At 35.3% G+C, this 134,514-nt stretch overlaps 11 protein-coding genes, 4 long non-coding RNA genes and 1 pseudogene across 24 annotated transcripts; 4 read left to right on the top strand and 12 right to left on the bottom strand.

The window, feature by feature from the left end:
• Positions 1-4,009: 4,009 nt before the first annotated feature.
• LOC108806696 (protein EARLY-RESPONSIVE TO DEHYDRATION 7, chloroplastic) lies at positions 4,010-6,546 on the bottom strand. Its single transcript, XM_056989296.1, has 4 exons — positions 5,555-6,546; positions 4,671-4,837; positions 4,492-4,576; positions 4,010-4,391 (listed from the first exon to the last, which is right to left on the bottom strand). The coding sequence occupies exons 1-4, from the start codon at positions 6,484-6,486 to the stop codon at positions 4,214-4,216; spliced, it is 1,362 nt and encodes a 453-aa protein (XP_056845276.1). The 5' UTR covers positions 6,487-6,546; the 3' UTR covers positions 4,010-4,213.
• A 4,001-nt stretch (positions 6,547-10,547) lies between these two features.
• On the top strand, positions 10,548-11,638 carry LOC130496425 (uncharacterized). The gene is made up of 2 exons (XR_008935566.1): positions 10,548-11,010; positions 11,085-11,638. It is a non-coding gene; the product is annotated as an uncharacterized LOC130496425 (long non-coding RNA).
• A 5,699-nt stretch (positions 11,639-17,337) lies between these two features.
• Positions 17,338-18,338, top strand: LOC108808109 (uncharacterized; annotated as a pseudogene).
• Positions 18,339-23,979: 5,641 nt separating this feature from the next.
• Positions 23,980-24,834, bottom strand: LOC108808108 (thaumatin-like protein 1). Its single transcript, XM_018580302.2, has one exon. It carries the CDS (start codon positions 24,748-24,750, stop codon positions 23,980-23,982), a length of 771 nt encoding a protein of 256 aa, XP_018435804.2. The 5' UTR covers positions 24,751-24,834.
• An 8,359-nt stretch (positions 24,835-33,193) lies between these two features.
• LOC108809432 (uncharacterized) lies at positions 33,194-33,634 on the bottom strand. Its single transcript, XR_001942836.2, has 3 exons — positions 33,474-33,634; positions 33,356-33,401; positions 33,194-33,285 (listed from the first exon to the last, which is right to left on the bottom strand). It is a non-coding gene; the product is annotated as an uncharacterized LOC108809432 (long non-coding RNA).
• Positions 33,635-60,178: 26,544 nt separating this feature from the next.
• Positions 60,179-61,939, bottom strand: LOC108845275 (uncharacterized). The gene is made up of 2 exons (XM_056987120.1): positions 61,457-61,939; positions 60,179-61,306 (listed from the first exon to the last, which is right to left on the bottom strand). Exons 1-2 carry the CDS (start codon positions 61,937-61,939, stop codon positions 60,179-60,181), a joined length of 1,611 nt encoding a protein of 536 aa, XP_056843100.1.
• Positions 61,940-78,848: 16,909 nt separating this feature from the next.
• Positions 78,849-80,005, bottom strand: LOC108809769 (uncharacterized). The gene is made up of 2 exons (XR_001942903.2): positions 79,636-80,005; positions 78,849-79,203 (listed from the first exon to the last, which is right to left on the bottom strand). It is a non-coding gene; the product is annotated as an uncharacterized LOC108809769 (long non-coding RNA).
• A 3,606-nt stretch (positions 80,006-83,611) lies between these two features.
• LOC130495674 (protein FAR1-RELATED SEQUENCE 4-like) lies at positions 83,612-86,038 on the top strand. The gene has a single exon (XM_056987119.1). It carries the CDS (start codon positions 83,612-83,614, stop codon positions 86,036-86,038), a length of 2,427 nt encoding a protein of 808 aa, XP_056843099.1.
• A 368-nt stretch (positions 86,039-86,406) lies between these two features.
• On the bottom strand, positions 86,407-88,420 carry LOC108808197 (uncharacterized protein At3g43530-like). The gene is made up of 5 exons (XM_056987118.1): positions 88,295-88,420; positions 87,964-88,185; positions 87,198-87,890; positions 86,961-87,107; positions 86,407-86,880 (listed from the first exon to the last, which is right to left on the bottom strand). The coding sequence occupies exons 1-5, from the start codon at positions 88,418-88,420 to the stop codon at positions 86,407-86,409; spliced, it is 1,662 nt and encodes a 553-aa protein (XP_056843098.1).
• A 6,853-nt stretch (positions 88,421-95,273) lies between these two features.
• On the bottom strand, positions 95,274-97,350 carry LOC108810732 (protein SHORT ROOT IN SALT MEDIUM 1-like). Of its 6 annotated transcripts, XM_056988732.1 has the most exons (7): positions 96,918-97,350; positions 96,763-96,835; positions 96,375-96,629; positions 95,959-96,233; positions 95,825-95,873; positions 95,609-95,647; positions 95,274-95,519 (listed from the first exon to the last, which is right to left on the bottom strand). In XM_056988732.1, the coding sequence occupies exons 3-7, from the start codon at positions 96,486-96,488 to the stop codon at positions 95,376-95,378; spliced, it is 621 nt and encodes a 206-aa protein (XP_056844712.1). In that variant the 5' UTR covers positions 96,489-96,629; positions 96,763-96,835; positions 96,918-97,350; the 3' UTR covers positions 95,274-95,375. The 6 variants fall into 6 exon arrangements, 4 of the variants coding, with proteins under 4 accessions (XP_056844712.1, XP_056844710.1, XP_056844711.1 ...); XR_008935738.1 differs by having other exon boundaries at positions 95,745-95,873; positions 96,763-97,343; XR_001943170.2 differs by having other exon boundaries at positions 95,274-95,524; positions 95,745-95,873; positions 96,763-97,339.
• A 2,507-nt stretch (positions 97,351-99,857) lies between these two features.
• LOC108810130 (DNA mismatch repair protein PMS1-like) lies at positions 99,858-101,476 on the top strand. Of its 4 annotated transcripts, none has more exons than XR_008935674.1 (3): positions 99,858-100,251; positions 100,341-100,698; positions 100,928-101,476. XR_008935674.1 is itself a non-coding variant. In XM_018582261.2 (2 exons), exons 1-2 carry the CDS (start codon positions 100,027-100,029, stop codon positions 100,428-100,430), a joined length of 315 nt encoding a protein of 104 aa, XP_018437763.1. In that variant the 5' UTR covers positions 99,860-100,026; the 3' UTR covers positions 100,431-101,476. The 4 variants fall into 4 exon arrangements, 1 of the variants encoding a protein (XP_018437763.1); XR_001942970.2 differs by having other exon boundaries at positions 99,859-100,251; positions 100,341-100,491; XR_001942969.2 differs by having other exon boundaries at positions 99,859-100,251; positions 100,341-100,584.
• Positions 101,477-102,931: 1,455 nt separating this feature from the next.
• On the bottom strand, positions 102,932-104,410 carry LOC108809486 (uncharacterized). The gene is made up of 3 exons (XR_001942845.2): positions 104,191-104,410; positions 103,559-103,809; positions 102,932-103,457 (listed from the first exon to the last, which is right to left on the bottom strand). It is a non-coding gene; the product is annotated as an uncharacterized LOC108809486 (long non-coding RNA).
• Positions 104,411-104,888: 478 nt separating this feature from the next.
• On the bottom strand, positions 104,889-105,801 carry LOC108809697 (thaumatin-like protein 1). Its single transcript, XM_018581854.2, has one exon. The coding sequence runs from the start codon at positions 105,775-105,777 to the stop codon at positions 105,028-105,030; it is 750 nt and encodes a 249-aa protein (XP_018437356.1). The 5' UTR covers positions 105,778-105,801; the 3' UTR covers positions 104,889-105,027.
• Positions 105,802-107,755: 1,954 nt separating this feature from the next.
• Positions 107,756-108,962, bottom strand: LOC108806297 (cold shock domain-containing protein 3). The gene has a single exon (XM_018578371.2). The coding sequence runs from the start codon at positions 108,842-108,844 to the stop codon at positions 107,954-107,956; it is 891 nt and encodes a 296-aa protein (XP_018433873.1). The 5' UTR covers positions 108,845-108,962; the 3' UTR covers positions 107,756-107,953.
• Positions 108,963-110,526: 1,564 nt separating this feature from the next.
• On the bottom strand, positions 110,527-113,749 carry LOC108808196 (calcium-dependent protein kinase 16). The gene is made up of 12 exons (XM_018580380.2): positions 113,194-113,749; positions 112,986-113,116; positions 112,620-112,661; positions 112,424-112,535; positions 112,255-112,333; positions 111,999-112,168; positions 111,782-111,908; positions 111,598-111,713; positions 111,406-111,513; positions 111,254-111,316; positions 110,999-111,172; positions 110,527-110,915 (listed from the first exon to the last, which is right to left on the bottom strand). The coding sequence occupies exons 1-12, from the start codon at positions 113,629-113,631 to the stop codon at positions 110,751-110,753; spliced, it is 1,725 nt and encodes a 574-aa protein (XP_018435882.1). The 5' UTR covers positions 113,632-113,749; the 3' UTR covers positions 110,527-110,750.
• Positions 113,750-125,871: 12,122 nt separating this feature from the next.
• Positions 125,872-129,266, bottom strand: LOC108807071 (histone-lysine N-methyltransferase ASHR1). 2 transcript variants are annotated; one of them, XM_056987466.1, is made up of 14 exons: positions 129,104-129,266; positions 128,877-129,022; positions 128,676-128,807; positions 128,472-128,526; positions 128,252-128,370; positions 127,986-128,074; positions 127,819-127,900; positions 127,637-127,741; positions 127,468-127,558; positions 127,267-127,386; positions 127,039-127,145; positions 126,859-126,928; positions 126,544-126,607; positions 125,872-126,212 (listed from the first exon to the last, which is right to left on the bottom strand). In XM_056987466.1, the coding sequence occupies exons 1-14, from the start codon at positions 129,219-129,221 to the stop codon at positions 126,044-126,046; spliced, it is 1,467 nt and encodes a 488-aa protein (XP_056843446.1). In that variant the 5' UTR covers positions 129,222-129,266; the 3' UTR covers positions 125,872-126,043. The 2 variants fall into 2 exon arrangements, with proteins under 2 accessions (XP_056843446.1, XP_018434814.1); XM_018579312.2 differs by having other exon boundaries at positions 128,676-128,810; positions 129,104-129,265.
• Positions 129,267-134,514: the final 5,248 nt, after the last annotated feature.

Below are 134,514 nucleotides of genomic sequence, written 5' to 3'. Positions count from 1 at the left end.
TTATATTTCAGTTTTAATATTCAATTTTAATAATATAGATATGAATAAGAATGAAAGCCCATTACGTGTATGTTGATTTTCTTTCCAGAAAAACAAATAACGTAGTCTTTTCTTATTAACAAAAAAAACTAATTTTGTTTTACTTTTAGTCTTTTAGAACAACAAACTTTATCTCTAAATATCTCTGAAGTCGTCAAACAATATATTCTTGTTCCCAATCAAAACTGAGAAGTTGTGTAGATATATATAAATATTGATATATTGCATGCTATTATTAGGTATTAGTATCCCTAATTTATAGTTAGATGTTACTTGATAGTAAAGTTGATATAATTGAGAATATTCTTATTATTATTCCTAATTTGCAATGTTAGATTTTAACAAATACGTGTCATAACTGTTTAGATTTGATTATATTGAGCAGTTCGGTTTTTTTTGAAATGTAGTATTTATGTATGTTTGGTTAACTATTTAATTAAATTTAAGTGGTTTAATTTAAATATTAAATATGGTTTAGTTCAGTGGCATACAATGGTAATTATTTAGGAAAAATCTGGGTTAAGTATAAAATGTACTTCAGCTTTAATAGTTTAGAAGTATCTAAAGTTTTCGTGAGGATAATGTGTGTAAAATTTTGTAAGATGCAATGAATACAATAGGCGGGGGAATACATGATACGTGTCCATCCTCAAAAAATAAGACTGATATATTCAGGTGTATCTAAAGTTTTCGTGAGGATAATGTGTATAGATTTTTGTAAGACTAATCCTACTAATCATTTATCAACATACTTTGATTTTACCAAAAAACATACTCTTGGTTTGTAATGTAAATTTGTAATGTGTACGTTTAATAGAGTCCACGTAAGTAAACACCCCACTCTTCTTACTATTTTTCCTTTTTATAAGTATTGGTTGGCTGATACTTCATACAGCTTCTTACTGCTGCACCAAATGCGTCCTTAAATAAATTATCTTCTACTTTTTAGTTGCTTTCATTGCATCACTACATTGTATATAGTACTAAGCAAATACTTATCAAAATAATTTGTGGAAACATTAGGTCAAAAACTTGATACGCATTTTAAAGTTGTTATAAGATAATCGTACTTATTATATAACGGTGTGAACGAAATAATTATTAAAACATAAAATAAGAAAAGAATGATCAACATCTTAAAACAGTATCAAATTATAGCAAAATGAAAAAAAATCTTAAAACAGTAGCTCGACTACGACTAGTACGAAAAACCCCCCATGAGAGAGTTGGACAAAGAAATAAAGTGAAGATGCCGTAAGCATATATATCTCATATACAACTAGTTTTAAGATATAAATTTTATACAGTAATATAATAAAAGGATAAGGTTAAGTGGTACAAAGCACTTAGTAACCATTGGTGGTTTTGACACTTAGAGGGCATTTGATTCGTTTTTTTTTCTGTCTTTCATAGCCTTTATATTGTAATTTCATATGTTCATGTGGACCAATCTAACCTATGTGTACGAGAGTATCTATATAATATTTTTTTTAATTTAACCAGGATTTATGGTTTGATGGTAATTAACTTGAGATTAAAAGAACAATATGGTAAAGCCACCGTAGTTGAATCTCGATCACTGGAGAATTAACATTTTGACGTCGTCAAGGACAGATGACCGACACATGGCAACACGTGACTAGTGTCAACCATGTCTGTAAAATTAGGATACCTCTGGTAATTAAAAAAAAAATTTAATTTTCCTTAATTTGCAAACAGATTCTAGAAGTAGACCTGGGTCAATCTCTCCCTTGGTTTCTTGAATCAGATGCGAATGAATTTAGCTTCTTTTTTTTCACACTTTAGACTTCGTTGTTTCCATATTTGGATGACAGTTGTAGCATTTCCAAAATAAAATGTTAGGTACTTATCATATAAAAACGGTACTACAGCATCTGAAAACTAAAGCATATATCAGCATCTATGCGATTCTATCGACTAGTTTTCTTTTCTCTTCTTTTTGATTGGTCAACTTCCTTTTAATTTTTAGCAGAAAAAGAAAAATTCCTTTTAATGAAAAAAGAAAAATGTGGATATAAAATCCATACCCAAAATTTTTAATTAAGAGTCAAAAAGATAATTAAAAAAGTAAATTATCTACATAAATCAATAACATATATATGAACTTGGTATTGAGCTGCCAACTTATCTTATCAAGGGATCAAACTTATAAACATAGTTAAATTAGTTCCATCTCGAGTGAGATGTCGTTAACAAGTAAATATCAAGTTCAAAGAACTTGAACTAGCGTGTTACAAAAAAAAAAAAAGAACTTGAACTAGCTTACACGTGAACTTGTTAGATCTCGTTCTTCATCAAATGCGGAGATGGCGTGAAAGAGTGACGTATATTCCTTGAGATGTGTAAATAAACATAGTTTATTAGTACAAGTTTTAATAAAAAGATGTAGTGTTTATGGTCTTGACTGTTGGAGCTCTCGTTAGCGCGAAAAGTTCCAAATCCTCGTGAAGATAGCTTCTTCGTCCTTTTATAGAAGTGGATCTCCGTCACCAAGCCCGCAACGTCCGTGGTTTGTTACACGTGAAATCTTGTTTGACACCCTCCTTTTCAGGAATGTGAAGACCGTTTAATATCTTTGACGTGGAGATACTTTGATCTTTGACTTATATGATCTTAGATATGTCATTCTCGTGTGGGTTAAATTCCTCTTATCCATTAAATCTCATATTGTTGTTCACAATCGGTGTAACTTCATACATGTACATCGAGGAAAAGAGTTCGGGTTACGCATAAGATTGAGCCTAAAGAGGTGTCTTGGAACAAGTTCTTAGCGGTAGATGTGAGACCATTAAGTAGTATATTCACTGACCAGAAGAAAAACGTTGTGGTGGTTTTTAATAAAGATTACGGCACCGATTGGTAATAAGCTTTAAGAGCTGTGGAGGCTTTACAAGATTTCTAAAGTCTTCAAAGCCAAATTATATCCAATCAGGCTTTAATCAGGCTTTACTAGTTTCAAAGTCCTCAAAGCCTCCTAAAAATACTCAAAGCCATTTTTAACTGCTTTTGTTCATTAATCTACAGTCTTTTTCTAAAGCCTAGTCCGATTGGTAACGGCTGTAGCTTCGAAATTATTGCTGTAGAAAAAAATCTGTAGATTTTTCGCTGTAATTTTAGATTTTGTTACTGTAGAATTTTATGAAAACACTAAAAATTGCTTTGTATATTTGGCTCTGCAGAGCACATTTACAGCTGTAGGTTATTTCAAGAGCTGTGGCTTTAAAAAATAAATTAAAACTTGATTGCTCTGATTTTGGTGCTTTAAAAATAAATAGGGTTGTGGAAAGCACCCACAGTCACTACCAATCACACCCCTAAACACGATTTTTGTTTTTTTTAAAGTAACAGTCGTTAAAGTTTCTACAACTTTAAAAGTCTAAAGCCAAAAGTTGATACCAAGCACAGACATCTTTGGAAAGAGTGGAGACTTGAATGGGGGTCTCGGTGAATCTGCAGACCCAACTTGTTTGGTGTGCTCTTCTTATGTTGTAAGCTCAATGCAAATCAAGCAAGCCCTAATCTGATTATTATCAATCAGTCCATTAACAAAGCATACTTGTTTTTTTTGACATCTTTTGTTTTCTTTATTTCTCATCGATTTTTAAGTTTTGGGAATTGCTGTCAAAACATGCCCTCTGCTTTTGTTTTCTAATGGTTAACTTTTTCTTTGGCAATACTTAGATAGCTTAAAACAGACAAGTATTATGCCTGATGCCAGAATTGCTTGTTACACATTCAAAAACAAGAATAAGGCATAATAAACACTACATCTACATGTGAAATATTACAAGTTCTCAAAACTAATAACCGGATGAAAAATTCAAATGAGATGAACATAATCAAAGAAGAATCAGTCACAAATGTTGTCACATTACCCACGAGATTAAGCATGGGAAGCTTTGACATATAGCAAAACTATAACAGACATTATTGGCTCAATAGCCTCGGATGATAAATTTTAAGAGCTCCCACTACTTGCAAATACATCGCATATTCATTACATCACATGATTCTCAGTCAGAGAAACACTTCACAACAACTAATCCAAACGCACCAAACCTCTTTTCAGTTTTACATTTGAACCAAAGACAAGAGACAATACAAACAAACATGCATCAATATTCCTGTTTATGCTTCAACAAGGATCCCTTTACTAGGCTTTCTTCTGTGAAGCTGCCGATTTAATGGCTGATTTTGCAAGAGAGGAAGGTTTGAGAACGCTCTTAGGATTAATAGCCTTTCTGATTTTGAAAGCAGCCCAGGCTGTCCCAAAAGCATGTCCCACTGCGTCTAGCCCTTCGTTTGTCGCCTCTGCCGCTTTACCACCATGCCTGTACCATTCATGATTCATCAAACACCAAATCATTTCTCTTCAACACGACCCTCTCTCTATAACACCGAGACTTTACCGAATGCCCTTAGTTAGCTTACCTGTGATCAACAAGTTCGGTTGCAACGGTGGACGAGGTTGACATCACGTTCCTTCCAGCTACTTCAACAGCGTCACAGACCTTATCTATCAAAACAAGAATCAACAGTTTCAATAATCATGAAAATCTTACGATAGTTGTGTGTTATCTATAAAATAGACAAGACAGCAGTGGACTTACTGAAACCGTCAAGAGTTGCAAGGACGATTTCTCCAGGGAGAAGGCTAAAGAATTTCTTTCCTGCTTTGGTGTTTGCAACTGAACTTGTGAAGAAGCCTGAAACTTTAATTACTCCAGACAGAACACCGTTTGCCACACTTTCTGTCATCTTGGTCATCTTCTTCACTCTAACATAAACAAAACAAATCCAAGACATCAATATACATACCAATGCTACATTTTGAAATTCGAACCAGAAAAAAAAAATCTATTCAACAACATGAGTCATGACTCTGTTCCATTATCTAAAGAAAACATTTTGATATAGGCCTGGGCTGGGCATGTGTAACTAAAACCCAGGATCCAGACGGAACCGAAAACCTGAAAATTTGTAAATATATCGAATAGATCATGTGGGGTGGTATTTTGGTTATAGGTATTATCTGAACCCGACCCAATCTTTACAGATACCCAAAAAAACCTGAAAACCCCGAAAAAACGAACCCAATATCCGAATTAGTACCCAAAACTAGTATTTGAAACCCGAATAATTAACTCAAATACTCATATTTATTTTGATATGATATATAAAAATATATGAATTCAACTGAACCTAAAATGAGTTCATATCCAAAATAGATCTTAGACAAATTTATAAAAGTCTACATGAACCAAAAACCTAAAGCCTTATTAACCGAATCAGATTCAGACATATACAAAACCCTAAGCTAAACCCCAACCTAAATGCCCATGCCTAATTTGGGGACTTTTGTCTAAACATTTTCCTAAAATGGAAAGTCACATCATCACCAAACCTCTTTTTTTTTTGTCAAACCATTACCAAACCTCTCAACCAAACAATTAACTAAATCAGACTAAATCAAAACCATTAATCCAAAACATACCTCTTGATTCTTTTCAAGGTGTCAGGATGAACATCCCTCTCCTTCTCAGCCTTGCTCAACCTCCGTTTCATGAAATCATTCCCCCAGTTGAGCCTATCCATAGTCACATCACCACACCATAGAATCCCTTTGATCAGATGCCCGGAGCCACTAGCTATCAGCTTCGCCGTCTTCCCACTGTAATCCTCTACATTTGGAGCTAAAGTCGTCCAATACACAGCACACTGCTTCTCCACAACCTCTTTCCTCTCTCCAGTAAGCTCCACCGGAGACGTCTCTCTCGTCACCGTCACATCCAAAATCTCTTCCCCTGTTTCCTTCGCTTCCTCCGACACTTTCTGTACTGTGAAACAGCTGTAATGATCCAAGATCTTCTCAAGCTCCTCCAGCAAATGCTCTTGACCTTTGGAAGCAATCGTGAGTCCGTAGTTCAACATACTGTTCTCTTTCGCTTTATCCTCGTCTTCTTCATCGCTCGAATCAGATCCGAAGTCTTTAGAGGGACGGAGGGTGAAGAAGTAGTGAGACTCATCGACCTTGACGGAGTTCTCATCCTTAGTCAACGGCCATTGGATCTCGTCGGCGACGCGAGCGAGAACAGCGACAATGTTTCCGTCCTGAACGATACGGATGATGGAGAGATCGCCGCAAGCGAGCTCGACGCTGTATGATTGGTCGATCAGGTGGAGAATCGCGCCGGAGACTGTCAGAATCACTTCCTCCGTCGCGGCGGGAGGAGCTGAGACGGGGGTCGAACGCGTCTCAGGTTGCTCGGGGAAGAGATTGTTGGCGAGATCGTTCATGTCGAGGGAAGGATAGAGGTTGCTTGTAGAAGAGGAGGAGCTAGGGTTGAGAGGAGCTTCGGGGTTTGACATGTCGACGGTAGGGTAAAGAGAAGAAGTTTGCTTGTTAGGGTTTCCGTAAGATTCCATTATCGTCGGAGATTTTTGAAATCGGAGAAGAAGGATGAAGGAAGATATTTATTTAAAGAAGACAGTGACCAAGTATCTGTGTTCTGTCGGGAGATGTTGAAGACGTGGAGGTTGCGTACTTGCGCGTAAGCAGCGCGTTACCGGTTTAATTCGGTTCGGTTTAGAAAATCTTACCGACATCTTTCCCGCGTTGTTACACGGTTTGATTTTAATTTAATTTTGACTCCAGGCAGTTTTTCTTATGTCGGTCCATCTTTGGTGTTGGGAACTGCTTTGGCACGTAAAAAGAGTATCTAATTTTGTTTCTTCTATTTTCTGAAATTTAACCTTTTTAACTAGTTGCGCGGGAGTTTAGAAAAAAAGTTAAGGTTCAGATTATGCTTGTTCAGCTCAGTTAAATTAAAATTTCTAATTATATTTTATGGAACTAAATGTCATTTTCTAAGAAAAATGGATGGAAAACGAATACCGGGTATAGCAAATTATTCTACTTTAACTAGAATCATTAATCTACCTTTAAATAGAAACTAGATTAATCTCTTTAAATACAAACCAGAAAAGACATTGTATATTTTTTGTTTAAATTATTTTTGAAATTTTAGTTTTTATATTTAGATTTTTGTATAATCATATTTGATTTTAATGCTAAAGTTATTTGTAAAATAGTCTATTACATAAATAAAATACATTATTGGACCAAATATTTATCAGTTGGACATTGATTCTCTTTTATTAGAATAGATCTAATTACTAGGAAATTCAAACGCACTTTTTATCATCATTCAAAATCTACTTAGATTAAAGATAGGTATAATTTTTCTTAATGCATTTTTACCTTTATATTTTAAATCAAAATTTAAAGAATACAAAATCTAAAAACAATTCAAAAAATCAACATAAGATAGAATTTACTTACAGATTTTTTTTTTGGCGACAACATATAAACAGACTCATGTTTTAAAGGTAGAATTTATTTACAGATTAGTTGTACAGTGAAACCTCTATAAATTAATAACGTTGGGACTACACCAAAACTATATTTTTTTATTAATTTATAGAAATTATTAATTTATCGAGATACTAATTGAATTAAAAACTCAATTTGGGACTATAAATTATATTGATTAATAGAGATATTAATCTATCGATTATTAATTTAAAGAGGTTATACTGTATGTTTTTTACACAATATAAAAGCCATATTTTAAAAATGAAATAACATATTTCCAAAATATTAGACGTTTTTGATTTATTCAGCTACTTTTAAAATTAGTCTAAAATATTTAGGTTTCCATTTATTCTAAAAATACTAGAAAGTATTTATTCAGTTAGTTTTAAAATTATTCTAAACATATTTAGTTTTTAATTTGTTCTAAAAATTTTAAGTCTAATTTATTCTAAAAATTTTAAAGTAGCTGAATAAACGCTTTTAATTTATTCTAAAAATATTATTCTTTTCATAAACGATTTTAACATAAAAAAATGTTTGTTCAATTACTTTATAAATGTTTAGTTTTCAATTAATTTTTCGTCTTTATTTCCACAAACGTGTTTATGGATTTTAGTTTATTACCTTTTGCTATTTTATTTTATTTTGTGTTTATGTAGAAAAAGTGTAATTTAAAAGTAATTAGAAAGTAATTTTTTTAAAAATAACCAGAAAATAATTTATTTGATTAAACAAGGTCTAATTTTGGGTTTTATATAATCCTTATACTATAAAGACAAATTAAGGTTGGTTTTATAATAAAAGGACAAAAATGTTGTTTTTCTGTTATATTTAGACAAATTTTTCTATTTTTAATTGTTTGTAAATTATTTACGATGCTTATTTTGGTTTTAGATGTTGAACCAGTCAAATTGATATGATAGTTGCTCTAAATTAAGATACACGAATGGTTGTGTTAGGGTTGTTTAGTTATACGGTAGAAACTTGATAAATTAATATTTTCTTCAGCTTCGAGTTAATCCAGTTTAAAATAGGACACAATAAAATAATAAAATAATAAACTTTTAAAAATATTATGTGTAAATATATGGTCTCATTAAAATTATAAATTAATAATATGTATAGTTTATATAAGTAGAAACAAAATATTGTATAGACACATAAATCCTAAACCCTAAATCTTAACTGATTTAAATTATTTTTAAAATTTTAAAACTCATTATATGCTTTAAACTTCATAATGCAAAAACAAAATAATATATTACATATAAATTTGAATAACTTGTGTCAAAATACCAAAACTTAACATATAAATTGGTTTAATTGGAATATTTGGATAGATAATCAATAAATATTTTAGATATTTTTGGTGTTTTGAGTATATTTTAACTATTTAGACATGTACTTTTAATTATTTGTATATATTTTCAAGTATTCTAGATAATTTAAAAGTATCATGTATATTTTGGATGATCTTTAATATACATTAAATCTAAAAATATAAGTATATTAATTATTTCAGATACACTCGGGTATCCAAAATATTTTGGTTCGGATCGGGTTATGTTTTGGTTCTTTAAATACCAAAAATTTGAATCCATTCGGATATTTAAACAATTTTGGTTCGGATTTGGTACTACTTTTTTGGATCGGATTCGATTCTTCAGGTTCGGTTTATTTGCCCACCCCTGATGTTTTATATCCATTAACGCAGTCGAATCCCCTTGGTTTTATTAAAAAATATCAAATAATTAATCATTTTGTCAAAAAAAATTAAAAGAGTAATATAACTCAAAAATATTTTATATAATATATTAATTTATACTTATCATTAACTCGGTTTTGATATGCTTTGACTTTCGTTTCTTCTGAAGAACAAAGCTCTGAAAAAAAAAACTCAACTTGCATCTTCAAGATGAATCATGCGAAATAAAAGACCATCAAATTGAGAAGAAGAAAACATTTAATCTGGATAAATCATATAAACCTGCGTCCGTTTTGTTTTGCTACAATCAAAACTCAAAAAGCATATTGAGAAGAAACTATAAAAAGAGAGGAAAAAAACAAATTGGTAGATTGAAATTTATTTAGAATGAAACCATTTGAGGGTTGTAGATGAATGTATTGGAGAGAAGATTCCACATCGGAAATATGAAAGGGACATTAGTAATATATAAGGAATTTGAGCTACTCCACTAATTATCAATTGATTTTAAGTGGAAGCCTAAGAAACTTATCATGGTACGTGGGATAATAATTTGAGAAAATATATGGATTAAATATTTTGTATTTTCATAAAATTAGGGATGTATTGAAACTATGATTTTAAAAGGTTTTAGAGTTGTTTTAAAATCCCATGTTATTCAACTAAGGATTTTAAAAGTTATTTTCAAATCACCTATTATTGGACATGCGATTTATGTAAAATTATTAGACACACTTACAAATCTTCTGTTATTCAATTAAACATTTATAAAACTTATATTAAATCCACTGTTATTGAAAGGTGAACATTACTTTCAAAGAAAAAACTATAAATGGGATGTGGGGATACTTTGCATTCATTCTGGTTAAAAAATGTTGCTGCTAAACTTCTACCTCTATACGTGTTATTTGGAGAAATTAAAAATAAAACCACATCTATCTAAAGATGAACAAGTAAATATATACATGAACAATTGATGGCTATCGTCTCTCTGCAACTTCATTGGCAGGTACATAACTTTAATTTTAATCCAAACCCAGAAGACCTCTGATCACTTCATCCATAGAGATCATCTCAAACCCCATAAAGCTTCTTCCTTTTATCAATTATCACAACTCTGTTCATCTTCTTCTTGCTCTGCTTTTCTCCTTCCATGGCTGCTGATGAAGACCACATAAGATGCCTACGAGGAATCCAGACCTCTCTCACCGACCCTCAGGGAGTTCTCAAATCATGAAACTTCGCAAACACAATTCTCGGGTTCCTCTGAAACTTCGTTGGTGCGCTTTGTTGGAACAATCAAGAGAACATAAGGCATGTTCGTTTCGTAATCGCCACTTCTAACTGCAGCGTCCAAAAATTCAACCTTTATCACGACAATACAAACCACCGCTGATATATTTCTGAACTATTTTCAGTCGCAGCCTATGTTGCACGGGGACGGCATTTTGCTTGCCGTATCCGTACCGGAAACTTTTCCGGGACGGGGACCATTTGGGGACGGCAACAAACATCAAGGGGAAGAGACAGCTGAAATTATATGCGACACAAGCGTCTCGTTTTTTGGTCTCCGGCAATTTGAAGCATCTACCGCAACTTCCGAATTCTGCTATTCTGGTCTCCGTCGTAGTATAATTGTTTGCCGCGGCGGCTAAACTTTGCGTTTATGAAACGAACATGAGTATAGTAATCAATCTCGAGCTTCGAGACATGGGTTTATCTGGTCGGGTCCCAGAGTCTTTTCAGTACTGTGGTAGCTTACAGAAGCTCGATCTATCTAGCAATCGATTGTCTGATAACATCCCTACAAAGCTATATTCTTGGTAACCGTTCTTGATGTCTCTTGATCTGTTGAATAATGAACTGAACGGTGAGATTCCTCCTAGTCTAGCTGGGTGTAAGTTTGTGAACTCTTTGGTTTTGTCTGATAAATCATTATTGCAGCTGGTGTGTTTGGTAGTATTACCATACGAGAAAGAGTGTTAAAACGAAGGAGTTAGTAGCTTAGCACATAGACTTAGTAGCCATATGCTAGGGCAAGTCTCTTTGTTTCAGAATCCTTTGATTAAGGTTAAGCTTGGGGACTTGATGGCTGCAACTAATGGTTTCAGCTCTGAGAACATTATCGTTACAACTAAAACAGGAACAATGTATAAGCCGGTTTTTCCTGATGGCTCGGCACTTGCGGTGAAGCACTTGAGTGAGTGTAAGCTTGGGGAGAAGGAGTTTTGGTATGAGATGAATCAGTTGTGGGAGCTGCATCACCTAAGTCAGCACCACTTTTTGGTGTCTGAGTCATTGAAGAAGAGAAGCTTCTTGTTTAGTATTTTAAGCTTTTACACGTAATTAAAATCTTGTAATATAATTCATGTAATATTTATGAGTAATGAGGTTGATTACAGGATCTGTGTGAAAAAAAAATAAATGCATTGGTAGAAAGACTCGTATCAAATCACCTAAATAACTCTGAAATTTTTAAAAATTAGTTTACCAAATCATCTATAGATTTTATTTCAGTTTTAAAATTTTAACTAAAATCACTAAATAACATCAAAACTTACCCAAATCCCACCAAAATTAAAAGTTTAAAACACCCCACAACTCCTCAAAATCCTCTGTCCAATACACCCCCCAGTAATACAAATAACTGTTTATTTGCTTTGCTGGGAAATTTGTTTATCAATTAATTCTCAAAGAAATTTATATTTTACACATGTCAGTCATACAATTGCCAACTTACTTCTGTTTTATAGTATATAATAATAATAATAATAATAATAATAATATATATATACGGGACACGTGTCCAATTTTAGACATAGGAGAAGTGAGAAAACTCAACTTTATTGTAATATATATATATATATGCTCAAAATTCTTCTACCCGACAATCAATTTAAGTGGATTTATTAATATTATTTAATATAAACTATCAAAACAAGAATCTTCTAACTAGGGTTGGACATAATATCCATACCCTAAATATTTACCCGAACCGATTTTTGGTATCTAATCCGGTCAGATCTTGTCTAAATATTCGAATGAGACCATTTATCAAAAATCCAAAAACCCAAAATCGAATCCGACCCGCACAAGAACCGAATGATTATACATATATCTGAACATATATACATATATATATAGTATTATTTTAATTATATTTACAATAGTATTAATACCTAAAATTAAAACTATAAATCAAATATATTAGTTATTTTAGGTATTTATAGATAAAAGTAGATGTTTTGGATAAGAATACCCAAATAACATTATATATATAGTTACTTTTGGACAAAAATAACCAATTTAAACTATATAAATTAAATATTTTTGGGTTTTTAAGTTATTTTTTTAAGTTTTATTAGTTTGGATATAAAATATCTGAGTCAAATCGAGTAGTTTGGTTACTTTTGATAAGACCCGAACCCACCCGGATCCGACTCGAACCCAACCCGGGTTTTTGTAGTATCCGAATGGGACCATTTTCAAAATCCGAAAAACCGATACTCGAATGGATAGTATCCATATCTGAAAGGGTACCCGAATGCCCATGCCTATTTCTAACCATAAAAGAGAACTTGAATAAAAGTGAATTTTTTAGCACAATGCATTAGAATATTTCTCGAAAAGTCTTCCAAAAAATATACTGAGAAGTCTGTATGAAAAAATTGCTGGTGAAGTCTTCAGAGCAATCTTCCGAGAAGTCTTTTAAAAAGTCTGCTCAAGAAGTCTGCTCGTGAAGTCTTCCAAGAATTACGGAATCCGACTTAGATCTAAGAAATATTTAATATCTAAAAACGAAAACAGAAAAAACTTCAAAAATTATTTTTATGCTTAAACAATAAATAAAATAGTCATATTAGTCTGAATCTATGACTTTATAGAATCTAACATATAAAACGTACAAAAATACATCCCAAATTTATATTTTAATCTTTTAAAAAATGAAAGATGAGAATAATATAGTAAAAAATATGCAAAAAACAGGATAAATTAATCAGAAAGACATAAGACAAAAATGTGAAATTAGTATAAAGTTTGGTGTTTTTAAGTTCGCACATTTTTGTTGCAGCAATTTGAGAAGAGAGAAAATGTGTAATTTTTGTTTATATAAGAAGACACAATTTCAATTGGGTTAGATATTTTTGGTTGAGAAGATTTTTTTACAAGTCTTTTAGATTAAAATAAATTAGAAAACTTATTGGGAAGTTTTCTAAACTTCAAATTTACTATTTTTTTCAAGAAGACTCTCCGATAAGTCTTCTACTGTATTATATGTTAGAAGACTTACCAATAAATCTTCTAAGCCCTAAATTTAAATAACTAACTAAAATATTAACAAACATTTCATTAAACACATGATCAACTTATAAAGTGTTTAATGTATACAAAACTACACATATATGTAGAACTGATTTTTTCTTCTAAAAAAATTAAGATTCTAAAATATAACTCAAAAAAGTCCAAACAATACTAAAACATATGTATCAAACCTTGACCAAAGACATTCATGACTTATAATATATATTCACTCGTCTACGTTGAAAACAATTCAGTTTTAGTAAATCTAAATTTATATCATTTAGAAATGTTTATAATTATATGATTTCAATTTTTTCCATAAAACATATTTCCTATAAAATTTATAAATTATTTTTAGGATTTCTACACGAAAATATAAAGTCTTCTCGCACAATTATTATTTGGTTTGTAAAGTATTTTTACAGAGGACTTCACAAACCACAAAAGACTTCACAGTGTTATATTCGTAAAGTATACACAATTTTTTGTTTGGTCATAAATGACTGTTTTGTTTTGAGTCTTTCTTGTAATATTATCATTAAAAATTTGGTTACGAATCGTTCTTCATAATATCTCATAAGATTTTACCCTTGCTTTGTGGAGTTATATACGAAGTCATGCTAGTAACATTATTATTTTGTAATAAACAACCAAATATATTTTCTACATTTAGGATAACTAATACTTTCCATATTTTGTTAATGATGATAATTCTAATTTCTATGCAAACTGTACTCTCCATTTAATTTGAACATTTAGGGGTGCTTATTGTATTAGGGATTTGAATATTTTTTTTGGGTTTTCTCCAAATCTTCTCTTGTTGGATATGTTATTTATAAAAGTTCTAACAAATCCATGCTTATTGGATATAGTATTTATAAAACTCCTATCAAAACTCCCCTTATTGTAAAATATGGATTTCATCAATAATTTATATCTAATATTATTGTGGGTTGTTAAAAAAAAAAATTTATACTCAAATCCAATAGAAAAGAATACCACCTCAAGAGGTGGAATTTAAACATAAGAAACAATGATCCCATTTCATTTCTCGTCCCTAACGCCACGTTTCTTATCAAAGCTAATTCTTTCTTACCACCTACTCATCACTAACCTTCTTCGCACTGGATTAGCAGGGTTTTCTGGACGTTTGATGCAGGTTCAATTCTCCTTTCCAACTCAATTTCCAAAGCAGAAATAAGCTCTAATGCTCCAAAGTTGCCAGGTATCAAAACTATATGCAAACAATGAAACAAACCAAATATGATTTTTTGGGTTTCATTTTCTTAGGTATAACAAATGGATAAGTTTTAAGCATCATTTAAACCAATTAAGCGAGCCGGTAAACCATGGTCGAAGGTCTTTACACTTGGCCCGCAAAATTATAATCACGTAGTATTAATCTGAGAAAGAAACCTGAACTCCTCAAATGTGTTTTTTTAATACGAACTTGTTTTATTAATCTCTTTGGTAGAAAACTAAGGTGGGGGTTTTGAAATATTAAAAAGTAAATGATTTTGCCAAATTGGTCTTTTGTTTTGTTTTAAAATTCTATCAAATTCTCCATCAAAATCTCCATCAAATCTTTAAAACCCACCAAATCTCATCAGATCTAAAACCATGAAAATTTTATCAAATCTCTAATACAATAAACCCCCCCCTTAATATTCCAACTGTTTGTTCCACCATTATAACTTTATTTCAATAATATCCCCTATATATTAATTCTGGATCAATGCAACATTTTTTGTAGTTACGTATCATCATGAGAATAATTTTAGAATTCTTTAGAAAATAAGTTGATTCATCTAAATATATAAAATACTTTTTATTAAACTAATTAATTGATTATTAGTGTATAAAAGAATATTTTAAAAATTTTCATGAATGTTTATACGTATCTGGCAGTTAGCAGGACACAAAAGCCAGATACGTATGGTTGGATGTTCACAGAGTCCGGTAAATATTCAGTTAGATTATGTTTTCAAACCTAATCCTTATATCGAGAAAAGGGGCCAAGGATGATAATTTATGGACTAAATATTAAACCCATATTGGCTTTTTTGGAAACTTAAATCTTCTCCAAAACTAAAGCATTTTGTTTGGCAAGTATTATAGGAGACTCTGCCAGTCTCAAAGAATTTGAGGGCACGCGGAATTGACTGCGACCTCCAGTGTTGTATTTGTGGAGCATATGAGGAAACTATAATCATGTTCTATTTAAATATCCCCTAGCATTACAAACATGGGCTGTATGTAGGATCTCTTCTCCTCCCAGGATTTTTCCATCAAACTCGGTGTTTACCAGTCTGGACTATCTTTTCTGGTGGTTCCCAAAAAATGTTGATTCTGATTGTTTTCCATGAATTATGTTATATATATGGAAGAATAGAAATGATAAGATTTATAAAAATAAGAATAAAAATCCCTAGAAAATTCTACGTATAGCAGAAATTGAGGGAACGCTTTGGGATGAGGAGCAACTATTAGTGAATGAACATCATGATTATTTCCAGTCAGATACTGATTGGCAATCAACGGGGTATTCCAAAGTCTGCTATGTTGATGGAACTTGGAAAGACAAAGATGTTTTTACTAGACAGGGTTGGTACTGTCGTAAGATGGACTCGGAAGACGTCATGATAAGGGCAATGGATTTTCGAAGAAGCCTATCATCTTTACATGCAGAATGTGAAGCTTTGATTTGAGTTATGAAGTGTATGAAAACCCTACAGTTCTCAGATGTAGTATTTGGTTCTCAACTAGTGAAGATGGTGTCATCACCTGAAGAATAACCATTCTTTTCTACATATGTGGAAGAATTTTGCCGCAGTAAGACTTTTTTCTATAATTTCAAGATTAAACGTATTTCAAGGGCACAAAACACAATGATGGATAAGCTTTTACGTGATGCGAATAGTTCTCTTTAAACTATGTTATATGTAGATTATATATTTCCGGTTTGGTTTTCTGACCAGATAGACTCTTAGTAGAGTAGCTTTTGTTGTAAAAAAACAATAATAATGGAATTTCCGAGCTTTTTAATTCTATCAGAATTCTTCTACCAATAATCTCCATAAAAATAATGGGTTTTGGTAAGGAAAAAAAGAACAGAACCAATTTTTTTTTTGAAACAAATGGATACATAGATGAACATGATCTAATTATAAAATATTTAGAACTGAATCTCGAGCTGAGACCGAATAGAGACCAAAATCGAATCAAAACTCTATAGACTATAGGTATATATATGATTTCAAAAATTCTCTATCCAAAAAAAAGATATGGATGGAATAAGAAGCGATCTGAAGCCGTCCCAATTGACATTGTTTATCATCTTAAAATGTTGCTTTTTACCTTCAAATTAGAAAATAATACTAATTGAGGGTATTCTAAAAATTTCAAATGAAAAGGTTTTTTATTTTACGGTAAACCTGTCAAAATGTAGAGGTGTTGCAAAAAAAAATATGTAGAAGATATGGTGGAAATTGTAAGCCATCACTTTTATAAAATTATCTTCTGGAACACAACATAGTAAAATTATTTTCTATGATAATTGTAAGCCTTAGCGAGATCTTCACCGGGATCCTAATTATTTTCAATGAATGATAAGGGAACAACTAATTATTTTTTAGAACACAACATAGTAAAATTACCCAACTAGATCCTTTTCAAAAACAAAGAAATTACCATTTAGCAAAAAAAAAAAACAAAGAAATTACCCAACCAGAGAGCATGGTGGATTATACTAATCTCTGGCAGACTTAGAATGGCACGTTAGGTTTTCATTTTGGTCTAGAGATGAGGTTTTATGTCTCAATATATAAGCTGTGTTATGCTCTTTTCCTTATCCACCGAATACACACGCACATCAATATAAGTAGAAAGCAAGAAAATGAGTAATCTTCAAACTGTGAGATATTTTTCTTTATTCTTTAACGTGTTCAAAATTTCTTGTTTTTTTTTGTAATCTAAATTTTCAGTCATGTCTTCCTCTTTTCTCTTATTTTTATCAGAAATTACATGATTAATGTTATTATCTTAGGGAGATAAGCAGGTGTTGAGGCAACTGGAGCCATGGTGTGAACTTACAGACAAAGTGGTTCTTGTGACAGGGGCTTCATCTGGTATAGGAAGAGAGATCTGTCTTGATCTAGCCCAAGCTGGCTGCAAGATTATCGCAGCAGCTCAGTAGTGTCGACCGTCTCGAGTCTCTGCTCTGAAATCAACACAACTGGATTAGTCCAAGCCGCCTCTCTTGAGCTAGACGTTTCATCAAACGCAGCCACCATTCAAAAAGCGGTTAAAGAAGCTTGGGACATCTTTGGAAAGATAGATGCATTGATCAACAATGCCGGAATCAGAGGCGGCATCATGTCATGTTTAGATCTGTCAGAAAAAGAATGGGACAACGTCTTAAAAACTAACTTAAAGGGAGCTTGGTTAGTATCCAAATACGTTTGCATTTTAATGCGTGACACTAAAAGCGGTGGTGGCTCGGTGATAAACATTTCATCCATCGCAGGGCTCCACCGCAATTCATTTTACGGCGCAGTCGCGTATGCTTGTTCCAAAACTGGTGTTGATATCATGACAAGAGTGATGGCTATTGAGTTAGGTGCTTACAACATAAGAGTCAACTCGATCGCCCCGGGGCTTTTGAATTCAGAGATTACAAAAGAACTTATGCAGAAAAAGTGGCTCATGGATGTGGGCGAGCGAATACTCCCGCTAAAGGTGAACCAGACCGTGGATCCAGGGCTCACCTCTCTCGTTCGTTATCTACTTCACGACTCTTCTCAATATGTCTCCGGCAATATATACATCGTTGACTCAGGAAGTACACTGCCGGGCTGCCCATTTTTTCTTCTCTATGAAATCTTAATGTTCAAATAAAAGAGAAATCTTAACCCCATATTTGTAATGTTGATCTTGGGCATGTGTGTAATGTGTATATTTGAGAAGTGATTTTGACATGTGTCATCACCATATTAATTTTAAAAAAAAAATTATGACATGGCATACTAACATTGATGACATGGCTTGAAATAAATTATGACATGGATATTTACATTTAGTGTTGATTTATATTTAAGATAATTTTTTAAAAATATGATAATAACTTATAGATAATTATGACATATTTACATTTAATATTGATTTATATTTAAGGTAAGTTTTTAAAATATGGTAATAATTTATATATCATAATTAATATAACAATAAATAATAAATTATATAGAAATATAATAATAATTAAAATTTCGAAATATTATTTGGCTATATTTTATAAGTATATAATTTTTATTAAAAAAACAATTCTTCAAAATACTATGCATTTAAAAAAAATTCTTTAAATAGTGACATGGACATTTACATTTATTGTTGATTTAATTTTTAGTAAATTTTAAAATATGATAATAACTCATAGATCATCATTAATATATCAATAAATAATATAATGTTATAAATAGAAATATAATATTATTTTGGATTTTTCAAAAGTTAGTTCTATTTTATAATTATAATTAGTAAAACAATTCTTCAAAATTATACAGTTTTTAAATGTAATTTTCTAATCCAATACTATTAGTTTATTTTTAATATCCATAAATTTTAGAAAATTATGTAGTTTTATGTTTTGATAATTATACATTTAACAAAATTTTCTCTTACATTTACAAAATTTGATTTAATATATTTTACAAAAAGATATACATATATATTACTAAATATACATTGAATAATTTTTTTTAATCTTAAAGTCTTACATATGATTAAATTAAGATTATATATTGTAAGAAAATAATAAAATCAAAAATTAACAAAATCAAAAATTAACAAAATTTGTATTATAAAATAAATTTATATTTTAAAACTTTTATTTCTGCACATGGTGCAGGAAAACACCTAGTAATAAGTTAGAAGATTTTACAGATTCTCCTGCGTTTTTAGTTTTTACGTTAAATCTCATGAAGAATTCAGGTAAATTCAAAGAAAAAAACCACTTGCAGAGAGATCAAGATGATCTTTCATTCACTAATCTAGAAAAAAACCAAAGCTTTTTTTAATATAGCATTTGCTACTTACAGAAGCAACAAGAACCTTGGTAGCATATAAAGATTTAATTCCCGATATACCACCCTACAAATAATAGTAAAACAACAGATTTTAATTCTAGTACTCAGATCCAGTGATTTTAGAAAAGATGAATATATATACACATATATGCTATAACTATACGTCCACATGATCAAGACAAGACCGTGCTACTACCACGATGATATGATCCGTTTGGTTACAGAGAAATGTAACGTATTTCAAGAGATATGGGTTATTTTCTTGACCATGTAGAGTATAGAACCAGTTGGGAACAGCATTAAAGAATTTCTCTGAATCAACATGGCCTTTCTCGAATTCTTCAACAGTTATGTCTTAACCTCTATCGACCAACAATAAAGACATGATTGGATATTTATTAGAGATATATGTTGGGCCGGAAGATATGAATCTTACGGATCAAGAATGTAAAGCCGGTGAAACCAATGAAGACCTTCAAAACTAAAAGGAAAGACTTGAAGAAAACCCTCATGCATATATTAACATAATGTTAATGCTAAATAATGTTAACTTTCCTAAACACTTAATGAAAATATGCTAAGAATATCTTTTGATTAACTTACTTTTCAAGTCTTTCCTTTTAATCTTGAGGATTTTCATGGGTTTCATGGATTTCACGAGCTTTACAGTTTTGGTCCGTAAGATACATATATTCCGGTCCAACATATCTTTAATACTCCCCCCACACAACAAACGTGGAATGCAACACTCAGTTCTACAATCATCAAAGCAGATCACGCATGTCGTAGACACTATGTCGAAGAAAATAAATCAGTAAATTCCTTCGGGAATAAACTTTAATTTTAACAAGGAGAGATGAAAACTTCAGATTATCTTTGGTCTTGACAATGGGAATATATCCATGGGCGCGACTGCAGCTCCATAAAAAACAATAGTCCTATCTCGAATAGTTCGTAACTTGGACTAAACAAATTGACCTAAAAAAAACTTGAGTGCTCTACTAAAACTCCCATGTAATGGTTAAACTATAACCAATAAAATTTCAAACTATGGAATAACAAAAAACAGCTTAAAAATTCTAAACTATAGAGAATCTTAGATAACAATAACCCATGTGAAACCACGAACCCTTAGCATTACTAAAACCATCATATTCTCTTGCACTCACCAAAGTCTAAACTATATTAAAAACAAAACACGTAAAAATAGAAAAAAAAATGGCACATAACTAAATAAAACTCTAGCAACACCAAAACTTAAGGCTTAGAGTTGAGGATTTAGGATTTAGAGTTTAGGGTTAGAATTTTGAAGAGCATATAAAAATAATAGTATAAAAGTCTTTAACATTTTAATGAATAAGGTATTTTTGAAAATGTCTTTTTAACAATGGTAAAGATGAATAATGGTACTTTGGAATTGATAAAGTTGAAACTTCCCCGTAATATAATGTATTTTGATTTAAAAATTGTTGCATATCCAAAATCAATATAAACCATCATCATTTCCGTTTAAATTTTTGTTACAATAAAAATATAGGACTGGACAAAAAATCTGAATTCAAAAGCCTGAACCAAATCTAATCCAAAGAATAGTACTGAACTTTAACCAAAACTAGTTAGATATCCGAATAAGTTCAAACCAAACAGAACATGTTCCGAACCGAAATATTTTGGGTATCTGAACTAAATTTATATACTTAAATATATTAATTATTTTAAAATTTAATATCTAAAATAATATATAAGGTGTTTTTAAGTTATTCAAAATACTTGGAAATATATACAAATAATTATAAGTATATATTAAAATAGCTAAATAATACTTAAAATACCTAAAATACAGAAAATATCTATTGATTTCCTATCCAAATACTTGAACTAAACCAATTTTTATGTTATGTTTAAGTATTTTGGCATAAATTATTCAAATTTATATATTATATATTATTTTTATTTTTATATTTTGAAAAACTTAAAATATATATGAACTTTAATTTTTGAAAAAACAATTAAATAGGTTATCCAAACTCAAACCTGCAAACATTCGAACCGAACTAAAACCGTAAGGATCTGAACCGAACCGAACCGAACCAAATAGTACTTGAATGCCCACCTCTAATCAAATGTAAAACGTTACTGATAACAAAATGTATATTGTTTATAATATTTTAGTACAATATATTTAAATAATTTACTCCACGCAGGGCACATATTATCATCTAGTATAATAGTAAACGAAGAGTTGGAAATTCTAATGTAACTTCCGACCCCAGCACAAACGCATCTGATCTGGTTCGAATACTTTATAAAAGTAGAAGATGCTTTCAAAAGGAAAGTGGATACCTTTACGATTAGTAGAATGCACATTTCTCTTATTTAGAAATTTAGTAAATAGTAGAACGAGCGTTCTGAAAGAAGTAGATGAACATGTTTATTTTAGAAATCATTTTCTATTATACTATTCGTAAAAAAACGCATTTTACTTTTAGTAGAACGTATTTAAAAAAATATATATATATTTATCAAGTTTTTGAACAAAAAAAAGAATTACCAGCTTGTGTATATGGGTGTTTTATTAATTGTTTATATTTTTAATAATTTTTGATTCACAAAATTATTTATTTCATTAGTTTCAGAAATACAAAGGGTAAAAAAAAGAAAAATTGACAAAAATGGTTTTACACTAAAAGGACAATAACCTAGTTTTTATTCTCTTTTTGGCAATTTTCCTTATATTTTATGTATCTGCCTGAATAATGTTTAGATTTTGCATTTCAGAAGTTTTAGAATACGTAATAAATGTGGAAGCTTCGTTCGACTGAAAAGTAGTTATCTTTATTTTAGTAGAAATTGCATTTTCCTATTTAGAATTTTAATTAAAGGTCGATTTTTCATTCTAAGAAAAGTAGACGAATTTGTTTAATCTGGAATTCACTTTTCACTTTCTACTAACCAATTTTCCGTAGAATATGAAATCTACCTTTAGTACAATGTAATTTTAAAATTTGATTTATCAAGGTTTTCAATCAATTGATTCATAAAACTTTTATTTAATTAACTTTTAAAATTGGGCAAAAAATGATTTATAATAAAGAGACAACTATGCTTAAATTTTATTTCGTCTTTACAATTTTCCCTTTACTTAATTATAAAACTATTTATTTTATGAAATGTAAAAAATATGTTCCATAACCATAACTATTCTAAATCTATGGAATCGGAAGAAACACAATCACATAAAACTAAAATAAAAATAAAAACTAGAACGAACTTAAAAATTCACCCAAGATACCGCAACAGCTAAAACTAGGGCTGGGCGTTCGGATACCCATTCGGGTTTCGGTTCAGTCCATTCGGATTTCGGGTTTTCGGGGTCAAAGATTTCAGCCCCATTCGGATATTTCTAAATTTCGGTTCGGGTTCGGTTCGGATCTTTACGGGTTCGGTTCGAGTTTGGATAACCCATTTAAAATGTTTTTAAATTTTCAAAATTCATTATATACTTTAAATTTTCAAAATCTATAAGAAAGATAATATATCACATATAAATTTTCATAACATATATGTCAAAATACCTTAATTTAACATATAAATTGGTTTTCTTTGAATATTTGGATAAAGAATCAATAGATATTTAACTATTTTGGTGTTTTCAGTATACTTTAGCTATTTTAAACATTTACTTTTGACTATTTGCATATATTTTTCGAGTATTTTGAAAAACTTAAAGGTATCTTATATATTTTTAATATTTTTAATATACATTATATATAAAAATAATGTATATATTTAAGTATATAAATTTTATTTCGGATACATTCGGGTACCCGAAATATTTCGGTTCGGATCGGGTTCGGTTTCGGTTCTTTAAATACCGAAATTTTGAACCCGTTCGGATATTTAATCAATTTCGGTTCGGGTTTGGTGCTACTTTTTCGGATCGGGTTCGGTTCGGTTTTTCGGGTTCGGATTTTTTGCCCAGCCCTAGCTAAAACGCCTAATATGTATGGAACTGAGAAGGTAGGTGACGCGTCCGGAGAAGCTGCGGCCGAAACGTTAACCGCCTCCGGTTTGGGATCCCCATATGCACTCCCTGAACTATAAACAAACAATGAAATATTCAGTCAAAAAGAAAAGAAAAACAAACAATGAAGTACATTAATAGAATAATAAAAATATTTCAAATCTAGATAGAAGTAATCTGTATATTAATTAATAAAAATATACGAACAAAACTCTTCTTCTATAGAAACGAACAACCCGTTACTAAATCTACAAAGAATATTCAGAAAATAACATATTTTTGAATTTTTTTGAACTAAATATCAAACGAAACAACTATTTCTTTTTCAAATAACCAACTTTCTAAATATTAACAAATCTAATATATTAATTTCCATTAATTAACAGAGCTAATATATTAATTTCCTTATTTCCTAAAAAAAATAATAAACAATTTACCTTGGAGAAGGAGGACAGAAAGTGATTACGTAATCAGCACCGGAGCAAGTGAAGGTGCTTGTGCCATCATCATAAGCATAACTATAAGCCGTAGGGCAAGCTTTCTTGAAGAAAGCAGAGTACTCACTCGGCTTACACTTGTCCGGCGTTCCAAACGCGCCGCTACAGCAATACTCCGGCGTTCCAAACGCTTCGCAAGCGCTCTTGCACGCCACTGCCACTGCATCAACCGTTACTTTCAGCTGAGCAGGACAAACGCCGTTGAGATCAGCCGCACAACTCGTGGCGTTGCATTTACCGACTCCATTAGCTCCGCCGTGTGGTAAGATCATCATGGGGATGTTGTAACCGTCCACAAGGCTGACGTCGTAGAAATCAAGATTGTCGGAGCCGTTGAGTGTGAACTCGGCTAGTGTAGCCGGAGGGTTGGCTCCGGCGCCGGAGCATTCTACTTGTGAAGAGCCGCAGTCGCCTATGACGCAAGTAAATTTCCCGGTGGTGGCGTTTTGATTGCAGAGCGTGCGAGCCCATATGCGGCCGGACCAGGAGGCGGGTATGGAGATGACTCGTGACTTGGACGAGTTTAAGGAGAAACCGGTGGTGGATAAGGCAGCGGTTCTGGCGCCGGAGAGAAGTCCTGGCCAGACGGTGTAATTGCATTGGTTAACGACGGTGAAAGTGGTGAAGGAACCACCATTGATGAGAAATAGAATCACCAAGAGAAAGGAAGCGACTTTGACCAAACCCATCTTTGAGAATTGAGACATTATCGTTAGCTTTTCACTTGGTCTGTTGGTCGTTCCGGTAATGTGGTGATTTTGATATATAAAAGGTTAAAAGAGTGTTTATATGATAAGTGGGGATTAGTTTAATGGAAACTTTCATAAAATCTATTATCTAATCCATTATATGAGTCGGCCATTCCAGAGGTCAGAGAACCCCATACATGTTCATTGATCTTTTAATTTTTTTTTCCAGGTTCAAAACTTCACATAATAAAACTTGTAAATGGAAACACGAAGCAAGTTATTTCATTGATTTTTGCCTTTTATTCGTTTGACATTTTAATTTATGTGCTATTTTCAGTTATTAAAATTTAATGATTGTTCAAATAATTTATGTGCTATTTTCTTTTCTTTTCTTAAGCAAAGAGACAAACAAAAGTTAAATGTTGGATAGGAATTTCTAGGATCGTTTATAGAAGTTACATAAAGCATTGGGTTGGGTCAACAACTATTAAATTCGATTTAAAACTAAACGTCTGTTAACTCTCTCAGCGACTTCGTTTTAAAAACTGATTAAACACTTAATCATACGAGAGTTAAACTGGCCAATTCGACTTTATCAAACACATGAGAATTAATCATTACACTAGGGGATCCGCGCACCTGCGCGGAGTGAGATTAAAAATACATGATTTGTATTTAAAAGTTAATATATATATATATATATACACTATTATCTGCGAAATAATTTTCGCGGTACGTAGATCTGAAAATATATTAATAATCTATACTATTAAAAGGGAAAGATTTTTAAAAATTCTGATTATATAGCAAGTCTGTAAAATGTTCATCATGTAACTACTGTTTATAAATATCGTGACCATGTTCAATTACCAATACTTCCACTACAAAAAACATGTCTCTTGTAAAAAAAGAAACCCTCGCAATTCCATTGCAAATCGCTATTTGCAACAGAATTGCAACGGAAACATATCCTTCGCAAATTAAAAATGCTTGCAATTCCGTTGCAAATTTGCGAAGAAAAATAGTTCCTTGCAAATTTGCGACGAACCTCATTTCGTTGCCTCATTTCCTTGCAAATTAGCGAGAGATCCGCAAGAAAATAATACCGTTGCAAATTGTTTTAAAGATATTAAAAAAAAATAAAAAAACACAAAATCAAAATACAAATAAATATAAAAATATATATATATATATATATATAAAACCAGTACGTACAAATGCATATTTAAATACATGAATGAATATATTACAAATCCTAAAAAAAGAAATAATAAACTGGTTTAGTTAATTTAACCGGTTTAACTAAACCTAAACAAACCTAATTAAACTTAACCAAACCTAATTGTAAAAAAAAACTCTTAACCCTAGAAGATAGTCAGCCGCCTCCCTCCACCGCACCACCATCACTGCTGTAACATCCCTATCCCGAGAATCTTTCTTAAAACTATAAACACAACACTTTTCGTCTAACAACTTTTATTGAAGCATAAATTATCTTACATAAAACCAAACTCAACTTATAGATTGAAATCAACGAAAACTTAAACGAAACCTGAATATAAAGGTTCAGAAAGATAAAGAAAACTCAAAACGATGGCACCATTTCAACTCCGGCTCCTGCTCCTCTTTGGTCATACCTACAAGAAGGAGGGGTGAGTAATTGGGATTACTCAGTGAGGGTAGGTTCTTGGAACCTACGAACTCATTTCATATTACATAATACAACACACAAGTCACAAACTAATATCATTTAGCAATCTCAAACAACATAGACACTAGACTCAATTATGACCTATCGCCTGCGGACCTGTCTCCGCCACGAGCGATCCTAATCGTTATCGACAGCGCTGCTAACTCATACCGTAAATCACGGCTTCCTCCCCATCGTTACCACCCTTCTTCATCGACGCGTTCTAACGCACTAAATTGATGGACGGCATTCGTATTGCCTAAACATAATTGATCGACGGCGTTCACATCGCCCTACTTAACTGATCGACGGTATTTGTATTGCCCAAACATAACTGATCGACGGCGTTCACATCGCCCAACAGTCTCGTCGACTCTCAATGATATCTCAAACTCATAATCTCATTCACGACACTTTCATTCTTATCACACATCTCATTCATCCCAACACACAACCGGTTTATACTTTTAAAACCTATCAGTCACTAGGTTCTTTCATATCAATCAACAACCATCATACTTTCATCATATCAACACAAGTCAGACCTAGATCTAGGCAACACTAACAAGGGACTAACGCCCGAGACATTATCCAATATGAAAGAGGTTCACAACTGAGTCCTCACCTTTGCCTTACTCGATGACACAATCTAGATCTAGGAGGTGAAGCTGTCAACCGTACAACCACAGATCTGCACTATCACTCAACATGATATGGGAAAAAGGGGATTAGGGATCAGATCTATCACACCCAGTGACACACCATAGAGAGAACGAGGGAGAAGCAAGAGATCCGAGGCTTACCAAATAGATCTGGAAAAGGAGAACAAGGGAGATGCGAGATCTGATCACCACCACGAATCGGCTACAACCACCACCACCAATCGGCCACCGGCAAGGAGAGAGAGAGAGAGAGGGCGCCGAGGATGAGAGAGAGAGAGACGCACGGGAGAGAGAGAGGAGAGAGGCGGCTTAGATATAGGGTTCGGGTCACTTGACGGCTGCTGGCTCGGAATCTCTATAGGGCTTCGCTTCTATTCTCTCTGCAGAGAAAAATGGAAGGAGGCACCTCCTTTTATAGGAAATAGGAAGGGAAACCTAGGGTTTCTCCCTTTTGGGCTTTTTGCCAGTGGGCTTCTCCTTTCAGTTGACACAATTTAACGGGCCGGGTTTTGGGATGTTACAATTCTCCCCCATTTAATGGGAATTCGTCCCCGAATTCATCGTGTCGAAACTCCAAACCTAAACATCCGAAACCCAAACGGGTAATTAACTCAGCATTTGCAATCTAATGGTTCCTGCAACAAGCTCGGTTCACTAATCCTCACGGAGATCCAAACGTCCTCTTAGATCCTATCCCTTTCCCATACCATCCATGTCATTTCCCCTTGAAATACATCTTCCTTGCGGTTTTACAAACTCAACATGCATTCTGACCATAGATACGTCAAGACACACCTATACTGATGGTTATGAATAATCAACTCATGTCCTCAATTGTCACGTGGATACATTGTGAAATCAGTGTTCGTCATGGCGTTCCGGCCTGACCTGGAAGGCGGCCTCTCATTGGACCTCGTCCCTCCAGCTTCCTAAATGACTACCCGAGTCGCAGTCAGTTGGCTCACTGGCTCTGTCCGTCTCAATAGTTGTAACTATGCCACGACTCGTCATTGAATCGACCTTACGACACCTTTTCACATTTTATATCCCGCCTCTCACGGTAGGAACTTCTTATATCCCACATCTCGCAGTAGGCACATTTTCTATCCCGCATCTCGCGGTCACCGTCCGTTCATGGTCTTTCCACTTAACTCCCCGCGGGTACCTCTTGTTAGACTACTGTCCCGCGGGTTCTCATCACATCAGACTCTAGACGCACACCCGTTCTCGGGTTCCAAACAAAACATCATACAAGTTCATTGACTCTTTAACATACTCATTCTCATTTCTCATTTCTCTTTCTGAGTTACCTAGCATCCTCTATGCGAATTCCACATCACTATGGTGCTTTCTGGTGTTACCCTATCACGGTTTTGTTCTTCTCTTAGCCCATATCATGCCGCTCCACTTGCTTAGTAGTTTCATGGATCCTCTCCAACTTTAATTCTCAGCTCTCCCCCACTTTTGATCAAACATAAAGGGGTCCTACATGGCATCCCGTACAAGCCTCATACGCTGACATCGATATGCTTAAATGGAATATATGGTCGTACATGAGTTCACTAGTGGTAGATGCATTCTCCACTTTCATTTCTGGTTTATCGTTCTCGATTCTCTTGGCCTCCAATTTGAATCTTCTTACAGGTCTAGCTGCGGGTTAACTTTGGTGCTCGTACGACGATCGTTGACTTTAACATCGACCTGGTTTCTAGAAGTCTTTCCCCCAACTAAAGATACCATGCAGTTCACTAGTCCTAAACTATTAGACTCAGCGGCTATCACATTAACTCATTTAATTTTTAAGCAACCCGAGGTTAGACGAAAATACATACCCGAAATTAGCCCAACTTGCTAGTGGTTTCTGGCAACAAACAATCCTGACCTCGCTGTCTGCCTCTGTGGCTCAGGCGGCTGTTGTGGTGGTTCTCTTACTCCCGCCATGGCTGGTGGTGTCCAACAGTCTTCCTCTAGATGCCCAAATCGACCGCACTGTTGACATGGTAAGTAAGTCAGCGCCCGAGGATTCCCACGTCTAGGTCGTGTGCAATTACGCCTCAAGTGTCCCACTTGTCCGCACTGAAAACACAATGATGCCTTGCATTGACCAGTGTGGTTTCGGCCACACCTTCCACACACAGTTTGGTTTGGAGCAACGTTCATGGCTTCTATTGTCTCTCGGGTCCGCTTTGCAGCTCTGGGTTGGGTAACCTGTTTCTATCTACGTTCTTCTTCCAGCCCGGCTTCCTGTTCTGATGCCTTCTCGATCAACTCGTTTATGTTCTGATATTCTCGAACGTTGCAACTGTTCTTAAGTTTGATCCTCATTCCTTTTGGGAACCGTCGTACAAGTTCACGCTTTCCCATGTGATGCCCCGCGAACCTTCTCAGCCTATTAAACTCTTCGCCATACTCTCTCACACTCCGAGTCCCTTGTTTAATATCTTGGAACTGGCTTTCCATTCGATCAATTGCTTCCTGTGGAAAGTACATCTAATTAAATTCCTCAAGGAAATATGTCCAAGTCAGATCGTGATGTCCTTGTACGTCTTCTACTATGCCTTCCCACCACACTAGCGCATCATCCTTTAGGTGGTGGACAGCCAAGTCTCTGCGAAACTCAGGCGGGCATCTGGCTGAGTCAAAGTTTCTGACCAGCTGCCTCCTCCAATTGTCAGCAACAATTGCATCCTCCCTTCCGCTGAAAAGTTCTGTCTGCATGTTCTTCATGTGTTTCATCATATCCCAGTAGGTAGGTCCTTGCACTATCGCCGGTGCTAGAGGTGTGTTTGCAACTGATCCCGTGGAAGGTGGTGCAACTCCTCGTCCTATAACACCACAATTCCATGGCATTCACCCTTGGAAGGCCTCTCTGTACATCTGCAACTCCTCCAACATTGCAACATCCATAAGAACTTGACCCTTCTTCGGAACCACTCTTGATGTGTCCCTCAACTCTATCTCAACTTCGATACAACTTCCATTCAAACTTGTAGCACGAGATTCAGCTCTAGCCGCACGCCGAGTTGCTCTCTGGGCGGTGGTCATTGTTGAAGTAACATTGGCGTTCTTTGGTGGCATCCTGATACAATGAATGGTGCGTCAGATTCTGATTGCAAAAAAGTTCACTAACCTTGTCGAGTAAGCGAGGAGCTTCGGTCTGAATGGTGCCTTAAGTTATTTCATTTCATAAAAGTTTGAAAACACTTTGAAAACACTTTGAAATCCGGATATAAAATACTCTTGATCTACACCTACCCACCCGGGACAGCACCGGTGGGTTTAACCCCCGCTCTGATACCAATTGTAACATCCCTATCCGGAGGATCTTTCTTAAAACCATAAACACAACACTTTTCGTCTAACAACTTTTATTGAAGCATAAATTGTCTTACATAAAACCAAACTCAACTTAAAAATTGAAATATCCAACGAAAACTTAAACGAAACCTGAATATAAAGGTTCAGAAAGATAAAGAAAACTCAAAATGATGGCACCATTCCAACTCCGGCTCCTGCTCCTCTTTGGTCATACCTACAAGAAGGAGGGGTGAGTAATTGGGATTACTCAGTGAGGGTAGGTTCTTGGAACCTACGAACTCATTTAATATTACATAATACAACACACAAGTCACAAACTAATATCATTTAGCAATCACAAACAACATAGACACTAGACTCAATCATGACCTATCGCCTGCGGACCTATCTCCGCCGCGAGCGATCCTAATCGTTATCGACAGCGCTGCTAACTCATACCGTAAATCACGGCTTCCTCCCCATCGTTACCACCCTTCTTCATCGACGCGTTCTAACGCACTAAATTGATCGACGACATTCGTATTGCCTAAACATAATTGATCGACGGCGTTCACATCGCCCTACTTAACTGATCGACGGTATTTGTATTGCCCAAACATAACTGATCGACGGCGTTCACATCGCCCAACAGTCTCATCGAATCTCAATGTTATCTCAAACTCATAATCTCATTCACGACACTTTCATTCTTATCACACATCTCATTCATCTCAACACACAACCGGTTTATACTTTTACAACCTATCAGTCACTAGGTTCTTTCATATCAATAACCAACCATCATACTTTCATCATATCAACACAAGTCAGACCTAGATCTAGGCAACACTAACAAGGGACTAACGCCCGAGACATTATCCAATATGAAAGGGGTTCACAACCGAGTCCTCACCTTTGCCTTACTCGATGACACAATCTAGATCTAGGAGGAGAAGCTGTCAACCGTACAACCACATGTGGGAACCGAAATTCGCACCGTCAATATTTCATATAAATAAGGAAACTAGGAAAACCCTAATTTCCCAGAAGGTCCCAGATTTCTGAGAAAACACACGTCAAGCGATCAGAACACAACAATAACGGAAAATAAAAAATAAAAATCGTAAAAAGAGAGCAAGAAGGATTTTATTCTGAATCTGCGTATGAGCGTGACAACAACAAGGTAACGTGCTTCGGCTACGAGAGATGTCGGCGAGATCCTAGTTCTAATACCCGAAGGTGGCTAAATCTAATTGAGTCGCAGCTCAAAAAAAGAAAAACGGAAAGTTGCCTAAATTGCTCTAAGTGCTAAGTTGCTCTGGAAAAGTGATGCCTCTATGCCTCTCGCCTTGAACTCCTTATATACTCCCTCCAAGGTCGGTTTACGCTACCCCTTTTGCCCTTTAGCCGTCATAGTCGAAAAAATGAGAATATTTCATTTTTTCCGATCTTCATGATTATCTGCGGAAAGTTTCCATTTTTTCCGCGGAAACTGATGCTTTTCCTCCAAGCATAAACCGTCATAGGGTTTATGGGTTTTTAAGAAATCGTAAGTGGGCCTCGAATCAAGTTTAGGACCCCTTTGGGCCGTATTTTTGATTTGAGACGTTTTTACGATTTCTCCGATAAGGTTAAGTTTCCGCGGTTTTATCGTAAACACAACGGACGAATCCATTTGATCGAGAGATCAAGAAACGGATAGTCGTGAGTTGCGGAGAACGGCTATACGGATAGTCGAGAATGCATAGTTTCACGTCGTATCGTCGTTTCGGAAGACTTCGGACGTTTCGGAGAATGATCGATGTACGAACGCCCGATCGCTATAGCGACCGAGCGTGGTTTCGTGATCCGTTTGCTATAGCAACCGAGCTCTCGTTCGTGACCCAATTGCCATCGCGATCGTGTTTATGCCGTGGTCTGAGGTCCGTTATCCAAGTGTTTGAACTTATCGCAAAGCTACGATTCTCTTCGGACGCTTGTTTGCGGAGGTTTGGTCCTTTGGTAACAAAGTTCCGTTTGATTTTAAGAAATCGTTACTTTCTTAAATCGTTGATTTTTCAAGTCGTTGATTAAGAAATCGTTAATTTCTTAAGTCGTTGATTGAGAAGTCGTTGTTTTTTAAGAAATCGTTGATTTCTTAAATCGTTGATTAAAAAATCGTCGTTTTAAGAATCGTTGTCTTAAAACAAGATTTTTCCGCAAATTCTTTCGTACAGGTTTTTCTTTTCCGAAAAACCGTAGAAAATTCTCAAGTAAATAATTTTTAAACGGAAATTTGGATGCCAACTTTGCCCTATCTGATTTCGACCCCAACACCACAGATATGCACTATCACTCAACATGATATGGGAAAAAGGGGATTAGGGATCAGATCTATCACACCCAGTGACACACCATAGGGAGAAAGAGGGAGAAGCAAGAGATCTGAGGCTTACCAAATAGATCTGGAAAAGGAGAACAAGGGAGATGCAAGATCTGATCACCACCACCAATCGGCTACAACCACCACCACCAATCGGCCGCCGCAAGGAGAGAGAGAGAGAGGGCACCGAGGATGAGAGAGAGAGACACACGGGAGAGAGAGAGAGAGGAGAGAGGCGGCTTAGATCTAGGGTTCGGGTCACTTGACGGCTGCTGGCTCGGAATCTCTACAGGGCTTCGCTTCTATTCTCTTTGCAGAGAAAAATGGGAGGAGGCACTTCCTTTTATAGGAAATAGGAAGGGAAACCTAGGGTTTCTCCCTTTTGGGCCTTTTTGCCAGTGGGCTTCTCCTTTCAGTTGACACAATTTAACGGGCCGGATTTCGGGATGTTACAACTGCGACCGCCGCACAACCACGCCAACTGCGACAATGGCTGGCCTTGTCTCCTAAACCATCAAGCTTCTTCTCCATCCTTCACCTCCCTTACCAAAACGAAAATAAAAAATCAGATATAAACACAGAGAGATAGAGAAAGAGAGAGAGAGGTTAAACCGTGGTGGTGTGGTTCCGGGCTCGTCTTGCCTTGCCTCCTCCAACCCTAAAACAAAAAAAAAATCAGTTCAAAACAGAGAAACAGAGGGACAGAGAGATAGTAAGAGAGAGGTCAAACCGTGGTGGTGGTGGTGGTGTAGCAAGCGTCGCACGAGCTCTGTGGAGACAGGTTACATAGTTTAAAAGGTGAAGTGGCCGTGAGATAGATAGATCCGGCAGTGAGAGAGAGAAAGAGAGGAGAGCTGGCGGTGAGGGTTCTGGCGAAAAGAGATATGGAGGCAAAGAGGAGGACAAGGAAGGAGAGAAAAGAAAAAAAAAATGTGTTTTTTTTTTTTTGACGGCTGTACTGAAGAAGAAGAGTAGGTTAATGTGTTTATATATTGACCTAGTTTCCGTTGCAAATCTCTCGCAAATTTGCAAGGGAATTGCCGAGAGTTTTTGTTTTTTGAGGGTTTCATTGCAAATCCGTTGCAAATCTATATTTATATATAATTCTCTGTATTTTAGAATTTCATTTGGGGTTTTATTAAGTTTTGGGTAAACTAATATGTATTCTATTTATTTGGTTTAAGAAAAATTAAAACTAATTTGAGAATATAAACTTGAAAAGTTCTAAATTTATATTTATGGTTTAGGTTTGGGTCAGGGATAACACAACTCGATTTAATATAATTTTATAAATTTATTTAATTAGTGTATTATGATATAAGGTTGTTTTTTATGTAAGGTTAATTTGGGGTATTAGGTTTGGGGTTTAGAGTTAAATTTATGAATAATTTTTAAAAATTTAGATTATTAGTTTATGTTAAGTTTTGGTGATTAAATTTGAAAATGTTAAATTTGGTTTTTGGATTTTTATGATTTGGGGTATAAGGTTTAGGTTATAAGTGTATGGTTTTGTAATATAGTGTTTGAGGTATAAATTTAAGTTTTGGAACTAAATTCTAAAAGATTAAATTTTAAAGTTAAGTTTAAGATTTTGTTTAAATTTGAAAATACTAGTTTTTTGTTTAGATTAATGATTTGGGTTATAGAGTTTATATGTAGATTTTAGGGTTTGAGATATAGGGTTGAGTTTAGATTAGTGATTTTGTCTTTGATTTAGTGTTTTTGTTTTGAAATGTATAATGTAAAATTTTAAATTTTGTATTATAGTTTGAGATATTTATATATTTATATATATATATATATATATATTTTTTTTTTGTCGGCTTATTATATATATATATAAACATATATATACACAGTATTATGTTATAAAGAGTTAGATTTTATTTAAAGTTTGAATTGGAAAAAATAATTTTGCAAGAGAAATGCAATGGATCCCTCACAATTCTCTCGCAAATTTGTAAGGGAATTACGAGGAACCCCTTGCAAAATTATTGCAAATTCATAAATAGTGTATTTTAGGGTTTCATTTAGGCGTTTCTTACGTTTTCGGTAGACTATATGTATTTTGTGATTCGGTTCAAAACAAATAATTAATATGAAAAAAATATTTTACATTTTCCGGAAATTTAGTTGGCGTATACGAGTTATATAAGTTATAAGGGTTTGATGTTAATGTACATATACGTTAACTAGAGTATAGAGATACACGAAGTTGTAAAAATCTTAGATAAATAATCTTACCATCATTCATCTAAGAGGAAATGTGAGAAACAGCCAACGTGTATTACACCAAAATCATTGATGAAACCCCAAACCTTTAAAGTGTTTGAAACAATGGATTTACAAAGAAATTGCAAGCGATCCTCGCAAATCCCTTGCAAATTTTTGAAGGATTCTGTTTTCCTCTCAAATTTGCAAGGGATTTGTAACGGATCCATTGCAATTCCCTTGCAAATTTGCGACTGTTTTGATTCTCTCGCAAATTTGTAAGAGAATTGCAAGGGATCCCTTGCAAATTCCTTGTAAATTCATAAGTCAATGATTTTAGAGTTTCATTTGGGGTTTTGTTATAATTATTGTGGGCTATTTTTTTATTTTTTTTTGAAAATAATAATTAAAGTGAAAATTTGTTTCATTTTTTTAAATTTATTTGATGTGTATTTATTGTATAAATTATAGAGTTTTGATGTTTAGTACTTCGCGATATTAGTTAAAGTATCGGAAAATATTAATCCCGTGAATATTAGTTGACTGATATTGTAATTTTCTAAAAATATTTGTCGATATACTTGTTAAATACTAAATATTTAAGTTAAATATTTTATTTATTAACTTTATTTGATTTTGTGATATTTTATAAAAATCACATACGTTCTTGCAAATCCCTCGCAAATTTGCAATAGCTTTGCAACATAATTGTAAGAGAAAATAAAACTCTTGCAAATCTCTCGCAAATTTGCAAGAGAAAATTAGCCCTCGCAAATGTGCGAGGGATTTGCGAGGACTCTGTAACTTCCCTCGTAAATCGCTTGCAAATTTGCGAGGACTAATTTTCTCTTTCAAATTTGCGAGAGATTTGCGAGGGTTTTATTTTCTCTTACAATTATGTTGTAAATCTGTCGCAAATTTGCAAGAAAAACTTTCACTCGCAAATTTTCCTTGCAATAGACATGTTTTCTTGTAGTACAGATTTATGCATCCGAGGGATTAGTCAAAAAAGAATCATATATGAAGATAGTTTTTAGAGGCTTTAAATAATATTACTGAAACTCAAACATGAAGAACAAAACAACACAACGAAATTAAAAAAAAAAACCAGTGGTCAACAGAATTTTAAAACATCAATAGTAAGAAAAATGAATGATAACCCAGACTAAGGGATGAGACAAATGAATGATACCGATGAATCTTATATAGAAGAAGAAGTTGTAGTGTTTACGGAATTTAAGTTGTTGCAAGATACGAAATTTACCGTAAAAAAATCAATCAATAACATACTAATTGTTCGCATTTTCCATAAACTGATTTGTCCAAATATACGTTCACTAAATAACATATATATAACTTGACAATCAAGATTGGGGAGAAGAATATGATTACACCTAAACATCGTCAAGTCATTAATTGTCGTTAATATAGTATTTAGAATGAACAAATTCCGTAACTCGTCTCCAAATCTAGGAATGAATATTAAATGCAATTGTCATATATGGTTAATACGATCGACACACACAAATCTTAAATTTGGTATAACTATATTTCAGCTGTTATAAAAATGGAGAAATCCCAAGACGACAATTTACACATATACTCGCACATTGAAAATTTAATACGCGAAGACGACAGTTTTTTTTTTTTTTTTTTAAAAGGCTTAGACGACAGTTTTTTATAACAATGTTCATGTGAACTCATTTTTTTATTTGTTAACATGAAAACATGTTCAGAAGCTCAGTCATCCATATAATAAGACTATGATTTCAGAAGGTGAGTTTTGTATGTGATTCTTCCGGTTAATGATATTGACAATTGTATTCAGAATCATTTAATGTTTCTGAATATATGATAGGAACGACAATAACTATTGTCCATCTATATATGGCAAGCATGAAGATATTAAGATGTTGTTTCAAGGGGTATGATATATCTGACGATTATTAAGGTGGAACCACAATGGCATATTTTTGTAATTTTTCTAGTGAATCAAGGGTGGTTCTATATATGGGCTGAGAGTAAATATGGGGTCGCCACGTCAGCATGACACTCATGTAAATAACTTACAATTTTAAGGTTACTCTTTGAAAATGATCCTTGATTAATAAGAAAGGGATGTCACCAGAAAAATCACCACTGATTGTCTTAATCCGAGATTACCTCTAAACTGATTTGGGGAAGATAAACTTACAAAATTCAATTTTATTGCAGTTTAGAAAAATCCAAAATAAAGCTGCATGCAACATTTAAACAATCGAAATTTGCGCATGTCATCCCTTTTCTTATACTATATGTTTGACGTTAAGGAATTTATAAATTTTAAATACCAATTATCCGTGCGTAGCGTGGAAACAATATAGTTATCAGTAAAAAGCGAAGCAAAACTGTAAGGATTCTAAAAGAAAAAAAAATTAATATTCTAATAACATAATTATGTATTTAATTTCCAGAGACAATTAAAATATTAACAAAGTGAAACATGTTTTCTAAGAGTTTCAACAGGTCCCTCTCATGTTTTGACGATTTTGTTTTTCTTTTTCTTTTAATAGTGAAAACTGAAAACTACTGCAAGAAATAAGAGTTTGAGTTAATCACTATCCCAATAGAAATGGGAAATGGGCTCGTAAGATTTGAAATCGGCAATCTATACTATTAAAGCAGAATACTTTTTATGATTATGTCTCTGACCTTTCCAATTAATTATAAAAATTGCATGTACCTTTTTGCCAGCATTATTTACAAGCAATCAAAATTAGTCATTATTTTGTTTAATATAATTCAGTTCTTAAATTTTGTTTCCTAAATGTTTGCACCGTATTTTTTCAAAAAAATCTTTCACGTTAATTATTTGAAAACATTTATTAAATAAAACCTAAAAACAAAAAATAAGTTGAAATATCAAATGATTAAATCAACAAAATCATAATATAGGTCTGAATTATCTCAACTCCTTAAAAATAGTTTCATTTAAAGTAAAAACTAAATCACATAAACTAAAATTAATAAAAAATAGAAAAATATTTTGAAATGCACAAATGAATTTTTCAATACATAAAGTGTTGAAGATATAAAATATTTTATTTAAATTAAAAAAAATCAGTGTAAAATAAGTTTAACTTCAGGTTAAATAAAAAAATCATATTACGGGTTAGAATTATTTAGAGTCTTGAAAAATTTAGTCATATTTAAAATAACAAAAATAAGTCATATAAGTAAATTTAAGATAAATTTCATAAAAAGTTAAAATATATAATTTATCAAAATCATAATTTTTATTACGTAAAATAATTTTTCCAACAAAAAATATACCCACCCTTTTGAAGGTCGGGTCAAAATCTAGTTTTAATAGTTAAATACTGATCACGTGGAATTATTCCTCAACTAACACTTAAGTGTGTGAAGGATGGTTCTTAGAACACAAAGCTATCTGTTGGGATTAGTCGAGATAGCTCCTCCGTTCTAAGACTCTCTATATGTGGTGTGAAGTTGTAATGGATTAGTCGAGATAGGTATTGCCTTCGTTGTGCTTTGTTAGAATTCACGTTTTCCTTTCTTACTTTGTGATGTATTTGTTTCAACACAAACATGTTTTGTTCGCGATGAAACTGGCGATTAAGGCTTATTTGGATCATGGGTGTTATTCATGTTTAACCTTTACATATTAGCTACATATTATAAATAATCACTGTATTAAACAATGTTTAGTGCGATGATTAATGTGCTGACGATGTTTTAGATCAAACCATCATCATGCAAGAGTTTCTTCATCTGCTTCTTCTTTCCCACTGAGAAAATCAGTGTGGTATTTTGCAGGAGAATTGAGTGGCGGACCCCAACAGAAAATTTATGTGTGGTCAGAATATAGATAAAAATGTAAATTTGCAAAAAAAAAAAATTAAGAGGTCACTAGGTAATATCGAATACAATATCTATGGGTACAATACTGCACTTGTCTACCACTCAGGCAAATATGACTAATATCCAATTATTTACAAAAGTGAAAGTTATACTATTTTTATGGTGTTAGTTGACCCCACAAACTTTCAAGTGGGTCCGCTCTTGGGAGAACTTACAGTAATTTTAGTAGTTCATCTCTGTTTGATCTCCCATTTACATGTTAAATCTCAGACTTAGGAGTTACACATGGATGGTGGTGAAACCTCTGTCAAAGAGAATCAAAAGGAAATTCGATAGCTTAAGCAATCTACCTGATTCCTTGCTATGCAAGATACTCTCTGACTTTTCCACCAATGAATCGGTTTGCACCAGCGTTCTATGGAGAAATCTCTGGTTAAATGTTCCATCTATGGACTTAAATTCCAACAATTTTCAGATGATAATGACGTCTTTATGAGTTTCATGGACAGGTTCTTGGGTTCTGAAAATGAGCAACACTTGGAGAGATTCAAGCTTAAATATGAGGTGTCTGAGCATGATGAATCTAGTTTCATGTAATACCCATGGTCTAGGGTATCAAGTCAACGCAAGTCAACGAACACAGATCAAGCTACAATTGGATGTAAAACCATATGAAGACATAAATAGAGGTTCGGTCGAAGCATTATGAAGAATGGTCGAGCACAAACAAGAGTTGGTCGAGGAGACATAACTGGAGATCCGATACGGCAAGGCCGAACATGGTGAAATTTCAAAATGTGCAAATCAAGCAGGACTCAATCTCACTCATCAGTAGGGGATAAAATAAGACTTTTGGTCAAGTCAAAATGAAGTTGGAGTGAACCAAAGTGAAGATGGTCCAGAGGAAGAAGAATATTGCCGATATGGTCGAGATGAGCTATCTAAGAGCTAAAGAAGCCAAATGAAGATGTGCAAACATGACAAAGGAGTTCAAAGGAGTATTTCATACATTTCTACAAGTTTTGGAAAGGGTCAGTTCAGAAGTCAAAAGTCAATAAAAGTCAAAGGAAAGAGAAAGTACCTTAATGGTCCATTTAACCCATCCGATCGACCAATAGGAACATGCCACGTGGAGGAGACCAAATTCTATCAATCCTGGGCAGGATGTAGAATAAATCAAGGGATTTTTGGGTGAATAAATCAGGAGCAAAGGAATCTAGAGAAGAAGTTATGAAGAAGATGATTACACCCGAAATGGACTATAAAGGGCAAAACAAATTATGGGCTGAAGATCTTCTTTCCAAATCAAAACTACGACATCTAAGAATCATATAGGATCCAGGAGAATTGTAGGATTTGGCTGGATTACAAGGAAAGCAATTTAGAAAACTGAAGACCCAAAAGAGCTTAAGAAGGCCTTATTGCCAATTTGGTAATCAAGGATGAAACATTATGGAAACATGTCAGGCACGAAAACACCCATGCATTGGTTCATCAGCAAAACTCAGAGGTATACAGGAGCTAGAAATGAAGACCTAAGGAGTAGGTTTAACACTTGGTGTGCAAAGGGGTCATTTTTGCCTTAAAATTGGTATATGTGGCAAAGTGACTTCCTGACTTTTTAATCTGGTTTTTCGCACACTTGACCTTCAAGCTAAAGTTATTAACCTTCCAGAAGATGGGACGAAAATAGCTTGATTCAGTGTACTTATCTGCATGCATGGATTTGGAGAGTATTTTGGTGACAAGTGTGTTTTCACTTGACAAGTGATCCCAACCTCTTCCCTGGCTATAAATACCCCCCTTAGGTTCAGTTTTAGAAGTTAGAATCATCCCTATGCCTTCTCTCTCAATCGTTCTTGTTGTTCTTTCTTGAGAGAGAAAATGGCTAAAAACCGATAATTTTTTAAAAGTGAGTGAGGTGATTGTAGGAGGCTTTGCGTGTGCTTACCCTAAGTCTAGGATCTATTTTGAAGTATTAGGAGAGGTGGTAAGGCTTTGAATTTGTGTTTATAAGTTTCCTTCCCCCCTTAGCTCTTAACCTCTTTTTAATCGGTTTTTGGATAGAACCCTTAGGTCTTTTGCTTTTGGAGTTTGCTGTGGTTCCTGTAGACCTAGGTGGGTTCCCCTGTGTGTGTTGTGTGTTGTGTATTACAAACCGTGTGTGTGTGCAGGTTGAAGGCCTTGAACCGTAATGGTTCTTAAGCTTAAACCGCTTTTGCGGTTATGTGTGTGTGTGTGGGTGATTGGTAGTCCCCATGCTTGAGTGTTTATTTATAATTGCTTGCATTGTGTTGTTAGGTTGTTATAATTGCTTGCATGCATTGTGTTGTTAGGTTGTTAGATTGCTTGCACGTGTTGTGTTGTTAAGTTGTTAGACTCATGCATGCATTGTTAGTTGTAGTTGCATATGATAGTTTGTTGTGTAGCATGTAGATTTGAGTATAAATCTCTCATGCGGTTCATATGCATGGTAGTGCATGTAGTGTAGTGAGGTTGCATAGAGATTTGAGTGAGACTCTCTCTTATGCGGGGTAGAGTCTAGGTTTATCACTCGCTTTTAGGTTGTTTAGTTTTTCTAGTCTAGACTAAGTGTTGCATGGAGGTTAGAGGTGGATCTCCCTCATGCTAGTTGTGTTTGCATTTTAGTCTAGACTAGGCCGAGTGTTTGCTTGTTGTCTGTTTGTGTAGTGCTTTTGGTTTAGGTGCACGTTGCATGGAAGTTAGAGGCGGAGCTCCCTCATGCGGGTTGGTGTTACGCCTAGACTAAAGCATGAGACCATCTCGGAGTTAGATTGGGAGATACCCAATTCTCCGTTGATGTGTGTGGACCCTGGGATTAGATTGGGGGAAGCCCAATTCTCCAGTGGTGGAGTTACCTACTCTCCACAGGCTTGTCACGTGAAGTGGGTCGCGCCCATGGACAAGCACTGCATGACGATGCGGCCCGGGTTAGATTTGGGGAAGCCCAATTCCCGAAGTGATGTTTTCCGGTCATGTGACTTTGGTGTTTGTGGTCTAGAGTGTTCAGGGTGGAGTAGTTAGGGTTCCTTGGTGGGAAGGGACCCCGGGATGTGTAGCATGTGGCTCCATCCTTTGTGTGTTTTGTTTTGTTTAGTCTAGTTCGGGTCTAGGTTTTTTGGGGTTCGTGTATAGGTCTCGGGGTGAGACTAGTTAGCCCATGTTTAGTTATTGCATTGCATTCATGTTTAGTTTTGCATTAGTAGTTGCATGTTTATCTTTCCGTTTGCATTGTTGTTATTGCTTGTTGTTTGTTAAGCATGGGTTGGGAGGGATAGTTGTTGTTGTTTTGGGAACTCGCTTAGTAATATATGATTGCTCACTCCCTCTCTTCTATGCAGGTAACCTTAGGGGATCAGGCGTTAGCGGGTGCGGAGGACGAGGCCAGGCGTAGATTTCCGGTGTTGTTTGCAAGGCGCAAGATGCTGCTGTTTTCACTTGTTTTGCTTTTCTTGGGTACCCATTTGACTTGATGTTTTTATCTTTTTTTTGTACTTGAGGACTTTAGTCGAGTTCCCGACTTTGTAAAATAAATAAAAATTATGTTTGTTTATTAAAATCCCCACTGAACGCTGATATTTAGTTTAGTCCGAAATTAACACAACTCTCGACCGAAGTACGGGTTGGCAAGCCTTAGGATGAGGTCGAGAGGGGCAATATCGTGGTCGGACTGGTCGAGACTTTGAATTCGTTTGAAGTTTTAGCTGGTCTGGTTGCGGTACTCGCCAAACTTGTGACGCTTCCGGGACGTTCCGGGTTAGTCCGGCCTAGGACGGTCCGGGGGTGTTACATTTTAAGTCTTGGAATGATGGTGTGACTAGGCATATAGTTCGTCATCTTCATGTTCGTAACAAGAAGTGAGATGATGGGTTTTTCACGATGCCTTCATTTATCTATTCGTGTGAGAAATCGGTGAAAATAAATCTCTACTGTGTGTTCCTGGATCATCCTGAATCTGGATCCTTTCCTTGTGTCAAGATTTTGCATCTAAAGAAGGTCAGGTACGATGATGATTTGTCTATGGAGACTTTAATATCGAGCTTTCCGGTTCTCGAGGAGTTGACCATATTACATGATCCCACTGATTCTTTGGAAGTGCGTGTGCATTATCAATGTTATAAGTAAATAAAAGAAGAGAAAGAATTAATGTGTCTTATTCCAATGAACTATATATTGGTACACAATAGTTTGGAGACCAAGTACAACTTGGATACTTGGAAGAGGAGGAAACTTTCTTTGCCAAATTGAGAAACATGTTATTCTTTCACTCTCTTTGTGTGTATCGTTCTCTTTTACATTAAAGCATGATGAAGGTGAAATTCTGGAATGACAATCGCGAAGGAGAGAAAAGAGTTAAAATCACTCAAGTTTTTGAACACTTGGTTGACCAGAATCCTTTGTAGCTCAAATTGTTTGAATCTACTAAATGTTCTGTAGTTTTCAGGTTTTGAGGCACCATAGTTACCAGCTGAGGTACAATACCTTCTGAAGCAGTATAAGGACATTTTCCCTGATGATATACAGCCGAATTACCCCCTATCCGCGACATAGAGCACCAGATCGATCTCGTTCCATGCACACCCTTACCTAATCGAGCTGCTTACCGTGTCAATGTGGAGGAGGCCAAAGAGTTGGAAAGACAGGTCCAAGACCTCATGGACAAAGGCTATAAAAAGAAGAGTTATTTATGAGCCCAAGACTACAATGAGATAATTAAATGTCAAGTTTCAAGAGATAATTACGAAGATCGGAAACATTAAAATATTTCTGCGAAGCGATAAACTTGGGTCCAAAGGTAAAAAGAGCACATGACGGATTTTTAGACTCTTCGAACTATTTTCCCTTAGAAACCCTAGGCCTTATTCTCGACATGCTTAGTTTCTACGACTTGCACTCTTACTAAACGAACTCGCACATGCAGTTTGATCTCTTGTTCCAATCTTTTAACTGAACTACGTTCGGCTTGATCCTCGAAAGGGGTACGTAGACAGTCTTTCTCAAGGTCCAGTCCGAAATCAACAAAACTTTTTTCGTATCTTTTCGTCTTATGTTATTGAGCTGCGAGTCAATTAGCTTTAGAGTTTTAGGTGGTTTGAACTAGGAAATTTGCCAACGTCTCATGTGGCGAAAAGATTTTATAACCTTTTGTATTGATTGCAATGCTCTTACGCGGATTCGAAATAAATATTCACTTTTTCTAAACTCGTTTACTGTCTTTATGTATTTTTCGCATTTATTTGGTTATTTGTCGTTGGCTCTCGGAGAGACTCCGGACCTCAAGGAAACTAAGGTTTTCTTTGCTTTCATCCGTTCACTAAAATCGACAGTGTGAATTTCAGTTTCCACAAGGTTGCAAAAAGTAGAATTTTAGATTAACTCATTATGAGTTATAACGGTATACTGAAACTAATTAATCCTCATTTCAGCATAATTAGAATAATACAGAAAGAGGATTAGTTTTCAACTTTGGGTAATTTTCATATTTTTATTTGATATTAGTTTACTGAACTTTTATGCTGAAAATATAAAAATCAATCTCTATTTTTACAGGATTTTTGTCTTTTGACCTTCAAATCCCAAGGATAAAATATACATGTTCTCAATTGTTAAATTTTTTACTTCTCCCAACCTATGGATGGCACATTTTTGGGTCTGTCCATTCTGATATACCATTGATTTTATCTCTTTTAGACTATGTTATATGATTGTTTTAGAGACAATTTTATGGGTTTGGAGTATATTTTAAAGTTATTTCAGGTTCAGGTACGTTCTGGAAAACTTTGGTGATTTGGGATATATTTGAGGTGGAGAACTGCACAGATGCGTCAGAAATTTAGCTATGGATGGAGAACTTCTCACCGTTATATTGAGCCCATATTGTCAAAAAGATATAGCTTTGAGTTAGCTTTTCAATGCCCTAGGTTTGAGGTAAATCAGTCTCTTATAGCAGAAGTTATGTCCATTTTAGTGAAGAGTGGTCAGTCTGCCTCACGAGAAGAAACTGTCGAGGAGACGAAGGAACGTCTATCGGTGACACAGCCTTAGTATCAATCTACGGTGATGCCAGAACGTGGACCGAGTATATTTCAAGACCGACTTAGGGCAGAAGCCACGAAAAATTACCAGAATGCCACTGTGTGACCTTAAACCCTATTTATGTATTTTATAAGCCATTGTTGACAGTTAGAGATGACAATTTTAGAACATGCCCGCGGGCCCGGCCCATTTGGACTTGCTGACGCGGGATCGGTCACTAAGATTCATGCCCGATTTTTTAGCGGGCCTCACGGGCTGAGCTTGTGCGGGATTGGGATATAAGTGGGATGAGCTTGGAGTATCCTGCGGGACGAGCGGGGATCCGCACAGACATCGTCACTTTGTCTCTCGAACTCTCACTGACAAGAAACGAAGAGAAATGACAAGCACAAAGGCGATCTCTGCTGGCTTCTTTTCTTCTTAGATCCGTCAATTTCGATCTGTCACAAAACTTCGCCATGCATGTTCTTCGTATCCTCATTTAATCAAGGAAGAGTCTTCCCGGTTTCATCTTCTTTCTTTCTTCGATTCATACGATCAGAAAACGACTCAGCTTCTATATGTTGTTGATGTAAGATGTCCGCCCTGAAGTAGTCGCTGACATAATTGCTGAAGCAGACGTCGTGTTGAGTGGTGAAGACCATGTGGAGTCGAGATGCTGAGATGGAGTCGTGTAGACTTGGAGAGCAAGGGAGTATCTTGGAGAAAAGGCAAAAAGGAATAAACTTGGAGAGCAAGTTTATGACTTAAAGGAAGAGGAATAAGTGCATTCCAAGAAAAGGAAAGTTGCACTTATTGATATGGAAGATGTCCATATTGTGGTTCCTTGGAGACTAGGGTTTCGGGAACGTGGAGACAAATATAATATAGCTATGGGATCATCTGTAGAGAGACAGAGACACATAGGCTGATCTTATAGAGAGAGAGAGAGAGAAGCTCTTGGAAGTGATATGGGTCTTGCTGAAGCAGTGGCCTGTTGGGGTCAAAATCGGTCAAGACGAAATCGATGTCCGAAAGTCTCGGAAAAACATGAAAAATGTTAAAGCAACCTCGAGAGACTAATTGTTAATCGAGAAACCTTAAGAAAAAATTAAGTTCGAGATTCTTCGTCTCGAAATCAACTGCTAGAAACATTTTCTACACAAGGAAAAAACCTACGGAAAACTAAAAACGCAAAGAACACGAACGCGCCGAAGGAACCGAGCAGCCAACACCAGACGTGGCCGTGGCCGCCGGGCGGCTAGCCCCGTGCTGGCCGTGGCCGCCGGCGGCTAGCGCCCGTGCTGGCCGTGGCCGCCGGGCGGCTAGCCCCGTGCTGGCCGTGGCCGCCGGCGGCTAGCGCCCGTGCTGGCCGTGGCCGCCGGCGGCTAGCTCCCGTGCTGGCCGTGGCCGCCGGGCGGCTAGCCCCGTGCTGGCCGTGGCCGCCGGCGGCTAGCGCCCGTGCTGGCCGTGGCCGCCGGGCGGCTAGCCCCGTGCTGGCCGTGGTCGCCGGGCGGCTAGCCCCGTGCTCGCTCGAGTCGTCGGACGGCTAGTCTTCGTGTATAAGTTCCAAGCCTCCGGGTCGCCAGAAATCCGTGTTTCATGACTTTCCGAGTCCTTATAAATAAAACTCCTTTTTCTGTTCCGGGATTTCTGAAAACCCCTAAGACGTCAACGGATAGGAAGACTTCGTATAAAACGGTGATGGTCATCGTACAACACCATTCACCTCAGCAATGGATCGAAGATCTTCCGAAAGACTCGACATCCAAGTAGGAGCATCCTTTCAGAGAAATCGTAGAAAAACAGCGGAAGCCCGGAATGCGGCCCGAAAGGGACCAACTCCGATCGGACGACCAGTTTACGATTTTCTAAAGGGATAGATGCGACGGTTTACAATTATCTTCGCATGACAAGATAAATGATAAACTTCCGAAAAGATAAATGTCAACTTTCCGAAAAGGTAAATGTCAACTTTCCCGATAAACACGAAAGCCGACGAAAATGGAAAAAGTCCAGCCCACGGCAGACTCAGCCCACCAAGGATAGACCGTCATATGGGAGTATATAAGCAATGCTAGGAGCAGAGGAAGGGGGATCCGAAATCAGAAGAAAGAAACTACTCCAGAGCAATTTAGAACTTAGGCGCTTATTTCCTTTTTTTAGCGAGCTGCGACTCAACTAGGTTAGATCTAGGTTCTAAAACTAGCGACGATCGACAGCTCTTGTGGCCGAGATCTCGACCTGTTGTCCAAACGTTCTCCGCAGATTCGGAAATAAGATTCTTTCTTTTTGCTCTATTCATTTTACGCATTTATTCTCGAATTAGACTTGTTTAACTTTGTCGTGCGTGGCCCATCAGATAGCCGGGATCCTCGGGGAAAACTAGGTCAACTTAGTTTTCCTACGTTTTAACTTAACTAAAATCGACATTGCGAATTTCGGTTCCCACAGTTTGGCGCTAGAAGGAGGGGGATTCACGGCTTTATCTTTCTCGCAAACTACACACGCCCAGTTAAGCATGTCTGTTGACGCAGAAAAAGACAAGCAAACACACGACGGACCAGCCGTCGATGTCAACGCTGAGAAAACTCCTGCTGGAAACGTATCAACGGTCACTGCCGAGGCAAACACCGCGATGCTGGACCAGATGAAGGAACTATTCGCCACCGCCCAGAAACGGTCGGAAGAACAGGAGAAACTAATGACTTCACTCGCTAAACAGGTCGATACCTTAACAGCGAAAAGCAAACTCCCGCGCGGATCCACCAAGGTGAGGCGTGTCAGGAGGCTTGACTTCGGAACTCCCGGAGATCAAGAAAAAGATGCTACCAGAAAATCCCCGGAACTCGTCCCTGACGATACCACTCCGACGGGACAGAAGAAAACGACGGACAACCTTCCACCCCCCATAAGGGACAACGAAGGAGACGACGTCGAAAGAATCAATCTGGATGTCAGCGATCAGTCGGATCCGTCCGACGAAGACGCCGACGTCCACCACAGAAGGACCCGAAGTCAGTCAGCTCGACTAGCGGCAGCCTTCGAAAAACCCATGACAGAAGAGGAAGAAGACCTCTACTGGTCAGAGCAAGAAAGGTTGGCTGAGGATCAGACTCGGGCCTATCGCCGCCAGCGTAGACAGAAGAGCGTGAACGGCGCCAACGAGATTCACGATCTCCGCGAGTACATCGCCAAAACTGCAGCCGAGGTGAAAGCAGTAAAATCGCAGATTCACCACGCAACCAGTACTGCCCCCGAGATCGACCTGCTCCTCGAGGAGTCGAGAAAAACCCCGTTCACCTCTCGAATCACGGAGGCACGAGTCTCGGATCCTGGGAAAATAAAGCTTCCCACCTACGATGGAACCACAGACCCAAAGGCACATCTGCAGTCTTTCCAGATTGCAATGGCAAGGTCTAAACTTCCGGAGCGGGAAAAGGACGTCGGCTGCTGTCTCCTATTCGTCGAGAACCTCAGAGGTGCTGCACTCGAGTGGTTCTCACACTTGAAAAGAAACTCCATCGGAAGTTTCCGCCAGCTTGCTTCGGCTTTTCTGAAGCAATTCTCCATGTTCATGGACAGGGAAACTTCCGACGTGGACCTTTGGAGTCTAATTCAAAAAGAAGACGAACCACTCCGCGACTACATAAAGAGGTTCAAACTCGTGATGTCCAGGGTAACAGGCCTCAGCGATAGAGTCGCCATCGACGCCCTGAGGAAGAATCTCTGGTACAAGTCAAAATTCCGAAAGTGGATCTCTCTGGAAAGGCCACGCACCATCCAGGACACTCTTCACAAAGCAACGGATTTCATCATCATGGAAGAAGAGATGAAAATCCTAGCGCAAAAGCATGGACCGCCAAAAGCGTCCGGCAAGAAGAGAACCTCTCGTAACGACAAGTACGTCCATCACGAGGGGGAAGACGTCCAAGGCGAACATAACTACGCCGTTAATTCCGAACAAGGAAGGACCAGCGGAAACACCTGGACGCGGAACTCGTACAAGGACAATTCCAGCTGCGAGTTCCATCAGACGAGAGGTCACTCCACCGCCAACTGCAAAGTCCTCGGCGCTAGGCTCATTATGAAACTGCTCGAGGGCAAACTAGCAACGGTCAAGAGCGTGAAAGACCTGATCCTAGATTCTGACCGTCCGCCGAAGACCGACGGAGCCAATCACGAGAATAACGCTCCTGGGACTCAATCGGGCGAAAACGCGAACGGAGACAAGACGGCGAAGGAAACAACAACAACCGCCAAAGGGTCAATATGATCATCGGAGGATCGCACTTTTTCCAGGACTCTGTCTCGTCAATAAAAGCCTACGGGCGGAGGGCTGAAACAGGCCCCGGATGGTCTCCAGAAGATGACGTTCCCAATCACGCAATCATCTTCGAAGAACAGGATACGGCCGGACTCGATAAACCCCACTACGATCCTCTGGTCATCGACTTGGTGATTCAGGATCTCGAAGTCGGCCGCATCCTCATCGACACAGGGAGCACGGTCAACATCATGTTCCGCGACACTCTGCAGAGGATGAACATACCCCTCGGAGAAGTCATCCCAGAACCGAGACCATTGACTGGATTCTCGGGCGTCGCATCCATGACCCTCGGAAAAATCAGACTCCCAGTCATGGCTAAAGAAGTCACGAAGATCGTCGAATTCGCGGTAGTGGATAACCCGGCTATCTATAACGCCATAATGGGAACCCCTTGGATAAATGCCATGAAGGCGGTCCCATCCACTTACCATCTCAGCGTCAAATTTTCAACACCAACTGGAACTGCGGTAATCTGGGGAAGCCAAAAATAGTCACGACTCTGCTTCCTAGCCGAGCATAAACTTCGCAGCAATCGGAACGCTCCAGTAGCTAACCCGAAGCGAACCAAGAAGAATCTGAGCATCTCCGAGAACTCAGCAGAAAACAACTCGGATCTGTCCGAACAGGCCACGACTCAGGATAGCGGAAAAATCCTCGAGACCATCGCCGAAAAAACGGACGACCCGACTCCCGACGCGACCACTGACTTAGCTGAAACAGTCAAGGCGCCAGAAACCGTGGAGTAATAGCAACCGTGACAGAAACAGAACTACGAGATGGCTTGATCCTCGCAAGAGGTACGTAGGCAGCTCGTCACGACCAGACGAGTTCAGCTATCCCCCTCACCAAAAAAGGGGGGGGAAAGATAGGGACAGACATCCTTGTACTCCCGCAAAAACGCTTTTTCATGTAATCGACATTATGAATAAAAATTTCTTTTTATTTCAAATGCTTACTCAAACGCACAAACGTTACGGAAAACGAAAATCATATCTTTTGGAACGCGAGACGTCGTTAGTTCCCAGAAAATCTTGATTTTCCTTTCTCCTCCAAACAGTCCATCCGCGACTCTAAAAATATCACCAAACAGTCCATCCGCGACTCTAAAACTCGCTTCCGTCGATTGGCCCCGACGGAAAAATAGAAACGTTTCACTCAATCAAATTCGTAGTCCGGCTTCCAATGAAGTCCTTTTGCATCCGACAAGGATATCATAGCGCGCTATACAAAAAATCCAAATTTTGGTTAGCTCTTCGTAAAGGAAGTAGCTCGACTCGTACCCAAACGAATCATATAAGCCGATAAGCACTTCGCAGATTCTAGAACGGTACGAGTCAGGTCAAAATCGCAAACAAGCAAAACGAAAGCCGATTTGTCATCGCATAGCTTCAGTCCGAAAGTAAACCTAGGTCTTGCCCTAAACCCGGCCTTGCTGGTATCTAAGACATCTCATAGGCATAAGTATTCAGAATACGAGATCCCAAAATTTGCCTCTTATCGCTTACAAACCTAACGTTCGCTACAAAGTGACCTACGGACCTAGCGACAAAAAAAGAGATTGAATGCGAAGTGACTACGCGTATTCAAACCCTCTACACTTGACGAAAGTATAAATCAAAACGCATAATTCATAAAAGGCACTTATAACGGGGATTCGAAAGCCACCAACGGCCGATCCCGAAAAACATAAAGTCACGCGACCTCCTAGGGGTCGCGACACATACATACAAACGGCCACACTTGGCCTATCATAAATTATAATCGAATGCATAGCAGTCGGTTAAAGATATTCCGAACGAAGAATCGGGCTGGTCGACCTCCTCACCCCCGTCGCCTGCGTTTGAACCCTCGCCTACATCCGCCGTATCCTCCGAGACTTGGATAGGATTCCACAGTTCTCGAATTCTCCCTTCAATCGGAGGAACAAAGGATTCGGCGCTGGCACATATCCTCATCGAGCCATCCATCGTGGCAAGTTCGCCGGAAGAGAGAAGCCCTCACGCTGCATCTTGCTGAGGGTACCGACCGAACCACGGCACTCGCGAAAATCACCTACAAAGTCTGAGCCTCTTTGTACGCTTCGAACTCAGTAGAAAAAATTTCGGCCCTTCGGTTCATCTCGGCGGCAGCTCTTCTCCGTCCGCTCCTTTCCGCACGAGCGAGGGCTCGAGCCTGGACCTTGGCTTGCCGGCGATTTTGCTCCTCCACCTCCAACCGATACTTAGCAAATTCCCTTTCCGTTTCCTCCGCTTTGAAACGGGCCAGCCGGGCGGTGCGGAAACTCCCATCGATCGATGCATTCCACACTCTCACGGCCTGCAAAGAAGCCGAGGTCAAATAAAAAGAAAAGTGGAGTTACTCAAGTTTCAAAAACAAACCTCGTTGACCAAGCGAGCACCCTCCGCAGTCACCTTGTCCCTCTCCTCGTTGTCCAAAGACTCGTCACGGGAAAACGCCGGAGGGAGTTCGTCAAAGAAGTCACCCGGGGGAGGAACATCCCGATTCTCTGAGGTAAAGCCAGGATCATATCTCGGCGTCGCGCCATCTCCCGACGAGGTCCCAAAAGCGATCCCTTTATCTTTACGAGGTCTCCGCCTCTACCTTAAAGGGGAAAAAACGTAGGACCTATCGTTGACGCAGGGACGTGTACCACCTCGCAATCGGTGAAGCGCGACCGCCCCTCGAATCCGGTCGAGAGTAAAGGAATTCCAGGAACAAGGCCTCGACCTAAAAAGATCCCTCCTGACCGAAAGATCGGAAGGAACATGCGCGAGACACCTGTTCTCTAAAAAAAAAAAAAAAAGCATGTTCAGTACTCGCCTTTCGAATTCTAAAAGAGGGACTGCGATAATCTTACCTCGCTGGTACAACCAGTCCGTCGGGAATAGGTGGAGAAAGCCTTCCTCAACAGACTCTCCGTCTATCCTCACAAAAAAGAAACGATCAACATAATCCTTGGCGTGCGAGGTGACTCCATTGATTACCGAAAAGTTGGTCCTCGCCTTCATGGAGTAAACTCCATTGATGCTCGTCGCCTTGGAGTTCCATAACCCTTCGAAATCGGCAGGGCTAAGGTCTATCCCTAACTCGTAACTCAGAATCACAACGCCGAGCCAGCTCTCCAAAGCTGACACATTCAGCTGGCTGATTGCGATTCCGAAACGGTCAAGAGCCTGAACAATGACCCCAGGGATTGGGAACCACAGTCGGCATTGCGTCAAGAACGCCTCGTAACAAGTAAAGTAACCTTCCGGAGGATGCTCCGAACTCTCATTCCCGCGGGGAATGCGAAACACGACTCCCTCCGGAACCCCATAAAACTCTCGAAGAGTTTCGAGATACTCGGGGGATACTTCGCTCGGTGAGTCAATTTCTCCACGCGCCCTCAGAGGTCGCCGGGAATCGGGATCACGGGAAGGGGAGCATCAGTGCCAAAGACGGCGTCGCAGTACGCGCTCCTGTTGATCTCTGAAACCTCGGGCTTCGGATTTTCTTCCTCAGCGTGAAAACTATCCGAGGACGAGTGAGACTGCCTCCTCGAGGTTTTTGATCTCGAAGTCATTCTTTTCTTAAAAGCAGAGAGAGAATTTGCAAGAGAGAGATTAACTTGAGAATCTTGGGTGAAGTAAGAATGGTAAAGAATTCACAAGTCTTTATAGGCAAAGGTTTTACTATTTACCCCGACCTTCGCACGATTTCATCTCCATACTTTCCTCATGAACCATACCGCAAGCTAGGACCTACGAACCCTACGGCTCCTAGCTAGCTGGGGGGCTAACTGTTGGGGTCAAAATCGGTCAAGACGAAATCGATGTCCGAAAGTCTCGGAAAAACATGAAAAATGTTAAAGCAACCTCGAGAGACTAATTGTTAATCGAGAAACCTTAAGAAAAATTAAGTTCGAGATTCTTCGTCTCGAAATCAATTGCTAGAAACATTTTCTACACAAGGAAAAACCCTACGGAAAACTAAAAACGCAAAGAACACGAACGCGCCGAAGGAACCGAGCAGCCAACACCAGACGTGGCCGTGGCCGCCGGGCGGCTAGCCCCGTGCTGGCCGTGGCCGCCGGCGGCTAGCGCCCGTGCTGGCCGTGGCCGCCGGCGGCTAGCGCCCGTGCTGGCTGTGGCCGCCGGGCGGCTAGCGCCCGTGCTGGCCGTGGCCGCCGGCGGCTAGCGCCCGTGCTGGCCGTGGCCGCCGGGCGGCTAGCCCCGTGCTGGCCGTGGCCGCCGGCGGCTAGCGCCCGTGCTGGCCGTGGCCGCCGGCGGCTAGCCCCGTGCTGGCCGTGGCCGCCGGCGGCTAGCGCCCGTGCTGGCCGTGGCCGCCGGGCGGCTAGCCCCGTGCTGGCCGTGGCCGGCGGCGGCTAGCGCCCGTGCTGGCCGTGGCCGCCGGGCGGCTAGCCCCGTGCTGGCCGTGGCCGCCGGCGGCTAGCGCCCGTGCTGGCCGTGGTCGCCGGGCGGCTAGCCCCGTGCTCGCTCGAGTCGTCGGACGGCTAGTCTTCGTGTATAAGTTCCAAGCCTCCGGGTCGCCAGAAATCCGTGTTTCATGACTTTCCGAGTCCTTATAAATAAAACTCCTTTTTCTGTTCCGGGATTTCTGAAAACCCCTAAGACGTCAACGGATAGGAAGACTTCGTATAAAACGGTGATGGTCATCGTACAACACCATTCACCTCAGCAATGGATCGAAGATCTTCCGAAAGACTCGACATCCAAGTAGGAGCATCCTTTCAGAGAAATCGTAGAAAAACAGTGGAAGCCCGGAATGCGGCCCGAAAGGGACCAACTCCGATCGGACGACCAGTTTACGATTTTCTAAAGGGATAGATGCGACGGTTTTACAATTATCTTCGCATGACAAGATAAATGATAAACTTCCGAAAAGATAAATGTCAACTTTCCGAAAAGGTAAATGTCAACTTTCCCGATAAACACGAAAGCCGACGAAAATGGAAAAAGTCCAGCCCACGGCAGACTCAGCCCACCAAGGATAGACCGTCATATGGGAGTATATAAGCAATGCTAGGAGCAGAGGAAGGGGGATCCGAAATCAGAAGAAAGAAACTACTCCAGAGCAATTTAGAACTTAGGCGCTTATTTCCTTTTTTAGCGAGCTGCGACTCAACTAGGTTAGATCTAGGTTCTAAGACTAGCGACGATCGACAGCTCTTGTGGCCGAGATCTCGACCTGTTGTCCAAACGTTCTCCGCAGATTCGGAAATAAGATTCTTTCTTTTTGCTCTATTCATTTTACGCATTTATTCTCGAATTAGACTTGTTTTAACTTTGTCGTGCGTGGCCCAGCAGATAGCCGGGATCCTCGGGGAAAACTAGGTCAACTTAGTTTTCCTACGTTTTAACTTAACTAAAATCGACAGTGCGAATTTCGGTTCCCACATGGCCGAAGTACTTGACAGTAGAGAGACATAAGCAGGTAGCTTAGGAATCCTTCAGTGACGTGTGTTAGGGTGTTAACACTAGACGTGTAAAAGCTGAATAAGCAAGTCTTGTAAAGATTGTTTAAAGGAGATTCTAATAAAATCTTTGGTGTTTACTTGTGTATTTGTCTCTTTTGGTTTACCTTCTGCAGTAATATTGTGGTGTCATCTTTTCACTAACAAGTGGTATCAGAGCGGGTCACCTAAGTTACTGGTGTGATCCTAGAGGTGAAGATGGACACGGTTGTTTCTGTGCAGAAGGCAACCATGTTGAATGCGGACTAGTGTGGTCATTGGAAGGCTCGCATGAAGCAGTTGATTCGAGGAATCAATGAAGATGCGTGGACAGCTGTGGAGACTGGTTGGGAGGAGCCTACCATAGTCACAGCAGATGGGAAGAAGCCTAAGCCAAAGGAGGTGGTCAGAGGTAGAGCGCAATGCATCAAAGTTTAATGCAAAGGCGTTGTCGGTGATTTTTGGAGCTGTTGAAGTAGAGCATTTTCAGCTGATTCAGGGGAGTACTTCAGCTAAAGAGGCGTGGGAGATCCTGTTGAATTCGTTTGAAGGAGATGACAGTGTCAAGAGGATACTTCAGGATCATCTTGGATCGCAGTTTGAGAATCTCAGGTGGTCAGATGCAGATACTGTGGTGAGCTTCAGTGCCAAACTCAGTGCTATGGCGCATGAAGCATGTGTACTTGGAAAGAAGTACAAAGATAAGAAGCTAGTGAAGAAGTTGCTACACTGTCTTCTAGGGAGGTTTGGAGCTCACAAGGCGGTCCTGAATATGACTGCAAACACGGATGAGCTCAAGTTTGACAAGGTAGTGGGTATGCTGAAGGCGGAAGAGATGGAAGCGGGCAGTAGCTCGGTCGGTACATCAGGAGGTACGCCAGGGAGTATAGCCCTTGTATCTAATAAAGGTGGTGATGGATCTGTGAATATTGAAGATGTCATGGGTATGTTGGCCAAATATTTTAAGGGCTTAGTATGGTCACCAGGGAGGTGGTCGTGAAAGTAGCAAAAGGAGGGAACCACTCAGGTGCTACGAGTGTGAAGGAGTTGGTCATATAAGGGCTGACTGTCCGGTGGTACACCGAAGAGAGCTCAAGTGCTCTGATTGTAGAGGTGTTGGAAACACACGGCGTGAATGTCAAAACTCAAAGAAGAGAAAAGGTAGTCCAATGCAGTCGTCTGATGATTCAGAGTCTGAAGAAGATTGTGGGAACCGAAATTCGCACCGTCAATATTTCGTATAAATAAGGAAACTAGGAAAACCCTATTTTCCAAGAAGGTCCGGGATTTCTGAGAAACCACACGTCAAGCACTCAGAATACGATAATAACGGAAAATAAAAATAAAAATCGTAAAAAGATAGCAAGAAGGATTTTATTCCGAATCTGCGTATGAGCGTGACAACAACAGGACAACGTGCTTCGGCTACGAGAGCTGTCGGCGAAATCCTAGTTCTAATACCCGAAGGTGGCTAAACCTAATTGAGTCGCAGCTCGAAAAATAAAAACTGAAAGTTGCCTAAATTGCTCTAAGTGCTAAGTTGCTCTGGAAAAGTCATGCCTCTATGCCTCTCGCCTTGAACTCCTTATATACTCCCTCTAAGGTCGGTTTACGCTTCCCCCTTTTGCCTTTAAGCCGTCATAGTCGAAAAAATGGAAATATTCCATTTTTTCCGATCTTCATGATTATATGCGGAAAGATTCCATTTTTTCTGCGGAAACAAATGCTTATCCTCCAAGCATAAACTGTCATAAGGTTTATGGGTTTTTAAGAAATCGTAAGTGGGCCTCGAATCAAGTTTTGGACCCCTTTGGGCCGTATTTTTGATTTGAGACGTTTTTACGATTTCTCCGATAAGGTTAAGTTTCCGCGGTTTTATCTTAAACCAAACGGACGATTCCATTTGATCGAGAGATCAAGAAACAGATAGTCGAGAGTTGCAGAGAACGGTTATACGGATAGTCGAGAATGCATAGCTTTACGTCGTATCGTCGTTTCGGAAGACTTCGGACGTTTCGGAGAATGATCGATGTACGAACGCTCGATCGCTATAGCGACCGAACTTTGCCCGCAGCTCGGTCGCTATAGCGACCGAGATCTATCCGCAGCTCGGTCGCTATAGCGACCGAGCTGTAATCGTAGCTCGGTCGCTATAGCGACCGAGCGTGGTTTCGTGATCCGTTCGCTATAGCAACCCAGCTCTCGTTCGTGACTCGATTGCCATTGTGATCGGGCTTATGACGTGGTCTGAGGACCGTTATCCAAGTGTTTGAACCAATCGCAAAGTTACGATTCTCTTAGGATGCTTGTTTGCGGAGGTTTGGTCCTTTGATAACAAAGTTCCGTTTGACTTTAAGAAATCGTTACTTTCTTAAATCGTTGATTTCTCAAGTCGTTGATTAATAAATCGTTGATTTCTTAAGTCGTTGATTAAGAAATCGTTGTTTTTTAAGAAATTGTTGATTTCTTAAATCGTTGATTAGGAAATCGTCGTTTTTAAAGAATCGTTGTCTTAAAAACAAGATTTTTCCGCAAATTTTTCGTATAAGTTTTTCTTTTCCGAAAAACCGTAAAAATTCTTAAGTAAATAATTTTAAACGGAATTTTGGAAGCCAACTTTGCCTTGTCCGATTTCGACCCCAACAGTTAGCCTCCCAGTGCGGTAGAATCGTGGGTTGACGAGATTATGTCGCATGGTTTGGCGAGTTTAGGCGAGTTTTTAGGCCAAGTTGGTATCCAAAAGTCCGAACTCGAATAGTAAATCCTGAAGTTTATAAAAGAGGGGGTAACTCTTTCATTTTTACTCACCCATCTTTCATAAGACTTTCTTTAAAGAATTTTCTCATAAAAAAAAAAAATTTAGAAAGAAAATCCTTCAAAATGTCAAAGTTGTTTCGAAGCGGAAAGAAGTCTTCTAAGAAGAAGACTCCCGTGACTTCTTCTCCCGATTGCAATCAGGATGAAGAGCTCCTCGTCCCGAAAGCCGATTCGAGTTTCCTCCAAATGCGGCGAAATGTGATGCGTATTGGAAAGCAAGCAGTGATCGTATCAAACGTCTCAGAGAAGAAAAGTTTCAGATCTGCCGATCTCGGAGAGCGGGGGCCCTCCTACCGAGTAAGACCACCGATCTTTTTCTTGAGACGCTTCGGAAATTTTCCGGAGTCCCGGATGCGGTTGAGTTCCGGATTCCTAAGGTCGGAGAAAGCGCCGACCATCCTCCGGAAGGCTACTTCACGTGTTACGAGGCCGTTTTGACGCGTTGCCATATTTGGTTTCCGATTCCTTAGATTATTGTCCGCGTACTGGACCGTGGTCCATCCCTGGCCGACGATTCCTTAGATTATTGTCCGCGTACATCAGCGTGGTCCATCCCTGGCCTAGGGACATTATGGAGGTGAGATACGCGCTTAGGAGCGATGATCATTGGTGGACCAGTTTTACCCGTCATAGGGTTCGGAAGGCGATCCGAACGGTCCACTCCGACTTCGAGGCGGAAGGTGAGATTGATTTTTCTCCTGTCGAGCATCTCCCGGAGCGCGTTCCAGTCGAGAGATCGCCTGAGGTACCGCGAAAAGATAAAGACATCGAGGTCGAGGATCACGACTTTCCCGCCGACGATTCTCCACTTCCGGGATGGGATCCGTCTCTTGGCTTTGGCGATGGGAGTGGTTCGAGTGATGCACCAATGCCCAATTTTGACGACTTCTTTTCTGGTCTTCCTGATCATCCTAATCTGTCTCCCTTTGTGGAAGAAACGGAGAGGCCTGAAGTACTGGCGGAGACTTCTCGCGTAGTTAACAGGGTCAGTCTTTAATTATTCTCGTATTTTCCTTATTATTCGATAGTATTTTTTATCTTTGTAAAAATAAAAATTTTGTTTCTCGAATTTTGCAGGCGATGAACAATCTCGGCTCGGCGTTGGTGGATAGCCAGAGAGAGTCGCGGATTTGGCGCTTCAAAGCGGAGAAGAATGCGAATGATTTGGCGCGACTCCAGGAGGAGACCTTAGAACGGAATTTAAGGGCGGAGGCCGACCATGCTAGAGCGATTCACCGAGCGAGGAGGCAGGCCAAGCGGGAGAAGGCCACCGAGATGCAGAATCGGACGACGCGATTCCAGGAGGAGTATTACAATCTCCGGGCGGCCGATGCTGCGGTAGGCGATTTTCGCGAGTGTTGTGGCTCGGTTTGAGCTCTCACGAGGACTCAGCAGAGGGATTATGTTTACAAAGAGGAGTTGAGCCTTATGCAGGGTGGCATGAAGGACAACGTTCACGCCGAGTCGCTTGTTCCCCCTATCGAGGAAAGGATCTGGGGACTCTGGGAGCCGATCCCAGTTTCTCCTGACACGGTGGAGGTCGCGACCAAAGCGGAGGGAGGTGATGATGAGGTGACTTATCCAACGGAGTTCGGAACTTTGTCGTCGGACGAATTTATCCTCTACTGAATTTATCGGGAAAATATTTTCACCTTATCTTTGTATTTTTGTGGCCAAGTGTGGCTGTAATAGGTTGCGTAATTTTATGTATTTCGGGACTGGCCTTTTAAGGCTTCGAATCCCTGCCGCCTTTGTGCGGATTTTATATAAATATGAAGTAAGTTTTCGGTGATTTACGTCTTATGATCTGATTTAAACTTTCGCTAAGTGTAGAGGGCAGAATGCGAGTAGTCATTTCGTATTCTAACTCTTAATTTGTCGATTGGTCCATATGCTACTTTTTAGCGAGCGTTTTAGGTGTAAGCGATAAGATACATATTTTGGGATCTCGTATTTGATACTATGTCTGTGAGATGTTAAGTGCCAGCAAGACTGGGCTTAGGGCAAGACCTAGGTCTACTCTCAGCTTCAAGGCTATGCAATGACTGATCGGCTTCCGTTTTGCATGTTTGTGATTTTGACCTGATTCGTACCGTTTTAAAATCTGCGAAGTGTTATCGGCTTATATGATTTGTCTAGGTACGAACCGAGCTACTTCCTTTGCGAAGTGCTGGACGAAATTTCGATTTTCTTGTATAGCGCGCTATGGTATCCTGGTCGGATGTAAGAGGATCTTGTGAAAAGATCTGACTACGAATTTGTTTAAGTGAAACGTTTCTGTATTTGCCCGTCGGGGCCAATCGACGGGTTTGTTTTTGTTTTTAAAGTCGCGGAGGGACTATTTTAATTGTTGTTTTAAAGTCGCGGACGGACTATTTTGATAAAATGTTTAAAGTCGCGGATGGACTATTTTGACGGATGATACGAACTAAATATCTTCAGTGAAAACTATGACGTCTCGTGTTTTCTTGAGGATACATTTTTTCTTTTCCGGAGTATTTATGTGTTAGGAATCGACAGATTGAAAAAGTGAATTTTATTGAAAAAGTTTCGAAAATTTCGAATACAAGTGCAGCTTTTTTTTTGTGGGAGTATACGAGTATACGCACCCACTCCCCCCCCCCTTTGGCGAGGGGGATAGCTGAAATCGCCGGGTTTCGACGGGCTGCCTACGTACATCTTTCGAGGATCAAGCCATCTCGTAGTTCTGTTTATGCCGCGAGTGTGTTTACTCGTCGGTTGTTTTTTCGTCGACCGCTTTAGTTGCGGGGTCGACGTTCACCTCGGGATTTTCCTCTTCCTGCTGAGTTGTGACGTTGTCTTCGGAGTTGGAGATGGTTCCGATTTCCGTATCTGCTTCCGCGGGAGATGTCTCTGTGTCCTTCGTCAGGGCATCCTCGGCGGAAGGCTGAGTTCGCTTCCGTTTAACTGTGGAGGTCGTCGTGATCTGCCTCAACTTATGCTCCGCTAGGAAACAAAGTCGCGATTGTTTTTGACAACCCCAGATTGCGGCGATTCCAGTCCTGGTTGGGAATTTGACGCCCAAGTGATAAGTCGAGGGAACGGTCTTCATGGCGTTTAGCCTTGGAGTTCCCATAACCGCGTTGTAAATAGCCGGGCTATCTACCACCGCGAAGTCAACTACCTTGGTAACGTTTTTTGCTATGACGGGTAGCTGAATTGATCCTAGGGTCATGGACGTTTGTCCGGAGAAGCCCGTGAGCGGTTTTGGTACCGGGGTGACTTCTCCGAGCTCGACGCCCATCCTTCTTAGGGTATCGCGGAAGATTAGGTTTACCGTGCTTCCGGTGTCGATGAGTATTCTTGCGACTTCGAGATCTCTTATTACGAGATCAATGACCAAGGGGTCGCAGTGAGGCTGGTCGATTCCGCAAGCCTCTTCTTCCGTGAACGTGATTGAGGCGTTCTGCCCGTCTCGAGGAGGAGACCGTGGGGGATACTTCGCAGTTGACTCGGCTTTCAGTTGGTAGGCTTTGATGGCCGAGACCGAGTCCTTGCAGTATTGGGATTCTCCCATGATCATGTTTACCCTCCTGCGGGAATTATCATTCCCTCTGTCGTCCGATCTTCTCTCGCGTTTTTCCCCGGCCTGATTTCTCGGCGACGAGTTTTCCGTGGGAGAATTCTTATTGGTTTTTGGCGGACGGTCGGAGTCGAGGATTAAATCCTTAACGCTGGTTACTCCAGAGAGTTCTCCAGCAAGCAGCTTCGCGGCAAGCCTTGCCCCTACGACTTTGCAGTTGGTTGTGGAGTGACCTTCGGTCTGATGGAAATCGCAGTAGACGTTTTTGTCATAACTCTGAATACGGTTCCACTTATTTCCCGAAGTCCTGTCCTGCTCCGGATTGATCACGTAGTTGTGTGCGCATTGGAGTTCTTCCCCCTCGTGATGGACGTACTTGTTGTTACGAGAGGTTTTCTTCTTTGATTTCGGATCCACGTCTTTCGAAGAGTTCCTTGTCGGCTTATGTTTTTGCGACAGGACTTTCCCCTCCTCTTCGATCATTATGTAATCTGAGGCTTTGTGGAGGGCGTCCTGGATCGTGCGAGTTTTTTCGAGCGTTATCCACTTTCTGAACTTCGATTTGTACCAGAGCGCCTTCCTGAGCGCGTCGATGGCGACTTTGTCGCTGATTCCGCTGACCTTCGCCATGATCAGTTTGAAACGGCTTATGAACTCTCGGAGAGACTCGCCCTCTTCCTGGGTTAAGCTCCAGAGATCGACATCGGAAGTTTCTCTATCGATGAACATAGAGTATTTGAGGAGGAATTCCGATGCGAGTTGGCGAAAGCTTCCGATGGAGTTTCGCTTCAACCGGGAGAACCATTCAAGTTCCGCACCTTCGAGATTTTCGACGAACATGCGACAGTAACCAGCGTTTTTCTCACTTTCTCTAAGCCTGGCTCTTCCCATAGTGATATGGAACGCCTGGAGATGCACCTTTGGGTCGGTCGTACCGTTGTACATTGGTATCTTGAGCTTCCCCGGATTATACACCTTAGTCTTGGAGCTCCGCGCGGTGAAGGGCGTTTTACAGGCCACCTCGAGCAGCCTGTCGATTTATGGGGCAGCACTTGTGGCGTGGTGGAGCTGCGATTTCACGGCCCTTACTTCCGCGGCAGTCTTGGTGATGTAATCACGGAGATCACGTATGTCGGGATCCTCTCCAGCGGTTTTTCCGAGCTTGTCGGTGTTCGCGGCGAGTAATCTCGGTTTGCCTTTCGGCAAGTTCCTCATGTTCGATCCAATAGAGGTTTTCCTCCTCTTCCGTCATGGGTTTGTCGAACGGAGACTTCTCCCGAGCCGAACGGCTGCGGGTTCTCCTTGGATGGACGTCGGTGTCTTCGTCGGAATCATCGCTGAGATCCAAGTTGATACGCTCGACTTCATTCACCTCAGTGTCCTTTTCAGACGGCGGAGGTTTTTCCGAGTTACCTTTTGCGACAGGGGATGTTTCGCTAGGGTTTCGTCCGGAAGGACGTTCCTGCGAAGTTCCAGGCCTATCGTGTGGGGTCGCAAACTCGAGTCTCCTACCACGGAGTTTCGTGGCTCCGCTTGGGAGGACTGCGCGGGGCCTTGTCGTTAAGGTTTGAACCTGTTTGGTCAGTGATATATGGTGTTTTTCACATCATTGTGTATATGTTTTCATTTGTTTCAAGTCACTAATCCGTGTCAGTCTAGTCCTTTTTGACCTTTTACAGGTCTGGAGTTAGCAGAAGAAAGAAGAGAAGGTGCCTGATGAAAAAAAGTCCTTTTGGAGCATTCCTGCGGAGAACACTCAAGAGAACAGTCCCGAGACTGCTCTCTCTCAAACGGAACAAGCAGACGGAGTGATCCGGAGATTGTTCCAGACGAATATGGAAACTCCTATTTCGGGAATTAAAGCCATGTTGCCCTAGTCTCTTTTCTTCTGATTGGCGCCTCCATATAAAACGCCACCTATCTATTTTTTCTATTTTCTTACGCTAGTTTTTACAAGAGAACACGGAGTATTTGCGATCTGCAACTTGTAAGGGAGAAGAATCCATCCTCTCATAGAGAAGATCATCTGAACCCTTTTGTTTCATACTCTGTTCTTATGCAATTTTATTCAGGATTTATGTCTTTGTTTATGTGCATCATGATCGAGTAGTGACCTTGCTCGCCTAGGGTTTTTAGGGTGTTGAGACATGAGCTAAACATAGATAAGCGATCCATAACTGTTCTTCATTCATAATGTTCTTACTGCTTTCATTAAACTGATCACTTGATGTTAGATCACTAGTTCATCACCTAGTTAACCGCTTAGGATGATAACTTGACATGTATTGAATGAGCTTAGTATCCCTAATCAGCGAAAGTAGATATTAGGGTGGTAAGTGAACTGATAGGACCCGTTCTCTAAAGCTTGCAATCGATCCTCATCCCAACGACAGTTAGGTGGTGAGATCGATCTGCAAAGCGATCACTACCACGACAGTGGAGTGTTCCAGCTGAGTGATCCGAGTTCTAGAAAGCACTTCATCGCGCTTGAATAATTGTTTGGCTCCAATTCAACACCCAATGAAATACCCTAGGCTAGCTCTTGTTTAATTGAATAAATCTCGTGTTTATTTTGCTTGTTTACTATCGCCTATTTCAACCAAATCATATCTTCTTCTTAGCTTGATTCTGAAACGTATAGAACTAGAGTGTAGACTGGTCCTCTGGATTTGAATCTCAAGTACTACAATTGCAACTGTTAACTTGGCAGTAGCAAGGATTCATTTTTAGTGTATCAGTCAGGGTTCCCACGAGTTTATCATGCTCTTCCGACCTCTTTTCGTAGGCGGAAAGCAGCTTCTTCAAACTCGTCGAGCGACGCAGCGTTAGCAGGTGCGTCGGCCGCGGAAACATCCGCTGCGGGAGTGTTCAAGGCGTCCTTGGATGCTCCGTTTAAAGGAGTTTGCAAGTTCGTTGAATCGTCGTTAGTCATGTCTGGTTGAGCGTGAGCTGGTTGTGAGTAAGATTGATCCGTATCTCCCTTCCTTCTAGCGCCAAACTGTGGGAACCGAAATTCGCACCGTCAATATTTTGTATAAATAAGGAAACTATGAAAACCCTAATTTCCCAGAAGGTCCCGGATTTCTGAGAAACCATACGTCAAGCAATCAGAACACGACAATAACGGAAAATAAAAATAAAAATCGTAAAAAGAGAGCAAGAAGGGTTTATGCCGTGGTCTGAGGTCCGTTATCCAAGTGTTTGAACCTATCGCAAAGTTACGATTCTCTTAGGATGCTTGTTTGCGGAGGTTTGGTTCTTTGATAACAAAGTTCCGTTTGACTTTAAGAAATCGTTACTTTCTTAAATCGTTGATTTCTCAAGTCGTTGATTAAAAAATCGTTGATTTCTTAAGTCGTTGATTAAGAAATCGTTGTTTTTTAAGAAATCGTTGTTTTTTAAGAAATCGTTGATTTCTTAAATCGTTGATTAGGAAATCGTCGTTTTTAAAGAATCGTTGTCTAAAAACAAGATTTTCCGCAAATTTTTCGTAAAAGTTTTTCTTTTCCGAAAAACCGTAAAAAATTCTTAAGTAAATAATTTTAAATGGAATTTTGGAAGCCAACTTTGCCTTGTCCTATTTCGACCCCAACAAAGATGGAAAGGTGAACCTTGTTACATTTGGTGCACGCAAGGAGGGATCTAGTTAATCCTATGATTCAGATCTCAGTACAGATGATGAGGAGTATCAAGTGCTGCTTAATAAGTGGTTAAGGGTCAACAATCAGAACCTGAGATTGGAGGATATGGCTCAGAAGCAGAACGAGCTCCTTGAAGAACTTCATGAAGAACTTGCGGCTGTGAATGAGAAGTACGAGTCTCTTGAGCAGGAAGTTAGTAAGCTGAGGAAAGTTGCTACTGGAGAAGTTCAACAGAAGGGGTTGTCACATTTCGTGCGAGGGAGCACATCAAAAAGTGGAGGCAAAGAGACTTGTCAGGAAATGCGTCGGGACGTACAACAAGGAGTGCGGCAGGAATTACTACAGCGTGGAGCTGTGAGTAACAAGCCAAAGGTAATACATCAGTGCAGCAACATGAAGGTCAGACATGGGAAACAAAAGCATGGTTGTGCATCTGGTACGAGGAAGGAGGCTGATCGGTGCATCAGCAATTGTGTCAGGCCAATGAAGAAGCAACATCGGATGTGATGTTGGTTCTCTGGGAAGGTTGGACACAAGAAGGTGGAGTGTTTTACTCGTGAGAAGAGCATAACATGGCCAAGAGGGTGAACAAGACGTTCACTAAACCCAAGAGGGTTGAAGAGGTGCTCGTAGCCAAGAGTGGCTTACTTAATGAGATCAAGGAGGAGACATCAGAAGAAGGATGCAGCTCTGGTAGGAGTGATCTTGAAGAAGATCAAAAAGCATCAAGTATGGAGTCAGAACACGAGGTTGTTCATGGCACAAAGGGGAAGGAGATCGAAGTGCGTCAGGTAGTGATTCGAGATGATCTTCATGAGGGTGATAGCGAAATCACTCCAAGGCTATAGCAACGAGTGCAGAGTGCACTCGGGGTGGATAAGAAAGGGCTCATGGTCAAGGAGAAGACGCATGAAGGAAGTCAGGTCCTCAACAGAAGTGGGTCGAGAGGTAACTCGACAGGTGCGTCAGATCGTGATGCATTACTTGTAATCTATTCCGCTACAGTAGAGGCTGTATCATGATTACGCATGGAGTGCAGACGGGTTGTCTATAAGGCTTGACATCTAAGAATCTGTGTTTTAGCTTAGTATGCAATCAAGCATGGGGAGAATGATGACTTTCTGGTTAAGAGAAGTCAAGAAAATGCATATCTCATGGGGGAGAAAAGCACATCTCGTGGGGGAGTTTCCAAGAGAGGAACGTGGTTGTTGAACCAGAAGAATGTTGTGCTTGATCGGCACACAAAGCTATAAAGGGGAGATTGTTGATGTAAAATGTCCGCCCTGAAGTAGTCGCTGACGTAGTTGCTGAAGCAGACGTCGTGTTGAGTGGTGAAGACTATGTGGAGTCGAGATGCTGAGATGGGGTCGTGTAGACTTGGAGAGTAGGGGAGTATCTTGGAGAAAAGGCAAAGAGGAATAAACTTGGGGAGCAAGTTTATGACTTAAAAGAAGAGGAATAAGTGCATTCCAACAAAAGGAAAGTTGCACTTTGATATGGAAGATATACATATTGTGGTTCCTTGGAGACTAGGATTTCGGAAACGTGGAGACTAATATAATATAGCTATGGGGTTGTCTGTAGAGAGACAGAGACACAAAGGTTGATCTTATAGAGAGAGAAGCTCTTAGAAGTTTTCTGTGTCGTGCTGAAGTAGTGGCTAAAGTACTTGACGGTAGAGAAACATAAGTGGGTAATTTCAGAATCCTTCAGTGATGTGTGTTAGAGTATTAACACTAGACGTGTAAAAGCTGAATAAGCAAATCTTGTAAAAATCGTTTAAAGGAGATTCTAATAAAAACTTTGGTGTTTACTTGTGTATTTATCTCTTTTGGTTTACCTTCTTCAGTACTATTATGGTGTCGTCTTTGCACTAATATATGTCACTAGCCATTGACTTGGAAAAGGGTCTCTGCTTATTCAAAGCTCTGTTCACACTAACGGTCCCACCATTGATCTCGCCATCAACATCTCGTAACATAGCTTCTTCTCTGTTTTTTATCTCCTCTGTTTCAAAATTTAACATTGTTCTGCTCTTTTGTTTCTTCAGCGTGAAGCTCTTCTTTTGTGAGTTTTGTCTGAATTTCATGAAACGTAAAGAGCAGCTTCAAAGGCATATGGTGAGCAGAGCTCTCTTGTTTTATCAAGCGCTACACATCAAGCAATCCTGCAAGTTGTTCTGTCTCATTGTTGTCTCTTAACAAACAACTTCATATCGACAAAACTTGGGGTATTTAAGTTGTTCTTGTTGTTATCATCAAGTCAGTGTATGCGTGTAGTTATTCTTGCTTGTTGTTGTTATCATCAAGTCAATATTTGCTAATAGATCTTAGAAGCTTCGAGCTTCTTTCCATCCGCAAATGAGAACTCTCTTTATGTACATTTTATTCTTCCTTACACATGTGTTGTTTTTGGTCTAACCATTACGTTAAAATATAAGGTAAAATTATAATTTAATTTTAAGAAGGTTCAAATATAACTTTAAATTATCAATTAAATATGTCAAATTAATATTATATTTTTATTTTAAAATAATTTAACCCATGTAAAATAATTTTCTGCCTCGGCCACTGGTTCCCATATGTCTATTCAAAGAGACCACGGTGCTCTTGGTCAGGTTTGGTTCATCGAATGTGCATCAATCCATATTAAAAAGAGGTTTAATTATGGGCTCTTACAGGACTCGTGGGGATCGATGGGGCAAGCATGGTTACTACAAAATTTGCTGGGACGTCATAATATACGACATGTGGTTTGGACACAAGGGAATGCATACACTAGTGGGATCGTGGCTATCTTTTGTACGAGTGATTTAAAACCTATTAACAATAATAAACTTGTGAGATTTGAAGATAAAAAAAAATATTAGTATGCTTTATTTATATTATATTCGAGGTTTATGAGCTATAGAAAAGACATACGCATTACTTTCATCTCGGTTTTTTTTTTCAATACAAGAACTAGTTTTTCTTCCAACGAAAACACATATCAATCTCCTTACTATACTGGTCGTAATACGAACACGGTCCTCCTGGTGTTATCTTCCACACACAATCCCTCTGCCACCAAAGAGGAAAAGAAGTATCCCGGGGCTCTTCATATATGTTGAACCAACGTCTTCCTTCTGGCAAATCAAAGTAACAGTAAAACAATGACCGTCCGAAGAAATTACGTTCAAAATGAAATGACCATGTCCCACCGGGTGGGAAACTCTGAACACCTAAATCAATGTCCTTTGATTTACAACGAAACTGCACTTTACTACCAAGACCGTTGATGATTTTTACCGTTCTTTCTACGGCATGTGATCAGAGCCGGTCCTAGGTTTAAGAAGGCTAGAAGCAAAAAAGAAAATGTGGCCACTTATCAAAACAAAAAAGAGAAAAAAAATATGTACTAAGGAAGTTTGGAACTCGGGTTGCCCAAATTTAGTTTAATTACTGCATCTCAAACCACTAGACTAAGGCAGTATTTTGTAAATATGTGGCCGGAATTTGTTTCTAAAACTGGCGGCTGGAAGCATGGGCTTTATTGGCTTGGCCCAAAGGCCGGCTCTGCATGTGATAGATCTGTAGTTACGAAGATAATAAATATGAAAAATGATAGGTATCGTTTTAGAATATCCATTTTTGTGGTATAAGAGATTGTTTGAGCTAACATAATGTTGTTTGTAATTGTTGAATAAGTTATATATACAGAAGTATTAATGTATTGTAACGCATAGTCGATGAGTTCTGTAAATAATATATGAATTTTACTTTTCTTTCTTAATTAACGTATTGGTGAGATTTTTAGTTTAGGAACGTTAATTAATTAAGAGACAGATAAAATGTTGCAAAAAGTAACATTTTAGATTGAATCATTATGAGTTATAACGGTATACTGAGACTAACTAAACCTCATTTCAGGATAATAAGAATAATACAGAAAGGGGATTAGTTTTAAACTTTGGGTCATTTTCATATTTTTATTTGATATTAGTTTACAGAACTTTTATGCTGAAAATATAAAAATCAGTGTCTATTTTACATGATTTTTTTCTTTTGACCTTCAAAACCCAATGATAAAATCTACAGATTCTCTGTTGTTAAATTTTTTTACTTCTGCCGACTTCCGTATGCTACAGTTTCGGTTTAGTCCACTCTGATATACCATGCATTTTACCTCTTTTAAACCATGTTATATGATTGTTTTAGAGTATATTATATGTTTTTGAAGTATGTTTTAGAGTGTTTTTAAGTTCATGTATGTTCTGGAGAACTTCGGTGACTTTGGAGGCTTTAGAAGTGAAGAACTGCACATATACGTTATTTTAACTATAGATAGAGATTTTCACACCGTTAGATTGAGTCCATATTTTCAAAAACAATATATCTTTGATTTAGCTTTCCAATGTCACCGATTTGAGGTCAATCAGCATCCTATAGCATAAGTTTTGTCCGTTTTCCTGAAAAGTGGTCAGTTTGTCACGAGAAGAAGCTGTCGAAGAGATAAAGGAACGTCAATTGATGACACAGCCTTGGTATCGATTGACGGTGATTTTAGAACACGAGCGGAATATATTTCAAGACCGACTTAAGCGTAGAAGCCACCACAAACTATCAGAATATTCCTGGCCGACTTCAAACCCTATTTAGATGTTTTCTAAACCATTGTTGACAGTTACGCTTTCTACCCTTTCTTGTATTCATAGTTCTAGGGTGGGAGTAAAGAGAGGAACTCCTTAATAGCCCTCTTGGAACTCCATTGGTTTCTTTATTGGTTTTATCTATTTTATATTTGTCGGAACCGAAATTCACATCGTCGATTTCTGATAAATAAGAAAAGATAATAAAACCTAACTTTCCCAAAAGTCCCGGATTTCTGTTAAACCACACGTCAAACAATCAGTAATATGAAAAGTAGATAATAATAAATCTAGAATATGAAAAAAGATCAAAAGAAATGTTATTTTGAATATGCGTTTAAGCGTTTACAGAAGGTGAGAGCCTCGGCCACAAGAGCTGTCATGTCCCCATTCCTGGAACTTGACCTAGGGTTTATATGTTTCGATGGAAACAAGCTGCCTTGGTTCAGATCATGAGAATAGATCATGAACAAGGTGGGATGAGCTAGATGATCAGGATAGATCATGGAAAAGCTTAGTCAAGGTCAAGGAATGGATCAAGGTACATAGACATATTGATTTAGATGAAGATATCAAGCTGCAAAAGTGATATGGTAGCTGGGCGATGCGGTAAGCAAGCTCGACCAGCTAGGAGAAGTGTAGTGCAGCTCAGTGTAGCTCACTGAAGAGTGTGTCAGCTCCCTGATCTGGATGAACTAGCTCACTCAGCTGGGTCTGCTGGGGATCAGCTCAACTCAGCTAGACTGAGTGTTCAAGTCTTGGGCAGTTCCAGGTCCGGGCCAGGACCGGGCCATGTGGATGAGACATGTGAACTGGTTGGCTGGTGGGCTCTTAGGATGGGGCCAAGAGCTTGACATTCGGTTTGGGCTAGCTTTAGACATGTCCATGAGCTGATTGACAAGTACAGGACGTCAGCCAACTGCCATAGGCGAATGGGTGTGATCTGGACCATTGATGAAATCAATGGCCAGAAATGAGACCGAAAGGATGCAACCTTTAGAAAGGTAACCGTCCATTCTTCTATATATACAAGGCAAGTCCGTGCCTTTTCAGGCACGCCAGGGATCCTTTCTTTTTCCTGAAACACAAAAAAAACAGAGAAAACAGAGAGAAAGTCGGATGGAAACATCCAACCCCAAGAGTGGGATGAAGGCAGCAAAGAGGCAGTTTTGATGGCAATCAAGAGAGGAATTGAGAACGACCCTCTGGTGTGTTTTGATTATGGTTTGCCACGCCCATGACTTCCTCTACATCTTTACTACACACTCAAATAGCCAGGAGAGAAGATGGAGGGCCGGAATGCACTTCCAATGATTGAGACAGCCTTGAAGGCAGATGTGTGTAGAAAGGCAGTTTCATGGGCACTGAAGTGAGAAGTGATGGACGACCCTTGGGTGTTGTTTGATCATGGATGAACACACCCTAGGATTCCTCTGTGTCTTAGGGACACATGCAAATGGTCAGAAGAGAATGGAGAAGGTCGGACTTCACTCCCAATGGCATGAACATCCTTAAAGGCAGATGCAGTGTAGAAACTGTTTTCATGGAAGTTCCATGGAAGGAATGATGGGTGCGACCCATGAATGGATCTTATCAATACTGGAGGTATGTGATAAGACCTGATTAAGATAAGTTCAAGAGGCACAAGGCCGGACCTGATCAGGGAAGCACAAGATCTAGCAAGATCAAGTATGAGGTAACATGTGTTGATTACTTCTGGTTATGTTATGTTTATGTCTATGTTGTGTTTCTTGGGATGCGATCAAGGCCAAGCATGGAACGCCCCTTGAGGAATTTATATTTTGATGTGTCTTAGGAATCCAAGACCCTGGAAGAAGGGGCGGATCATAACTGATCTAACTCATCCATGTGGGATGATGGTTAGATGATGTTCATTGGATAGTGATCCATTATGGATCATGGTTTGGTGTTGGGTTTGATCATGGTGTGAACCATGGATCCGACCCACTGATGAGATACATGGGGTCCTAGCATCAGAGGAACCATGTGGAGTGTAAGGTCCAATTCGTTTGAATCCAACAGCAAGCAAAGGAGATGAGATGGTAAGGTCCAATTCGTTTGAATCCAACAGCAAGCAAAGGAGATGAGTAAGGCTAGTACTTGCTGGTATGGACTACAAGTATTGTGCTGGTGTGTTTATACAAGGAAGGCCGTGTGTGATCTGATCATGGGCAAGGATGGACAATCTGATCCATGGATGATGGATCAAGGTGTCTGATCTGATTGATCAAAGGATGCACCGGTGGTAAGAGCAACACTAATCAGGTTCAGTGGGACATAGTTCCATGGCCGGTTAGGAGGTGTGAAGACTCATCAGTTCTGAGTCATGTGGGGTGGTTGGTTGATTGACTCAGGATATGGTGGGCATTATTAATCATATTCTCTGTTGTTCAGACATGGAGGTACTGAACCATGGAGTGGCCGGTTCAGAGAAATCTCTCCATGGCCTTGGTTGGGCTGGTAATTTGAGATATGATAGTTCCTGAAGGAATTGTTCAGATCTGATTATGGAAATCCCTTAATGGGTATTTATCATGATTTATTATGGTGTAAGATTAGTTTTATCTGATTGATTTAGAGGTGGTCTCTTATGGCCGGTTTGGCTGTTCATGGCCGAGATCAGTATGATCGAGGCCGGTTCTGGGAAATCTGATTGGACCATTCTCTTAGTTTGGAATTATCATTAATTTTCATGAATTTTAATTAGTTTTTGAAGCATGTTTGCTTGAGGTCGTTTTTGTAGCTGAAAACTTCCCAAAGGTACTTGGTCTATGGGAATGGCTGGTTGAATGATTAAGTAACCAAGGGAAGGGTTTATTCAGACACATGAGAGATGGACGAGTAGACGGGGAGCTGGGCGAAGCTGCCTCGCAGCTCGATCAGCTGGACGAGAGTGTATGGAAGCTGAAGTGAAGTGGTTCAGCTCAGCTGAGCTGGACGAGCTAGTTTAACAAGCTGGGAATAGCTGAGGCAATGAGCTAACAAGCTCCGTGGATGGCAAATGTATGATCTAGCAATGTTGTATAGATCTAGATATAATGGATTAGGGGAATGGAACCTCAGATTGTATGACTTGGATTAGGTTCATGATCAATCTCGGAGCTGGTAGTAGTTGTGTATACTGACTATGGCTAAGGTGATTCGACCATGACAAATGTTAGATTGGTTTTAGACCAATGGTTGATAGATAATATTACGCTGTGCATAAGTTGAAAGGATCTAAGCTAGGTAATGACTAAGGTAGTCTTAAGCTAAGGTCTAAGATAGACTTCACCCTTAGGCGAAAGTATAGATAAAGCACGAAAAATTGAGAGGTTCGGTCAGGATAAGGACCGAGCGACGTGAGGCATCGACCGCGGTCTAGTAGGCCGGGTTTGGATCTTACAAGAGCTGTCGGCGAGTTTCCTAGTTTTAGCAACCTAAGTGTGCTTAAACTTAACTGAGTCACAGTTCGTTAACAAAAACGTAAATATTGCCTATTGCTTTAAGTGCTAAGTTTTCTCTGTGTGAAAAAACTCTTTGTGCCTATCGCCTTACCATCCCTTATATACTCCTCTTTAGGTCGGTTTGCTTCTACCTTTTCCGCCCATGGGTCGAGTTTATCGTTTCACAGAAATATTCCATTTTTCTTTGGTCTTCATGATTACCCCTCGAACCTTGACATTTATCTTCTCCTGCAAGTAAAATATAAACCATCATAGTAGTTTTTGGCTCATTCTCGTCTAAAATCACAAATGAGTTTTTGGCTGTGTTTTAGACTTCTTTGGGCCGTTTTACAACTTTGAGCGTTTTTTACGATTTCTTTGAGAAACACCTTCAGTACGACGCCAGTTTTATGAAAGAGTTTAAATCAATCGTATAGTTGAAGCAGCTGTGATGTTTAAGTTAAACATTGCTGTTTTATACGATCGATTCAAACTTATAAAAAAACAGTTTTTGAAGTTTTTATCGTAAAGTTTCAATAATAACTCCTATCTAGACGAAACAAGAGACAGTGCAGTCATGGTTCGAAGGAGAGAGCTATGAAGATGAAATAAAAGTGCATGATATTGATATGATGTGGTCGTACTCTCCATACGGCGAGTTGGACAAGGCTGATTCAGCTCGCCGTATGGCGAGCCGAATGAACTGTCCCAGCTTACCATATGAGCTGTATGGCGAGAACTTGATTCTCACTTGACCGATTTTGACTCGTGATGAGTTATAACGGTATCCTGAGACTAATTAATCCTCATTTCAACATAATTGGAACAATACAGAAAGAGGATTAGTTTTCAACTTTGGGTCATTTTCATATTTTTATTTGATATTAGTTTACAGAATTTAGCAATCTCTATTTTTATAGGATTTTTGTCTTTTGACCTTCAAATCCCATGAATAACATCTACAGGTTCTCAGTTGTTAAATTTTTTACTTTTGCCAACTTCCACAAGAAACATTTTCGGGTTACTCAACTCTAAAGTGAGTGTTTCTATGATTTGATGTGAGCTCACTGTAGTCTCATGTATCAGAAACGTTCCTGTCTCGGGAACATTATGGGGGATGGCGAGGAAACATTTCCCAAACGTTTCTATGATGGCAGGGTCAGCAAGCAACTTTGGGTTTAGTATCATTACTGCATACATACATGGTTTTAAATATATTATTTTTTATAAATTGGAAGTCATGGTTTATTTCTTTATAAATATATACTAGAACTTGATATGCGTGCCCATGTGTATGTTGGTTTTTACTTTTTTTATATGCTGATATTTATTTTTATGTCACCATTATTTATATTATATGTGTCATCATATAATTAATTGTATATTATTATATTTACAAACAAATTGTGTAATATAAAAACAAATGTTTAATTCTGTGTCAGAAATTAGGCTTTGTATTGTATATTTTTAGTAAAATATTGATTAAATTTTAATATTTTAAGTATATTTGAAGTAAAATACTGATTAATTTTTAATATTAAGAAGTTTAAGTTAGGTATATGCAATTCTTGGTCTTGTTTCGTGAAAAAATGGTGTATTATTAGGTATAACCGCCGTTACCCGAATATAACAGTTGATTTTTTAAATATCTTAGTCAACGAAAAAAAGAGTTAAAATGGCTAATAATTAAAAACTAAAGAATTTTTAGCTGAAATACGAGTTGTAAATTTTTTCATATTTTAAGAAGAAGTTTTTTTATTAACAATATGTAATATAAATTCTTAAATCATTTTTCTAAACAAAATAATAATCACCATTAGGGCTGGGAAAAAATATGTATCTGAAGAACCGAACCAAAACTAAATCCGAACCGAAATTGGTTAAATATCTCGACCGGATTCAAATTTTTGTGTCAAGAGAACCGAAAACGAACCCTACCCTAACAGAAGTGTTTCAAGTACATGAATATATCCGAATCAGATTTATATTCTCAAATATATTAATTATTTTTAGATTTAATATATAAAAGAATATTTAAAATGTATAAGATAGTTTGAAGTTCTCCAAAATACTTTAATAGTCAAATGTAGACGTCTAAAATAGCTAAATAATACTCAAAACACCAAAATTATTTAAAATATCTATTGATTATCTATCCAAATAATCAAGCCAGACTAATTTTTTTTTTAGTTTAGGTATTTTGACAAAAATTATCTAAATATATATGTAATATATTATTTTTACTTTCAGATTTTGAGAAATTTAAAGTATATATGTATTTAAAATTTTTAAAAATAATTTACCTTTATATGAATTTTTCATTTTTTCTCATGTCTTTCTCATTTTTGATGCAGATTTTTAACCAGATGGTTCTCATCTTCCACTTGGATATGTACGTTGTGTGTTCTATAAAAGTATATCTATCTAATCGTCCATTCATTTTCTATGTTTTTAAGTCATTTGAACATTTTTTGTTATGTAGGTTTTTCAAATCTGGATTTCGATATGCAAGCAGATCTGGAAAACTTCCCAGAAGTCTTCTCAGAAGTCTTCTACAATATAATGCGCTAGAAGACTTTCAAGAAGTCTTCTGATAGAGTCTTTTTCCATATCAAGTGGAGTCTAAACTTGTCTAGGGGAATGATCTATGATAGTTTTGTTTATGGTTTGTTTTCTGATTTGTATGTGTACTCCTTATTTGTGATTTTTTTTTGTAAATTTGAAGATGTATTAATGAAAAAATAATTGGTAAATATATTCATTTTCCACAATATTATTTTGCCAAAATTACTTGACATAATTGAAGTTATTGATACAACTTCAATAGCAAAACACAATAACACAAAAAAATAATCAAATTTATCACAACTAAGGGAGAAGAATCTCAAGAAAGCTTAGTCAAATTCACAAAAGATAAAACATTACATAAGTTCAAAGATAGAACACTTTCATTGGAAGTCGTCTTGAGAAGATAAACATATCTTTCTTTGATATGTGTGACACCACTCGTTATACTTTGTTTTATAGTGATTGTTCTTTAAGTCCTCAAGAATCTGCTATCTATAATAGTAACTAGTCAAAACAAAACATATTTTTTACATGTTTGTGCTGAAAAACTTAGTCAAATTTAGTCATTCAGGAAAATTCAAATTTCTGACAAAATTTGGTCAAATGCAAAATTAACCTTCTTACTCTAGACGACTTACGAGGAAGTAGTCTCAGGTATTTTCGAGATTTTTTATTTACAAAGAAAGTTGGACGACTTCCAGATAAGTCGTCTCTAGAAAACACATTGAAAAGTGAATTGCAAAAATGACATATGCATTAACCAGAAGACTTCCGTGTAAGTCGTATACTGCCAGAAGACTTCGTGGAAGTCGTCTGACGAACAGATCAGAAAAAAAAATGATTTCATAATTTCAAACGGTAAGATAACTTCTTTAACACACATAAATCTTCTCCAAACACCCAAAAGCTCAAACAAAAGTGACCCACCAAGAATTGTAAGCTTGAATGGCTTTGTGAACCATAAAAAAAATTAGAATCAAAATCTTAGTTTTTTTGGATGAATATAAAGAAAAAGTGGAAGAGATATTGTTTTTAGTTCATAAGAAATGAGAAAGAAGGAGTTTAATTAAATTTTAGGTGCAATGAGAACTTCAAATTGGTTGTTCAATGCGGTTGTGTATTGATGGCAATGACAATCTTGTAAATACTTGAAGATGATGAAATTGAGAAAGTAAAAAAAAAACCATTTTTGAAAGAAAAAAAAATAATGGTATTTTTGTGAATAATATGAACTTGTGGGGTATACAGAGCAAATGAAATTTCCAATAAAAACTCATAGATTAGTTTTGTGTTTAACTATGAGTTTTGAGTCAATTTTGCAAATATCCCATACAATTTTAGTCAATGGAATATTAACTATTGGTTGTGGATTTGCATGATTGTTATAATAGTTTTTCAACTTGGGTTCTGTGACCTTAATTGGAGACAAATCCACAGATACACTATTTTCAAAAACAAAATTGTTCGCATTTGTTTAATGTAACTTGAAAAAACAATATCGTAAATGGATTTATATATATTTTATTTTATAAATGTTCCCTATTTATTATTCAAACATAAGTATATGGGGGGGGTATATTATGTATTATCACTAATTTTATGTTTTATTTATTATGTTAATTTTTCTAAATATTTTCTTAGTATATGTTTTAACTATGCATAAATTTTTTATTGTGCTTCCATCATTTTGTTTCTTAATAATTTCTCAAAGCTATGGAAAAATATGTGATAACTATTTTTTTGTAGCTCAGTTTGATGAAACGTGGAATATATATCATAACAAAAGTTTCTCATTTTTTCTTCTTCTGAGTTTTCCTTATCAATTTTTTAAAACTTATATATTTTCAGTTATTTTATGCATTTTCACAAATTATTATTTGTTGACTAAATTTTTCACTGAACTCAAGTATACTATTTTACTATTTTTATCTAGTTACATTTTTCCAAACTTTTTTAATTTTAGTTTTAACTATATGTGTCTATCTATTTTCACTAACTGTTATTTCTTGACAGAAATATAGATGTCAAAAATGGCTGAACTGAAGAAAAAACTATTAATTTGGGTTTTAAATAGATTTAATTGATGTCAAAAAATAGATTTAATTTAAATAATAGAAGATGAGAATATGTGGAATAATTAATCAAAAAATTAATATTATGGTGAGGTTTCAAGTTCTTAGCAAATTCTTGATGATGCATTCATTATGTGTCAGTAATGTTCTATTCGTAAGCTGTAACATGAATTTTATTTTATTTTTCAGAATTTACAGTTCGATTAATTTTATTTATAAAGATATATAGAAACCTTTTTTTTTGCGCAACGATATATAGAAACCTACAATACTTTTAAATGAGAGATTTGCATCACATGTTACTTTTTGACTTTGTGTATCATTATAAGTCACTTTGTTATACAAAGGTACTTTTTATGCATAATGACATAAGTTGCTTCTGAAAAAACGTAACTGAGTACTTTCTTTTTAGTTACAATTATTTTGTGGTTGTGAATTTGAATTTTGAAATAATTGATTGAGTGGTGGACCCAATAATACAGAACCCGAACTCGATTTTATAATTGGTAAAGTATTATCCCACTTGCCTTCTTTTCCAAACAGTTTCGTTTCATGTTTATTTTTTTGAGAAAAAAAGGAAAAAAAAATGAGTAGGAGGCGAAGAAGAACAACGACCGACGACAAAAATTCTGGGGTTTGGACAGCGAAGGTGACAATGATGACAAGACGTAAATGTCTATCTTGAAGGTCAGATCGGATACTCTTCGGGTGTCGTCACCGGAACACAAGCAAACCAGGTTCAAGCTTCTCTCGCATCATCTCTTCCTTCTCCGCCGCAACTCTTCCAGCTCCGCCTCGGTATATACTCTGCAATTCGTCGCTACGACCTGAGCTCTCACCGCCAAAACTTCCCTTCTTCTCCTGAGAAACGCGGTAGAAATCGGTTACAAAGGATTCTTTTCTCGGGCGTATATGAAAGGAAGATTGATGTGAAGAAAGACATGAACTTTTTTGTACCTTTATATGTTCATGTTACAATCTGATTGATTTCATATATTTTTAGGTTCCTTTTGTTAATTCCAGAAGTATTGTAGTTGTACAAGTGGATTTAGGTATGATCATTTATGTAATTAGATTCATTGGGTTGTGATTCATAAACAGAAGAGTTTTTAGAATTTGGGTTGAGGATGAACCTTGAAGTGTCGCACCAGTTTCGCCGTCGCCGTTGAATGGACATGTCTCTGTTGAGTTTTTCCACCGATGACCAGATGCTCCTTTTATAAGATATCTATGTGTACAACATTTTTATGATGTCTATGTTGTACAAGTGTGTTGTGTACACATATGATATCCATGTGTATACCAACTTTATATGATATCTATGTGTACACTATTTTTATGATATATGTCTATGTTGTACATGTGTGTTGTGAACACCAACTTATATCCATGTGTACACCAGCTTTATATGATATACATATGTACACCGGCTTTATATAATATGTACATATGTACATCATTTGAGGTAGACATTTTGATTACAAAAAAGGTTTCTAGAAATATAAAAGTCATCCTCAACCACATTACATCTCAAAACATGAAAAACAAACGAAAACATACTCAAACACATAAATTGAAAAGTGGTGAATATATTATTCAAGAAATTAAGCTACTACTTCTTACTCCATAATACTTACATGAATTTCAGCCAGTGATTCAGATCTCGTGACTCCAAATCTAAAAACTATAAAGATATATTTTTGTTTATGTTTGAGCTGTGTTTTTGACAGTTCCTTGAAAACTACCTCTTTAGAAGTTTCTCACATCTATCGCTCTCTTGCTCTTCTTCACCAATTCCTCTCTTTTGTTTCATCAATTCTTCTACACCAAATCACTTGTGTCCTCTTCATCCTCTCTTTTTTTTAAGCAACCATACAAAATAATCAAAATAACAACTATGATAAGTAACATTTTCTGATAACCCTTTTACAACAAAGACCACAAAAGCCACGTTCTAACCCTTCTTAAATCTAATTAATTGACAAATCCACAAAGACATTAATAGAGAATATAGTTAATTCTTTTCAAGTTAAAAATAAAACTATATAAGAAAGTTTTACTCATAAACAAAAGACACAATTTTTGTTTAATACATGATATTTTCAAGTACAGAAGCAAAACATACAATTTTTTTTTTCAATTTTTTTCAAAAAAAAACTTATTTTAAGCAAAGATTCAGACATCTACGAAGCTAATAATCAAGATCTGGAATTTAGTTACATCTAATAGATTAAACACTGAATCAATTTTGAAAAACAGAAACAAACAGACTATATCAGAATCATACCTCATGCATCTTCAATGTCTTCATCCTCGTCCCCATCACCGCCGTCATCTATGTCCTCATCTCTGTTATGGCAGCGGTTTGTCGTTTTTCTGGAATTTGGAAAAAAAATGTCAGCTAAGAAGAAGATGATGAAATAGAAAAGAAAAGAGGATGATAAATAAATTTTTTTTAATCTGGAACATTAATGTGAAAAGGAAAAGAATTGATCCAAGGGTGGTAATTGAAGATAGATATCTATCTTGTCAAGATTTGTGACTGTGAATCCAGACCGTTGAAATGGCATATACAATCAATGGCTGAGAATAAATCCTGCCACTTGTGTTGTTTAGTTAGGAAACTATGATTTTTGTTTGGAACTAAATTAGTTAAGAATCAGCTATATTGTTAAGGAAAGTGTCTTTGTAGAAGAAAGTTACTTACTTTGATATTAATAAGTATAAAAGTGACCTATAAAGTAAATTTCTTCTTTTAAATGTGGTCTAATTCTACATGCATGGAGATAGAATCAGACTTAGGCATGGATCCATCACAATCTATATCAAGTAATCTATCTTATTAAAGCTGAAGTACAATTTCGGTGTGTTTGGATACTTGGATAAGAGTATTAAAAAAAATTGGTGTGTTTGGAAACATGGATTGTAGTCTTTTTTAAAAAAAAATAATTTTGTTTGGAAACAAAGATAGTAATATTAAACAGAAAAAGTAATGGGCTTAAGTTATTAAGTCCATTATAAAATAATGTTTTCAATATATATAAGAAAAATACAATACAAGCCCAATCTGAAATACCAACTCAAATTATGGTTTTTATATTTCATATTAAATTTTTAAAATATAATATATGTAATTATTTATATGATAATACGTATTAAATACTATTAATTATATGATTACTTATATGATGATACATATAAAATACGATTAATTATATGATGAAATTATACGATATATAATAATGACTAAGGATGGGTTTTCAGACATCCATACGGGCTTGGTTCTGATCGGTTTGTGTTTCAGGTTTTCGAGGTCAAAGATTTCAGTCCTATTAGGATGTTTCTAAATTTTTGTTTGAGTTTGATTCGGATCTTTGCGGGTTTGGTTTGGGTTTGGATAACCTATTTAATTTTTTTTAAAGTTTTAAATCACTATATATTTTAAATTTCTCAAAATCTATAAATAAAGTAATATATTACCTATAAATTTAAATAACATATGTCAGAATACCTAAGCTTAACATATCAATTGGTTTGATTTAAAAATTTGGATACGAAATCAATAATTATTTTAAGTATTTTGGTGATTTGAGTATATTTTAACTATTTCAGATATTTGTTTTTTGACTATCTATATATATTTTCAAGTATTTTAAACCAATTTAAAAGTATCATTCTTAATGTTTTATATACGTTAAATATAAAATAATTAATATATAAGTATATAATCTATCTTATTAAAGCTGAAGTACAATTTCGGTGTGTTTGGATACTTGGATAAGAGTATTAAAAAAATTTGGTGTGTTTGGAAACATGGATTGTAGTCTTTTTAAAAAAATTAATTTTGTTTGGAAACAAATATAGTAATATTAAACAGAAAAAGTAATCGGCTTAAGTTATTAAGTCCATTATAAAAGAATTTTTTTCAATATATATAAGAAAAATACAATACAAGCCCAATTTGAAATACCAACTCAAATTATGGTTTTTATATTTCATATTAAGTTTTTAAAATATAATATATGTAATTATTTATATGATAATACGTATTAAATACTATTAATTATATGATTACTTATATGATGATACATATAAAATACGATTAATTATATGATGAAATTATACGATATATAATAATGACTAAGGATGGGTTTTCAGACATCCATACGGGCTTGGTTCTGATCGGTTTGTGTTTCAGGTTTTCGAGGTCAAAGATTTCAGTCCTATTAGGATGTTTCTAAATTTTTGTTTGAGTTTGATTCGGATCTTTGCGGGTTTGGTTTGGGTTTGGATAACCTATTTAAATTATTTTTAAAGTTTTAAATCACTATATATTTTAAATTTCTCAAAATCTATAAATAAAGTAATATATTACCTATAAATTTAAATAACATATGTCAGAATACCTAAGCTTAACATATCAATTGGTTTGATTTAAAATTTTGGATACGAAATCAATAATTATTTTAAGTATTTTGGTGATTTGAGTATACTTTAACTATTTCAGATATTTGTTTTTGACTATCTATATATATTTTCAAGTATTTTAAACCAATTTAAAAGTATCATTCTTGATGTTTTATATACGTTAAATATAAAATAATTAATATATAAGTATATAAATCTACTTTTAGATAAATTCAGGTACATGAATACTTCGGTTCAGATCCGATTCGGTTCTCTAACTAACAAAATTTTGAATAATTCGAATATTTAATCAATTTATGTTTAGGTTTGGTACTATATTTATGGATTGTTATCAGTTCTGTTCCTCGAATTCATTTTGCCAAACTCTAATAATTACATGAAAAACAAATATCATCATATTTTTAAAAATATACATCCGCAGAAGTGCAGAGATCAAAGTCTATAATCATTTATTATAACAACAAGCCAAATAAATATGTTGATTAAAAAGCGAATAAAACAAAACTAGAGAAATACATAGTTTACCAGAGACACTCTATGTGTCGAATTTATTATAAAAAAAATTTATTAAAATAAATAAATTCAGTAATTACAAACAAATAATATATTTTATAAAAGTAAAAAATAATACCCGCGCTTTCGAAGCGCGGGTCAAAATCTAGTGATCATTCAAATTTAACACATTGCTACAAAATCTAAACAAAAAGACATCCAATATGATCATTCAAATTTAACGCAGTGATGGGAAACAAAGATTGAACCAAACGAAAATCAGTTTACATATCAAACCGAAAATAGTGAAGGTAAAAGCGAAATTAAAAACAATACACAAGTCCACAGTAAACTAACACCAAATGCCCTCATGGGAAATAAAACAACCTTTCTATCCCTTCTCTATTCTTCTACCCCCTTTGTGGATCCCATTTTGATCACAAATACCAAACTATCCTTCATTTCTTTAACATATTTCTTCCACATCACAAATACCATTTTTCTCATTTATTCTTCACATAAATAATCAACAACCATGTGGGTCCAAAAGACAACCTTAACCAATCAGAAATGACTGGACCCACATGTCTTCAAGTTTCTCACCTTCCTCTTCTTCCCATCGTGAAACTCTCTTCTCCCTCACCCTCCATTGACGATTTTGAAGCTTCAAAACCAGGTATTTCTTATCCGTTTTTGATGATTTTTTTTGTTGAATAACATTTAAATGTTGTATATATGAAGAGTATTGTAAAAAAACTAAGAATTGATGAAAGTTTTGAGAGATTATTTTTTTTTTTTAAAACTGTATTTATAGATTTTAGGTATATTTTATGTTCGTTTTTGATGAAATGTTTGGTGGAATACTATTAGAAAGAAGTGCATTGATCTCGGCTAGTGTAAAAAAGAAGATTGGATGCAAATTTGAGTAGATTAAAATGGATTTTGAAAACTGTGTCTATAGGTTTCTGGTATATTTTTATCTGTTTTTGATGATTTTTTTGGCAGTAATTTAACTAATATGAATTATATATCATGGGTAAAGAAAAATCCAAACAAAATTTGACTAAAAACGTGATTAGTGACTGCAAAGATAAATTCTGGGTATTACTGATATTACTCAGTATTACTATGTTTACAAAATATAACTAGTATTTCTGGTATTATTACGAGTTTTACTATGTATTGTATTGAAACAAATTAGTATTAGTAAGAGAGCACTTTACAGTGTGGGAATTAAATTTAAGCTTCTTTAATAATTCTAATTGTAATTCTAATTTTTTTATTTCAGGAAAATGCAAAATCCGCATTGCACAATCATTTGTTTTGATTATGGAGGATATTATATGAAGGATGGGGCTGATACGAAATGGATTTCGGGAGATGGTGAAGGGAAAGATGAAATTCACACTATTGTCTTGAAGAAACCAGTGGAGGAGGTCACATACTCTGTTTTGGTTGAGCGTATTTGCAGGAAGATAAAGGTGGATGAATATAAGATGATAGTGAAGATTAGTTACTTTCCAATGGTAATGTATTCGAATAAGCCATCATATATCTGTGATGATGAAGAAGTTTTTGCTTATCTAATGCAAGTAAATCAAGAGAATTGTAGAAGTGTTCTACATGTGGAGCTCAGCCAAACAGATGATCACACTGATTTCTATGGCGGTCTATCGGATAGAGAGACTACTGAAAGAGAAGCTACTGATAGAGAGGTTACTGATAGAGAGGTTACTGATAGAGAGGCTATTGATACAGAAGCTATTGATACAGAGGCTACTGATACAGAGACGATTGATACAGAGGCTGTTGATGAGGATGGTACTGAGATGGGTGCAACTGATAATGAAGGTACTGGTGGTATGCTCACTTTATACGAAAACACTGAGATGCATGAGAATGTCACCGAAAGAGAAGCAGGACCATCAGTTGAAGTCTCACAAGTTGTCTATAAGGAGCGTGATGATGGTATGGATTTGGTTATAGGTCAAGAATTTAGAACCAAGGAGGAAGCGCAAACTCATATTCAGAAGGCTTCACATCTGAAGTGTTTTGAGTATGAGGTAATTAAGTCGGATAGTAAGAGATATGTGATAAAATGCCGAGGAGAAAAAGAAGGCTGCAAGTGGCGTGTGCGTGTTGCAAAGTTAACGAATTCAGATCGTTGGACTGTTAGAACTTACATTAAGCAGCATAGATGTTCTGTTGTTACCACAAGAACACTGCCTAATAGAAGGAGAGGCACACAAAAAATTGTTGCATCTGTTTTGGCCCAAGATTATCCCGGCAGTTTTGACACACCACGTCCCAAAGCTTTGATGGACTTGGTTCATCGCAGGGTTGCTGTGCAAGTGTCATATACAACAGCATATAGAGGAAAAAGACTAGCTGCTAATAAAGTGCGCGGAACTCCTGAAGAGAGTTATTCTTTATTATATTGTTATATGCACGTGCTGGAGCAGGTGAATCCTGACACAATAACTCGTGTGGTTGTGGATGAGGGCAAAAAATTTAAGTATCTGTTTTGGGCTTTGGGAGCTAGCATAGAAGGATTCCGCGCGATGAGAAAAGTTCTCGTTGTGGATGCAACACACCTGAAGACTGTTTATGGTGGAGTGTTATTTATTGCAACTGCTCAAGATCCCAATCATCACCACTACCCAATTGCGTTTGGTGTTGCAGATGGTGAGAAATATGAGAGTTGGCTATGGTTTATGGAACAGTTGAAATCAGTGATATCTGATGTCCCTGGATTGGTGTTTCTTTCGGACAGAAACAAAGGGTTGATCAAGGCAGTGCGTCTAGTGTTCCATCAGGCGGCTCATGGGTATTGTATATGGCATTTGTCTCAGAATGTTAAAGGCTACGTCCGTAACAACAAAGACACGTGTGCATTTAAGTTTATGGAGTGCGCACACGCTTATACAGAGGCAGAGTTCTTGGCCCTTTATGACACTTTTTGCATGAGGTATCCTAGTGCAGCGGAGTATCTTAAAAAAAGTTGTGAACAAAAGAAATGGGCAAGGTGTTACTTTGAAGGAGTTAGGTACAATGTTGACACCACCAATTCAGCAGAATCTTTTAACGGTGTTATTAAAGACGCAAGAAAGTTGACTTTACTTCCAATGTTTGATTTTATCATTGGAAAAATAGCTGAATGGTTTAACAAGCACAGGAAGGAGGCAGCTGAACAACCTCCCGCTTTAAAGCTTGTGCCTATTGTGGAGGAAGAAATGTCTAAAAGATGTATTGATGCAGGGGTTCTTACGGTTGACGAGTTAAACAGCTTCCATCTCGAGTACAGTGTGCATGGTAGTGATGGGAAGCGTTATACTGTGGACATGGCTATGAAAACGTGCACTTGTGAGCAATTTGATAAAGACAAATATCCATGTGTTCATGCAGTAGCTGCTGCCACGTTCATGACAAAAAAAGCGGGAAGGGAACTCCATCTCTCTGAGTATTGTTCTCAGTACTATTTGGTGGAGCAATGGGCTTTGGCTTATCACAGGACAATATACCCCGTTCCTCATATGTCTGATTGGGTTATACCAGAAGAAGTTAAAGCAAAGAAAGTACTTCCTCCAGAATTTGAAGTCAAGAAAGGAAAACCGCAAGAAACAAGGTATCCATCAGCAGGAGAAGCTCGTGGAAGAGAAAAAAGAGGCAGAGGAAGTGGAAGAGGCACAGGCACAGGTACAGGCAGAGCCAGGGGAGGAGGTATGGGAGCGTATTTTGAATGTGGAAGTGGTTCAGGTTCAGGTGTTTGATTGTTGAAATTTGTTTTATTATGTGGTATTGCTATGTGTTACTTGACTTACTAGACTCTACGGGTTTTACTATGTGTTATTTGTATTACTAGGAGTTACTGGTTTTACTATGTGTTATTTGTATTACTAAGAATTACTTGTTTTACTAAGTGTTATTTGGATTACTCCTTCTTCTTCTTGCTCCTCTTTCTCTTGTTCTTCTTCTTCTTTTCCTCACCCTTCTCACTGTTTTCCTTGTCCTCCTTCTTGTTCTTCTTCTTCTTGTTCTTCTTCTTCTTTTCCTCACTCTTCTCACTGTTTTCCTTGTCCTTCTTGTCCTCCTGACCCTGCTCATTCTGATCTCTACCATAATCAAAATCAAAATCATTTCACTGTCTAAACTCCACATCCTCATGACCCTTTTCTTCTTCTATAGAAGCCAGCCTCTTTTCTATCTTCTTATACTTGGCTTTCAGAACTCGTTGGGACTTCTCAAGTTCATCCAACGTCCAATACATAGCCTCCAGCTTTGTATCTACTGTCAAATTAATTCCAGAAAATCCTTCTTCCATGACTTTCACCATCCTCTCTTCCAAACCTTTCAAGATCGACTCCATGCCAACATTAGAAGAAGAACCTGCTTCAATCATCACTTTTTCTTTGTCCTTCTTCTTTGTAAACACTCGTGCAGCAATATCTGACTCATACAACTCTTTCCACCAAATCTTCTTCTGCTTCACATTAAGCCAGTGATTCCACCTATCACTTTTGCTGCCCTCACGGTGATACTCTGGCTCCGGATCAATGATACGAGCTAGCAAAGTTTGCTCATCCACAGTTGGAACCAACACACTGTGAATAGTCTGAAAACAAAAAAAAAACATTCAGAAATTTCAGTTTCAATATTCTGCTATTTTCTACTATATATGATATAAGGGTATACCTTTGTGTTTCCAAACGCATCATATATATCTTCCAAAGGATAACCCTTCATGCTAGTATGAATAAACCGGCTCTTGCACATCCTAGGACAATCTCCACTGGCGCCAGGTAAAGAGATTCTGAATTTTTTCCCTAGCTTAGGAATACACTTAAAAGCCAAAACTTACATAAATGAAGTGTTACTGTGTCATATTGCGGTTATGAATAACAAAAAAATTAAATAAATTGTATGCTTTACCTCTAACGGAATTATGAATCCATTAAAGCTGGTTGCAGTGGTCACTTCACCATCCAGACGCTTCATCACATGCTTCAACTCCTTTATTGCTTCCTCAAATGTTAGACGACCCCATGGAAAGTCTATGCAGTCATCTAAATTTTCCACTATCCTCAAGATGAACGGGTCTAATGGTCCGGAATCCTTCCCTCCTCTGATAACCCGACCAAGGAAGAACAAGACAGCCATCTTCAATCTATCAATACATGGTTGCTTCATAGACCGCAGCTTCTGCTCCACATTTAATATGGTGATCCTCTTCTTACCAAAGTAATACTCCACAAACTTAGTACTGCCGAGCTCCAAATACCTCCTCGGATACTCATGGCAGTCCAAGCCAGAGATGAGGGCATGCTCCCTCATAGAATATCGGATGGGCACACCATTCACCCCAAACCATGCAGCATCTTCTCCTTCAATTTTAATGGTGCGCAGGAGTAACATCCACATTCCTTGGAGCTTCCGGAATTCTTCATCAGGCATGTGGAAGAAATGACAAAACTGTGGATGGCTTGTGAACCAGGCGACTTCTTCTTTTAACCCCTTAATCAGGTCGACTGTGTCCTTCAATTTACACTTCGACTGAATCTTGCAAGTCTTCGGGTACTCTGTGCTCTTGAAGTACAATTCAAGAGGCTGCGATGGTTGGCTTTCCTGCAGTCAAAATATATAATGTATTAGTCATTTTTTACTCTAATAAGACTAGTAAAATAATTGCACAAATTACCTTAGAGGACACAGCAGCAGACATGTCTTCGCTTTCAGTATCAAGTGAGAACGAAGCTACATTCGTATCTCTCATTGGTGCACTCTCTTTCTGGACTCGAGGACTCTCTTCTTCGACTGCATCATCTCCTACGGGTTCATTCCCATAAGACACCGCTTTTCTAGCTCTAGTTCTACTAGAGACTCCACCTCTAGTAGCTGGACGACTCCTTTTCTGGCCTCTCTGATACACAACATTGACATTTAATTATTAACAACATTTGGCGTTAAACTCCTAATTAAACCTAACCAAGCAATCACAATTTATTACTAAAACCAAAAGAATACTGTACCTTAGAGGGGTGTTCAGGCAGATCATCACTAGTGTTTTCTTCTGATAGCACCTCAACAGCAGGACCATCGGATTTTTGAGCTCTTGAGCTTCTCCCACTTTTCGTTTTTCCTCCTCTACCTGCCATTAGCTATTTCCTGTTAACATCCACGAAAAACAACAACAACAACACACATTTAGTCACAACCCAGAGTTATTACTTTGCATAATCTCCAACAATATTCATTTACTCAAAAATCCAGTAAGAAAAAATTCTCAAAAATAGCTATTTTTATCAAAACCCAGTCACAACAACAAAACATATTCACTCAATAAATCACAAAATCTCTTTCAGTTTACATTTATCTGAGAGTCAATAAATCACCAACTCTACACAAAAATCGCAACTTTTTCTATGTTTCAGTTCTAACTTATCCAAATCAATTGTAGTATTTCACCATTTTTTTCCAAATTTCAAACCACAATCTCGCTTACTAAGACACTACTTTCATTTCTTCTACAACTTACAAATTATCCCCAAATTTATTTTTCAATTCTACTAACAAAGTTGGAGATTAATCAAAGGGAAATTAATCACTTACCAGAAGAAAGAAAATGGAGACTCGATTTGGTGGAGAAGGAAGAAGAAACGAAGCAGTTTTAGAGACAAAGACAAAGAGAGATGATGGGAACCGAGATGATGAGACAGAGACAAAGAAAAAGAGAGAATTAAGATTGATGGGTTATCGATTTCGATAGAGGACCAAGGATGAACGAACAAAGGGGACTCGACGAAGGCTAGGGTTTCAGAAGGAGAACAGAAGGGGATCGGATCGATGAGGACGACGAGGGGAGGACATCGCTCTTTTGTCTGAGGGGGAATGAGAAATCCGAAATCGAAATGTCTGAGGGAGAGAGAAGAGAGAAACGCGGCGTTTTAGTTTAGTAATTGGGTTGTACCCAATTGAGTCTGGGTGGGTCGGGTTTTTGTGGTTGGGTCATGTAATTATCAGATTTTTAAAGGGTTAGACATGTATTTAGAGCATTTTCGTATTTAAATTTAAATAGAAAAGAAATTATATTTTATTGGTGGGAGATCTGAGCATTTTTTGTGAGTCAAAGGGGTAATTGGTGTTAAAGTCCAAGTCCACATAATATCATTGCCAAACGGAAATAATATTTTTATTATTGAAGAAGCAAACACAGATTTAAAAATAAAAGAGTTATAAATTTTGTTGGATATGAAAAGTTTCCACTTCATTGAAAACAATAAAACACCCTTTTCTCTCGAGCAAACCCTAGTCGCAAAGAGCCGCCGTCGTCGTGTTTTCTTTCTGCTCCGGCGGTTTGGCGTTATCTCGCCGCCGTCGGGAGCAATCCCGTTCATCTCTGCTTATAGTCTTGTGGATTTTCTCTTTTGATGTCTTCAATGTTTTGGCTTCAGATCTAGTTTTAGCAAGAAGATTTGGTTGGATTGTGGTTCAGATCTTCGTTTGCTCAAGCTGGGTTGGAGTAGCGGTGGGCTGGGGTCGCGGTGGCTTCTGTGCGGTGGTTGTGGACGAGTTGGTAGGGTTCCGGCGCCGGTGAAGTTAGCCCTCTTCGTGTCTACTTAGCTCCTGTTTGGTTGCCATTTTCGAAGATGTTGAAATGAAGTCTCCGTTTTGCTGCTGCCACGACCTTGCGCTCTCCTCCCGATATGTGCGCGATTCTGGAGTAGGGATTCACACTCGAATGAACTCCGATGGTAGGATGTTTCAGTCGCTGCGGTGGGTCTTCTTCTTCTGGCTTCTCGATGAGGTAGGGAACGGTGGTTGGAGGCAGTAGTCGGCTTTCGGTTTCGTCGAAGCTATTTTTCAATTTTGGCTTCCGGTTTGCTTTGACCGTGCGGGTGAGTCTTGAGGGACAGAGCATTGACCTACGGTGAGCTCATCTGGTGTTTTGAAAGGATTAAAGGCGATGTTTATGGTTGGGACTGGGGAGCTTTTGCTCTCTTGGATTGTAGATTGCCACCATGTTGTTATCTGTTTCGTGGATTTAGAGTAGTTAATTTCCGACTACCGGCTGTTTTAATAAAGGGACTTCCAGAAGCTTTTCTAGGCTTGGCTGTGGTGTGGTGATGAGTATGTGGCGCTACATATGAGGCGCGTGGAGAGCCCAATCAAGGTCCAATGGCGAGTTTTAGTTGGAATTGAAGGGTGTTACAGCAACGGTTAAGGTTTTTAACTTCTCTGGATTCATTCTATGTTTTGGTGATGTTCGCAACGTGTGCTTCATTTGGTCTCCTTTCAAGTTGGTTTTAATTGCTATTGAGCCATCGCCCTGTAGGCTTGAACAGAGTTTGGCTTGTTGTTGAGGTCGAGGTTGAGTATTTTACTTCCGAGCTCTGTCTGTCTTTGGCTTTACATGTACTAAAGCTAATCATCTGTTGTTTATAGTTAGGAATTTGTTGTTTTGTTTGAACTTAACTCTGGAGGGATCTAGGTCCTTGCCGGCTCTTGGCTCCGGTGGGAATGTGTTCCTAGCCGGCTTTGTGTAAGTTTGATGTTCAAAATCAATATTAATCTACCAGATGACAAAAAAAAAAGAAAAGTTTCCACTTCTGCACACCCGAAGCATTTCTCTACAGCTGGCCTTCCATCATCCAACAATGTCCTCACAGTCTTCCTGCATTTATTTTAGGGACATTTGTCTAACTATACATAACAAGGATCCGCATCAGAGATTTGGTGCAAAATGGAACATAAACTAGTTTTGTCATGCCATTTGGTACCGGAGAAGATAAATACCCTTCCTTCCTGACCAAATGTCTGGCATCGTACACTGACGCGGCAGAGAAAGCGAAAAGGTGTGTCAGGACCGCAGATGCCTATAATATTTAAAAGCTCAGAGGCTATGTGACTTCTCCTCCACAAAATTCATCGGGTAAAATCGAATCACAAAAAAAATCTGGGTTTTTCAAGTTTAAAATCGACAAATTTATCATGAATCTATCTTATTTTGTTATCCTTAACAAAGAAACATGATTAAATGACTCAAAATCATCAAGAAAATTGAAAAATAAGCTGAAAAAAATATGTACGGCTGATTTAGGGTTGCAGTAGATTGAGGAAGATGAATGAGAAATAACATTCTTATCCTTCATTAAAAAACAAGAAAACCCGACAAAAAAAAATAACCCGACTTGGGGTAGAACCCAACCCTGGTTGCTGTTATACATTTACACAATAACCACTAGACTACAATTGTTTCTTGGTTTAGCTGTCAGAATATATGGTATATAACATAAATAATAATAAAAATCTAGGAAATCTTTGTAGTTGATGAGTGTTGCATATGGTATGTTACATGTATAATAATTATTAACGGTTAAATTTATAGTTGACGAGTATTGCATATCTTAGCCACTCTATAACTATAAAAATTAGCGGTATACATTATGTTAGTTGAAACTAATTTGTTTTCTCGGTTAACTTTGTAGTTGACAGATTCTTTAACAATACAGTTAACAATATAACTTAGAAGTAACGATAAGCTACCTTTTATGTTACACTAGATATGGATCCGTGCGTTGCACGGGTTTTATTTGATGTTTTAGTTCAGGAACACATAAAAAGATTGTAAATATTTTTCTCACGCTAGTTCTTGAATTTTCAGTCTATATTAGTGACATTTTAATAATAATAATATGTTTTCTTACATAATTTTTTATTAATATTCTATTTCAATAATAATGGTGTTTTAAATAGTACATTTATATTTTCATTTTTTAATAAATACTTCACTTTTTGTTATTTTTCAAAATAATATTAGCTATAGTTAATTGAAATATATAGAACTGTGAACTCTCTATATTGTTTATATTGTTTAAGACAAACTAAAAACGAAACAATTAAAAATATTAATATTACATAACACCAGTCAATATGTTTTATCGATAGTCAGCTAAATATCGAATATATTTCTAGATAAAACATCAAATTTATTTACTTTAACATTCATGGTGTGACTTTAACATCTTTTTCTATATACAATATTTTGTAAAACACTATTGTCGCTATGTTTTAAAAATTCGAAGTTCTCCAGTTGTAGTGACTCTTGATAGTGTGACATATAATTGTAAGACTGGACTTGACAAATAGACCAACTTTTTAATCTTTGACCTTAACTTTGGTTGATAGTCATTTCATAGAACACTCTTATAGAAAATTGAATTCTTTTTATTTTGAAAGGTCATCTTGCATACGTCGGTATGAGACTTATTCTAAGAATACAAATCTGTTTTTCCACATAACTTCCGGTTAGGATTTCGGCTTCAATATTCATGTTGTATAGGCGAGTTATTCATAACATTATTTTATTGGAAAGTCTTCCTTTTTGATTTAAATTCCTTAATAGCATGACCTACAACAATCCATTGGAAAATCGTTCTCTTTGATTTAAATTTCATAGTAGCATGATCTACAACAACATAACCAATTTTTATATGTTGATAAGAATAAACACACATAATCATAATCACATATAAGCATAATAGTCACATTAACTTAGTCACAATAGCATAACAGCTGGACAAAATATCCGTAAATTTTGATTTTATCTGTTTCGATTTGAACCGAAATTCCAAATATATGTAACTCTACGAAGCAAAGAAAATACTTATAGGCAATATCTGTAAGAAACGAAGCAAATCACAAAATACTAATATTATTAAGAATGAATATCTGATCTGATCCGTTATATGAATACATATACATGTATGTAAAGACATATATATATAAATTATATTGTATATAAGTTTTATAGTACTTTTTAATAAATTTATTAAGTTATTTATTAGAATTTTAAAATTTTTGTAATAAAATTTTATTATTATTTTATCTTATTTTTGGAATTTTTTATTTATTTACTAATTTTAATTTATTTTTGCAGAATCGGATATCTGGTCGAAAATCTAAAATTATCTGAATATATGGAGCACTGAATATCCGTGTGGCTACAGATCAAATTAGATCAAATAATTGATTATTATAACAAAATGGATCGGATCAAAATATCTCCAAAAATCCGGATATCCGATTCATGTTCACCACTATATCTATATGTACAAACGGCTAAGTATAATTATAATAATAACTAATGTATAACAGCATGACAATTATATTCTTTTTAGAAAAAGTTCAACATCATTAATGTGAAGATAAGAATATCTAGTTATTTCCTCATGTGACAAAAAAAAAGATATATGGTTATTTCCTCATGTGACAAAAAAAAGATGACACGCGAAGATGTGAAAGAACATGCAATAAAACTCATCAGATATTTTTCTTGCTCAATCCTGCAAAAAATTACTTTTTAAAACATAAATTTGTTTTTATTATCTTCCAATATATTTTATTGATCATAAGATATTTTAACAAATGTAAAAATTTTATAAAGAAAACTAATATCAAATAATCTTTTACAATTATCTTTTTTTGGATTTTGGAAAAGGAAAATTAGTATTAAATAAGTTATTTTACAAACTTCTCTTCTTTAAGATTTGTAAAAAGGAAATTTTTTAAAAATATTACTATTAAATAATTTTTAAAATTAAATTTTACAATTAAATATTTTTAAAATTAAATTTTACTACTAAATATTTTTAAAATTAAATTTTACTATTAAATTTACGAAAAATATTTCTTCAATTTCTTTTAATTTTATTAGTATATATATTTTTAATCATGAGATATTCTAACACAACTTCAAAATATTAAAAGAAAAATTACTATCAAATAATATTTCTAAAAGAATATTATTAAGTAATTTTTAAATTTTCCTTTTTACTATTAAATAATTTCAGAATTCTTTTTTTTTTATTTTCTTAGTATATATTGTTTTAATCATGATATATTCTAAAACATGTCGCATTATTAAAAAAGAAACTACTATTAAATAATATTTTGTTTAAGATTTTTAAAATGGAAATTTACTATATAATTAATTTCACCAAAAATCGTTTTTATTATCTTATATATTTATTTTAAATTATAAAGTAGTTTAGCACATATCACAATTTTAAATATATAACTGTCATGTGTCACAATCATGTTAAATAACAACTTTGAAGAACCAAATTTCCTATTAAGTAATTTTAGAATATTATTAAGTATTTTTTAAAAATTTCCTTTTTACTATTAAATCAATTTTAAAATTAATTTATTTCAAAATTCATTTTTTGTTATCTTAGTATATATATTTTATATCATTATAAATTTTAACCTCTTTAAAAATATTAAAAGGAAAATTACTATCAAATAATTATTTGCAACTATGTTTTGTTTCGGATTTTAAAATGGAAAATTACTATTAGATATACTTACAATTATTTTTTAACAAAATTTGTTTTTATTATTATCTTAATATATATTTTTAATTATAATTTAGATTAAAACATGTCGCAATCTTAAAATTTTTAATAACACTTGTCGCGATCATGTCAATTAGTAACTTTGAAGAACCAAGCTTTATATAATAAGATATCCAATAATTATTAACGGCTAACCTTGTAGTTGACGATGCATATTTTAGACATTGTATAACTATAAAGTTTAGGGATGCGCATTGTTAGCTGAAAAAAAACTTGTGTTGTCGGTTAACTTTGTAGTTAACGAGTATTGTATGATTATTTAGATACTAACACCATATAACATCAAATTATATAGTTATCCGATAATAATTACGTTATGAATTTGAAATCACTCGTGATTCTATGAAAAATATTATCATTTATCTGAATCAGAGATTACAATTGATTGCAAAATTTACCATCAGAAGAAACATAGTTATGAATTAGAAATATAAGAAAAAAAGAAAAATTAGAACGAAAAACAAGAGAGAAGAGAGATGGAATCTACGACAATGAAAGAGAAATAGATAGCAGGAAACAAAGTCTGCTGGAAAATCTGACACAAATCAAAGAGTTGTGCGTGTAGGAGGCAGTGTGAAGTAGGAGTAAAACAGGAAGAAAAAATTGTTGAATTTACCATGGGTAAATAGCTTATATAGACTCCATCTATGGGCATACATGCCAATTATCTATTTATTTTATAAGATTTAGATACTCAAAACAGTAAATCAATAGATACAGCTTTGGATGTTGCTAACCAGATGATTTTTTGAAACAGAAAGGTACTGACTTTGGAGAAGTCGGAGATGAAATCTTCCTTTTCTTTCTCCACATTCTCTATTTCAAGTCTCAGGAGTTTCTAAACTATATCAACCAAAATACCAAAACAAACTTGGTTAAAAACTAATAACTTTCGGTTTCCAAATCGTTTATATTAGATTCATTTACCTGTTCAGTAACGGTTCTCTGCGATAACATCGTTAAAGCCTGCGTATTTTAGCATCTACTCAATTCATATTTGTGCTAAGAGTAAGAGAAAGGGTTTGGACACACTAAAAACATATCTTTGTCAAAATAAACAAACCTGCCTTGTGCTTGAACATCATCGAGATCATATCTCTCTGTTTTATGTACTCAGAAAACTCAGGAGATGGAGTACTTTACCTCCCGGTTTAAGCACTTAAAGGATGTCCTGAACAAAGCTGTTTTTTTCCTGTTAAAAGAACAGAGAAGGAATGAGTTAAGCATTCACAGTTATAAACTTCCAAGAGAAAACAACGTAGATTAAGTTTGTGTACTTGGATGTGGAGAATAGTGTCACACTGTGAAGCAGCATATCGAGCAGTTGTTTCACTTTGCAACGCCCTACGCCTTGTGTGCTTAAAGGCTGAGAGCTGTTAAGAGAAGTTGCTCCATAGACCGACCCATGCTTTCTGTAATGAGTGGCTGTGGATAAATGAGATCTACAAGAGACTTTCCTGCAAATAATGATGGATGGCTGGCGAGAGGTCAAAGGAATCTGAGATACCCCTTCTGCCCCACTGACTGTACTTCCAGGATAAGCAGTTCCAAGCTACATATTAATATAACCAAATCAGCCAAGAATTATCTTGAACAATGAGTAATTCATCAGTCCGCAATGAATTGACATGCAATGAAGTGAGGATAAAATTCAATCAAATTTAGTGGTAAGATTGATAAAAAATGATCGTACATTCTGAGGATAACCCGATTGACAACCGTAGAGCTGTTGTCCATAGCCAGCCACCACGCCCTCTTGACGAACAGATATTTTATTTTGAATTAAACATAGGTATCTTGGCCCCATATAAGTGATCCAGACTAGTCACGTGTTGTCACGTGTCGGTCTTCTGTCCATGGCAATGCCGAAATGTTAATTTTCCAGTGACCGGGGCTCGAACCCTGGTGGCTTCACCGTATTGGACGAACACATATCTTCTCAGCGAATCTGATTGCAATTGCAAGGAGTTAGTTGTGTAAATACCTATTTATAGGATGAAAGGATAGGAATCACACATTAACAGGGTATGTGAATTTAATGTTATATGGGGGGAGGTGTGAATGTAGAGAAGAAGCATTACAAAGGTGGTATCCCATAGGTTGTGGAAGCAAGAGTTTCCTAGCCGAGGAAGCAGATGGAAGTTCATATGGACTCTTTTGGTGGGCTAAGATTAGTTAGTTCTAGGCCACATGAATTAAACGGTCAAAACTTGTGAACAACTAATAAACGCTAAACCTTTTTTCGCGAAGAAAGAACCATGTTTTGTCCTTGCGGCTTGTTTGGCAGGTTGAATCCCTTCATCTTATTGCAGGTACCCATTTCCCTCATGCTTTGGATGCTGCCTCAACTCAACCCATCGTTCTTGTTTGTGGAGGAATGCACATTTGTGCTTGGTCTTGGAAGTCAGGTATGGATTCTGGACCCTCGTTCCTCTTGTGAGCTTCAGAGACTACAATAAATTGTGCAAGAAGGAGAGTGGAAGTGAAAACTTCCCCCGGAGTAACCCGGATAAGGTGAAGAAGATGGAAGGATCCGAAGTTGCGCCCAACAACTTGGTTGTGTATCCGATGAGTCTAATTTACCAAATCTTGTGGTTGTACCGATTTTGCTTGATTTCTTGTATAAGCTTATTGTAGTGATGCCCGTATTGGGAGATAAATAAAAAGTCGTGCTTTAATTAAAAAAAAAATTACAGACAAAAAAAAAAGAACCATGTTTTTGTCAGATTGAAAAGTTGGCACGCGGCAAAAAATGCCCCCATGCTCTGATGCTGAGGTGGCTCTCTAAAAAGCCATACAAGCTTACTTTATTATATAAGAAAATTTACTTATTATTTATTTTACTTATTTTAATTGTTTTGATTTTATATCTAATGACAATATTATCATAGACATTTAATGTAATATTTTTTTATATTACATATTTACTTATTATTTATTTTGCTATACATTTTTAGATATATATATATAATGTAATTTTATATTTCATATATGGTATGTTTATTTATTCTTTATTTTTATTCTAATATTACGATAAATTTTTAATGTAATATTTTTTATTTTTATATTATATATTTATTTATTATTTATTTTACTATAAATTTTTAAGATAGATGTTTAATTTTATTTTTCTATTTCTGATATTGTATATTTACTTATTGTTTATATTTCTTATATTATATATTTAATTATTCTATTTTTTTGTATTAAATGAAAATATTTCTTTAGATGTTTAATCTAATATTTCTATTTCTTGTATTGTATATTTACTTATTATTTATTTTATTATACATTTTCAGATAAATGTTTAATGAATTTTTTATTTCTTATATTGGATATTTACTTAATATTTATTTTTATTATATTTTATATTTATTTATTCTAATATTATAATAGATATTTAATGTAATATTTTAATTTTTATATGCACATTGTATATTTACTTATTATTTATTTTATTATAAATTTTCAGGTAGATGTTTAATTTAGTTTTAATATTTTTTATATCGTATATCTACTTTTTATTTTTTACATTGTATATTTACTTATTATTATATCATGATAAATGTTTAATGTAATATTTTATTTTTTATATTGCATATTTACTTTCAGATATATGTTTAATTTAGTTTTTTCATTTCTTAATTGTATATTTAGTTATTTTTTCTTATATTATATATTTAGTTATTGTAATTTTTTACTTTTAATTTTTGTATAAGATTCATTATTTAACTGATTACAAATTAATATTATAAAATTGTATTAAAAGTAATTTAACATATAAGCTTTATATTCTAAGAGTATCAATGAGTTTAAGATAAAAGTTCGACATAAACGTTTCAAACGGAGTTAAATGTCATATTGATAATAGATCTAAATATATTAAATGGATTAATGAGTAACTCACGTATAATAATTTTGCTTTAAATCATTTTTAAACCTCACGTATAATAATTCTCCTTTAAATCATTTTTATTGGATATTCTCATAAAATATATAATGATTAAAAAAATTATAAAGCAAAATATAGAACAAGAAAATTGTTTTGCTTTTATATCAAATTATGTAATGTTCCAATGTTTAATGTAATATTTATATTTCTTTTATTGTATATTTATTTATTATTTATTTTTATCATATACTTTTGAGATAGAAGTTTAATGTAATATTTTAGATTTCTTAAATTGTATATTTACTTATTATTTATTTTTCCTATATTTTATATTACTTATTCTAATATTATAATAGATGTTTAATGTAATATTATAATTTTTTATATGTCTATTATATATTTACTTATTATTTAATTTACTATAGATTTTTCAGATAGATGGTTAATTTACTTTTATATTTCTTTTATTGTACATTCACTAATTCTAATTTTCTATTTTCTTTATATTAAATGATAATATTATTTTAGATGTTTAATTTAATATTTCTATCTCTTATAATGTATATATACTTATTATTTATTTATTTTTATTATATTGTATATTTACATATTCTAATATCATGATAAATGTTTAATATAATGTTCCTATTTTTTATATTGTGTATTTAATAATTTACTTTTTATATTTCTTATATTATATATTTACTTATTCTAATTTTCTATTTTCTTTATATTAAATAACAATATTATTTTAGATGTTTAATTTATTTTTATATTTCTTATATTATATATTTACTTATTCTAATTTTTTATTTTTTTATATTAAATGATAATATTATTTTAGATGTTTAATTTACTTTTTATATTTCTTATATTTTATATATTTACTTATTCTAATTTTTTATTTTCTTTATATTAAATGATAATAATATTTTAGATGTTTAATTTAATATTTCTATTTTTTATAATGTATATTTACTTATTATTTATTTATTTTTCTTATATTGTATATTTACATATTCGAATATCACGATAAATGTTTAATATAATGTTTCTATTTTTATATTGTATATTTACTAATTATTTATTTTACTATACATTTTCAGATTGATGTTTAATTTAATTCTTTCATTTTTAAATATATAATTACTTATGGGAAATTGCTAAAAATACCACTTTCATGATACCATTTTTTAAGTTTACACTAATCAACTATACCACCAAATTTTTAATGATCAAAATACCATTATACCCCTAACTAATAAACCTATTCTCTATTCTCTATTCTCCTAGATCTTTCTTCACCGTGTCCGCTCAAAATTTCCGGCGTGATTGGACCACTCCGGTGAGAACCGTCACCTTCTCAATCCATCAGCCAAGCTTACGTTCTTCCCAGATTACTGTGAGACGATTTTGAAGAGTGTTTGATCGATATTGTTTCGAGGTTATGTAAATGCAAGGAGATTCGTCTCCGTTGATCAAACCCATCAACAGAGCCGCCGTTCACAGAATCTTCTCCGGACAAGTCATCCTAGACCTCTCCTCCGCCGTCAAGGAGCTCAGGGAGAACAGCCTCGACGCTGGAGCCACCAGCATCGAAATCAACCTCCGCGACCACGGCGAAGACTACTTCCAAGTCATCGACAACGGCTGCGGCATTTCCCCGTCCAATTTCAAGGTAAACAATCTCCGACGACGAACCGTCACTGATTTAGCACATTTAGAGGATTTGGCAGATCTTCAAAGTTTAAACACGTTTGGTTTCAGAGAAGCTCTAAGCTCCCTATGTGCCTTGGGGAATCTCACGGTGGAGACGAGGAGAAAGGAGGAGAAAGTTGCTACGCTCTTGACCTTTGATCATTCCGGTTTGTTGGTTGCTGAGAAGAAGACTGCACGCCTGATTTGTGCCACTGTCACTGTGAGGAAGTTTTTCTCTAATTTACATGTTCAAAGCAAAGAGTTTAAACGCAATATATGCAAAGAGTATGGAAAGCTTGTATCTTTATTGAATGTGAGTTTCTATATTGATTACTTTGATATATGGGTTAACACTTTTTTTTTGGATTAGACTTGATATAGTTTTTCTTGGTTACATGATGAGACTTGAGTGATCATTCTCCTTAAAGTAAGCTACTTTTGATGTACTATTACTGAATTTCTTCAGTTTGATATCTACCCTCCCTGTTGGAATCGTATTGTGTTCCAAATAGATGATTACTCTATTTTAATTGCATGATTCTTTTAGTACACAAATTTTCATGATTTTGGGAAGTAGATTTTACTATGTATGTTTGAAGCTTAGTTTCTTAACTATAGTCAGGTGCTCTTACTTTTTCTTACTGACTCTGTTTCAGCGATGACTAATGACTTCTTCAATAATCTTCCTTTGTGCATGCATATGCACTTATTGCGAAAGGAGTGCGGTTTGTCTGCTCTAACACAACTGATAAAACTCAACGTCTGTTGTGCTGAGCACACAAGGGAACGGTTCACTTAAAGATAATATTATAACAGTATTTGGGATGAGCACCTTTACAAGTCTACAACCCGTAAGTATAAGTAGACTTGACTACGTTTGGTTTCAGAGGAGAATCTCTTAGCTCTCTATGTGCCTTAGGGAATCTCACAGTTGAGACGAGAACAGAGAAGGAGCAAGTGTCTACACTCCTAACCTTTGATCATTCAGGTTTGTTGGTTGCTGAAAAGAAGGCTGCACGCCAAATTGGCTAAGAAATTGTTGGAGAGGGACCGGTCGTTTGAGTTTGATTATTTATTTTGATGTATTAGTACTTAAGTTACTGTGTATTGTGACAACTGATTCCAAGCTTATTAGTTTCGTGATTTTTTCAGGACAATGTTGCAATGTTGCTTTTATAAACAGTTTTTCATGATTTTAGACTTTATTAATTGTTTTATAAACCCTTATAAATGGTTAAGACACTTTTACAAATAATTTATAAACTTTTATAAATGGTTTAGAGACTTTAGAAATATTTTATAAACATTTATAAATAATTGTACAATTTTATTAGATTCATGATTTTATGTTGCAGATAGAAATACAAAGAATTGCATATTTGTAACACTTTATAATAGTTACAGAGTTGGCTTGTGCGATCAAATAATTACATATTTATAACACTTTATAAGAGTTGCAGAGTTTGTATCTCTTATACTAAAACAATTGTATATCTCTCTTAAGAGTTCCATAGTTGAAGAGATTAGTTGGATGTATATGTGAGTTTGGTTCAATCGTTTCTTTTATAGAAGAGTGAAATATGGAGAAGCATTGATGTTCTCAGATTATGTTAGTAATAACAGCTTTTAGTTGAGAACAAGGAATTATCTCTAATATTTTGATGAGAGTCGTGTATAGTCCTCTTAATTCATAGTCTTGCTCTTTTTGAAGGGCATATGAGTTCTGTTACTGAGAAGAGTGCTAAGTATGCTCAGATTGCTTCTGAGGAAGTGCCCAAGAGTCTTTACTGCCTTGGTGTTCATCTTACTACTGAGTGGTTTCAGAACTCTGAGTTACATGAGAAGCTTATAAATATATTTATAAATTAGTTTATAAACACTTATAAATAAATGTATAAACTCTTATAAATAGCTTATAAGTTCTTGCAAATAGTTTTATAAATCCTTTTAAATAATTTGATACAAGGTTTTATAAGCTCTTATAAAATTATAAATGGTTCATAAATGGTTTTATAAACCTTTATAAATAGTTATATAAATATTTATACGGTTTTAGAAACCTTTATAATTTTTTTATAAACCATATATAAACTCTTCAAAACCCATTAAAACCTTTTAGAAACCCTTAAAAATCTTATATAAACTTTTTATAAACTCTTATAAAGTCTTATTAATTATTTTATAAACCATTATAAATATATAAAGGTTTATAAATCATTTATAGAAATATATATTAAATATTGATAAAGGTTTATAAATGATTTCTAAATCTTTAAAAATGATTTGTAAACATTTATAAATTATTTGTAATCCTTACAAAGCCTTACAGACTGATTTTATAAACTTTTATAAATGAATTATACTTTAATAATTTATTTAGAAAGCCTTATAGACTGATTTTATAAACTCTTATAAAGTCTTATTAATTGTGCTATGAAGAATATTAAACTCTGATAATATTTTTATAAACCCTTATATACAGATTAAAACTTTTATAAATATATTTATAAAATTTTATAAATGATTTATAAGTTCTTATAAATGGTTTTATAAACCCTTATAAGAGATTTCTAACATGCAAGATAATATAGATTAAGTTGAGACTTCATGTGATTTGGTTGTTATCTTAGGCGCTAGTTAGCCTCCTTGTTCCTTGGCTCTGTTTTATGTTTGTTTATTAGAGAGTATAAACATTTTTTTTTGCCATTGTGTTTCTTCATTTCAACACAAGAAACAGAGAAACTTAAGACTATAAATGGTTTATATAACTTTATATCATCTCTGCTTCTTTGTGGACAGACGCTTCAAGAACGCATAGGTTGTGATCATGGTTGTTGCAGACATTGACATTGAGACCCACCTTGGTCCTAGCCCTCTGTAACAAGCCCCGAACCCACCTCCTTCCTTCATCAAGCTCTTCACCGTCGGCATCACTGTCATTGCTCGTCTCCTCCCGTTCTCCTCCGTGTCTAAAACCTGAAGCCTCGTCTTGATTGTGTCTACCGGCATAGTTATCAAAGCTGAGCAACCACTTGCTGTGGCTGCACTCAGCGCTTGAACCACCATCGAGCCACGACCTTCTTCCTTACGGCCACTGAACCGAGACCAAATCTTTTTCTGAGCAATACACTTATAACTCCTATTCTCTCACTCAAACTCTCCATGTACGGTTCCAATAACATGACTCTAATTACAGAAAAAAAATATGCAGTACTCAAAGGTTGATACTCACTAAAATATGTTACAGCTAGAGAGAAAAAAATGTGGGAAAAAAAGTCATCACAGACCTTGGGATTGGGTGGGTTGTCAAACTGTTGGAGCATGTAGGAGTTGGGAGTGTTCTTCAAGATCTCTTCAGCCTTCTGAATAGCTCCAGTCATGCCTTTAGCAGGTTCAGTTAACACAAGCTCGGCTCCAAACGCCCTCAAAAGAACCCTTCTTTCCAGACTCATGGAGGCAGGCATTTATATCCTTTCGACGCAGCAATGAAAGCAAGACCAATCCCTGTGTTCCCACTTGTAGATTCCACAAGAAAACTCTAGAAAAATTGCAAAAAACGAAGATTTCGTGTAGAGCTCTAATGTGATAGATAATCCACAGAGATTTAAAGTACAAAACCAGAGAAAGGTGAATAGAACTCTCACTTCATTTCACTGTTGGTTCAAACCACCACAGGGTTTATAAATCCTTATAAATGATTTTGGTACTAAAGTCTCAATACCCAGAGTCTTTAATTAACTCGTAAACCCAATTCCTAAAATCTCAAAACACACAATCACATTGCACACTCATCTCTAATCAACTATTTACCCTTTTCAGATTGATGAACATTATGAATCTCAATGTTTCAACAAATCGTAATCCTTAAACCGAGATAGATTCCAATGAAAAAAAAACGGATTCTAGAATCTCTTCAAACCTGTGAGTGATCAAAGATGATCTGATGCAAGAGGTTTTGACGATGATTCTCGACGGAGAGAGAGATGGATCTCGACGGAGAGAAAGACGATGGATCCAACGGAAATAGAGACGATGGATCTCGGAGAGAGAGACGATGGATCCGACGGAGAGATAGACTATGGATCTCGACGGAGAGAAAAGAAGGATCACGACGGAGAGAGAAGAAGGATCACGACGGGAGAGAAGAAGGCGATGATGGATTGAAAATAAAATAAGGTCAGTTTTGTCTTTTACACAGTAATGAATGTGGTAATTTTGAAAAGGTAATTTCATTAGTGGTATAGTTGAATTGTGATACCATCAAAATGGTATTTATGAAATTCCCCCATTATTTTATAAGATTCATTATTTAACTGATTACAAGTTAAAATTATAAAAATTATCTCAAAAAAATAATTTGAAATATAAGCTGATATATTCTAAGAGTATCAATGAGTTAAAGACAAAGTTCAACATAAAAGTTTCAAACGGAGTTAATGTCATATTTATAAGAGATCTATATATATTAAATGGATTTAATGAGTATCTCACATATAATAATTCTCCTTTAAAGCATTTTGATTGGATATTCTCATAAAATATCTAACCATTAAAAATTTTATAGAGCAAAATATAGAATAAGAAAATTTTAGAACTTATCGATAACTCCATAAAATACCATAAAACACTTATTATTTGGAATGGTTAATAATATATTTAGATACTATTATTATCTAGATATTTGTTTTTATAAATTTTGGCAATAAAGATGCTAAATCCTAGCAAAAGGGAAACAAATATAACAGAATCTATAACGTCAAGGACAAAAAGTGATGACGTAATCAGCGCCGGAGCAAGTAAAGGTGCTTGTCCCATCGTCATAAGCGTAGCTATAAGCCGTCGGGCAAGCTTTTTTGAAGAAACCAGCGTACTCACTCGCCTTACACGTGTCCGGCGTTCCAAACGCTCCGCTACAGCAATACTCCGGCGTTCCAAACGCTTCGCAAGCGCTCTTGCACGCCACAGCCTCTCCAGCCGCGTCTTCCACCGTTAGTTTCAGCTGAGCTGGACAAACTACGTTGAGATCCGCCGCACAACCCGCGGCCATGCATTTACCAACTCCGGCGGCTCCACCGTGAGGAACGATCATCATGGGGACGTTGTAACCGTCGACGAGGCTGATGTCGAAGAAATCAAGATTACTTGCGCCGTTGAGTGTGAACTCTGCTAGTGTAGCCGGAGGTTTGCCTCCGGCGCCTGAGCATTCGATTTTGGATGAGCCACAGTCGCCCGTGACGCAAGTAAATTTACCGGTGGTGGGGTCTTGATTGCAGAGCGTGCGACCCCATATGCGGCCGGACCAGGAGGCGGGTATGGGGATGACCCGTGACTCGGATGAGTTTAAGGAGAAACCGGTAGTGGATAAGGGAGCGGTTCCGGCGCCGGAGAGAAGTCCCGGCCAAACAGTGTAGTTACATTGGTTAACGACGGTGAAAGTGGTGGAGGAACCGCCATTAGTGAGAAAGATGATCACAAAGAGAAATGAAGAGACTTTAGCGTAACCCATCTTTGAGAGCAGGGGTTAATTGAATCGGTGAGAGTTGTTGTGGTTCTTAAGTTTCATATATATTAATTAGGGTTGGAGTCGGCCGTGATTTTGACTGGGCTCCACACTAAAACATTTTTTGGCCCGTTAATTTAATAAGCCCATATACCCAACTATAAGCAAATGATTTTGACATATGACATCTTCCTAATCATCTTGACTTTGTAAAAAAAAATCTTAAATAAATAAATGTTACATTGCATATTAAAATGATGATTTGGCTTAAGACTAAATGTGACGTAACATATTTATATTTTTCGTAAACATTTAATAATATAAAAATAAATTATACATCATCATTAAAGTAAATCTATTCAAATATGATAAAAATAATATAAAAATATTTTAAAATTTTCATAATATTATTTATAATTATACAGTTTTATTACTAAAAACGTTTTTCAAATTTTTTTACAGTTTTAAAAAAAAAATGTTTAACCGTAATATTATTAACTTCTTTTATATATGTGAAGATTCTAAAAATACTGTTCATTGTACTTTTTGATAATTATTCAGCTTTTATATGATTTTTAATTCATTTTATACAAATTAATTTAATACATTTTATCCAAAAATAGATAAAAAATCTATCTAGATTATAATTTTAAATATATACATATCTATTCTTAAGTATAATTTAAAATGCAAACAAAATTTATTATTTTTTCTTAATTATATGTTCAATTAAACCCAATGTTTAACCGTATTATTATTAACTTCTTTTATATATATAAATATTCTAAAAATAATGTTTATTTGTACTTTTTGATAATTATACAGCTTTTATATCAAATTTTATTAATTTTATACAAAATAATTTAATATATATTTTATCCAAATTAAATAGATAAAAATATCTATGATTATAGTTTAAATATATACATATCTATTCTTAAAATAAAATATCAAATAATTAAGATGATTTATGATTAAAAATTTTGATATTTAAGATTATTTAGAATGTTTAAGACAAAATTACTCGCTTATTTTGGATATTTTTGGATAGTTTGGATATTTTATAATAATTTTGGTTTTTTAATATTTTCATATATATTTTAACAGATTTTAAATTGTAAATTTATATTAGTAATGTTATATGTATATATAACTAATAATATAATATATTTGACTATCCGTTTTTTCGGTTATTTCGAATGTAGAAATATAATAATCATTTATGTAGAAATATAATAATCATTTGGATATTTGAAGGTTTAGGTTTGATTTCAGTTGGGTAGATTAGGTATTTCGGTTCGATTTTGTTTCCGTTTTATTCTTTTTTGACCAGGCCTAATTAAAAGTTTAAAACTAAAGCTACGTTAAAAAGATATCAACTCGGTTGGTTCTTTATAAGTTACAAGTGCCTTGCATTGCAATTTGCAACCTGAGTGTTTTGTATAACGTACGGTATTCGGTTTTACACAAATTGCATGGTTGAGTTCACTCGCCTGAGTAATTATCAACTCGTTAGAAAGCTCTTTTCCTTTTCGATAAACCGCCATATTTTCTAACGTTAGTCTGAGGTTAAGGACATGGATTCAAAGCCCAGAAGAAACAATGAAAGCTTATACAGCTGATACAGTACTTATTCTAGATAGTTGCTTAATGTAATCTGTAATCTCTTTTACTAATATTCATTTCATCGAAAAATATGGAAACATCAAGTCAATAGGAATATGGCAACCTTTTCGAAGCAAAGGAACTTCCCAAGAACAAGCAATCAAACGAAACAAAAAGGAATCGAGAAAGCATCGGGACTGATGTTTAGTGAGATGGTGGATATGAATAACAAGTTAATAGCACGTTTCAATCTTTGCATACGGGAGTGTGACTATCACATTACATGACACCAATTGTAAAGAACGACAAAGAAACTTCAACTTATGCAATCACACTATCATTCAAGTTCACACACTTATGGGTTATTGGCATCAACAAAAACAGTCAATAGGGTATTAAAGAACCTGTCATATACGAGAAAGTAATATAGAGTGATCATAAACTCCCAAGAAACATTCCAAAACATCAACCGAAGCAAACCCTAGCTATCACATTGTAGTCACCATTTGAATAGTAAACATCAGAAAACCAATAGAAAACAAAGAAAGATTATGAACATTACTCTTCTTTTTCTTTGTTAAGCAAGCGAAGAGCAGTCCCTTGCAAAGTGACCTTCCTCGCCGCATCTGAAACACGTGCCGCTACCTCCGCCACCTCCTCTTCCGCTTCCTCTACAATCACAGTCACGAGCCAAATGACCAATGCCTCCACACTCGTAGCAAGCACCACCACCACCACCACTAGTACCAAACGGTCTCTTGCTTGTGCAAACTCTCGCCATGTGTCCAACTCCGCCACAGGTATAGCAAGTGTTTCCACCCCCGCCGCCACCTCCGACGTTTCCACCAGTGTTTTGCCTGCAATCCCTGGCGAAATGCCCCACACCACCACATGTGTAGCATTCCCCACCGCCAGATCCACCGCCACCGTATCTGTTCCCACCGGAACCACCGCGACAATCCTTGGCCATATGACCAACCTCTCCGCAACTGTAACACTCGACTCCGCCTCCGCCGCCGCCACTGTTTCCACCGGCGTTCTGCCTACAATCTCTAGCGAAGTGTCCTACATTACCGCACACGTAGCAAGATCCTTCACCACCGGATCTGCGCCCTCCGCCTCCGAATCTTTTTCCACCGGCGCAATCCTTCGCCATATGGCCAACCTCGCCGCAACTGAAACAACTACCGCCGTTTCCGCGGGAGCTCATCTCCTTCTTGTTGAGAGATCCGCCGCCAGGTGCAGTGACATCGACGGCTTTGGTCTTTCCGTCGTTTCCGATCGCGATCGCGTACTCAACCGGCTCATCAACAGTCAAGGTTCGGAAACCATCGGAGACGATCGAAGACTGATGAACGAAAAGCTCTTCTCCGCCACCATCGGGAGCGATGAAACCGTAGCCTTTGGCATCGCTGAACCAGTTAACTGTTCCGGTAGATCTCCCCGTCGATTGATCGTCTTGCGCCATCAGATCACAGAGAAGGAGAAAACTCGTAACCGTTCGTGCGGAGAGGAAAGTGATCCCTAAATCCAATTGCTAGATTTCGATTTGACCGTCAATTGGCCACGTCAGCTTCCTTCCCTATCGGTGGTTGTTACAACGTGGCATTAATATCAGGCCTGATCTTGTTTAACTTATATAATGGGCCTGTGCTGTGATTGTCTATTTTCAAGCAAACTGTTTGTGATAATGAACAGGTTCTTTTTTTTTTACTTTTTTTTTTCTAAAATATCCTATCAACGGTTTGCCTCGAAAAAAACACACTTAGTACTACATAGTTGAGTAATCCAAAATGTACCACACTGCCTGTTTCAAGCTTGAAATACCTTTTGATTAATAGCAGGGGATAGACCAATCATTGTTACGCTCCAACATGTAAATTCAGATGGGATAAATAGTGATAATTTAATTTCAAGAGAAAATCAAATTCATGACTGATATGGATATATACTAAATCTCACGAGACCGTCACTAGACTATCACCATTTGGTTAATGAACCGGTTCTATTGATTAGCCTACTATATCATAAAGATTTACACTGACCAGATCGACCATAATGTATCAAACCAAAACCGGTGATAACTAAAAGAAATGATTATTTATAGTTTCGGTGACATTTTAGTCTGAATAAGTTGTAAAAATAAGAGATATATTTTATTGGTATTTCTCTTTTATTAATATAGATATATACTTCAACTTTAAACGACATGGGTGATGCGATATTTATACTACTATTTGAGAAGTGATACGATATCAGATATTTATACTTCAACTTCAACTTTAAACGACATGGGTGATGCGATATCTCGGCCAGAAGGGGAAGGAAGAAATTCCGATCCTTGATGTCTTTATGGTTAAGATGATAGTTTCTTGTAGATGTTAATGGTGGCCCATCTTGTTTTTTATTTCTTTTTTGCCAAGATGGTCCAAACTTATGATCTTTTTTTGTACTTCTTTCATTATATGATATTTATAATTTAGCAAAAAAAAATTATTTGAGAAGTGAATTTGATTTTTGTCATGTTCTCCATAGTTATAAGTTTAGTCATATTTTATGCTTGATTATTAATAGTAATAAATAACTTTAGTGATTTAATTAATAAATTATCATTATCTTGAAAATAGTTAAAAGGTTATAAAGACAATATCATAGCCAAACTTATACACTATAAATTAAGTATTACATATATATTTCTGTTATATTTGGTTTAGTAATAATAAAGCGACTCTATTTTAATATATATATCACATAAGATAGAATGTATCATTGACCTTTTTACGATAAATTTTTTAGAACAATAAAAATCACTCATTGTGATAATTTCTGAAGAATTGGTAAAAGATTCAAAATTATTTAACTTTTTACTGCGAAATAATTTTTCTTTCTCACTTTTAAATTTAGAACGTTGAAAGTCTTTATTATTCTTAGTAAATAATTATGTTACATTTGTTAATATATAATTATTCATAAATTAAAAAAATACATTAGTTTGGTATTCATGATTTTATATTATATTATCCAAAAATATTTTACATCATAATATTTTTAAAATAAATATAAAATTAATAATATATCTATTTAAATCTTAAAAAATACATGTAAAATACCTGGTAAACTGATACACAAGCTTGTATTTTCACACTCTTATAGATCATACGGTGCCTATTCACACAAATAAATTCACCTTTACATTATTGCTCTCATTGGTTATATGATTATCCATTTTTTATCAGTGGTTATAAAATTTCATATGTGACAACAACACATTAAAACATGCGGTCCTCATCTTTTTCTACACAAGAGAGATAAAAAGATTCAAGAACTTTCTTGATCTTGATTTTGTATATTCTCTCCGATACTGTAAACTTCTTTCAGGCTTTTCGAGAAACAAGATAACCAGGAGGGTTTCTAACATTTCTTGATTTGATACTCGCAGTTTTCAAAAGTCTACGAAACTCATTGAGGCTGATTTTACCATCATGGTCAATGTCTGCTTCTTCAAGTAGTGGCTCAATGGACCCTTTCAAGCCAGTATGCTGCAAATCAAATAATAAAACCCTTTAAACAATGTGATGCTAAATTACTCATATAAGAAGCATAAAAGTAAGTGAAATGTAACCATTCGGAGTTCTTCGGCTGTTATAAATCCATCTCCGTCTATATCGAACTTCTCAAATGCTGCTCTTGATCTCTGTTGCCATTTCTCAGAATCATGCTCCTCTAGTTGATTTACGTGTAACGCAGCAGCAACAAACTCCTCGAAATCCACAAATCCATCTGTGTTGCTATCAATCTGCATGCAAGTATCAAAAACAACTTCTAGCTTAACTTTAGAACCTCATCATCATCATCTAACTTAAATTTTCATACATACCGCTTGAAGAATCTCAGCGACGCGTGCATCTTTAAGCTTCCAAGGATGATCTTTCGCAAGGGCCTAAAAGAAACATGAATTATTGTCATTGTCAAGTATAGTATATGATGGAACTGCATGAGGATTTTATATAGCTTTGTGTTCATTTTTACCTGCCGCATCTCGTCAAGGCTAATGGCTCCATTCTTATCGGCATCCATCGCACCAAACTGGTCTCTAAGATCAGCCAACTCCTCTTCATCAAGCGTCGTTGCAAGAGCCTAGAACCAAAGAAAACAACTCATGTCATATAAAAAACACACGTCAAACATCAAATAAATACAATGTCACTTGTTAATTAATACCCTTAAGGCGAATTGCTTGAGGCGGCTAAATTTCACAAACTGACGCATATTGCTGAGAACAGATATGTCTATGGGAATCTCAGTTGCATCCCCTCCTTCTCTAACCCATGGATGCGCTGAAACCACAATTCTCATGAGAAGATCAGAAGAATCATAACAAAAAAATAAAGGAAAATATGCTTACATAATGCCTGTGCAGCTGTTAATCTAGCTCTTGGGTCTTTTACTAACAACTTCTTAACGAAATCTTTGGCGCTGTTGCTAATGGTTGGCCACGGTTTTCTTCTGAAGTCAGGTTTGTTCTTCAATACCTAAACATACCAAAAAATCTTCTGTTCAAGATTAAGAAAAAAAAAAGGGAATATTTATCATTTTTTCTCGTTGAGGAATACTACACAAACCTCTTTGAAGATACCATCTTCAGTCTTATCCCAGAAAGGTCGTCTCCCGCAGAGAAGAATGTAACTGATAACACCGATACTCCACACATCTGATTCGGGTCCTGACCTTCGTTTCAATACTTCAGGTGCTACGTAATACGCGCTCCCTACTATATCATGAAACTTCTTGCCTATAACATTGTACGTATCAAGATTATTGCTAATATAAAGGTTAGGTCGTCAAAGAAGAATATATGAAGACAAAGTTTGGAATCACCTGGTTTTATGAAGTCTGATAAACCGAAATCTGTAGCTTTTAGAGCCGAGTCTTCTTCAGTTGATTTGAAAAGAAAATTCTGATTTGTTTTAAAATAAAAAAGTAGTGAATAAAAAAAAACCAAACTACACATTTAAAAACGCGATGATGAAGAAATGAATATACTAACCTCTGGTTTCATATCTCTATGAACCAAACCACGTAAATGACATTCAGCTGCAACTTTTAGCATCTGTCTCACTACCACGGCGGCGTCTCTTTCGGTATAATGACTATCTTTCCTGATAAATAATAGCAACAAAAAGTATTTAAGACTCGACCGTTCATCAACAAACTAAAATGTAACAGTCAGAGAAAGGCCTTACTTGGCTAATATCCGATCCAGCAATTCACCACCTTCACATAACCTAAATAACAATATACACAATGAGTAAACTAATTAGCAACAGAGGAAGTCTCGTTTGTTGACCCAAGTAGAGTGGCCAAAAAGTTTACTATTATTTCTAAAGTAGGTTTCGGTTAGAGATCGATAAAAGTCATCATCTCAGAAAAAACATTTTGAGATACCACATTGAAAGTTTAAAGAAAAAGATTTGAGTCAATCCACTTATCTTCAATTGGTTCTAAATTATGGTTCTAAATTGTAACACAAAAAAACTTAATGATTTATCCTTTCTTATTTCTTGTGGCGCAAGAAAGAAACACGTTCTATAAAAGGCTTTTTTACTTACTCCATGGCTATATAAACAGAGTTCTTGTCCTCGAAGGCATTGTAGAACCGAACAACGTTTTCATGACCAGTTAAAGCTTGAAGTATCTTCACCTCTCTCCTAACATCTTCCACAGCTATCGGCAGTGTCATCTGCCCTCCAAATCAAAACCCTAGCGTTAAGCTCAAGGAAAGCAAGAAAGAATCCAATATCGACTAATAAACGTTACCTTGGCTTTATCGATTTTCTTGACGGCGACACGATCTCCGGTTCTTTTATCGGTAGCAACATATGTATAACCGAACTGGCCATGTCCGAGCAACTTCCCGATGGTGTAACGGTTATCGAAATCTTTAGCGTACCCGAAATCCACGCGCTTTCCGTACGGGATCTTTTCTCCGTGTCTCTTCACCTTCTCTCTCGCCTTCCCGTGCGTTGGCGTCTGTCGCGTTTGCGTATGGGGCGGCGTTTTCTTATTCGGCGTCGTCGCGGCGTTTCGTCGCGGTTGGGTCTTGTGGTCTTTTTGGATCGTGACGGCTAGGAATGAACATGGGGATTGTGGCGGTCTGGGTTTAGCGACGGTGAGGGGATGATGTGGTGGGTTGGGACTCCGGGGGCTGCGGTGTTGGCGGCCGGAGACTTTGGCGGAGGAGAAACAGAGACCCATGGTTTCGGTTTCTGGATCCTACGCGATGAGGATGTTATGTGTGGCGTTAATGAATAGAAAATGAAGTCGCCATTGAAACAGCTTTGCCAGACATATCGTGTGTAATGATAGAGAGAAGGGAATGTCAATCCTGTTGGAATCAGTTTGTCTAAAAAGAGAATTAAATTAGTATCCATTTTTTGATTAAAAATTAGTATCCATTTAACAATGTTCGCAAATTTACCGGCACAAATTTTGATATAATATAAAATTTTATATTTTCGATCTTCGATAATATATTTTAATAGTTTTAACCGAAAATTTTTTGTAACTAATTTTAAATATATTTAATTTATTAATACTTCAAAAATTTTAAATAGAATTTATGTAGTATTTAATTAATTTTTTTACATCTTTTACAAATCAATATTTCATTAAATTTTTATAACATTATTGTTAGAGCATATATATATATATAATTTAATTGGTTTACAGATCAAATTTTTGTCCATAAAAATTCTTAAAATCCAAAACATCAACTAATGTGACAAATAGACTCACACTTGAAACTAAAGTATAAATACACACAAAATTATTAAGAAAAAACAAAACAATATATACGTGAATTCTGTTGATTTAATAAAAAGTTAAGAATAAAAAAAGATTCATAAATTTAGAAATATACTTTTATTCATAATATTCTTTGGATTTTTTGTGATTTATGTAATTTTCTGGTTACTTTCTTTTAGACAAAATCAAAACATTTTTTTTTTGAGATTTTGAAAAAGTTTTTGGAAATGGTGAACTTCTAAAAAAATAATATTTTGCGATTGATTCTGATTTGATAACATTTAAAACCTCTTAGAAAGGAAACTATACAATTATAAATAATGCATAAAATATTTACAAATTTTAAACTTTATGAATTATTTCTCAGAAGATTTAGAATCCTTATAAATAGTTTGATAAATCATAATAAATGGTTTTATAACTCAAGAAAATAATTTGTTATCAATGATCAATAATTTAAAATCTTAACTTTGTATAATTTTATAAAGATTTTATAAATATTTTGTAAACTCCATACATAATTTTACAAATATTTTAAAACTTCTTTGATGATTTAAAACCTATTAACCATCATAAACATTTTCTAAACTCCTATAAATAATGAAAAATTCTTCTTTATAAATGGTTTTATAAATATTTATAACATTTTGTATAGATTTTTATATATTGATTTGTTAGCTCTTATTAATGATATAATAATCATTATTGATGATTTAAAACCTTAAAATGATTACCAAATATTTATATAATTATATACTATTATATATCTGGTATAAATCATTACTAATGAATCAATATAAATGACTTTAAGTTTAATATATATATTAATCATCACAAATGATTTTAAAATATTTTAAATAATTAATAAACTTGTTATATGATGCATCAATAGTTATTATAATATTTTTATCAAAATTATATGTTTTATATATGTATATTATGACTTATATAGAAAAATAAAGTTTTTATGATTGTTTATAATAGAAAAATAAAGCTAGCATATTAGTTTTAGTAACAACTTTTTAACAACATACTTCATATAATTTATAAATAGACTATTAATGAAAAATGGAATGATGAAGTATTATATATAATTTCCATATTTGATACCATTTGATATCTTTATAATATTATTTGAGAAGTCAGTTTCCTATGTGTCGCGCTCACGTTAACTGTCACGGCGGTTGATTACATTGATACCCTTAATAAATTAAAAATATTATATTCAAATACTATTATTTATTTTTTATTTAAATTTCTTTTGTAAGATTTTCCAAATATAATAAAAGGAAATATTTATAAAGGTTATAAAGCGAATTTTAAAACAAAAACATATGTATAAATAATATGATTTCATTAAAAAGGAAAGTTCACCAAATAGTAATATTCTATTTAACAATATTTTTTGAATGACATAATATATACTAATAAAATACTTTCTTTATATTTTTCAAAGTAATATAGAATATTTTTACATATCTATCAACTTTTAGATGATTATATAAAATAATTAAGTAACATAAACTGATATATGTTTAATTTTACTACTTATTTTTAAGAGATATTAAATTTTATGTTTTTATGTTTGTGCAACTTAATATAACCATATCAAAAGGCATACAATTAGTTAGAATTTATAAAAATACTTTTGTTATTGTAAATATTGATGTGTTCATGAGCATCTTTTTATAACATATTTAAAAAAACAAAAATTAATTTGGTATATATTATGAAAATACATGTACATTTAAACGATAACTAAAATTAATCTGACTTGACTTAATTATAATAAAAATGATTATACTTCAGCTTGAATTTGAAAGAATATATGTAACTTAATATACTCCCGACATGAGTGACTCGACAAATCCAACTTATATCTAAAATCATAGATTTAACTATAATAAAAAAATATAATTTTATAATAATAACAATTTATTTTATAAATATAAACTATAGGATGACTCAAAACACATTAACATATGAAAATAAAATATTAACTAACTGTAACAATTTAGGTCTTTTTTAAAATTTATATATATGCATGAGACTTCAAAATATTATCTTTATATTTATTTACATAATTTTGATTCAAACACTTTAGTTTATTTTTTTATTTCATTCTAAACATAATATATCTTAAGTTATACATAACCTTCCTAAAATATATTTAAATATCTAAGACAACAGCCAACCTAAATGCAAATAAGAAAATTAATCAAAATTTTATTAAATTTAGAATAAAAGATACTATACTTTAATTCGTAGAAATAGATGCAATATAATATATCCAAATGATAACTAAATCGACTGTAAGAATAACAAAACCAACTAGATGTAACATATTTAAAATCATATTTCTAATTAAAGTAATATAACATTATTAATACAAATTATGCATAAATTATAAATTAATTAAAATTTAAAAATAGCAGTCAATTATTATAGTATATATTTATTTTATAGATATTTATACCCGTGCATGAGCACGGGAAAATCACCTAGTTATTAATGATTATGCATAAAACTATGTAAATAGTTTGACAACTAACATTAACTAATTCTATGATTTCCTTTTTTAAATTTGATTAAAATAAATAAAAATTATAAATCATCGACTAATGAAATTATAAGGATTTTTCTCAGGTATGAGTGACACGTCAGCAGAGGTCAATAAAGTGACTTCTCATTTAGAGTATGAATGTGTGCACAGAACAAATGCAGTCTAATTGCAGGCCATTCAATATGCAGATAGAACTGCATTTTTTGTCCATTTATGTTTACAAATGCAGAACCCAAAAACATGAAAAAATAAAAGTTATCCTGCATGCCGATCTCGTTTGCTCTTTAAAATTGATGTCCTGCATCTGCTAAAAAAAAGGCATGGGTGGGAGGGAGAGGCCCAATGAATAATAGCTTATCTTTTTTTCTTAAAGTTTTTTACAAATACTTTGATTATTTCCCTTCATTTCTTTTCAAACTAAAATTCCTCTACAACATAAGGTTTAATGTTCCATTTTCTTTTATTTTTTATACGATAATTTATAAATGAAATTTTATAAATTTTATAAAATATATAAAATGATATTTATGTTATGTTTAATTAGTATTTATATATTTAGGTTGTTTTTACATCCATTAAAATAATTCAAAATTAAAGTATTTTTAAAAAGATTGGGATTATAAGTTTTATGATTATAGTATTTTTGTCTTATTCATTTTATGTAACATTTTTAGGAAAACAAAATTGCATAAATATATATATATATATATATATATATATATATATGTATAATGAAAATATTATATTACATATATATATATATATATGTATATATATATTCTATAATATCTTCATTGATAATTATATGGACCCAATATCCATAGAACCGAACCGAAACAAAATGACACCCAAAATTTAAAATACAATTACAAATTTTATAATTAAAATATCAATTATATCATAAATTTTTTATTTATAAACCGAATCACCCAAAACTTGAATTACCAACAATTTAGAATTATTTGAATTACCCAAATTTGTTTCCAAACAACCTCAAACTACCCACTATTTAACTTGAAAACTGAATTATCAGACGTTTTTATTCATATTATTTGAAATTACCAACCAAATTTGGAACCACGTTTCCCAACTTTGCTATCTAACCCAAAATAATCATATTGGAATCAAATTAAAATTTTCAATTAACCAAACCATTCTTGAATCTCTAATAAAAAAACAAATAATAGGAAAAAAGAATACTCTTTATAATTTTTGTAACTGTGATGAATTTTTATATAATCTTAAATTTACCATATTTATTAAAATGATGATATGTACTGTTATTTTTCATCATGGTATTTATTACTTATATATAACAAGTTTTTATTTTGTTTAGATATTTATTTTCATTAAAAATTCAGCATTTATTTAAATACAATAATTTATTAATTTTGTTTGATCTGCATTTGTTCTGTGTGTTCTGCTTGATCTGCATTTTAGTTTGATTTGCGTCACCCATTCGAAGCCTTAATATATATAGGAGGATAATTACAGAGTTTAATAGAGTTGGTCTCTCAATCATAAAAGTAAATAAAGACTTGAGTATCGATACCATAAAAGTAAATAATACACATTCACCTTCATTCTCCAAGCTTTTCTTCTTCTTCTTCTTCATAAGACAAGAAAAACAAATCCTCAAAATATCTGCAACTACAACTGCCGCTGGTAAAAAAGAGAAGAAGATGGGGAATAAGGGCGACAAGAGGAATATGACGGTGGTTGACGTTGACGTTTCTCTTTTCTCTTCGGATCAAGTAATCGTTATTTGGGATGCTGAGAATTGCCCTGTTCCAAGGAGAATGAAGAATGTGGAGGATGTACCAGCTGAAATCAGAAAAAAGCTGAGAGACGCTGGCTACAAAGGTGATGTAGATAAATATTTGGGATATTTCTAAATATTTATTATTTATTTTATTAGTTAGTTATTTAGATAATTATCTTTATTATTTTAGGGTTTTATGATGTTGTTATATACAACATCTTGGTTTAAGGTTGTATTCAAATTATCAGTTTTTGATTGATTAATAAAAGTTAAGAGTTTTCTCTTTGTTCCTTGTTTTCGGTAGATCACTGGTGATCTCAATGAATTTAAAAAGACAGTGATCCATGCAAAAAATAGGGCGAAATTGTATTGATGAAGATTTTGTGCAGTATCTTAATAATCTGTTGAGTGCAAACTTTGTGCAAAAATGGATCTGTGAAGAATCATGTTATAAACATATCCATGCAAAAATCGTGCAAAACGTGCTATTGAAGATTCGACGAAGAGTTTTTCTTGGAAAAGTTTTGGATTCAAAGATTACGAACAAGATTCGAGGACGAATCTTCTCCAATCTGAAAAAATGATGTAGATAGATATTTGGAAATCCGCTACATCAAAGGGACATATATATTACGGCCGTTGTATCTGAGAAACAAAAGACGCTTAGCGATAGTGCTTTGGTCGCACTCCAAAGCAACGGTGTTCACTTTGCACACTTCAACACAGTCGGTAAATATTCCTCCATTTTTTTTGTAAACTATAGAGTCGAGAGAGTGTTGCATTTAGAAACAAAGAGAGTCAAGAGATGGGGACTAAAGTTATGCAGCATTAGATCACACCTATAAAGATTATAGAAGACAAAAATATATCATTATTTAGATTTTATCGTCTCATTCTTTTTTTTTTACTTTTTGCTAATATCTGCATCATGCTGATTAATAATAAATCCCTGTGGTGACACAACTAAGTTAACATTATCACAAAGCATTAGATTAATTTTTCGTCACATTATATTTATTAACGCCAAACAAAAAGAAAATGTTACATGGTTTTTCTATTTGGAATTTTCTTTGACATGTTTCATTCACATAACTTAATTTTTGTCTCTCTGCCATATAAGAATATCAACAAAGTTGAGTTCCATCTTTTGAAACAGATTTTTAGAAATCATAGCTTTAAATATAAATGAGTTTAACTTTCCACGTTGAAAATAACTTAGGTTTGTGATAATGAAATTTTCATTTTCTGTCATTTTGTGAAAAAATTAAGGCTCATTTAGGTGAATATACAAATATTGGATGGTAATTGGGAAACTATATATAATTTGAAAGTAATTGCAGAACTGGTTATTTATTGGTTATGATCTGACGATATAACCCAAGCGCCGAACGAGGAAGCTACGTAATAGCCTGTAGCAAGATATAAATAAATATTTGGTAATATATCATGTCAGGAATGTGGCAGGAGTAAAATGACGTATATGCTTTGGTATGGTAGAATTGAAATTTGATTTTATAATACTTTATACAACATTATAGTTAATTCCCTTACTTGATAGCAAATTCTATCAAGCTATGACAATGTTAAACCAAATTCAATTGGCTAATCCGACGATATGTATAATAGTTACTAAATACATCTTCTAAAAATTAAGGTACAACGATTTAATATATCATAAGTCAAATTAAGTTATAAGAATATATGGATTAATACTTAAGCATGGTTTGTAACCGGATACTAGATAGTTATTCCGGATCATACGTAAATTATCCAGTGATATCATTTGTTAATCAAAGATTTCAATTATGGTTAACTCCAAATAAAACCCGAAACGTTGGGAGTTATTCAGATAAAATACACTAAAACATATATAAAGTTTAATTATCGAATAATACATAGTTAATCCAGATTGAATGCATAATAATCACTAAATACATCTTCCATAAAATAAAATGTAATGGTGAAATATATCATGTGATCAAATTGAATTATTAAAATATATAAAGAAAAATTTTGGAAAATGTCACGATCGGAGGAAGAGTAAAAATTTCAAATTTTTTTTAGATTAGCTAAAAACATTAAGCTGGAGAGAGAGGAAGATAGTAGTGTAGATACATAAGGTCCGAATGGTGACCACAGATTTGGCAAAATAAGCGGTGCAGAATTTAAGTGCGGGACAGTTCAACTGCGGTTCGTGCGTTTTGCGGGACAAGTGCGGTTTTGATAAAATTAGCGGTGCGGAATTGTATTTGATTGGTGAAAATCTATAGTTTGCGGAATTGAACAATTAAGTACAATTTAAATAATGTAAATAGATATATCAATATAATTAATACAATTAAAATTTGAAATTGTCTATTTAGTGGTATTCAAATGTTTTTTAGGTTTTCGGGTTTTCGAATATTTTTAGGTTTTCAGGTATTTTTTGGGGTTTCAGGTATTTTTTGGGTTTTCAAATCCAGTTCGGATACTTCAGATCATTTCTAGCATAAATACACGAACATAACTGAACCAAAAATATATCCAAAAGTTACATGTATTTTCGATGGACCTGACAGAAACCGATCTGAATCTGACCCGAAAACCTGAATGTCTACATCTAACTTAGGTAATCATTCCGTCATCGGTTCGGTTTTGGTTCAGATCCGTCTAGATATTATGAAATTTTGTTCGATTTTGGTTATTTTGGTTTGATACAGTTCATTTTTCAGTTCCATATAATGTGTTCAGACTTAAATAGAGGAAGATCAATTTGTTTTATTTATTTTAAATATTAAATTATGAAAATAATAATTAAAAAGGTAAATATTTACATTAAATAGTAGTAACATGTAATTATGGAACACACATCTAGTTTAAATATTAGACCATGACTAAGATAACTAAATAAATATTATTTAGAGTGAATTGGACCAAAATACAAAAAGAATCGATATATTACTGAAATACCTAGGGTAGATTTTTTGTGGGCCGCAACTTGGTATCAGCATAGGTAAAATGTCAAAAATACTCTGATGTTGTGTAGGAAATAAAAAACGTTTTATAGGATGGAAGCTACAGGGAGTTTCATAATGATTAGGGTAGGATATAATCCTCGCAATGGTAATGTGGCAGTAGGTATGTAGTTTTGGGCGAATCATATACTGTCGATACGAGAAGAGAAATTTGATCTGCCTAAGAAATACCAAAAAAGATTACGCTCATCAGTAGAGGCACAATGGTCAGCACATATTCTAAAAATAAAAACAAAAAAAAGGAATGGGTACAGAGTATAATCTTTGTGTTGGCAATACAAATATTCTATTATTTATTTGATAACTAATAAATAACTAATGAAAAACGCACCCAAGTTAAAAACCGCACCATATCTGCTGCATGATAATATTAGGTGCGGGACAATGAGTTTGTTCGTAAATTTTGATACGCCACAGTGTTTTGTTTTTTTAACTTTTTGTTCTTAGAAAAACGCATGTATTAAGTAAATAATGTTGATTGGTAAAACAAAAGCGTTATTCCAATTCCGCAATGAATTACGTCCTGCACTTTATCTCCATTCACTCTCATAATAGATAGATCATATCTTTTGTCGGATATAGATAGTAGTGTAGAGGCATCTTGGTGATTATCAAAAGTTGTACAGTGTATTTCTATATAACTAATTAGTTTATATTTGTAGTCATCGAGTGCAAATTCCCAAAAATTAATGTACAAAATAGAATATATTTTAATAACATCTTCAATTTAAATCATATAGACTAAATCATATTGTTTTTTTTAATGAAAATCTAAGAATACTTTGAATACATATTTTATTCTTTTTATGAAAAGTTATGAAGGAATTTCTTTGTAAAATCAAGTCAAAGAGATGTATTGTGGAAAAGATGAATAGACTATTACTGAAAAATAGAATAATGAAGTATTATATAGAAGTTCTATATTTGATACAATTTGATATTATAAATGATTATGCATAAAACTATATAAATAGTTTGACAACTAACATTTATTGATTCTATGATTTCTCTTTTTAGATTTGATTAAAATAAATAAAAATTATAAATCATCGACCAATGAAATTATAAGAATTTTTCTCAGATTGCATGTATGAGTGACACGTCAACAGAAGTCAATAAAATGACTTCTCATGTAATATATTAAAGGATTTTTGTGTGAAACTATAGGGAAAATGAGAATCATCGAACTAATTGCTGAATTATGGTCTAGTCGTCTAGATGAGGTCAGTGTTGCAGGAGAAGTCAAAATGATCAAAGTCTTAGTTTGGTATATTCCTTTGTTCGGAAACTCGCTAGGCGCTACGCGTGCGGCACACCAAGGCCTAGCGATTTTTTAGAAAAGCGGAGAAAACTCGGGGAGTACGCGGGGAGGAATTTTTTTATACTTTTATATGTATAATACCATAATTATAAGTATAATACAAAATTTTTATGTATAATACTTCTTTATATATAAAATATACTTGGTATTGAAATTAAAAAAAATTTAAATATCTATTAACAATTCAAATCTATAATTCTTTAGTAATTTTACATGTATAATATTTTATTTAAATGTATAATACATCTCTATAATATTATTTGAGAAGTCAGTTTCCTATGTGTCGCGCTCACATTAACTCTCACGTTGGTTGATTACAATGATACCCTTAATGAATCAAATATATATCTAATTATCATTATTATATGCCTGTTTTATTTTATTTTTCCTTTTTTATTTAGGTTTTCTTTTTATTTTTTATTTTAAAAATAACCTATATATCTAAGAAAATTAAAAATTAAAAAAAACGAAAATACATTTTATATATAATGTAATTCATAAAAAGGAAAGTTCACAAGATAATCTTGATTTTAATTCTTAAGAGAGTTAATTTTTGAGATATCCAATAAAAATATTACATCTAATTTAGTTTGATTTTTAAAATTTTCAAAATATAATATATTACAAAAAGGAAAAGTCTAAAAATTTTAAAAACTGAATTTAGAAACGAAAATATATGTACATATAATATGATTTCATTAAAAAGGAAAGTTCACAAAATAGAGTTATTCCATTTAAAAAAAACATAAATTTACTTTTGAAGTAAAAAAATAAATTATTTATATCTATTCTTTCTTTGCTGGAAAACTATATTTTCATATAATTTGACTTCATAATAATGAATTTCACACATATAAATAATCTTGATATTAGAAAAAAAGAAAATTGTATTTGTTTTGACAAATTTTTTTGAATAATACAAAATATATATTTTTCAAAGTGATTATATAAAATAATTAAGTAACATAAATTGATATAATATAATTTCTTAAAAGTAATCACAAATAGTTTTACTGCTTATTTTTAAGAGATAATAAAATACAAAATAAATTTCAACAATAAACACATTTTGATCAAATAATTATAAAATATTTTTTGATCAAAGAATAGAATAACACTAATTTTTTAAACGAGTTAGGTATTATATTTTATCATAATTAAAAAAATCTTAGCATTTATTTTCCTTTTTAATTTTATGTTTTATGTTTGTGGAACTTAATATAACCATAATAAAAATACCCTAGAAAATCTGAGTTTTCATTTACAAGATTATTTAAAATATTTTTTTAATTTAAATAAATTTCAGTTTACCATTCAACATATCCAAAGCATAAAATTATTTAAAATTTATAAAATATTTTTATTTATTAATTACTTATATTTATAACTTAATATTGTTCATCACTTTATCTTCTAATATTTGTTTAAAAATTAACATATAATTTGATAAATATTACCAAAATACATACACATTTAATTAAACGATAAATAAAATAAAATTTGACTTAGTTATATAAAAAAATAATTATACTTCAGTTTTTCATTTGAAAAAAAAATGTTTAACTTAGTATACTCACAACATGAGTGATTTGATTAATCCAACTTATATCTAAAATCATAGATTTAAATACAATAAGAATATATAACTTTATAATAATATTTTATTTATTTTATAAATATAAATGATAGGATAACTCAAAACATATTAACAAGTGAAAATAAAATATTAATCAACTGTCACAATTTAGTTATTTTGTAGAATTTATATATATGCATGAGATTTCAGAATATTATTGTTATATTAATTTATGTAAGTAGGAATCAGACACTTTAGTTTATTTTTTTTTTATTTCATTCTAAGAATAATATATCTTAAGTTATACATAGTTTTACTAAAATATATTTAGATATCTAAGACAACAACCAATTTAAATGCAAATAAGAAAATTAATCAAAATTTAAATATATTTTGAATAAAAATATTGTAGTTGAATTTATAAAAATATATGTAATCCAATATATCCAAATGATAACTAAATCGACCATAAAAACAATTAAACTGATAGAAGATAACATATCTAAAATCATGTCTAAACTAAATTAATGTAGTATTATTGATATAAATTTTACATATAAATTACAAACTACTTTAAAACTAAAACTAAATATCAATCAATTATTGTAGTATATTCACTTTACAAATATTTATATCCGTGCATGAGCACGGGAAAATCACCTAGTATTATATATAATTCATGTCTAAAGTATCCTTGGTACTAAAATTATAAATTTGTAAAATATCTATTAACAGTCCAAGTCTAACAATACAAAATATAAAAATAACTCAGATTTCTTATAAAAAAAGTTTCAGTAGCAAAATTCCAAGCAGTTAATTTTTTTTTAAAGGTCATTTGCTATTTCCTTTTTAAACAAAAAAAGATACAAATTGTTACATTAACATATAATCCATCGAAAGCCCAACAGGCCAACACTAAATTACAAAATTGTTAAGCAAAAAAAAACATGAAAAAAAGAAAAAAACCACTCAGTTTATTAAATGAAAGACAAGTAATTTATAAAACATCCCACATCGGGTACATGGGGAAGTAATGGTCGTACACCAACACTATAAATAAGCAAGATGTCCCCTTCTAATAAATTATTCGGATCTGAACAAAGTCATGGCCCAATAAGATAGGCCTAGCTTTATAAAAGTTATAAAATTAATCGGTGTTTAATCGGATTAATAGTGCGTAACTTTGCCCAAATCGAAACACTGGATCTCCGAGTAGCGTTTTCGCGGCCGCGTTTGCGGCTACTCGACCGCGTTTTAGAACAGTGGTATATTCTGGTTGGTCTGGTTAATGTAAACCTTTATGATAACGAAAGCGTAATCAATATAACCAGCTCTTTTATCACAAACAGCTAGAAAGACCCCTTTTTCTATGAATTTTGTCTTGAAACTTAATTTTGCATTTACGATGCTGTGATCTTTTTCTATTTTACTAACTGATAAGTTGTAGAATGCTGATGTGAAAGTGGAATAAAATTCATTTCCCTATGTTATGGGAATATGCAAAATATGTTTTCATTCTCTTAACCCTTTTCCTATGATAGGTTTTGATCAAATACAAACTTTTACCAGTTTTCCAGCTCTATTCAAGAAAGTGATTCATGAGGAGAAGAATGAGATCAAGAACTTGCTAGTTGCCATCTTTCAATGCAAGCAACTTATAAGAAGCCTCTGCACGAGCTTCATCCAACTTTTCTGAGAGATCTTTCATGAATGGTGTACTTGTTCCGTGGCTTATCCGCAGAATGTCATATGCCTTAATCAGTGAACTCACCGCCTCTTCGGTTTGCCCCAGCAACCTGCAAATATAACAATTATGCCTTTTCGTCAACATAGTAACCGTCGCAAAGTTATTACATGGCTTTATAACCAAGTTCCTCCTATACCACTAAGCCAAGCTCTCTTGGTAAATATGAAGTGTTGCATTTAGGCTATAACCTATACTAGTAAACAGTAGAAAGTCTTAAGCACTATAAGTAAGTAAAGCAGCTGTGAAACATGTAGAGGAATGGCTTTTTTGATAGTGTTTGGAAAAGCTTATCTGGTCCTATGGATTTTAGCGTTAAAATGTCCTGATATTAATCTGTAAATACAGTAAATGAGAGAAAGAATTAAAGAAGTTTTTTGTACCATTCTAATTTTCCCTGGGTATAGAACTGCAGGCCAATCAAAGGATGTGTTTCTGGATATACTCCTGCAATTATATGAACAAAGTAAGCACAAGTTACATATAACCACCAACACATTTGATTGACTTTACAACTATTATATCACTATGTTACTTCTTTGCCAGCTTCCCTAACATCTAGTCAAGATACGTACTTGTTTCTGTTATAGATAATTAATTTACAGTAAGTCTTAAAAACCCCACATAGAACAACCTTCATAAAGAGCTTCTAAGTTCTGTTCAAAATATAAATCCTACACTACTAGAAGTCTACTTACTTTGGTAAACAGGGACTATAAGTTTGCAGTAATCCAAAGCTTCTCTCCAGCTTTCTACTTCCATCAGCATCTGCAAAGGAATGCGTAATAGTAAGCTTTGAGACACCACATTTGTATCGTTTTCTTAAAATTATGTACAACTTTCAAATGTCCAAAACCTTCTTTCCAAAAGAAACGCACCTTGAGAAGTTTTTCACGGGTTCTCATTAAAGAGATGGAGAAAGAATGGTAAAGCTTCTCTTGTAGTTTCTCCATTGTCTTATACAGCGCAATAGCGTCTTGTTTATCTGAAAATGGTCAAAGATTCTCTCAGACAACTTGCAATACAAGTTAATGTAACCAAGATCAGTTAAGTTTGTTCGGACATATAAATGCAAACATTGAGGAAGCAAAGCAGGCAACATATACTTTCTGCGGAAGGAGATGCAGGAGCCTTCTCTGAAACTGTTTTCAGATCACCCGCCAACTTTTTAACCTCTTCCTTGCTCCTAAGAAGCATGCATTTCTGGCAAACAAAACCTTTATCATCTGCAAGCCAAACAAAAAAGAGATAAGAGGGATCAATAATGTTCTTGGAAACATAAACTATGTAGAGAAGTCGTTACATACCAGGATCACGGAGTAAGAAGCCATTACACTTCTCATTGGCACACCGATAGCCTTCCAACATGGCACTCTCTTCGATATCATGAGGTTTTCCCTTAGGTATGACAAATGTTTTCACATAATTGTCAAAAAATCATCATTAATAAGTGGAAAAATTAGTAAAAATGCTTACAATGTTACTACATCTGGCGCACTGACAGTGGAAGAGGTATTGTTCTTTCAGAGACTTCTGCCGAGTTAGAGTGCTTCCAGCGGTTTCAATATAACTGATAGTTACCTGATCAAAGACAAAGGATCTAACAGGTATATGTCAGTGTGCAAGTAGCATTTACGAAAGACTCAAGATGAAACTACCTCTGAATCCTTTGATATGTTCTCCATTGCTCGAACAACCGCCATCTTTTCTTCGAACACTAATACCGCATTGGGAGAGCAGCTGCAGAGGAAAAGGGTTAGACAGGAGATAAAAAATGATTAACAAAAAAAACACAAACAAAACAGATTTCAATGAAGCAAATTACCTGTGATTAATGATGGAAACCAAGGGAAACAGTCCTATCCCCTGAGGTCTCAATTCGCTATCACAAATGCTATGAGCATTGCACGAGAACTGTGTTCAGTACAAATGAAAGTGGCTCAAGAAATTATCCCATTGTAACAGATAAAACAAAGTGACCGATCTATTTTGACCTTCAATAGTAGTGTATCTTTTCAGATGCAAAATCATATCATCACCAGCCTATCTATATAATACCCGGAGAAGAGACAAAAGGGACTGAAGACGAACCTTTGAAAAGTTCTCGGCAATCTCTTTAAGATCAAGACTAGGAAACTGAAGTATCAAGTTCACAAGATTAGCCATCTGCGCGTACAACATCAACTGCTTCTCATCAAGCTCAGACATATCTACCAAATAAAAGTTAAAGAAGACAAAAAGAACAAGCAATTCTAGGTAAAAGAAGATCATCAGCTCCACAAAACTAAAACCCAAACAGAGAGGAGGATACGGGACACCAAAGCCTCCACCAAACTGTAATTGTCTGTTGTCGTGGTAGGTATGACCTGGATCAGACAAACACAGTAAGGAACTTAGAATACATTTACAACATCACAATCACACTAAGGCAGCCGATATAAAATAGACATCGTCTTCAAAACATTTCAACATAGTCAATTAAAGAACTAAAAGGTGAATGCATCAAATGATAAACCTTTTCATTTTGTAGGTTCCTCTTGAGGTAAAGCTTCACCATCAGACGTATTGTAGGAGTCACTAACAGACGTTTCTCCTTCTCAAGCCTACAGAGAGCTTTGCATTCATGGCGATGCAACTTCCACTCTGACTTCTGAACATAATCAAAATTAAACAAACAAACCAGTTACAATAACGAATCAATCACCAATCATTATACCTGGCATGAGCTCCCACAGTACCAAACCACTTGACAACCAGAACATTTCTTCAAGCCATTGTTCTTGAAACATCCATCACATCTTGATTCAGACGAGTTATTGTTCGGAACAGAAACATAAGGCTCTTGTCTTAGAATCACTTCTCCTGAAGAAAGAAGAAAAAACCTAAAAACTCAGCGGCCGAATCAAACAATTATTATCGTACGAAACCCTAAGAGAGATGAACCTGGACGAAAGTGTGTGGAGGTGAATAGAGAGCGGCCTTTTTCTGGGAGATTGGACACGGTTAAGCAGCGATCTCGTAGAAAGCTCTGCAAATCCGCCATTAGTGTAGCTTCCTCCATTGCCTTCTCTCTCTCTCTCTCTGGTGAGTGAGTTCTCTAGTAAAACAACGGTCAGTTTGAAATCAATTAGGGTCAGCCTGGTCGGTTTAGCATCACCGGTTTGATTATGAAAATTTTCGGTCCAGGAACGTTAATTTGGTTTAATTTCTGAAGAGAATTTTTAAATGGAAATTGCATTCAGTAACCCAAATTCACGACTGACTAAACTTATACCCTTCTTTTTTTTTTTCTCTTCCTATCTCTCTCTATCCACTCTATAAAACTAAATTTCTTTTTTTTTTTAATTATTTCACAAATAAACCCATTTTCAAATATTGTATTTTGTATTCAGAAAGGTACGGAGAAATAGAATAAATAACATTTTAGAGAAAAAACTAATTCAAAACTATGATTTTTATCCTACACCTGATTTTCGAGATAAAGGTATAAGTTATTTTTCTCGACGCTAGTAAATTCCTTGGTCGCCGGCGTCGGATCCTTCTCTATGTCTTCGTTTCGTAATGTTTTGTTTCCGTCTGCTCGTCGTCTCCAGTTTCTGGTTTTGTTTCCTAACTGTCTTATACGGCTCGAGTCCTTTGGTCCCTCTCGAAGCTTCTACACCAGATATATACGCCTCCTTCTAATCTTCGACAGTGCTCCTCCCTGTGGAAGCATAACCACCAGATATTCTCATCCCGAACTTGGGATCCTCAGATTTGAAGCATCTCCACCACTTCTCGCCACTTTCACCTACGACGAAACTCCATCGTACTGCATCGCAACTCTTTCAAGTTGCAGTCTATATCTGTCCACCATCCCCATCTCCAACCGCTGTCTCTCACAAGTTTTCTGCCTTGCTGGTATTGGTTCCGTCGTGTACCCCGTCTTCATGACATCACCGGCTCCCCAAAAACTCTACAGAAACAACCTTTACAGAGAAAATCTATTGATATCTTCGGCAAAGCCAATGCTCCGCCCACCGGGACTTCTCTTACGTCTTCAGCCAAAAGTTTACAAGGGACACCCGTCAACAGGATCTACTAGTCCCATCGGACGCGGAGAGACTGATATGTCTTCAAATAACAGCGTCAACGAGCTACTACTCAACAAAATCCTAATTTGCAGTCTCTTGGGCAATTCATGGGCTTGGGCTTGGTTACATCTCTTGGACCACAGTTCTATTTTGAGAGGTTTTAGGGTCCTAAAATTTTACTAATCTTCATTTATCAACTCAGATGTTTTAGGTCTTTCTTAATTTCTGTCTTATTCGAGATTAACATAGTCTCAATTGTAGGCATTTAAAACCTCAATTTCACAGCTCCATTTGAAAACACCTTCCGACTTTGCCAGCCATTATGCTAGACTCAGTGTTAAATTCACCAATGAAATTAGAGATGAAAAGAGTTTCCACCGCCTTATCATTTCGCTTACCGATCTTCTTACTATCCGGACCTCTTGAAAATCACCTAATCTACTGGGACCAAATAGACGCACGGCCGGCTTAAACATTTGATAGATCCTGGGGGAAAGTTCTGAAATAAACCCTCAGACAGTATAAAAAAATATGCTACTGTAAAATTGTTACTGCAACAAAAATACTAAAATACAATGTTAAGGAAAAGCAATACACAAATAAAATAAAATTTTGCATCTTTCTTCTGGCAACCACTTGTTTCTACCAATGAATTCATACTTGGACATGTGTTTCTGAACCTGAAAAGCAAAGAAAAACATTATTCATCTAAAACAAAAACAAAAAATCATAAGAAACGATTTTTCGGAGCTTTACTCGATTTAAAAATCATGAATAATAGTTTCAAAATCAATGTCTTCTAAGATGTCTTTCTAAATGCATAAAATAGCCGAAACAATTCAACATTTCTTGAATATTGAAGACCATAAATAATATTTCAGTAATTTTATTTTGAAAAACTTTTTTCTGCTGAAGCTACAGTCACATGAATAGTCAATAGAATGCGGTAAGCAATAGAAATATTTTGATAACAACCCACACTTTCAACAAACTCAAGAACTTCACCAATTTTCATAGGCACATCAGGTAGAATTGTTTGCTAAATTCTCAACTCAGAATAAAAATCATTCAAATCAACATCTGAAGAACTACCATGAGAAAAAGTTTTGTGAAAATTAGTACAATGTTCTCGTAATTCACTTTCAACTAATGCTTTTAGTTTTCTCAAATCAAATAATAACCCAAAAACACTTTTAATTTCATCATTTGATCATACATGTCCTTGACTGAAGTTATTGCCATGTCCACCACAACTAAAAAGTAATTAACTCTAAAATCATCTTCACCCGTTAGTACTTCTTCACTTAACTGAGTTTCATCAAATTGTTTTTTTCCTATAGATACGGCGCTTATTTGGAAATACATGATCAACATCCATATCATTTGCAATATTTTGAGCTATACTCAAACTATAGGAAAATTCTTCATGTCTATACTTCTCCAAAAACAGAACTACACCTTCTAATTGTTTCAAAGCATTATCAATGCACACAGATTTAACTTGTAGGTTCTTACTCACTGAATTAATAGCAAACAAAATATCATACCAAATGACCATGCCAAGTAAAAATTCGAGATTAACAAATGACATGATTAAGCTTTCAGCATCACTTTTTGTCATAGCATCATCACATGATTCATATAATTTCAATAAAGCTGACCTTACTTTTGGAGTCTGAAATCTGACTGCTTTAACACTTTTGATTCGACTCTTCCAACGAGTATTGCAGAAAGATTTCACTGTAAAAAAGGAACATGTTCAAGTAAAATCTTTCATCTCTTTGTAAAACCAGAAAACAAGGCATATATGTGCTGCAAAATTCCAAAGAATGAAATATCTTTTACACACTAATTCATATCACTAACCACAAAATATAGACCATGACAAGCATATGACATATCCAATGCTTTTGGATTTATATAAATAAATCTTTTCTGAACACCTTGATGTTTTCTTTCATATGGAACCATTATCATAACTTTGACCTCTCACATTGCCAACATCAAGAGCAAGAGACTTTAAAGCATCTCACAATTTTTCAAAAAATCCTAAATCAGATGTGTCATCTACTTCGAAAAAATCTAAGAAATACTCTTATCCACTTACTTTTTTATTTAAAAAATTCACACATCATAGTATTAGAGTCATTTGCGCTTGGTGGCTCACATCCGGTGTACAATCAAGGACATAAAAATATTTTGCCTCTCTAATGACTTTTACAATAGAAAGTTAAACATTGTGAGCTAAAAGAGAGATAAACTCATTCTGAATATTATGACCAAGATAATGATGATGGATTTTTTGAATTTGAATGCGTCTAATATGATCTTGAATTACCAAGTCAAATTCTGCAATCATCTCAATAGAGCGTAAGAAATTACCATTGCTATCTTGATAAAGTTTTTCATTTTTCCTCTAAATGCCAAATTTCTTTTAGCAAAAAACTTCACAACAGCAATTACTAGTTAAAACAAGCTTCCAACGCTCTTTTTCCTTTGAGATTTCTTTTTGTAATTATTTATCAATAGTTAAATCTTTTTTCAATCTAACTTTCAGTTCATTACAAATTTTCATGTTGGTCATATGATCTACACTTCTTTCATGATGTTTAAGCCTATCATTAAGATTCTTCCAGTCTCTTAAACCATCATTAGCTAATGAACTTATGCAAACACCATATTTAAGCTACTTGCAATAAAAACAGTAATATTTGTCCTCATGTTTTGAATAAACCAGCCAATTTCTATCATTAATTTTCCCATTACTCAATTTCCTAGAATAATAAGCATTGAAAAATGTCTAGAGCTCTTATCTCGGGGGGGGGGGGGGGGGGGGGAACACAAGATTCATTTCTCTATTTAACCTTTTTCAACTAACATATCCTTCATTTTATTGTCAAGGTTATTCCAATACTTAAGATCATAAATATTAATGATGAGCTTTTTTTGTTCATGAACATTAAAACCTTTATCTAACACATTATCATGCTCACTCAAATGATCATTGGATTCAGTATTATTATCATTACTAGAAGGTTCATGATTTTCATTAGCATTTTTTCTTACCACAAATTTATCCATATAACCTTTCTGAAATTTTATAAACAATTCTGCTACCTTTTTTTTTTCTGTTATCCTGAATTCCCAGCCATGATTTAAGCTAAATATCAGATAAATAGAGAAATGTCACCTCGTAAGTTATAATATGAATTTCCAAAAGAATGAGACCCTGTAATTAGAAAAAAACCTGAAAATTTACGTTTGATGTTAAGAATACTAGAAGAACATATGGAGACAACATATAAATTTTGAATTATGAACTAAAGTGGATTTTTCTCAGACTTTTTTAAAAGGAGAATCGTGTTAACACAAAAATATATGATAGATCACAGATCATAGTCCATAGATCAATAATCTAAAAACCAAATCTTACCAGAGACTATCGTGATCCAACTCAAGTATTAGATGTAATTTTTTTTTCAGATTGAGAGAAGGAAGTTGAAAAGTTTTGTAAAAAGCAAATAAACAAAAAAAGAAGAAAAGAACTACAAACCCTAAAAATCTATCGACACTATAAAAACTAAAAGAATAAAATTTTTAATGGGGCCCTTGTCTTCTGCGCCCTGGAGCTGTGCACCGATTGACCCTCCCTTTCAGCCGGCCCTGCATAGACGGTTGTAGAGCTGGTCTCTTTCGTTTGACGGGTTACTTAGCCTATATCGGCTTCCCACCCTCTTCCAATCCTTTTCACTAGGGTATTTCAATGTTTTCAGACTATTTAGCTCTTCTGAGATGTGGTTTCAAGAATTCAAGTGAAGATTATCCACGGATCTCTCTACTTCGAGTTAGTTTCTCCTTGTAACACTTCTATTACTGCTTTACTGTTTTTGTTGTTTATCTTACCGTCGAGCATACCTCCAGATGTAACCATTAAAACGCCTTAATCTTGATTTAATGAAATTTGTGCCAAAAAAACAATTTTAAATTAATTTTGATTCTGTTGCATCTGTGTGTCTTAAATCTGTGATGCACCAGTAAAATGCCCAGCACTCGTGGGTCGGACGTAGTCGGGTTTTTTGAATTACTATTTCTATTGGGAAAAGGAAATTGGGTTTTTTGAGGCTGTATAAATATGGGTCTAAGGGTTTGTAAGTTATTATCACATCAATAATAAGAAACAACGGGTATTTGCCTCAGTATGTTTTGTCCTCTATTCTTCTTCTACTCTAACGGTAGCTGTTCACAACAGATTCATTATGATATTTATTTTGGAAGAAAAAG

The sequence above is a fragment of the Raphanus sativus genome, chromosome 6 (assembly GCF_000801105.2).
Source record: "Raphanus sativus cultivar WK10039 chromosome 6, ASM80110v3, whole genome shotgun sequence".
Classification (NCBI taxonomy): Eukaryota; Viridiplantae; Streptophyta; class Magnoliopsida; order Brassicales; family Brassicaceae; genus Raphanus; species Raphanus sativus.
The sequence above is the reverse complement of the archived record's forward strand: the minus strand, read 5'-3'. Positions and strand labels throughout refer to the sequence as shown.

What these genes read in the sequence shown, in the direction of transcription:
- LOC108806696 (XM_056989296.1), bottom strand. Translation starts at nt 6,486, where the DNA reads ATGGAATCTTACGGAAACCCTAACAAGCAAACTTCTTCTCTTTACCCT. An exon ending in ACCTTGAAAAGAATCAAGAG is followed by an intron (nt 4,838 to 5,554) that starts GTATGTTTTGGA and finishes TGTTTATGTTAG; the next exon opens with AGTGAAGAAGATGACCAAGA. An exon ending in TGCAACTCTTGACGGTTTCA is followed by an intron (nt 4,577 to 4,670) that starts GTAAGTCCACTG and finishes TTGTTTTGATAG; the next exon opens with ATAAGGTCTGTGACGCTGTT.
- LOC108808108 (XM_018580302.2), bottom strand. Translation starts at nt 24,750, where the DNA reads ATGTCTCAATTCTCAAAGATGGGTTTGGTCAAAGTCGCTTCCTTTCTC.
- LOC108845275 (XM_056987120.1), bottom strand. Translation starts at nt 61,939, where the DNA reads ATGTACAACGGTACGACCGACCCAAAGGTGCATCTCCAGGCGTTCCAT. An exon ending in TGATCGAAGAGGAGGGGAAA is followed by an intron (nt 61,307 to 61,456) that starts GTCCTGTCGCAA and finishes AATCCGGAGCAG; the next exon opens with GACAGGACTTCGGGAAATAA.
- LOC130495674 (XM_056987119.1), top strand. Translation starts at nt 83,612, where the DNA reads ATGAAGGATGGGGCTGATACGAAATGGATTTCGGGAGATGGTGAAGGG.
- LOC108808197 (XM_056987118.1), bottom strand. Translation starts at nt 88,420, where the DNA reads ATGGCAGGTAGAGGAGGAAAAACGAAAAGTGGGAGAAGCTCAAGAGCT. An exon ending in CTGCTGCTGTGTCCTCTAAG is followed by an intron (nt 87,891 to 87,963) that starts GTAATTTGTGCA and finishes TTTTGACTGCAG; the next exon opens with GAAAGCCAACCATCGCAGCC. An exon ending in ATGCGTTTGGAAACACAAAG is followed by an intron (nt 86,881 to 86,960) that starts GTATACCCTTAT and finishes TTTTGTTTTCAG; the next exon opens with ACTATTCACAGTGTGTTGGT.
- LOC108810732 (XM_056988730.1), bottom strand. Translation starts at nt 96,488, where the DNA reads ATGGGGCCAAGATACCTATGTTTAATTCAAAATAAAATATCTGTTCGT. An exon ending in ACACTATTCTCCACATCCAA is followed by an intron (nt 95,874 to 95,958) that starts GTACACAAACTT and finishes TTCTTTTAACAG; the next exon opens with GAAAAAAACAGCTTTGTTCA. An exon ending in TTAAGTGCTTAAACCGGGAG is followed by an intron (nt 95,648 to 95,824) that starts GTAAAGTACTCC and finishes TAAAATACGCAG; the next exon opens with GCTTTAACGATGTTATCGCA.
- LOC108810130 (XM_018582261.2), top strand. Translation starts at nt 100,027, where the DNA reads ATGCAAGGAGATTCGTCTCCGTTGATCAAACCCATCAACAGAGCCGCC. An exon ending in TTTCCCCGTCCAATTTCAAG is followed by an intron (nt 100,252 to 100,340) that starts GTAAACAATCTC and finishes GTTTGGTTTCAG; the next exon opens with AGAAGCTCTAAGCTCCCTAT.
- LOC108809697 (XM_018581854.2), bottom strand. Translation starts at nt 105,777, where the DNA reads ATGGGTTACGCTAAAGTCTCTTCATTTCTCTTTGTGATCATCTTTCTC.
- LOC108806297 (XM_018578371.2), bottom strand. Translation starts at nt 108,844, where the DNA reads ATGGCGCAAGACGATCAATCGACGGGGAGATCTACCGGAACAGTTAAC.
- LOC108808196 (XM_018580380.2), bottom strand. Translation starts at nt 113,631, where the DNA reads ATGGGTCTCTGTTTCTCCTCCGCCAAAGTCTCCGGCCGCCAACACCGC. An exon ending in GCCTTGACGAGATGCGGCAG is followed by an intron (nt 111,317 to 111,405) that starts GTAAAAATGAAC and finishes TGTTTCTTTTAG; the next exon opens with GCCCTTGCGAAAGATCATCC. An exon ending in TCGCTGAGATTCTTCAAGCG is followed by an intron (nt 111,173 to 111,253) that starts GTATGTATGAAA and finishes ACTTGCATGCAG; the next exon opens with ATTGATAGCAACACAGATGG.
- LOC108807071 (XM_018579312.2), bottom strand. Translation starts at nt 129,221, where the DNA reads ATGGAGGAAGCTACACTAATGGCGGATTTGCAGAGCTTTCTACGAGAT. An exon ending in GGAACCTACAAAATGAAAAG is followed by an intron (nt 128,527 to 128,675) that starts GTTTATCATTTG and finishes TGTCTGATCCAG; the next exon opens with GTCATACCTACCACGACAAC. An exon ending in ACCCAGGGAAAATTAGAATG is followed by an intron (nt 126,213 to 126,543) that starts GTACAAAAAACT and finishes TTATATTTGCAG; the next exon opens with GTTGCTGGGGCAAACCGAAG.